Source organism: Simochromis diagramma, unplaced genomic scaffold (genome assembly GCF_900408965.1).
Source record: "Simochromis diagramma unplaced genomic scaffold, fSimDia1.1 OVJJ01000753.1, whole genome shotgun sequence".
NCBI classification, from domain to species: Eukaryota; Metazoa; Chordata; class Actinopteri; order Cichliformes; family Cichlidae; genus Simochromis; species Simochromis diagramma.
In genome coordinates this window covers 14384959-14502959 of record NW_024387523.1, presented here as the reverse complement: position 1 = coordinate 14502959, position 118001 = coordinate 14384959, and the positions used below count along the sequence as shown (strand labels likewise).

At 40.7% G+C, this 118001-nt stretch overlaps 8 protein-coding genes, 1 long non-coding RNA gene and 2 other non-coding genes across 17 annotated transcripts; 6 read left to right on the top strand and 5 right to left on the bottom strand.

Moving 5' to 3' along the window:
- Positions 1–5086: 5086 nt before the first annotated feature.
- On the bottom strand, positions 5087–11555 carry tra2a (transformer 2 alpha homolog). Of its 2 annotated transcripts, none has more exons than XM_040020443.1 (9): positions 11376–11555; positions 9832–9965; positions 9560–9725; positions 8916–8969; positions 7495–7683; positions 6709–6824; positions 6340–6465; positions 6185–6255; positions 5087–6023 (listed from the first exon to the last, which is right to left on the bottom strand). In XM_040020443.1, the coding sequence occupies exons 1-9, from the start codon at positions 11409–11411 to the stop codon at positions 6013–6015; spliced, it is 903 nt and encodes a 300-aa protein (XP_039876377.1). In that variant the 5' UTR covers positions 11412–11555; the 3' UTR covers positions 5087–6012. The 2 variants fall into 2 exon arrangements, with proteins under 2 accessions (XP_039876377.1, XP_039876378.1); XM_040020444.1 differs by having other exon boundaries at positions 11266–11552.
- A 359-nt stretch (positions 11556–11914) lies between these two features.
- Positions 11915–18053, bottom strand: ccdc126 (coiled-coil domain containing 126). Of its 4 annotated transcripts, none has more exons than XM_040020450.1 (3): positions 17970–18053; positions 14269–14858; positions 11915–14066 (listed from the first exon to the last, which is right to left on the bottom strand). In XM_040020450.1, the coding sequence occupies exons 2-3, from the start codon at positions 14504–14506 to the stop codon at positions 13822–13824; spliced, it is 483 nt and encodes a 160-aa protein (XP_039876384.1). In that variant the 5' UTR covers positions 14507–14858; positions 17970–18053; the 3' UTR covers positions 11915–13821. The 4 variants fall into 4 exon arrangements, with proteins under 4 accessions (XP_039876384.1, XP_039876383.1, XP_039876380.1 ...); XM_040020449.1 differs by lacking the exon at positions 17970–18053 and adding an exon at positions 14995–15125; XM_040020446.1 differs by lacking the exon at positions 17970–18053 and adding an exon at positions 16595–16928 and having other exon boundaries at positions 12218–14066.
- Positions 17079–19522, top strand: fam221a (family with sequence similarity 221 member A). The gene is made up of 6 exons (XM_040020445.1): positions 17079–17379; positions 17570–17743; positions 17821–18011; positions 18117–18190; positions 18316–18448; positions 18987–19522. Exons 1-6 carry the CDS (start codon positions 17228–17230, stop codon positions 19088–19090), a joined length of 828 nt encoding a protein of 275 aa, XP_039876379.1. The 5' UTR covers positions 17079–17227; the 3' UTR covers positions 19091–19522.
- A 13393-nt stretch (positions 19523–32915) lies between these two features.
- Positions 32916–34868, top strand: npy (neuropeptide Y). Its single transcript, XM_040019914.1, has 4 exons — positions 32916–33024; positions 33310–33497; positions 34352–34441; positions 34531–34868. Exons 2-4 carry the CDS (start codon positions 33310–33312, stop codon positions 34550–34552), a joined length of 300 nt encoding a protein of 99 aa, XP_039875848.1. The 5' UTR covers positions 32916–33024; the 3' UTR covers positions 34553–34868.
- A 1019-nt stretch (positions 34869–35887) lies between these two features.
- pals2b (protein associated with LIN7 2, MAGUK family member b) lies at positions 35888–61649 on the top strand. Of its 3 annotated transcripts, XM_040019911.1 has the most exons (14): positions 35889–36018; positions 43954–44016; positions 47350–47597; positions 51623–51723; positions 52253–52405; positions 53948–54100; positions 54455–54682; positions 55473–55604; positions 55685–55781; positions 56090–56158; positions 56251–56412; positions 56497–56699; positions 58203–58331; positions 60240–61649. In XM_040019911.1, exons 3-14 carry the CDS (start codon positions 47468–47470, stop codon positions 60414–60416), a joined length of 1734 nt encoding a protein of 577 aa, XP_039875845.1. In that variant the 5' UTR covers positions 35889–36018; positions 43954–44016; positions 47350–47467; the 3' UTR covers positions 60417–61649. The 3 variants fall into 3 exon arrangements, with proteins under 3 accessions (XP_039875847.1, XP_039875845.1, XP_039875846.1); XM_040019913.1 differs by lacking the exon at positions 53948–54100 and having other exon boundaries at positions 35888–36018; XM_040019912.1 differs by lacking the exon at positions 47350–47597.
- A 918-nt stretch (positions 61650–62567) lies between these two features.
- Positions 62568–62686, bottom strand: LOC120727309. Its single transcript, XR_005694493.1, has one exon. It is a non-coding gene; the product is annotated as a 5S ribosomal RNA (ribosomal RNA).
- Positions 62687–62996: 310 nt separating this feature from the next.
- Positions 62997–63115, top strand: LOC120727306. Its single transcript, XR_005694490.1, has one exon. It is a non-coding gene; the product is annotated as a 5S ribosomal RNA (ribosomal RNA).
- Positions 63116–67879: 4764 nt separating this feature from the next.
- ago2 (argonaute RISC catalytic component 2) lies at positions 67880–87510 on the bottom strand. Its single transcript, XM_040019910.1, has 20 exons — positions 87254–87510; positions 86031–86078; positions 81792–81972; positions 81575–81695; positions 81266–81447; positions 81031–81167; positions 80803–80937; positions 79411–79498; positions 78935–79082; positions 78724–78843; positions 78058–78180; positions 77810–77943; positions 77042–77226; positions 75988–76147; positions 75779–75869; positions 75172–75366; positions 74841–74975; positions 74001–74102; positions 73680–73879; positions 67880–73594 (listed from the first exon to the last, which is right to left on the bottom strand). Exons 1-20 carry the CDS (start codon positions 87270–87272, stop codon positions 73486–73488), a joined length of 2613 nt encoding a protein of 870 aa, XP_039875844.1. The 5' UTR covers positions 87273–87510; the 3' UTR covers positions 67880–73485.
- Positions 87511–89916: 2406 nt separating this feature from the next.
- dlx5a (distal-less homeobox 5a) lies at positions 89917–91905 on the top strand. Its single transcript, XM_040021005.1, has 3 exons — positions 89917–90546; positions 90953–91137; positions 91367–91905. The coding sequence occupies exons 1-3, from the start codon at positions 90189–90191 to the stop codon at positions 91679–91681; spliced, it is 858 nt and encodes a 285-aa protein (XP_039876939.1). The 5' UTR covers positions 89917–90188; the 3' UTR covers positions 91682–91905.
- Positions 91906–95902: 3997 nt separating this feature from the next.
- Positions 95903–97771, bottom strand: dlx6a (distal-less homeobox 6a). Its single transcript, XM_040021006.1, has 3 exons — positions 97440–97771; positions 96535–96728; positions 95903–96281 (listed from the first exon to the last, which is right to left on the bottom strand). Exons 1-3 carry the CDS (start codon positions 97744–97746, stop codon positions 96042–96044), a joined length of 741 nt encoding a protein of 246 aa, XP_039876940.1. The 5' UTR covers positions 97747–97771; the 3' UTR covers positions 95903–96041.
- LOC120726946 lies at positions 96725–107622 on the top strand. Its single transcript, XR_005694409.1, has 2 exons — positions 96725–97364; positions 97484–107622. It is a non-coding gene; the product is annotated as an uncharacterized LOC120726946 (long non-coding RNA).
- The last annotated feature ends 10379 nt before the right edge of the window (positions 107623–118001 follow it).

Here is a 118001-nt window from a genome sequence, read left to right as displayed (position 1 = left end):
TAAACTTCATCACGTGTTCAGGAGACGAGACACAGTATACTTTAGATATGTGCTGCATGGATCTATTTTCTTTTCAGGATCGTGTGTGGGGATACAAGAGGGCACGCTTTCATTCATAAAATTGTGTTAGATGAATCGGCGTGACGGGTTAGTTAGAAGTAGCCAGAGAGCAACAATGTCAACTACAAAAAAAGTTACACAATAGCAGTAACTTTCATCTCATTCTCCTTTAAATGCATGTTTTTTTTAAATTATTATTATTCTTTTATTTTAACTCATTGTAAGCCCGTGTTTGACTTGTGGCCGTCTTATTTTGAAAAGTATTTTAAGAAAGAGTTAGAAACGTGAGTGCAGGTGGGTGTAGTCGTCTCTGCAGCCCTGCAAGTGGCATTACAAAAAAAAGAGAGAAGGGAACAAAAGCTTTTCTCTGGAGCTGAGGTGATGGCACCGCGTCTCTGCAGCGTCTGCTAATGAACAGGCCAAGGTGTGCGTGTCCATGTAAAGCAGGTTACAAAGGGAGTGTTGGCCTTTCAGCAACTGGATCACAGACCGGGGCCATGGCTGACTCGGTGGGTCTACTTCTCTGCTGCTGAACAAACACACCGAGCTGTCTGATTGGTCGAGAAGGCTGTCCAATCGGAGAGCCGCAAACCTGCTCCGCACTACTCCTGCTGGCTCGGCCTCAACGCGCTCATTCATTGGCTCCCCGGCTCGACTATTCTATATGAATCAGCGCGCCAATCACGCATTTCTCCCCATGTTTGCCCAGTTTGGCTTTTGTCATGGCTTGAAGCATGAAGATGTAACGAAACACGCCAGTGATTAAATCCGAGGCGCTTTGCATTCAAAAAATACCCTCTTTAAAACTTTCCGAGAACTTTATGTTGTATTTGGATTTATAGGGAAACCCTTAGATAGGTTAAATGATAAAGGCGTGAAATAGGGTTTAAAATTCAACTTTAGAGCAACTTTCTATCGACTTTTAATCGTTTCATAATTTGTTACAAGACCTGCTCCCCGAAAAGTTTCTTATTAACTTATTAGTGAGTGCTTAGATCTCTGTAGTCTTTGTCCTGTATGGATCTATATGAGGGTTATTTAAAACCAGGAAGCTTTCCGTCGGCCTAGTTAAACTCATACAATTTTTTAAAACCCCGTTTATTTGTCGTTAACCATTTCCACTCCTCGTGAAATAACGAAACGCACACGGATGGGGCTCGGTGTGAATGCCAGCTCTGCCAGCTGGGCAGTGTCTCAGAGCTGGTAGTCTCACAGGCTGAACGTATAGAGACAGCAGTCATGTTAAGTTGCTCTCCAGTCTCTGTCGGTTTAAATGAGCCGATGCATGGCTGCAGCCCGCGCGTGTGTGTCTGTGTGTGTGTGTGTGGCTGCAGGCTCTGCAGGAGGAGTAGTGAATGTATCGCTGAGGAATGTACAGAAAGTCTCCCCGCCCCCAGCTTCAGGGCTCCTCGCTATGGACAAATTCCATAGGGGCAAAACTGACATAAAGTTTCAGACTAGACTGCATCCTATGTGGGAAGATTTTCTGCGGTTAATGTCGGTGTAGGAAAAGAACTGACAAAATCGATCTGTTTAAACACAGTCTAGGACATTTCTAGAGGGAAAGTCAAGGAGGGAAAGAAGGGAGGGAGATTGTTTAGGTTTAAAAAAAGACAGAGAGAGCTTATAGCCCAACTTTGAGCTGGCCTCGCTCCAAGATATAGTCTACGTCGCCAAGCGCAAGACTCTTTCACAATCCTATTTAGGCTACAGAGAATCAAGGATTCTGTTTTCCGGTGAGATTGCTTTATTATGTTTTTATTTATTTATTTGTTGCGTGGCGATTCGCATCTTTAACAACATTGTCGTTCCACGTGAGTTTTAACCATTTAATCCAGTTGCTGACCGCTTCGGACAAGAGTCAGGGAAGACTGTGGTGAACGCCATGTTGAGAAGAATCTAGAGCCTTACAGTATCATTAACTAAAAGCAAAACAATGTCTTTAACGATGTTAATGCAACTGCGTTTTTCTTTTTTTCCCTTTTCTGCTCCATACATGTGTTTTCTATTGTCATCAAGTGCTTTCATGTAGGCTCCAAAAAACCCTTAAAAAAAGGGCATGTTTATTCCACAGATTCTGCTTTGAGATGACACCCTTCATCTCATTAGAAAATGGCGGTTTGTGCCCCCTAAAGCACATGCCAAGGAATATTTCTTGCAGCAGTTAAATGGGGATAGCCATAGTCTGCTGGCAAATTAGCAAATATTCCAGAAAATATCTGTGTTATGTTCTTTTAAAAAGACGAATAATCCCAGAAAATAATCTGCTCTAGCTTTTTTTTCTCGCTTTCTTGTCTTACACACCCTTTTCACCCCCACATACACAACTTAAATCTTGGGAATTTGTGTGGAAAAGTTTCTTCTTCCTATGCTATCAGTAGATGATAGTACTGCTTATATATGCTGATGTTTTAAATGAAATAATCATCCATTTGTTTTTTTGCTGGAAGAGGAGGGGAGGTTTAAAAAGCGGCCAAACGTAGCTGCCGTCACACGATTGTTTTGTTTCAGTTGGCAGCAACTGTTCCTTTATTAATTGATCTATTTTTGTAATTAAAATATTTACCAAGTAGCTGATCATTTGGTTATATTTTGAGCTTAGTGCACACCCTTCAAAGCATGGCGTTTGTAGCAGCTGTAATTAGAAATTCTTATCTCTTCTTCTTTTTTCTCTCTTTTTAAAAATTGAACATCAAATGGACAAAAATGCATTTTGACGTCATAAACATTTGTTGATTTTTGTGTGTTTCATGTGATCTGAAGATCACTGCATTTTTTTTAGTCTATTGTTGTGGAGCCTTTGTGTAGGTTAGCAGCACATGTTGATGCAGCAGGAAAAGTTTTCACGCAGAGTCACATGAACATTTGCAGACTTTGGTATACATTGCAGCTATACTGAACGGCCATGCTTTAGCATGTGGCTTTGTCTCTCTTATAGGAAACCTTCCCCTCTGGCAGCTGTTGTTTACTGGTTTCAGCACCTTCATTGATTAGTTACAGTGTGCTACGTGTTAAGAACAATTCCTTCCTTAACGCCAACCCCCCCAAAAAAGCAATGACTTGTTTTCTGAAAGAAGATGGAAACATGATTTGCTGTTATTTGGACACTTTGCAATTTTGCAATGGGCTTGTGTTTGTTGTGCGAGAAAGTGCGTGACTTGATGAATCTTAAGCAGAGTAAGTTGTCCGTTTCCTCTGATTAGAAATGCAGGTGTGATTTGAAAGCATGTGAATATTGAATATTTAAAATAAAGTGATGTGATGAGCATCTGTGACTTTGAATATTTTTGTTCATTAATTTAAGTGTTTAAAAAACAAATCGTTTATGGGCATTTTCTTCAACCATCTAGCTTTTAAATATTATAGATAATAATTAACTTTGTAATTAGTGTGTGGATTGCCATTTGGGTTTAGCAGTCAGGTATAGATGCATGCAAAACATTAAAATGTTTTAAAATGGCTATTTAATTATTTTAACATGTTAATACAAATTAGACTAGTGTTTGTAAAGCAATAAAATACACTCCTAGTGTAATAAAATGTTGTTCATCTGCTGAATTTGTGGAAATCTCTTTAAAGTATGAATAGAAAAATGAATTTAACTTTCAGAAATGTAATTTTTGAAAGCATCTGCTGACTAAGATTAAGAATTTGAGATAATGGTCCAAATGAAAACAATTAAAAGAGTCCGGCGGTATTTATGTAAGACTCCAATTTCCTTAAGAACAGCTCACAGAAAAATAGAAATTTTTAGGTAATCAACCACTGTTAATGTATGTTATTCCAAGTAGAAGCCCAAGCTTATTGGTTAAATGCGAAGAATTCAGAAGTACCCCCATCAGTGTTCCTGCTGCCTCTTAACCTTCAGACGGTGTCCTGTACGCTGCAAGCGTCTCCTCCCAGTTTTAATCTAATCACAAAGGCATGTTAAAGCTACAGGTTGCACCTGGTGTAAACCTTGGTCTTGTTTGGTTCAGTTTTATAAAAATGAAACAGTTAAAGTATGCGTGAAGGTTCATGGAAAATTCAGAAAGTTCTACATTTTATGTAGAATCAGTGTACTGCAATGATTTAGTTATCTTTCTCTCAAAAAAATCAGTGTAGTGGATGTGTTTAATTCTTCGTCTAAACACACTATGTTACTCTGAAGCTAGGTATATAGGTGTAATTTATGGAATCCCAGTAATATCTCGCTAACCCTTAAACATCATGTTTCCTTCTGGTTCTCGACCCCCTGCCATGACACCTGGGTCATAGGACAATTTCAGTGACTAAAAAAAACCCCCCCACACTGCACATGTAACTATACAATCTAGAAAATGTCCTGGATTCTCTCATTTCCCTGCACCTGCTCTCTACGCTGAACGCTAATTTGGCTACCACAGGACTCAGATCAGGAAACAATAACTGTGTAATTTGCTTCATCAATCAAATGTTTATAGGAACAAGTGTACGTACAAGTTCACTCACGAAAATGTGAAAGTGAATGCTCATGCACACTTAGAGATGATATAGACGACGATAAAGTGGTGAGTTTTTGACCCTTGTGTCCTTCGAGCTAGTAGTTACCTTGAAATCATAAGAATTATGTGAATGACTAGGAATGAATGCATAACTCTGAGGGGCCCCATGACATGTCAGCAGTGATTATTAACCCCATTTGAATGAAGTGCCTTGTTATTGGTCCCATGGTCTACAGATAAAGGACCCTTCATTCCTTCAGGTTTACTTTTGTGATTATCCGCTGTGTCAAAATCCCATTTCCTCTCAATCTGTTCAAATTTTAGCTGTCTTTGTGGGGGACAGAGTGAGTGATCATGGTGGTTTCATGCATTCTGCAGGGTTGTTGTACCTGTGGCTGGTAACACCATTGTATGCAAAACAAATCTAATCATGTTGTCTCCTTTTCATTATGTAATATCCACTGTCACAACGGTGAAGAAGTTAGTGCATTTTAATGTATTACCCCTCCATGTGAACTTTGTATTTTATTAACTCCGTCTAATAAAAGTCTTGCTAAAAGCCGTTGTGTTTATTTTCCTTGGTGTCATCTTAATGAAAGTAAACTGAATGTATATTGAGGATACACTGTAGTTTCAACACAAGAATACAGCAGGCGACTTTAAGTTTGTGTCGATATCTTATCGTGCACACCACCTTGGAATTAATCTTGTTGTGTGAATCTCTTGCTTTCCCACCTCACCCACTCAACTTACAGCATTCACTCCCACCTGTACAACTAAATCCCAACTTCCATTTCATGAACATCAAGTCAGAAAAACACCTTACAAACTTTCCGGGGTTTTCATAAATTTGTATTTTCCATACAAAGAAACAACAATAAAAATAAAACAAATTGCAAAACATGATATTAAAACTCTCTGAAAACTTAAACAATGACTTCTTGACTGGGGAAAAAAAAAATTTAATTTCTGATGTTGGTAGCACTTCATTTTAACCACCTGATTTAGTTACCATTAAAGTTATTTAGTGTCAAAATTAACATTCGCATTAATTTGTTATCTTTATACACACAGAGTGCATCATTAACACAGGCTGCAAAATCCAGTGTCACTTTTTTCTTTCCCCATCTTGAGTACAAAGTTAACAGTGAGTACAAGAAATCTGATCAACCATAAGTGAGCAAAACACGCGATCCGAGCTCCAGAAAATGAAGGAGGAAGGAAAGATGGAGGTCTAATAATGAGGCAAGAGTAAGCCACAGGTGCTGATTTCTGTGCTCAAACTCAACACGGATGCATCCAAAGGTCTAAAAATTAAGACATCTATTTCATGTAAACAAGAACTACTTTAAAACTCAAGAGTTCTGCTGATATAGACATGCTTAATCAAAATGTTTCCCTCTGAAACACTTTGATGTACCACACGCAAACACACACACACACACACCCATCAGTTATTGGAGGGATGCTGAATGTTGAAAGAAGCAACTCAGTAACGGCCTGCAAAAGACAAGAAACAACAAACATTTGTGTTAATAAACGGCTGAAGTCTGTGAAGTGCAAAAAGACTGATCATCATTTGACCAGAGAGTTAAGCACAGAGATGTGTTCGAACAAGTGCAATAACCATCTTTTTGTGCGCCATTTCTCTTCACACTTACGTGGGCTGTAGGAGCGAGACCGTGAGCGAGACCTGTATCGACTGTAGTACGGTGATGGAGAGCGCCTGCGACTGCAAAAAGACAAAAGGAACTTGAAATGAGTCTTCTACCATATAATACTACAACACTTTGTACTCAGAAAAATTAGCGCTCACCTATATCTGTAGTCGTACTCGTCATATCTGTCGTAGCGATCATAGCCGCGGTCATAATATGACTCTCTTCCCCTTCTGCTGCTGCTGCTGCTGCCGCCACCACCACCACCACCACCACCACCATTGCTGTAAAAATGTAAAAAAAGTTAATTAATTAAAAAAATAAATACATAAAAAAAAGTAAAATGACTTCTGAGAAACTTGAGGGGGGAAAAAAAAAGCACCATGTTAAGCACAGACAATACTGCATTTAATCAGTATGACTCAGAGGTGCATTTAAGCTTCATGGAGATTTTAAATGGAGCTCCAGTGTCATGCAGCAGGTTAAGGGAACAGGTATCTAAGATTTGACACAAATGCTGATCTTACTGTGTAGGTCGGCCCATGTAGATTCCTGGCGTAGGGGTATGGGGACGTTTAGTAATGGAATAATCCACTCTGATACGCCTCCCATCCAGCTCCATGCCATTGGCTCGCTCCATTGCCTGGGAACACAAAAGGGAGGAGAATACAAAGATATTGTCAGACCACTGTAAGCTCTTTGGTAAAAATGTATTTAAATAATGAAGGCCCACCAATATTGCACACTGAAACCATCTATATTAGACCCCATGATTGGGTGGTGAGAGAATGTAAAGAAAGGCTGACACCTAGTGGCATATTCAAGTAATCACACCCAATCTTTAAGAAAAAACAAAACAAAACAAAACAAAACAAAAAAAAAACCTCTCTGAAGAAGCAAATCTAAACAACTGGTAACAAAAATGGAGAACTGCCTCTTTCTGGACTTTGGGTTTCATTGGGGTAACTGTGAAATAGTCCAGAAACATTAGGAACTGTAGCCAAAACTATTTTCATTTCCTGGGGTAAACATTTTTTTCTTCTGGCAATTTTCATGTTTGTTGATATAACGAGCCTATTTCTGCCAACAATGTTTTTGTTTTAATCATTTCCATTCTTAACTCAAAATTGAGATATATTTCAAAATTTTTCAGTCAGATATCTAAATAAAAATTTTAAAGATTTAAAATAGTAAATAAAAAAAAACGAGATAACCTGAAAATACAATATTACAATAAAAATAAGTTGCTTGCATCAAGTCTGAAGACCACTGGGCATCTGATCCATAAATAACACCCCAAATGTTTTCCATACCTCTTTAGAGTCTTCAAGCCTCTCAAAGTAAACAAAGGCAAATCCACGGGAGCGACCTGTGCGCTGGTCATACACCACATTGACTCCAGCCAAAGGACCGTAGCGTGAAAACACCTCTCTCAGGTCACGCTCAGTCGTGTACAGGCTCAAACCAAACACCCCCAAACACGTGCTCGGATCAGGGTTCGCCTGGAAAGGTCAGCGATAGGGGTAAGAGTTGATGACGTAGCTTACCACATCGACCCATGTAATGGTTTGCATACAGAATATATTTAATGAATTTATGATGCCCCCCTCACCCTCCACCACATACACACAGGATCACTTTACATACTTTATGCACAGATGCTAGAAAAATGTCTTTCCCTAAAACCCAGCACAGAAAATAATCACTAATAAAATACACTAAATCAATTAATTTATAACTGATGCAGCTGATGCTTAATAGTTGCTTTGGATCAGTTTTGCAGCTTATGGACAAAATACTGTTTCACCTACACTGGATACATGCTCTCACATTGTGACTTTTGACTTATAACTGAGGCAGTTATTGAGTTGCTTTGAAGGATATAATCCATATAATTTATGTTTGTATAATGGGGTAACAAAAGATGATGAAACAGTAGCACAATAAATTCTCAGTGGGTAAACTATGACAGCTTTAATAACCCCTTAAACTGCTTTCAAAAATATGTCACAGGGAGAGCTATGTATATACACGTGCTATAAAACCTTTTCACTTGCCTCATGCTTGCTCTGTTTTGTATCATTATATGGCCCACATAAAGCAGCTGTGCCCTACAAATATTGAGCTTAAGAAAGCTAGTCAAACTAGTTAAACATGGTGCTGCAAGAACATGTCAGCAGATGAGGAACCACTGAAACACATTACTTTTAGTGCATATGGCATAAATATATACAATATCTTTTTACTTTACCAGCATTTTACATTTGAATCTTTAAAGTCACTTAAAAAAAAAGGCAGGGCACTTACTATATCATTTGATCTGCTCAAAAATTATTGTCAAACACATATAGCACATTGTACTTTATATGCATTAAAACTGCACATACATCAGAAATCATCAATTACTGGAGCAACAAAATAAACATACAGTAAAGAAATAGTGGCAGCATTTTTTTAAGTACTTAAATGTTAGTTGAGGCCACTTTTCCACTGGAGTTTCAAAATATAACTTGATTCATTAGGTGACCTAATACTTATTGTAGATAATAAAGGTGACGCTGGTTGCAAACCAGCCACAGTGTCCACATACATCAAGTTATTTGTATTTTTAAAAAAATTTCCCTATGATTATTTATGCATTTATACCTCATGCAGCACTGCAATGAGAGTGGTAACTTTGACCCACACACAACATTACTTCACCCCCCCAAAATATGTCAGAAGGTCCACATACCCTAACATCAGCACCACCGCCATGACTGTATGCTTCTTTTGTGAAGTCATGGCTCTGTTGATATAATGAAAGGGAGGGAAGGTTTATCAAAGGGGTTATTAAATGTCATGTCAAAGCGGATTCCCACCGCATTTACCACAATCAACTGATAACATAAAACATATTTTACACAACAATATATTTTTATAACATAACACAATGAGAACACTTCTCTGGACTGTAAAGACTTTTAATTAAACACTTCCTGTTAAAACAATTGTAATTCCTAATAACAATTTAAAACAAACAAACAAGCAAACAAACAAACATAATATACATACTGAAAAAATAAACCAAAATGACAAAACTGTTTTGTTGAGATTAGCCTGAAGCCTCTGGAAACATGTAGGTGCGCTAAATAAAAATGTGTCATGTGTTGAGTGAAATGTGGTGTGAAATTCACTTACAGGCATGGTCTCCTTTAAAAATAACCCCCCCCAAGCATTTTGAGCGTATAAATTTTCACTTTAAGTATATCGTGCAGTATATATTCATGTCCTCACTACTTACTAGCTATGACACACAATAACCCAGTCTTTACAAGTCTGATTGTGAATGTATACGTTCTTTACCTTTCCTTCCACAACATCTTCAGTTACACTTACCCTACTGCCGGTGTGACGGCGCCGGTTTGACATGGGGGACGTGCTCTGGCTCTTCCTGCGCCGGTATTCAGGGCTGTAGGAACGAGAACGGGACTTCCTCCGGTGGGAATAGGACCGAGAGCGTGAACGGCTGTACCGGCGGTTTGAGTGCCGTCTAGAACGAGATCTAAAAATGAAGAAGTAGTGAATTCAACACAAGAGAAGATGGCAACATTTAGGATAATCAGAGTGTGTGTATGTATGTGTGTTATGGGAAGGGTGGGCAAGCTTACCTGGATTTTGACCGAGACCGTGATCTGGACTCGGAGTGTTTGGAGACCCGGGATGGGCTCGGAGAGCGAGACCTGCTCTCCGACTTGACCCGAGCTGGACTCCCATGATCCGATTTAGATGGGGAGCGTGACCCCTATTGCCATAGCAGTATGTTAACAACCTTTACTCATTCAAAATTTATTTATTTATACAAATCACAATAAGCAGTAAAATAAAATGGAAGTATCACACAGAGTACACTTATCTAAAATGTGCAGCCTATATACTACGGGAAAAAGGGTTAGTAATCATGTAATTTCAATAAATGAACCTCTGTGTGGCATATTATTAAAATATTTATATTTTAAAAAAATGTACATGTTCACCTGGACTATTAACACGGGAAAAAAAACATGCATTTTCTTATGTTACAGAAACGGAGCATGATAAAGAAAAGACATTTTGACACAAACAATATATTTACTTAACCTAGGGACACATTCATTCTTCCAGATTCTTTACACGCTACTCCCTTCTCTGAGGATTTCTATCCTTCTTCATTCTTCTTTTTTCAGTTTTCTCATTTTCTGATTCCAGGTCTGTTTCATTTTAGCCATTACACTGCAAGCGCGTCTATCTGACACCATTCTTCCGGTACACTTCCTCCCTTTCCAGCTCTATGTTCTGTTCTGTATATGTTTTCATTAGCCTTCTTTTATCTTGAAAATTTTCTTCATCATTCTTGGATAAAACTCTTCAAATCCTTCAGGTTCAATAACCTTAATGAAAAAAGAACATTCAATGAAATTAAGATCAGAGTGTTTTAGCAAAGGAGAATATCGTGAATGAAATGAAAAGGAAAACTGAATGCATCATTACATTTACAGTGCTGCTTCATTAGGTTTGAATAACCCAGAAATTATGCAAATGAGCAGAACAATGTAACATATGTGGGAATAAAAAGAGCTTAAATGAATTTTCTAGCAATGTTTCAACCTGATAAACCAGAGAATGAACGCTGAGAACGAAGAGTGGCTTAGGACTAACCCTCATACACTGACACAAAGCAGTACTACAGACAAAAAAAAACAAAAAAACAAAAACCCCGTAAGTGTGCAGAGCTATCCGCACAAAAGGACGCTAGCATAACGTAGGAGATAACTTGTGATTCCTTTCATTAACGAATGAGTCAGGTGCACTCAATTAAACTCACACTGCATGAAGCCAATTTGCACACACCAGTGTTTTAACACTGGTTATTATTATAAGCCAACTAGCTTGCTAGCTAGCGCCTGTTAGAAGCAGCCTTGCTAGCAGAGCATTAACCTTTCACATTAAAATAGGTATTAGCATAGTTTGCTTCCGTTAACTTGAGGCATTTCTCTGCCTCTGTCTGAAAACTGTAACGCAAGCCGATAAAGCGTTGCAGGTTATTTAGAGTTAGCACACATTACCATTGGCTAGTAGTTAGTGTATCCTAACAATGTTCTTTACTGAAAGCCACACGGAAGAGAAAGGGAAGAAAGGAAGGTGTCACCGATATCATTCGACGGGAACTACTTACCCGCCCTTCATAGTTTCCTTCCTCAAGGTCACTCATTGCTCGGTATAGCTAATAAAAGCAGTTATTTGGACAAAAAATAAGCAAGTGGGCTTATATGCTACGTATATTTTCTGGTCAGTAGCTAGAAGATGGCGCGTAACGTAGGTTGCTGATATGTTTATGAGCCGCAGGATCTGACGTCATCTCTGACGTCACCTCCCACGCCCCCCCCCACATAAAAAAACATGGCGAACATACGGAGAAGTTGTAATGTTCTTTCACGGACCATTAGTGTCGCGGAGAAACATTGAGATGTTGTAGTACAAAGCAACGCTGCCACACAGGATAAAGTAATTTATTGTCAAGAAGAGCAAAATTTCTCATTGTAGAGAGTGAGAGTTAAGATCGTTGGAGGCAGAGTAGAGGCTACAGTCACGTGAAGAAACATGATTTAAAAAAACATTTAAATGTTCAAGAAGGACCTGCTTTGTATTTCAGTGCTGTGCTTGTCTTTATGTCAGAGACAAGGACACAAACTTACTAGTGATCTTTTTTTTAAATCATGATGTTAATTTGCAGGTGAATTACACTTCCGCGTCAGATGTACACCATAATCGGAACCCCATTTTAACCTTACGCTGGAACCTGACGTACTCCTCACGACAAACGTAACTACAGGTCAACGACTTGAATGGCGACAAAGGTTGCGGTGTAGGGATTAGGAGTTCCCGGTTGCAAAGTCAGTTATAGCAGATTTTCCGCAGAAGTCTAAATCACACTTTACAACCCCATTTCCTAAAAAAGAAAAAAAAAAAAAGCTCCACCAAATACAAGTTACAAAAAAGACAAACGTCCAGCTGCAGTTAAATATTAAGCAACTTTATTCCTGCAGTGTGACACTTTAGCTTGAGGTCATAAAATAAAGTCCACGGGTTAGCAACAAAGTTGTTTTCTACATTATGCTCCTGGAGTTGTGTCTTCTTTCCTTCTTCATACACATTGGAAGATGGTGAAGTTTTTATTCTACTTCTCAATAAAAACATGAACAAATAGTAGTGCTCTTTTTGTTGTATTTAAATAAAGATTCCCAGACATGCATTATACCTAGTACTGGACTAAACTGCATTTTTCTTTTAGTGTTGGACTAGGCTTTCTGGGAAGCATGCTGCTACTGCTTAAAATGTGTTTTTTTTTTAAATCAGTTATTTTACAGTTTGGGTTTTTTTGTTTTTTGGAAAATAGGGTTGTATGAGTAAAGCCATCTCCCATCAGGTCACCACCTTATCATTTTTACTTCATTGCATCATGTAGCAAATTAAGGTCGCGCCACTACTAGATTATTTAGTCCTGTGATCGCCACATACTGTTAAGCTGAAACAAAGCTGCTTTAACTGCCTTATTTTTCCTCACTTTTATTCTGCCACTCATGCTGTGTTTTGTATAATCCCCCTCCCACCAAAAAAAAGGAAGAAATGTTGATAAAAATGTTGCAAATCCAGTATAACGACCAACAAGTTTTTCTTTCTTGGTGGACAAACCAGTGTTAACTATGCTAAGAGCACAGGTCCAATGCAGATGATTTAATTTTAAAAGATTTCTATAATCACAGTGCACCATGAATATGTGTAAGCAGTGAGTCAGTTATCCTAACAGCATTAGTGGGCTAAAAACTCACTGCATATACATTCAGTCTCTTTGAGCTACTGGATTTGAAGTGAGACAGAGCAAGCACACACACTCGCACGCATTTACAGCGGCAAATAGGCATCATCCCATGATATTCTCCATACGTCTCACAGCAACAGCACATACACATTTATATTGCCTTCACATGGAGTGCAAATAATATTCTTTGGATTTTTTGTTACAAGAAAACTACCTAGTTAATTTTGCCTTAAAACCTCATTAGCTGTAAGCTAAAGGAAGAATCTTCAAGTTCTTTAGTTCTTAGCAATCGTGGCAGCAAAAGACTAAAACTGTATTCTAAGCTATCATACATGTACAGCATTTTGATATGTTGAAGTAGTACTGTAACTTGTTGGCGATGGGAGCATTTTAAGCTGGTTTTATGATTAAGCATTTAGAATTCAGGAACAGTTTCAAGCATCTGCTTTTGGCATATACTTAAACAGTCACCTTACATTTGAAAAAAAATAGGCATAATAGTTTCAGCAATGGAAATACAAAACAAGAAAAAGATGTGCTGGAAGTATTGGTACAAAAAAATGAAATAAATATCAGCATTGAGAGACTAAAGAGGTCCTCTTTCTTCTGAGTTGGATGAATATTTCTGAGACACATTCCATAACTTAAGCTTCTGGGCATCCATAAGAATCCCTGCAGCTCTTTATTTATCTGATGTTGCTTCATTAGCAATGAAAGATGTAAAACTTGGTGTGCTTATTTAACAAAAAAAAAAAAAAGAAAAGAAAAGAAAAAAAAAAAAAAGATATAATATTTGGCCTTCTTAATGTGGTCGGGCCCTATTAGGTATGTGTGGATGAAGGCGATATGTCCCTGGGTGACTTCCAGGTTTCTCCTGCTGCTTCACAGGTTTCTGCAGGGCTACAGGAGCAGATGCAAGCAGGCCCCCTGCTGTGTGGGAGCTGTTTGTAGAGGAGGAATTGACCACCAGTTCAATTTTCCCCTCCAGTTTTACAAGCCGTGTCAGAATGTCATCCAGTAACACAGCTATAGTCCTCTTCAGGTCAGCTGTTTGAGTAAAGTACAGAGAAAAAGACAGAAGGGGGAAGAAAAAAAAAAAAAAAAAACAGTCCTTGAGGCTGCTTTTCTTGCAACTATGAGACACAATTGTCATGTAGGTATTAGTAAAATATGGTGCAATATCATCATACTTTCCATTTAAAAAGTATGGTAATATTGCACCACTTCTGAATTTTTCTAAAATTCTTACCATATCCTGCCATGGAGGTTCCTTGTGGCCCACCTGGTGCATTCTGGTTCTCTTCTGTCAGCACTTTGACATATCGCCGGCTTAGCTCCAGTATCTTCTCACGCAACTCTGCACTGCTCTGATGGCGAGGCTGCTGCACAGTGTACCTCAGCAGCATAAGTCCCCATGCCAGGCCAAATGCCAGGAGTAGCATACTCAGCTTCTGAGACATGTTCCTACGCAATAGTGCAGCCAGCATGGTACTGTGGTGAAGGGGAAAGGTGGCTATGAATGCCTGGTCTGAGGCTGAAGGCCTTGAGTTCTTTGAATTTTTAAACAATCAGCTTGACAACGTAGCAGTTCCTGCAGGAAACAAATCCTGCTGTCCTTAGTCAAACAGAGGTCAAAGCTGTCAAAGTCTGCTGCACATCCTGCTCATCGTGAGGGGATATGAAGAAGTCTGGAGTAACAGCAGAAGCCAAGAAGTGTAGCCACAGACATCGGCACTCAGGGGTGTTTGGAAAGGTGCTTGGGTTGCAAGATGTGTGAGACCAAATCACCAATGCAGACTGGGTTTTTAGGCAGGGGATCAGCAGACATGGCTGAAAATGCTTTAAAAACAAACAAACAAAACAAACAAAAAAAGAACAAGAAAAAGAAGACAACAGACAGAAATAATAACATTAATATAGAGGGAAAAACATGCTTACATTAGGGATGCAATGAAAAATCTGACAAAACAATTACTTTAAACACTGCAGCAAAACTCCCTCCCACAATCCAAAGACATGCAGTTAGTGAGATAAGGTTAACTTGTGATTCTAAATTATACACAGGTGTTAATGTGAGTGTGACTGATTCTCTCTCTCTCTCTCTCTGTGTGTGTGTTAGCCTTGCTTCAGACTGGCGACCTCCCCAGGGTGTACACCATTTCATGCCCTATGGTAGCTGGAATAGCCTCCAGCCCCCCACGACCCTAATAAGGATGAGCAGAAGAAAATGGATGAGATGGATTTTTTTTTTTTTTGCAGTGCTGCAGTGTCATGACTAAAAGAAAAAAAGCTTAAACCCATTGCAGTCTCATTTTTGTTCATCCTCTAAACTAATTTGTAAGGGCTCACAATGTTTTTAAACACAGAATGAGTATTTCTGGATGAGTTAATGAAAGCACAACCTCATATGAATTATCACATCTATCTTATCATTAATAGCAAGGCTTCCTGAAATACTTGGTCGTTACTAGTGACATTTTCCCCATTTTACTGCTTTTGGTTACAAACACTAAGCTACAAATCTCTTTCAGCCCTCTTAGCCCAGAAACCTGATTACTAGTTTAGATTTCACCGTACCTACTTTGCAGCTCCAAATAGGGGAGAGAGAAACAGACAGAGGGCATTCATACCCCAATCCCACAATGGGCACAATAGTGACAAATAATCTGCAAGCGCACTGTGCACAGTCAAAGCACATTAGACAACAATTTCTCAGCTTTCACAACTTTGTCACCAGGTTCATTTTCTGAAAAATCTCTTGGGTGAGGGAGTGTCACTTCTTTTTGTGAGGCTGGAGAGGAGATGGTGATTGAGCAGATAAATTATGAAAAGATGAGTAACACAATCTGTTAAGTGATGCTTCTCATACACGCAAACATGTCCTTTCTGTGACCTGGGCAAAACCAGTCATCAGCAAATACAAACTCAACTAGGAAGAAATTCTTAAAGTAACGGTATAAGTAAGTCAGGAAGTGAGACTCTTGTCATGACCTGACCATAATTTCATGGAAACACAAACGTTTCAGACAAACAATCTTCCACCTGGTTAGAGGACTGTTTAACACAGCGTGCCTAATCGGGCGCATGTCTTATTGGACTCCTTATCAGCCATTCACATCTATCCCAGAAGTTAAATATTGACCACAACAGCTGTCGCATGTCATCTGCACAGGCAAACAACTGGCAGGGTCAGCGAATGGTTCAATTAGGCGACAGGTGCGCAATACCGAACTGTCAATAGTGCTTGGGTTTTACAAAAAAAAACAAAATACAGAACTTACTGAACCTGTTTATCACCTAGCAGAAGATAAAATAAACATGTTTAAAGTAGATTATCCAACCCAGCACTGAAAACGAATCCAAACCACACGTGTACTCCGTTTCTGATAGGCATTTCGGGACATTTGTTTTTAACTACTTAACAGTCACTGAAGCGGTTTCCAACTCTGTCGATATTTCACGTTAGCTCGACATTTCTGCTCGCCAGCACTGAAACCATACAGTCAACAGCGAAAAGGGAAGGTAAACCTTTTTCGTGTCCCAAAACCTTTCAAAAAACACACATTTCAACCCACCGTGTTATCTGGGAAACTAACTTGAACTGAAGCGGAAATTTGCAGGCTGCAGATAGGCAGTGACGAGGCGACTGTGAGCTCCAGCGGCTACCGGTGGCTGACACTGAATGATGCTTGTTGTTTGGCAACCCAGGGCTGTTGTTGCTGTGTTGTGAACGGCACCCTCCCTTTGTTTCCGTTAACGAAAAGTTAGCTACCGAACTTCGAGTGAAGATGTCTTTTCCGGCTCAAAGTCATTCCGCCGCCTTCCGACACAGCCTCGAAAAACCGACGGGGTCTCTGTATGCAAAAGTCGGCAGCTAAATTCCAAGCATGCAACTGCGCTGAATGTCATGGTTCCACTGGACGTCTCGTGCATGCGTCAGTGCTATTGAATTATGGGAAATGTATTCATACCCTACTTATCGTGGTGTATCACCTCTAACCAAATATTTTATTGAATTATTTTCGTTTATCTACGAGTATTATTTAAGGGGAAACCTTTAAGTAACAATGAGTTTATTCCGTAAAAAAAAATCATACGGCATATTGTAACGTTCACGACGATAGCAAGCCACAAATCCGTCATTGCTTTGTGTGCGCGTGTGTGTAGTTCACCCCGCGCCCGTTAGAGGGAAGTCTAAAACCATCTCCATGGCAATTTTAAAACTGGTTGTAAACACAAAGAGTACCTACTGTGCAAGGAGCGAGCCACAGCTACAAGCTAAACCCTCTAACAACATGGAGAAAATAGATCTCGATCAATCCGCTTTAAAAGCAGTTGATGACTACTGGGAATACAGAAGGTTTGTTTGGCGAGTGTCTTTTGACTGATGGTTTTGGTTTTTCAGTCACCGTCACGTGACAGCTTTTGCCAAAGTTAACATAGCGACCATGCTATTACAATTAGATAAGCTCGTATTATAGGAAAGCAAGGAATATAAATAGATTTAACTGTATGTAATATTGTTCCTATTGGTGGTTCGTCTTCTGAAGAATTGTGGGTGATGATGATGGAGAAAAGCTCTTCACTCCAGAGCAATATGAGGAATACAGGAAGAAGATGTTTTCTCAGCGACTTAAAAACCGGTTATATGTGAGCTATGGAGTGCCTGGGAGTACTGACTGTAAGCTGATTGGTCCAGAAACACAGTGCTTCTGTGCACATAGGTAACACATTCCTTTATAACTCACACACTCAGACATCCTTCTCTCTTGCACATGCTCAGTAATGAAATGTAATCCAGGTACAAGCAACATAAAACAGACTGGGAAGTGGTTCCCTCTGAGCGACCCCTGGCCTTACCATGCAGAGTCAAGGGATGCTGCTGCCCTGCCTACGAGTATGTCCCTCGGCTTGGACCAAACCCTGTGCGCTGCAGGTGTAAACACTTACCTCAACATCACAGTGAAGCAGCAGGCCACTTGTGCAAGTCTTGTGAGTCTGAAATCACTACATTTTAAAACTGTATTACAGGTTTACTCCACTCAGTGTGAACTCCAGCACCTATGTGGACTCTTGTTCTGCTGACTTTTTTATCAGGCAGATCCTGTTCTGGATTCCAGAGTCCCTACACCTGTGGGTGTGGCCAGCCCAGCTCTGAACACCAGACTCTGGTAAGACAACTCAAACATCAAACATGTTTTCTTCTTGTTAAAGAAGCAGATGCTAGATCTAGATTTCTATTACTCTGCATAATTTCAAATAAAACTTTATTGTGTTTGCTCTATCTTCTTGGCAGGTTGAGACAAAACTGGAGAGGCAGGCACGGGGTCAGCCTGTGGGCAGGGATGTCCCTTATGCTGCCATGGGTGGGCTGACAGGGTTCAGTTCCTTGATTGATGGTTACCTAGCTTTGGAAATCAGTGGCTCAGGTAAGACTATAACTGCATATAACCTTTTTGTCTTTCTTCCAAGGGAAGCAAAAGTAGAGATCCGTTTTTACACATGTATGGTTTAACACCAACACCCTATAAGCACTAAGACCATTAAAGCCCTTTTTTTTTTTATCTCAGGCTCTTTGAATTATAGAGTGAGGGATTTGGTGATCCAGCCTTTGCTAGGGTGTTTTTGGATGCATTCAACTGTATGTACTGTTAGTTCCATTAAAGCACATAGGAGGGCAGCAAAGTGCAGTGGAGTGTCAGTGTTGAAATGAAGAAACCTGCAGTGCTGCGATTTGTTCATGAAAAGTGAAAAGTGTAGAGTAAAGACTGTGTATGGTTATCATCTCGATTTGGAGTACAGCTGTGTGGACACAAAAATATATGTCTTTCTTTTGATTATAGTACAGTGTGTAAAAACATTCAAACTTTATGCAGTGGACTGATTACTCCATAATTTTGCATATATTTTGCAATGACACCTCCTTCCATACATGATTTCCATAATCTCTGCTGTATTTTTTTTTAGATCAAGAAAGCCCTCAGCAGAGCTGCTCGGCATTAAAGACCAACCAAACATCAGCTAAAGCATCAAGGTTTGCTCTCTGTAAGAGAGGGACCAACAAACAATAAAATACAACATCGGTTTGTGTGTATCCATAGGATAATGAATATGAAATACTCAATACATACATATTTGGACAATGCTGAAATTGTTGTCATTTTTGGGAGATTTTAGATAAAAGAAAAAAGCTTTAATTCAAGGGTTTAACAAAAGTCCTGCATTGACTGATTAAGAATTACAGCTGTATAACTAAATGGGGGTGTGGCGATATGCGGATTGTATGTGGATTGGAGGCAGTGAGTAAGCATTGTAAGAATTACAGCCATTTTTATACACTATCCCCCATTTACAGAGGCGCAATTGGATAAACCTGTTATGAAACAACTGTATGCAGGCAGGAAAAGGACCCAAAGTGCAGACTCCGGAGACAAACGTTCAGCACAGCTTTAATGCTGAACTCAAAAGTGTAACAAAACTGAGACTACAAAATGCAGACAGAGCAGACAGAGCAGACAGAGCAGACAGAGCAGACAGAGCAGACAGAGCAGACAGAGCAGACAGAGCAGACAGAGCAGACAGAGCAGACAGAGCAGACAGAGCAGACAGAGCAGACAGAGCAGACAGAGCAGACAGAGCAGACAGAGCAGACAGAGCAGACAGAGCAGACAGCAAGATAAGGGTAGATAAGCGTAGATCATGACACTAACAAACTGAAACACAGGGGTTAAATACATAGAGGGAGCAATCAGGGAATGGGCAACAGGAGGGAGACACAGCTGGGGCAAATCAGGCCTAACGAGACAAGGGGAAGCAAAACCAGACACATTAACATGAGACATGGACTTTCAAAGTAAAACAGGAAACATAACACAGACTCACAGGCAAGCACTATAACAAAGGGAACAGAGACGTGGGACCAGGGCAGACACAGACACTGACTGGACGTGGGGATACTGCAGACAGGGGAGACAGCAACTATGGAACACCGACAGAAAACCAGAACACTAAAACTCTAACCAAACCCCACCCAGAGAACCTAAACTAAGAATAATCCTAAAACCCATAAAGCAAAGCTAGAATATAATGAAATAACGAAATCAAAGAACCAAAAACACAAAACACTGGGTCAACGACCCAGGGACCCTAACAAAGCCAGCACAATTTGAAATAGGTTATTTTTAATACTTCTGTGAAAATCCTGCGCAGTCAGTAACTGCCTGAAGTCTAGAACCCATGGAGATCATCAAATGCTCTTTTTCCTGCATGAGATGCTCAGCGACCTTCTGTTGCTGCTTTTGGGTGTATGTGCTTTGAGTTTGGTCTTCAGAAACTATAAAACACACTCTGTTGGGCTCAGATTGGATGACTGGCTTAGTCATTGAAGAATATCCCATTTCTGTGCATTGTGAAACTCTTCGGTTGCTCTTGCAGTATTCTTTGGGTCATTATCCATTTGCACTTTGACATGGTGTTCCAGTTTTGCAGTATTTGGCTGCATCTGTGCACACAGTATAGTCCTGTAGAAAGCTACTTTAAGCTGCAGTCTTATTCACAAGAGGTCGCCACAGGGGTAGCTCGCATGTTTGATTCGGCAGATTTTTTACCGTAGGTTGGCCTTCCTGATGTAACCCCAAAGGGATTTGTGTCTCCCCTTGGGATCGAACCAGAGATTTCCCGCTTATTAGGTGAATGTGTAAACCGCTTACTGCTATATTTAGATTAATGAATCCACAGGCTATGTTTGCAGCCTGCACTCTGCATACTATCTGCATACAGTCACACCCTCATTTCTCTGCATATACTGTGGCTGTAATTCACAATCAGTTGATGCGCTACTTTTGTTAAACCCCCTGAATTAAAAATCTGAAACTTCGGAAATCTGCACTTCAATCACATGTTGATTGTTTGATTTAAAATCTACCATGTGTGCAGAAGCAAGGTTAAAAAAAATGTCTTTGGACTGCAACTGTACGCTTTTTTCAGAGTTGAAGAACAAGCAGCTTGGTTCAAAGTGAAATCATTTCAGCTTTCACTGAAAAGTATGTCTTTGTCAGTGTCGTGACAAAGTGATATAATCAGCTGTCAGCAAAAGCTGTGACTAAATCCCACCATGCAACTGAACAATTACTGACAATACAGTATATCGGTTCAGTCAAAGAGCTGAGTGGGGGAACCACTGGCAACATTATTACGATGATCCAGATTTTGACACACTGTTTTTGTGAACTTTTAAGAAGACGAAACAATGCTTTATCAAGTAGATGTTGTCTGTTTTATAATGCTGTTTGTGCTGCCATGATGCATAAACCACGGTCCTCTTTATTTGGCATCTCTGCTGAAACTCACAAGGGTGACTATGATGGTAAAAATTAAGATATGATGTAGCGCTTTTCGAGACCCTCAAAGCGCTTTACAATTCCACTATTCATTCACTCTCACACTGGTGGAGGCAAGCTACAGTTGTAGCCACAGCTGCCCTGGGGCAGACTGACAGAAGCGAGGCTGCCATATCAGCCCCTCTGGCCATCACCAGTAGACGGTAGGTGAAGTGCCTTGCCCAAGGACACAATGACCGAGACAGCAACCTTCCGATTACAAGACGAACTCTTGAGCCACGATCGCCCTGAATGACTAAATTATTTAGTTAGTCATCTTCAGTTGAATTATTATTAAAGTTATTTAAACTCAAATTAATCCAAAGGTCAACCTTTTTAAAGTATATAAGACTACAATTTTCCTAAAGTCTGTGTGTAATTGTATTAAACAACTGTGATCTCAGCAGTGGGCAAAATAAGTGCTATTAAGTTTTGTTTTGTTTTTTCCATAATCAAGCAGCCCTGGCAGCTTTCTCAAGAGCCACTCATCATCTACACGAGTGAGAGACTGAAGACATTTGTAACAGCAAACCAAAGATGAAAAATACAAGACTAAATTAAAACCTGCTCAGCTATCATTTTGAGTTTTACTCAATCACCATCATAACATTTTTCTAAGATTTGGAACCTGTTCACCAGCTATCTTTTTTCCTAAACTTTTCCACCCATCTATCTTCTTCCAGTTATCCTATTCAGGGTCATGGGGGCCTATAACCTATGCCAGCTGTCATAAGAGGAAAGGAAGGATGCACCCTGGACAGGTCGCTGATCTATCACAGGGCCAACAAGTTGAGGGTTACGACCATTCTTGCTCACATTCACATCTACAGCCAATTTATAGTCATGTGAAAAAGAAAGTTTTCTCATGGGTGGTTCTTCTTTGTTTGAAGAATTTAAGGTCATTGTTTTCTGTGTGTCTTGATTGCTCTCTTACATTGTGCCTTAGAATGTTGCTTCAGCTTAAGGAGGTTTATGGGCATTTGTATATACATAGCTCTTTCAAGGTCCATAGCATTTCACTCAGGTTCAGACCTGAACTTTTTACTGGACTACTGCAGGATCTTGATTTTTTCCCCCCATTCATTCTGTTGTAGATTTGCAGCTGTACTTGGGATCATTGTCCATTTTCTTTAGCTATGGCCTTTTTAGTATACAGAGGAGTTCATGGTCAACTCAGGGATAACAAGCTGCCAAGGTCCCGTGGCTGCAAAACAAGCCAAAGTCATCATCCCTCCACCACCGTGCTGACAGTAGGTGTGTTTGGTTTTCTCCAAAGTGACACAAAGGCCAAAGATTATTGTCACAAATGTTAGCATCTAATTGAGAGCTGTAGAGTCTGAGCTCGAGCACTTGGATTTTCTTTTACAATTTTTCTGAACGTTGCATGGTTGGACCTTGGGGTGAATTTCCTGGGATGTTCAGTTCTGGGAAGATTGGAAGTTATATTGAATGTTTTCCACTTCCAGAAATATATTTTCTATGAACTAGTGGTCCTTAAAGTTTAATTCCTAAAAATCTTATGGCAATGAATAGTCACTCTAACATTTAGTTATAAAACTGGTCAGTTTACGCATGTGAGCCATTTATGACTGACGTTTTCTTGTTGCGAAGAAGCCACCCACTCAACACATCACTAAAATAACAGCAGAACCACGGCGCTACGTGCTCACTGATGAGCGCAGTTTTTAATTTGCAGATAGATGTACTGTCTCCGATTGATTAATCCCATTCCTCACGGTAGATCAGGAATGATGAGAGTTGATTTAATCCATCCAGTGAATGACGATAGAAGCGGGTCATGTATTCTTCACTGACAGCCCACTTTCAAACGTCTTCAACCTAGAAACACAATTAATGAGGCTCCAATGAGGATTTACTCCCACACAGATGTTCCTACTCTGATGATCGCAAGTCAAACTGGATCAGCATCCACATTGGCGGTGCCCAGTGAATTTCAAGTCACCTGTGTTGTAATGTTGGCATTACCTGAGGGAACTTGGCATGTGTTTGTGCGAGTTAGTGAGCTGAGCAGGTGGTCGTGGGGGAAAGAACGTTGGTCTGTGCTCGAAGGACGACATGGATGCACCTGGGTCTCAGCGGGCGAGTGTTTAAAAAGGAACCAAGAGGAATCTGAAATCTCAAAGCTGAAACTTCAGATTCAGAGTAAACAATGCCCATGGTATCAGGCTAAATAAAGCATGCATGCAACCAATCACAGCTGTTTACACACTTCAAAATATTAATCGTGTTTCTCCTTTGCTACTTAGAAGAGAATCAAGCATTCTTAGAAAAACTTAACCTATTTATAGTGCTTGCTTATCGCAGAGTGGGATGGGGTGAGGCAGAGCAAGAGGTGAAAAACCTATTAATTTAAGAGGTAAAGGCCTGACGAATTAGTCTGGCACGATTACTATTTAGTGTAATTGCCTTTCCATAGCAACCCCGTTAAGGAGGCCACAGGTAATTTAGTTCAGAAACCTGTTGAGGGGAATGACTACTACACTTGACTCATCCCCATGGAAACCACGCCCTGCTTGACTGACAGATTCGACGCAACAAATCAAGAGACAAGAACGGAAGATTAAATTGGCAATTACTGCGCAAGAAGACACTTAATTACCCGTGTGACAGTTATCGTAAACAAAGACTGAATTAACTGGAGGTAAAAAACTCTTCCTGCAATTTCCCCACAGACAGAGGGGTAAAAAATATTCATGCAGAGGCACAGAGAAACACAACAGATAGGTTCTGACAAATCATTAAAAAAAAACCCCACTTACATGCTAAGTTAGAATCTAGGGATACAATTTTGAAGAGAATTCCCAAAATAATGCTAAGAACTCAGAGAGCGTCTATTAAAACCACTTTACAGAGGGTGTAAAACAGTACTGTGCAAAATATTTGGGCAAATTAATGTGGCATGTTTTCAAATTATTGCAATGGATATTTCTTATTTAACTTTAGCAGGAAAAAAATCTCTGGCAGAACCAGGCTTAGGAAGGCCAGCCATCTGCCATAATCAGTTGAAGAAGACAGCCTATATGTTTGTGTGTACTGCTATTTATTAGCTAAAATCATGGTTTTGTGACATAAACAACAAATTGAATGAATGCATGTGTATATCCATGGTTGCGTCTTGGCTCTTCCTGTGTTGACTTTCAGAAAAAGCAGAGGTGACCAGAGGTAATAAAAGCAACAAATACTGTCAAGATCTGGCTGAGAAACTGCAGGATGTAAGGGCACACCTATACATTAGCATCTTGGCAATCATACTAGTAATTAGCATGCTGGCACGAATTACCTGCTTTATTACCTGTTTTACTTTACATTTACTCAATGAATATCACATCATGTTGTGGAAGATTTTAAACTTTTAGTGATTTAGATTTTTAGTGATTGGAACTATAAACTCATTACGAGATACTTACTGAACACAAATCAAATGAGCAGTAAGGTGATTTTCTCATAGACTTCCACATAACCAGGATTTTTGTAACGGAAGAGTTGCCCCCTGCTGGCCATTAGTAAAAATGCAGGTTTAAAGTGTTTTCAAAGTGGCTTCATGTTACAGACCAGGGGCTACTCCTACCTTTCACACACAGTTTATGGTTTTGTAACTATACTGGCCTTCTGGCTTTGAGGCTAACCACCACACCATTGTGCTGCCCAAAACTGAAGAGGAAAATGCTAAATCATAACACAAGTATTTCAATTTCAGTTTGTTTATTTATTTAAAAGGTACGGTGCAGTTCACTTCCAATACAGAGCATGAAAATGATTTTCACTTGTTCCACTTTTACATCCACAATGCACAAACAAGATTTACAGTCTTCAATTACATATTCAATATATTTATATAATAAATAATATATAATTCATGAGTAAATGATTAACACAATGGTCCTCCTTATCTAGCATGTGACAATTTACTCTCACCAAATCTAATGGTTGGAATGTCCCATAATGTGAGAGTCCAATTTAATGTAGACCTATTACTACACAAACATACAGTATTATTAGTATGATATTATGTTTATGGATATCTAGTGAGATCTATAGTTCCCTAGTTTACCATTTTAGTTATTCATTAATAATCTGATTACCAAATTATTTTCTAACATCTTCAACCCAAGACTTTCAGTGTGGCAGGCCAGTCTTTTTCCATGAATCCTCTCCTGATTACCAAAAGAATCTGAAGAGCTTTTTTCTGTTCTTACTTGAAGAAAACAGAGTAATGTGTAAGAGGAATGAAAAAAAATCAGAATTTCATGAATCTAAGGCATAGATGTGTGTGTTTCCTCTCTTTTGTGGTAGAAACAGTGGGAAATTGACTTCATAGATGGTGTGCTTCGATCTCCTCCTGTGTCGACAGACTCGGGAGGGGGGTGGCGAGTGAGGTGAGAGAAATGGATTTTGCTTTTTCGTGATAACAGAGACAAAGTATTGTATAGCTAATGATTGTTTGGCTAGCACGTGTTTAAACACAAGCAGCTACACACACTCATTCATGAATATATGAACACTGATGGAGTTCATATGAGTTTAAACAAATACACAACGTAGCCAGTGATAGAGACGAATTAGTGTTACTAGTGTTGCTGTTATTGATTCAACCTAGCGCACTTATAAACGCTAGGATACCATGAAAGCTATAAGTCAATGATAAAGGACAGTAGGGTTTCCACAATTTGTTTTTCAGTAACAATGTAAAGTAACAGGAGGCCCAAAATATAAAATATCTAAAATTATAGCTGTCAAGGCAGGACACAGCTTAAGGTTTGCTGTAGACTCACTCTTGTCCTTTCTCTTGAGTGAGAGTTTCCACAAAACTGTAGCTCTTTTTTTCTTTTAAAGTCAGGTAAATTATACACACACAAAAAGAAAATCCATTGACTTTACACTGTTTGTGTTTATATAGCACTTAATAAAAGTAAATAAAAGTTACAAAGTGCCGAATAATAATAAAAGCAACAAATATGCATTTTTAAAGTTCAGATTTGAAAGAGGTTACAGATTTTGCCCACCTGAGATCTGCCTCCAGAATATTCCACATCTGTGGGGCCTGAACTTCAAATGCTCCAAGACTTTTAGTTGGGACCAGTGCAGGTTCATGTCAGCATCTCACAGATATAGGCTGGAGTCTGAACCTGTAGCACAGCAGTAAAATCTTGAAATCAATTCTAAAACTAACAGTTAACTAATAAAGGGCTGCACGGACTGATGTAATGTAGTTACTCCTTTTGCTGCATGTTAAAAGCCTAGCAGCAGATTTTGACAACTTAACTGATGCTGATATATGAATTTATTTATTTTAAAGGGACAGTGTAAAGTAAATATGCCAGAAAAGCCAAAAACCTACTTTTCGTCTGTACTCCCTGGCAGGTCAGACAAAAACAATAATAAATTTAATAAACCATCAGGGTAATGTACAACAATTTGGTCCAAAAACCAAATACATATTTACAACAGTACATAAAATTACAGCATGAAATTTCATAGTACAATAAGAAAACACAAAACAACAAGGAAATATAAAAAAAATAAAAACATTAAAGACAGCACATATTAGCATGCAATTAACGATCACAAATCTAAAATCTGTGTCAGATGATTGAATCTAGTCTTAATTTTAAAGCTAGTACGCAGAGAATACATTTCAATTTTGGGAAATGTCCCATTTATCCTCAGATCTCTCAGTTAAGTATAGGGTTGCCTTGCATCAGCTAATTAGCTTAGCATAAAAACTACGAAAACTGGGAAACACCTATCTGACACGCTGATGAATTACTAGTGATTGTATTTTCTCTTGTAAAATGTTTCTTGACCTTGTTATTGGTGTGAATCCACCCTTTTTGGCCATTTGTAATCATCTTAAACAGCCAATGTAACAACTATGTTAAACATTAGCTGTACACTGGCTAGCAACAAGTGCAGTGGCCCTCTCTGTGGGCCTGTGCTTGTGTGTTTGTGCTCAGCTCAACCTCTGCATGTACAGTAAAACACTCTTTAATTAAATAAATGAGATATAATGGGTTAATTAGTGAGCTTTAGTGGATTTGCTGCCTTTGAACAGAGACTAAGCTAAGCTAACCAGCCTAGCTTTACATGGATTAACATTTAATAGACAGCTGTGGGATCTTCCTATTTAAGAAGCAACAAAGGAAACAAGCATGTTTCCCGCAGGGGTTCATTTTAAAGCACATTACACGTTTGCCATTATAAGAGGTCAAAACATTTAGCCTAGATGAGAATAATATCTCCCTTGTCTCAAGACTTTGCCCAATTTTAAGCCTCTTAAAGTGCAGTACTATTTTGTATCATTAATCCTAAGTATGAATAAATTATGCAAGAAACAGCACTTAAACTCAAACATCTTTATAAGCAGTTTTAATTATAATATTGCACTTGTTGTAAAAAATTCCCACTGTTTTAGTGTGAACATCTGTATTCACAGTAGCCTAACCATGCATTATGCTACCCTAATAATAACATTAAATCTGCAGATGCTTTTAATGTACAAAATAAGCATCGGGGCATAGTCAGTGGCTGATTCACAGTGAATGTGAACGTCATGAATGCAGCACATTCTCTTGATGCTTTCAAATGCCTACTAATGCATTGTTTACACACTATTACCAGGCGTCTTCTATATAGTATCTAATAAGTTGGTAAAATGTTTTAACATATATTTACAGCTACAGTATAATAAATGGATGGAAAAGTACTGTCAATGTATTCAGTAGACATACTAATATGTTAAATAGTTATGATTTGGAAATTGTGACGTCATTCATTTGATTGTGTGTCTTGTGTTTAAATACATACGTTTTAAAAGAATTAAAAGAATCAATTTTAATTGTTGTTTAAGGTTATTTTTTGTCACTCTGCCACTCAAAAAAAAATTAAAACCTCGCCAAAATGACTCAGATAAATTCAATTCAATGTGACAGCAGACATAACAGTGACGCACACAGACTGCCGTGGTCTTACACAGGTCGTAACATTTATTAAACTAAAGTTTAGGGCCCTTTGACGTGTTACAGGTTTCATCAGGTTTCCTAATATATAAGCTCAGGACTCCCACCTGCACACCTGAGCCGAACCAACCTGTCACAGCTTGCTAGCGTGACCTTCTGTTCATCTGTCTCTCAAAAGACCTTATATGATGCTTCTCTTGACATGACACTGGTGCTGCTTTCACCCCAGAAGCAGATGAGACACACTTGCAAACACCCATACAGATACAGACGCATACTCACACAGATCAGAGGAGACAGCAAGGAGCTCTGACAGACAAGGTTAAGACAGGTAAATTAAAATTAGTGAAAGCAGTTTGACTCTTAAAGCAGTGGGTGTTTAATAAGGAGAAGAAGAAATGAATAAACAGAAGAAGAAATGAATGTTTCCTCTATGAGGGTTGTCAGTATTGTATTTTCTGTGATCTGAAAGTAGAGGAGAAGCTTAGGTTTCTTTGAGATGTTGCATAATTGCCTACAAAGACTGTCAGTTAATGTCAAAGCCAAGACAAAGAAGAACCATTGGGGATATGCTTCTATGAAGTTTGTTCAGCAGAAATCTTTCTGTAAAACTATTATTAACTTAAATGTCACCTAATGTAAGTCAATTGTTATTATGATGAAGCAGAGCTATACAAGCAACAATCAGACTTTGTTAAAGTCGCTAATCCAGTGCCTTGGTTTATTTAATCGATGACAAACCACAATCCTCTGCAATGGCGCTCAAATCACCTTCAGTTTGCAGCTAAACCGGGAGCTGCCGTGCCCTATCTAAGTAATAGTAGTGCTTGCTTACCACAAGTCACCATTGCACAATAGTGTAGTCAAAAGCAGCAATTTAGATGTCAGAGTTGTATGTAAAAATGCCGTTATAGCCAAAGAAAGCACAAAGCTGCAATGGGATTTGGCCTGTTTGCATGCAACTGCCTGACAGAGACGACGCACATAGCCTGCTTGTCACTGTTTCCTCGTGCGCTCGTACACACTGTAAATTTGAAAAGTGTCATTCAGAGCAGCCGAAAATTGCGAGCCTTTTCATCTCTACAAATCCCGGGAGAGAACTTATTGTACAAACCAGGAGGCTGATGAGAGGAGGAGAAAACAAATTTGCATTTAAACAGCTTGCTCTCTGAAGGAGTCGGTCTCCACAGAGCCGATTTCTGATAATGCCAGCTCTTCATTAAATTATTTTCTGCAGCGGTTACCTTAAAGGTGCTGCATTAATACATCATTGTTAACTTAATTGCACGTATTTTTTTAATTTGTCTAATTAGCCAGCATAACTGGGACTGTATTAGGCTGATTGGTAGCCATCTTTCTAATAGCACTGATATTATTAGTGCTGATGCTAACATAAATGAATGATCACATTTCCCCTGAACTCTCTTAGCCCTGTCACTTAACCATTTTTCTCCCCCTGAGTTTGAAGAACGGTGCCCTCGTCCTCTTCCTTTTCCTCTTTTGTGATGTACAGAAATTCACCAGATTTCCTCCAATATCTGACCTGGTTGTCAGAGCTTTTTTAATTATAGATCATGATGTAAATATTTAATGAACAGAACACTGGATGAGACTGTTATAACCCCAAGCACAGACTAATCCTCTGTATGTGCAGTAAGAAAGAAGCCGCAAATAAGCAAAGATGTCACTGGCAAAATGTCTCCTATTTGCATACTTGTTAGCTGATTATTTTTGATCCCCTGTCTCACCTTAGATGTAAAATGATGAGGCTGGTGGTGTTATATATTGTTCTTACTGTTAAAAAAATATGTTCATTAGTCTTTAAATAATGAATTAAAGACATAGGCCTTTTTTTTTATCTAGAAGAAAAAATCAAGCAGGACTAAGTGCATTTGTTGGGGACTATTTTCACCTGTGTATTAATAAATACTTTTGACAGTGACAGTGATTTACAATAACGCCCTTTTACACCCATCAAACCTCTCCAGTGTGAATTGCACTGCAGAGTTTTCTCACAATTAATGTCTCTGATTCACTTAAACTGCATTGCATTTCCATCCAGCTTTCAATCAAGCAGCAGAGGGGGACTTCATGTAGTGGTGTGCTATTCGCCACTTGTTATATTTTCCCTGAGTTTATCTACCGAGCTTCTCTTTCTATATGTCTAAAGGCTCTTTGACTCTTGCTGGCAAGGATGCGTGCTGTTTCAAAAGCTCAAAGGTATCCCTAAAGACACCGATTTGTCTGTGCATGTCTCCTAATCCACTGTCTGACAGGCATATTTAGTTTGGGATTCATCCACTGCCTCAAAGGAAGTTCTTTGGGTTCAAATTTTAGGCCTGCATAGGAACATTTTTGAGTTGCTGTTTAATGCTCTCAAAAATATAAGCCACACTAAAAGTCAATTTCTGTCCCTAGAGGAACAATCCACATGAATATTCCCCCCTGATTGGACCTAAAGGTAACTACATGTACCTTTCTAAGGGCCAAACAAGACTAAGAAATGCTTTACAAAATGCCAATCCTGTTCTGAATTAATCAAAAAGCTAAACTAATGGAAGCCCATGTACCTCATTAAGAAATAAGAGAATAAAATAGAAAAATGTCACCTGAAGACCAAGACTTCTCTCTGTAAAAACTCTGTAAAAACCATACAAATAACTACACCCTGTCCAGGGTACAACAGCAGTACCTCACATGGTATGACCCCAGAGACCTCTAATAGTACAATATAGTACATGAGCAAATGCTGAATGTTCCACATCTTTGTATGGAAATGTACTGATTGGCTCTAATTCACTTTGGTGCAAACTGAAAGATCTCAACAACATTGCGTCCAGTGAATTCATGATCACACAGTCATGTTTCCCAGTGGATGAGTGATCCCATGACTTTATCTGTAAGCATCGCCAGGAAGCCTGCGTTTTCTCTTCAGAGCTGTACACTTTCTAAACACCTGCTGGATGGATCAGCAAACTTTTTCACAGGCATGCACGGATCCTAGATGACTAATCTCTATCAAGGTGATGCCCTGGCTTTTTCCTTTAGTGCCACCATTAGCGGTGAGATGTTTTAGTTCCTTTAACGTTTTATCTAGTGCCATTATCGGGTCAAAAACTTAAAAGCCCACCCCCCGCCTTTTTAATCAAGCAGACACTATTTGACCTCTCAACTTTGTCGGAGTGCTTTAGACATCTGCTCCACTCACACAAGTCAGACACCTACGTATACGTGCAAGCTGTTTCCTTGAAAACGCTGTTATACCTGATGAAGTGCTCTCTTTGCGCGCACGCATCCCCTGAGGAGGACTGAAAGTTCTCATTCCTGCCTGCGATCATGACGATTTGGTCATGACTCTGTGCTCCACACTCTCTCACTTGTGCCCCATCCCTCATCTCCCCTCTTAGCATCCTGTGTTACACAAAAACCTCTTAACGCATCCTCTGAGCAACTTAAAAAAGCAGCACTGCTGAAGAATACTAATTTTGACAGATTATACGGCTGCGGGCTGGTATACAAAAGGATTATGAATGGGAGGTAAATGAAGCACTCGGTGATACAGATTCATTTGAAGTGCTATTTGGGTTTTCTTATTAAGTGGGTTCCTTGGAGATTGGGCTCTTCTTTGGCTGACGTGTCGTGACATTCACATTTAGGGCTTTTGTTCACGTTGAGAGTCACAGTCTCATTTCATCTGAGGGAATAACGGCAAAATGAAATTAGTGGACTGATTCAGTCAAATGGCGCTCATGCACATGTGAGTCGGTTTGAGGTCTTTTTATTCCAGATCAGCCGAGGGCGCCGTCACAGGAGTTTCTTTCGTGAGGAGGCCTTCTATAGAGGAATCATTTGAAGTTCACCCACAGTGTTGCATTACTGCCACTCTTTTGTGACTTCAAATGGGATTATTGATCTCATTATGTAGAAGAATCACTACTTGATTGTGAAATTGTTTACCTTCTTCCTCCACAGAGGAGCTGACGTGTGTATCAGCCTGTCTGTGTGACAGTGTGTGTTTAAATGCAGCTGTGTATGTGCGTGCGTGTGTGTGTGTGTGTGTGTGTGTGTGTGTGTGTGTGTGTGTGTGTGTGTGTGTGTGTGTGTGTGTGCAATAAAAATATTGTTACACTAATAACAAGTCAAGATAATCCAAGCATATTTCCAATAGGAAAATTGTCCATTAGATGCGTAACTGTGCACTTGCTGTGGACCTTTTAGAATTTAATTATCCTGTAGCAATAATTATGTTATGCTCCTTCATAGACATGACTTGTCTTAATTGGTTTGGATTCTAAAATACCAGCGTATCACCAGGGTTGGCTAAAGTCTGGAAAAACCATCCCTAAAACTGCTTGTTCTCATTTGAAACCAGGTTTATTAATGCACTCTGTTTCTACTTTCCATTGTTATTTTGCATCTATTAAACTAATGGGAAGAGCTTCAAATACTCAATATAAAAAAACACTCGCGCTAATGACAGCATCAGCGGTGACGTTCACACGAAGAAAGGCAAAGATAGCGCTGCTCTGACGCGCTTTTCTGCAGCGCGTCTGGCGCACACATATAAACCGCCGCGCGCACCAAGCGCTCAGAAGAGAAAAAGAGACGCCACAGGACAGCGCGCAGATCTCGCTCTAACCCTTGGGGAAAGTAAGTATGTAAATATTAGGTTGACATGATATTATTTCAGCTTTTTAAAGTCTCTCCGTAGCACTTCTAATGCGTATCTACTGGGTATGCCATGAAAGTCCTGGTTTCTGGAATACTAACCTTGTTTGCAGTAAAAAAAATAAAAAAAAAAATTGCGTGTTTTTTGCTTTGTTTGTTTTCAGAAAGAAATTTATCCAGAATAAATGACAAATCCAAGAAATTTACAGCACAGCATAACAAGTGTCCACTGATGTTAATTAACTGTTCTGTACTTCACTCTGCCAGATGCATCCTAACTTGGTAAGCTGGCTGGGGACTCTGGGGTTCCTGCTGTGGGCGCTGGTCTGCTTGGGCGCCTTGACGGAGGCATACCCGGTGAAACCAGAGAACCCCGGGGAGGACGCCCCCGCGGAGGAGCTGGCCAAGTACTACTCAGCCCTGAGACATTACATCAACCTCATTACAAGACAGAGGTGGGCGGACTAATTAAACCTCCCAATAGAATAGAATAGAACATAACAGAGTACTTATTGTTTACTCATTATTTCTTTCCTCTTCAAATGCTGCCCCCACTGTTCTTTTATTTTTTATATAATAATTTTTAATAAATCTATTTTAGTGGGACTATTTCATTTTATCTCAAAACGTTGTTATACCCTGGGCTGAAATGCCATAAGTTACACGGGTAAAGGCAATAACACGTCTTTTTTTCTTCTATTTCTCTGGTATCTTCCAACTGGTCAAACTGATCAGTAAGGAAACTGTCTTTTTCTGACAGTGCTTGTCATGTCATTTAAAGCCAGGAGGCTATAAGCTGGCAGTCCGGTGGAATTTTACTTGTTGGAGTTATCTGAACCTTGCAGGTCTTGTAGATTATTCGTTCTCTCTTGTGACAGAGCAGATATCGCCTGCTGCCCATTTACCACTGATTTTTTTTTTTTAAGAAAGGAAGGAAGGAAGGAAGAAAAAGAAAAGAAAGTCCAGACTGTCACCGTGCAGTGGCAAGTCACCCGCTGTTCTTGGCTTTCAGCTGTCAGTGGGCTGGATACCTCTGCAGGCGTTAAGCCACACAGAGGGACAAATGCGCCGTCACGGCTTATCTTTTGAGGCAAATGTGACCACCTGCGATGGAACTCCTATCTGAGCCTGCTGGGTCTGATTCTGCACAGATTTCTCTCAGCTCATGACTGGACATATGACTCAAGGACACAGCGAGATATGACTTAGAGTTGTTCGCTCGTAATTGGACAAAGAAATTTATATCTATTGTTATTCATTTTTAAGCTCGCCCTTTTTAATTCCTTCTTTCCATCTCGCTCTGCTCCAGGTATGGGAAGAGATCCAGTCCTGAGATTCTGGACACACTGGTCTCAGAGCTGCTGCTGAAGGAAAGCACAGACACGCTTCCACAGTCAAGGTATGCGTTTAAAGGCGCAACTTTTCTGTCGTTGTATTTGTATCTCGATCTTTACACCTCTCTGTCTCTCTCTTTCTCCGTGTCTCCAGATATGACCCATCACTGTGGTGATGCTGCCATCCCTCTCGTCTCGCTCACTGCTGTCCCGCCAGCGCTGACATTCTGACCTCTACACGTCCGTCACTTACGTCCTACACCAAACGAACACCACGCCTCTGCCCTCCTTTCGCCTCCATGATCCGCAACGTATATATCCAACCCCTCTTCCTTACGCATCAGCCACACCCAACACTGCTTGAAGTCTATGCCATAAAACTGTAAATACTTTATTCTGAGTCGTCATCTGTGCAACATGATCGTAAAGTGGAGGAGGGGGGGGTCTGCTGATTGTATTGTATATTTGTGCTATTAAAGATTCACTGTTTGAACAAAGGCATCCCCTGGTATCTGTTTGACGGGTGACACGATGACAGTGTTGTATATTATTTGCAAAAAGTAATCAGAGGGCTTTAATGAGGGCTTTAAGGGAGGTCTTGTTTTCAAAGCTGATCATCAGAAACTGTTTGTCACCCATGAAGAGATCGGGTTCGGACTTGCTGTGCCACACCTTGTCTCCCAGTTACTGTAGCAGCTGGTGAAGCTCTATGAGACAGGGTAATTGGGCAGGGAAGCGAGTTAAACCGAGTTAAGCACGCACAGTCAAGTTGAATTCAAAATTGAATGGCTAATGGCGCCCTCTTGTGGCCGCAAATATAAGTACATCATCTCAAACTACATGGTGGAGGTGGTGGTGGTGGTGTTGTGTGTGTGTGTGTGGGGGGGGGGGGGGGGGTGTAATTTCCAGGAGCATTATTGCAATTATCCGAGCGGTTAGGTGCCACAGCCTGACACCCAATCAGATCTGAGAGTACAAATTAAGTCGTGAAGAGGCACTGCAGATACGCAATCCTCTGAAATACATCGAAGGAGGGGAGGGGGAACTGTTCAAACAGGACCAGCGAGTGAGTTCAGTTCAGAGTGGTTGTTCAACATTTCAAAACTAATTTTTCACCAGTTAGCAGCAGGCCTCAGAGTGAAGACGTTAAATGTACGCCCTGCTTTCTCTCACTCGTATTTTCCGCGCAAAGACAAAATGAAGAATAAATGCGGTGCACACCTGTAGGGCGCAAAGCAGCTGTGCTTTCCTTTAAAAAATAGCGAAATGAAGGTCAGCAGGACGGCACCGGCCATCTCTAGTTATTTTCTACTACATAACGCACATTACGTTAGAAATGCGATGCCCGCACAGTCTGAGCTGGACTTGCCTCACGTAATATCCATACGTGAATGGATGAGCGCATCACAATGTGACGAAAAGAAAATACTATCTACATTGTTTCCACTTCAGCGAGGGCCGGGCCGCAGCTTTCATTGGTCTGTGTGTCCTGACGTCAGGGAGGAGGCCGGGCGTGTCGGTTTGATTGACGTCGTGTGCTCTGGTAGTCTGCTGCGGGACCGGGACAGACAGCTGAGGGGGGTCTGAATGTCCAACCGGGACGATCGGCGGACTACCGCGAAGTCGCACGCGCCATCCACAGGTAAGTCACCGCTCGTGATCATATCCGAAACGTGGATGTTGGGAATTCATTCATCAACTGGCACTATAAATGGGAGACAAAGACACTTAGCTGTGTGTGTGTTTGAGGTACAGCAGTGGAGTTTGACAGAAGAAGGAGAGGTTCGTCCCCTATGCCTGTCAGAACAAGCTCCACTCCGACACGTAACAGCTCGCTGTGGGCGCTTACTGTGAACCCGGACGCGTCCTTTCCTCCCCCCTTTACTCCTGCCTATCGTGACGAGGAATACATGGGATGGGTTGTAGTCGTAAGTGTGCTTACGCCACAATGGCTCGGATGGGTAACAAAAAAATGGCCGCACGTGTGGCGAGATGGTTGAGCGCACGGTTGTCCGGTCAGCCAAAGCGGCTCAGGCGTTTGGCACGGGATGTGGCACACTTGTTCGAGCGCGCGGATCCGTGCGCCAGATCCGTGTGCCGATTCCAGGAAGATAAGAGGAAAGAGCTGCGGGTTGTTGCGCTGACAGGATGAGAAGGCTGGAACACGCGTACGTCCCAGTGTGACTGACTGCAACATCCACCAGCAAAGGAGGGTGGGCTCAAGGAAAGGACAGAGAGCGAGAAAGATAGATTTTTTACTCTGTCATCAGACCAAATTAAAACTCTTTTATTTCTTTTATTTTGTTGACTAGACAAAAACTTTACCAGCGAGCATCAGCACACTGAGCTAAAGCTGAATGAAAACACAGCAGACCCTTGGCTTGGCACAAACTGGCCAACCAGAGGTACAGCTAGACGACTGCATTGATTTTTATTTTCTGTCCTCCACTGGAAATGAATGAGTGCACCATCCCATAATAATCTCCTTACATGATGTCAGAACCACTTTATGCTGCCACTTAATCGAAACATAAAACCAGGGAGACTTCCTTGCTCAGAGGAACACATCACAGGGTCACTTGGCAAGCTTTATAAGCAGTTTAGCATCGTGCACGTGACGGGGGAAGCCCATGCACATACACAACATCACTGTGGATCTGTCCAGAGGTGCTACACAGGCTATGCAGACCCCTGAGAGGAATAGATGTATCTTGTTGCATCTTAACAGGCGCTTATGGGTGTTTCTCTGTTCATGTCAATGATCTAATCAGATTTAGTGACTCTCTTAGTGTAAACAAAAGGAGGAAAGGAAGGAGACTGAGTTAGTTAAGTACATCAGAGCAAGTCTGTAGTGGCTGCTGGGGATGTCCTTTAAGACTTCTGAGTCATGATTCAGGATGACCTTTATTGTTCTGCTGAAGTAAGACTTCTCAGCCCGGCTATGCATTTCCCCCTTGTGTCATCTCGGAGTTAAACATATGCCCCCGGTCAGTGAGCCATGCTGAACCCCAAATCCAACCCTCCGAAGCTTCGTCGTTTCTATTATTAATTATCATGTGTGGGAGATAGGAGGGAGGGTAGAGACATAGAGCAATGGACTGGGGAAAGTGGAGTGACTCAGACCTCCCAGCTATGAACAACACATGTATGAGAAAGCTGTTATCTACATAATAATCCCTCCCTGCCCTCCACCAGGCTGCACCTCCCTGTTGTTAACGTGTAACTGACACCATAGTAACTGTTATCATGAGCAAACGGCATCTCTGCGAACACCAAACTAAGCCTCAAGTGCAAAGGAACATTATTTTGAAAAGAACCTTGTGTCAGAATCGCTGCCAGGCAAATGTCTGGCAGTTTTTGCTGCAGCCCATACTGCTGATTCACCAGATTTTATCCATCACAGAGGCTTTAAAGAAGCATGCCACTACAAACCAGCAATAAAACAAGCTGTTTGCCAAAGAAGACGGCCTGGTTTTACATGTTTTTCTTGCTCAAATTGGTAAATAAAAGGTTGAATCTCCTTTACAAACTCCACAAAAACTAAGTGATGAAAATAGGGAAGATGATAGAATAAATATCTAAGATCAACAGCTTCCTCTTTTTTTCTTTCTGGAAGCTTATTTGCATTGAGATGATGTAAGGCCATCGTTAGCGCATACCAGATCAAAGTCTCGGTCCATTTCCTGGAGGAGGCTCAGCTAGCAGGATGCTGCAGGCTGTAGTTTTAGACAGAGGCTAAATCTGATTGCAGTATTTGGCAAAAAATAATTTTAAAAATCCAAATATGAAATAAGACAAAATCCTTCATTTTCCTTATCTCTTCTCCCCTTTTTACCATCCCACACCGCTCATCAGATTTCTCATTTTTAAACTTTTGCTGTCATTTTTAAGCACTGTTGCATCACCTCTCCCCGCTCCATCCCCTCCCTCTCTCTTCCTTAACACTAACGATCACTAGCAGGAGGCTGGGAAAGCGGAAAGGCTGCAAAGATGCAGGCATGGCCATGTGGCGGGTTAGATTATGTCAGGAGGGTACTCGTTATTAAGATGATGCGCGCTGGGCGCTGAGAGTTTCTGACGAGCTGTGTAATTATATCCTCCCAAGCTGTGAGGCAAAGCGCAGACATCCCACCAGCTGGAACCTCACCAGAGAGGAAATTGAGGTCATTTCTTGGTGATGTGTGGAAATCGCTCCAGTGCAGAAATTTATTGCCTTGAAAATGGTGGTGATTTGAGCATCAGGTGATGAGCAGAGGTAAGCGTGAATCAGCAGAAGGATGGAGCGGTTTGCTCATCGTAGAGGTGGATCGGGAGAAACTGAGGTGGCTTAATCAACATCCTGCAGCTGCAGTCATAAAGTGATGACTGTTTGGGAAACATGGTTATGGTTAAAAAAAATTAAGCATACACTGATCTGCTAAGATAGCCATCTTAGGGGGTCGCAGTGTAATCCTCTTATTGAGCAGCTGGAGTGACCTACATAGGGTTTGTCTGGAGGCAGAAGGTGATGGGTGAGAGGCACGACAGCATGGATGGCTATGTGATTGGAGTTGTTGCATGAATAGCCAGTTATTACACACTCATGTACATTTTCAAATACACACTGTTCTTATGAGTCTGCCACTGCAGCTCAAGGTTAAAGGAAGTTTACAAATTGCCCTGTAAACTTCCCCTGGAACCAGCCAGTGAAGTGACATCTTGACCTGAAGGCAGGACAGAGCTCACTGGCCTCTTTTGTGATTCTCAAGTCACTGAGGGGAACTAAGAGTGACGGCTGCTCTCAGAGCCCAGTTCTCCGCAGAGCCTGGGGCACAGGAGGATACAGAATAGGGGTGGACAGAATATACAAACATCAGCTGAATAGTTCTCACAGGATGGATGCCTTATGGGGCAGGTTCTGAGTGTGCATTTGTGCTTCACAATCCCAAGAGGCGTAGCACTGTTCACCGTAGACTATAAACTTGCAAAATGTGCTCACTCCCACACAGCAGGTCTCGGGTAGAGTTCAGATTTCCTGCTAGTGTGACCAGAACTGGAGGAATTAAAACCACACATCCCGCTGATGTTCGCCTGCGCCTTTAATAGCATGCATATGCACATGCACACGCACGCATGTTTACATGAGTGAAGCGGCAGTGATGTTTTGTACAAGAACAAACCCTCTGATCCTCTCCATAATCCCTCTTCCATGAGCCGTCCATCATCTGAGTGCTTGGCAACGGGGAGGAACTCGGAGGGCTCGTTCTTTCATACGGACCAGCCAATGGCAGCCAGGAATGCAAATCACCATTTTCTGTGATTTTCCGTCCTGAGAGTTGGAAAAGAGGATCAGACTGCAGAGGTGTTGAGACATCAGAGGAGTTCTGAGCACAGGACATGCTGAGTGAAAAGGGGAAATTATGGTTCAGTGGGGTTAGCATGTTGGCTGTCCTTCTACCTGTAGAGAGCGTCTGTTTTTAGATGGGGGTAGTGTCAAAAATAAGTTGTATAACCAGTCTGTGGGCTACTCTTGCTTGTGCTGTTGTTGACCCTAGCTAGCCAAAGAGAAGAGTAAAGTTATAACATACAAAGAGCTGAAGTGCACCACTGGCAGCCACTTTCTGTACTTTTCATGCTGTATTTGTGATTTTTTTTGAATGTTTTTTGTTTTTGTTTTTTTATATTTCTCCCATTTTTATGAACTCTGATGTCACACCCTTCCCTGTTGCAGTCCACTATTCAACCAATCAGCATTCACCCGATGCACAGCATCATCCAACTCAAGCAATGTTTAGTTGGGATTTTGAACAACTGCACAGAAACATGTTTGCATTGCTCAAAACCCCTCGTCATAGGGTCAGTGCAGGCAAATGAAGTCTGGTAATTCATCTCTACCAATTCTGCCAATAAAAGTGGTCAAATATCCAGCCAGAATGAATTCAGAAGCTTGTTGATGGCTACAAAAGGAGCATTAAACCAAATATTAATAGTAGTGTATGTATATATATTCGAGCCTGACTTTAGGCCCTGTTTGGATTAGAGAAAAACCAAAATAAATCCAAACATGTGCAGCCAATTCTACTTGTTTTTGCTTAAAAGTCATTAAAGATGTATTCGTACAAACAATACACCTCATTAAAAAAGCAAAAGCCTGAATTTATCATGATATTCACGCCCATGATGAGTGTGTGTGAACTTCTGACTGCAACATATGCAAACAGACACATTTGTGGAACCATAAATTCAACATAAGACAGATCAACCTGGTCACTGAGGAGCTTTGTGCAGAAAAATAAGCTAAGCAAATATCCATCAGATTTTTATGGACCTTTAATTACAATTACGTTCCTGTGCTTATAGCTAGACAAGGTTATTTGGTAGGTTCTTGAAAAAGTGAAAGGGCGTTCAGCAACCACTCTTCTTTGTTCTCCCTCTAGACTCTCATGTTTTTTCTCTCCTCCTCTGAACTTCCCAAGACTTGAGAGGCTTTCCCCACAACCTTGTCTAATCTTTAAAGGATTGTTCTTTTTTTTTTTCTTCAAGACTCCTAATGTGCCTTTTATCTGGTCCTTATTGTCATGCTCTAAATCTCTCTCCTGCTCGGCTCGTCTGACATTCTCTCACTCCCTTTTACACACTCCTCGAAAGGCCAGATTGTGACCCTTGCTGTTTTTTTCTTTCTTCCCATCTAATGGTTTAGTTTTTAGGGGGACAGATATAATATTAATATAGATAGTGCAGTCACTAAGGCACTGTATGGATGTGTATAGGAAGTGGTGAGTGCTAAATAACTACCAGTCCAACTAACCATGAAGACTCTACTGCTTTGTGTTTCTACTCTGTGTTGCAGACAATCCTGGAAGTACTGTGAACAGTAGCGCTCGATCTGCTTTGATCAGCATTATTTCACAACGGCTCCTTTGCATTTTCTTCTGCATAATATTAAACAAATAAAAGGTTTTTATACTGACCAACATATACCAATACTGAAATACCTGGAAAGGTCCGATATCAGCCAAATGATATATCATAGGGTTCTGTTTCTTTGCTCCTCCCTCCTCATTTGGCCCCTTCGATTGGTCCATCTTGGCTCCCTGCCCCTTGATGCGGATGATTAGGCGAGGAACTGCCTGGTGACTTTGCCTCTATTAACATTCTTCCAGGGGATATCTTTCACTTCCAGTGAGCGTGCAGAACCTGATTTTAATCTGTGTTGTATAATGAACTGACCCCTGTACTCTCCCTCTTGTAATAGTAGGTGACCAGTTAGCTCTGGTACGACTGGGTGAAAAAATACTGCGACAGAAATAAGAGATAACTGCTAACAAGTGATGGGTGGAGGTTCCTCTGTGTTGTCATCGCCTTTTTGTTAATTTTCTGTAGTGTGATTTTGCAGGAGGGTACTTGTTACCTAGGGAGCGGCTTAAGACCAAGATGTACCTGCGATGTGTGTGTTAGGGGAGTATATAAAAGAAGATTACTTTCTTGATTTGAGAGGTCTTCCAGATCATTTCTCATAATAAATAAGCAGACATAACTTGCAACTTTTATTAGACTATTGAAAGCCTTGACTGCTTGAGGTGAGAAAAATAAAGGAGAACGTGAAAAAGGCTGAATGCAGTGATCATGCAGCTATCAGTTATATGGAATAACAGCATTTCAAAGCAGGTTTTTCTTCTTTATGCTGGCTTGCATTTTGTAACGGTCCATTTCACAATGGCTCTTAAGGGCAGCGTGAATGTGTTTAACTCTGCCAGACTTTGCAGTTTTATTAGACACAATTAAATATCGTACAGCGGGGCAGGGCATGTTGCTGGAAGGAGCAGTGCTTTCTGCCTGCATTCACAGTTTAGACAGAAAAGAAAAAGAAGCGAGGATGTGGTGTTTGAAATGGCTTTTATGTGGCTGATGCAAAAATCCTCTTTGTGTGTGTATAAAGCTAATTCTGACTACTTAGACCTGAAGGTTCATTCTTGATAAGGAAAACAGGATAAAACATTTTCCTTCATATATGAAAGTCATCAGCAGACTTAAAACGCCCATGTTCTGAATACCTCATGTGCTTAGAGAGTCCTTCAAAGTAGGTGGAAATGTAGGATATAAGACAAAAACAGGGTTTGTACAATTCTAACAAGTTAATATGGTATGATCAACTTCATTCTTCAACACAGCCTGAACTCTCTTATCCTTTTTGTATTTTCTTTAAGTAGTCTTCAGGAATAGTTCTTCAAGCTTCTTGAAGGACATTCAAAACTCTTTTTTGGATGTTTGGATCTTCTCTGGCTGCTTTTTCTTTTGTTCTATAACAAGATGATCCCACACTGCTTCAATAATGCTATGGTTCACACCTTGCAGAGCTCAATCCACGACTGACAGTGTACCATTGTGTGTTTTTCTATCCTTGTATGCTTTTACGGTTTAGGAACATTGTCATGCTGAAACGTAAGCTATTGCCAATGAGACTCTTTCCAGAAGGTTTGTATGGTGGATCAAAATCTGCCAGTACTTTCTGTTTCATAAGTTGATCAATTTTGGTAATATTCCCAATACTACTGGTTAAAATGCAGCCCAAAACCATGGTAGAGTCTGCACCATGCACCATGTTTTACAGATGGCTGCAGACACTCACTGTTGTGTCTTTCTCTTGACCTGCTTCGTACCTATTGATGAAGGTTTGAACCATAAATTTCCCAATTGGAGTCCCTCCACCATCAGACCTGTTCCCACTGATTTTCAGTCCAGTTCTTGTTTAATTTGGCATACCTCAGCATTTTCTCCACGTTTCCCCTCTTTAAGAATGGCTCCTTGACAGCCATGCTTCCACTGAGACTGTCTTTACTGTATTTTCATCTGTTTCTTAAGGACATGACTTTACTGTTTATCTTCTTTAAATTGTTTTGTTAGGTCTGTCCCCTTTTCCCCATAGATTCGATTAAAGAAATGTGAGCAAATTATGTGTTTTTGCGACAGGCTACTAGTAACAAAGTCCTCAAAGATACAATTTAAAACTGAGAAATGCACAGCTTTAGTAACACTCCATCTTTTCTGTACAGTTTCTTTCTTAAATATCAACTGTGCTGGATAAACAGTGAAAGAATGACTGTATCTGCATTACAGTGTGCAACAGCACGCTGAGACAGAAAAATCTGTAATACGACACCTCAGATGCTGGCAAACCTCTGCATGAGACTCAGACAGGTTTGCAAGTCAAAATGAGAAGAGAGGTTTACTGGGTGTGAATGCATACCGCTTCGTCATTACTTTCAGAGAATAGTGGCCATTTCCCACACAATGCCAGCTGATGATGCGGGCATCGCTGAATAGCTAAAGACATTAAATTGTCAGGGATTTCTGTCTAAAGGCATCCCACGAGAGGAAGGGATGACATAGACAGATACAAGTAATAATTCACAGGGAGACCAGAGTTATTGGGTGGGACTGGTAAGCACGACTGTGTATCTGAATCCTCAAGTGAGTTTATGTGAGGAATGATGAAAACTGGCGAGCAGCAAAGCAAACAGGACTGAATATTCATGGCTCATACGGATGATCCTCACAAACTTTCACACATCTCCCACCCCTTCCCCTGTCTTTTCAGGTCTTCACAGTTGACTGATGAGCAGCCAGTAGGACTGGGCTTGGGCTACACCGACTGGCATAGGTAAACACAACTTTCTCAACCCACCGGAGATGTTGAAATGTGTTTTTTTTTCTTGCATGCTGACATGATTTTGTTGGTTCGCTGGGAGACCTGCCAGCCAGAACTGTGTTGGTCCGGAAATCTTTACTTTTAAAGATTTACTTTTGAATAAGTAAGGAAGCAGCTGGTTTTCTTTTAAGTGTGTGTGTTTGTGCTTGTGTACCCGTGTGGATTTCACTTTTGACAGCACTTCCTCTGTACTTGAAAGGGCCATGCTGATGTTAAACTAAAAGCGTGGGATTAAAGCATCAGTTTTATATAACCAAACTCTGTATATATTTATTTAGCGTCCCCAAATCTTACCTGACTGACTGGCAGAAAGTACAGCTTTTGCATTACTGGCTATTATTAGATGTCATTGTATTTTCGATAGAATACGCAAAAGCTTCTCTCTGTCTTCGCCTTTTAAAGTACCAGCATGCATTCTTTTATATATACACAAATTTGCTCATTTCTGAATAATAGAACAATTGCTTTAATAATTTATAGCACAGTCTTGCTTTGCTCATTACAGATCTGGCGCTTGTGGATCAGTTGTTTGTTTGTTTTTTAAGTCTGTGCAGTCTTCCCAGGGTGCTTTCTTATGGCACGGTGCTTTAGTTCTTCTCATCCAGCTGCTCTGCCTAAGTTAAATTCTGTGTGAAGTCGGCAGTCGCTGCCTTACTTTCTAAAGACGAGCAATTAGATCGACGTTTTAGAGAAAAAACCTTGCGTGTGCGATCAGCCGTGTCGAGTGCCTGTAGTTTAGTTGGAGAAATGTGCTGTGACACTGCACTGATGGCCAAAGAGAAAATCTCTTGCTTCCCTCTGCACTCAGCGTCATTGCCAGTGTGTTGCAGTGCGTCGCTAAAGGCCATTTCAGCCCTTGCCAAGCACAGCTATGTAGCATACTTCAGCCCTGTGGACATGTTTGAACACCAGATATGGCGAAAGAGGGAGAGAGAGATTCTGTAATCCAGTGCTTTCGTGGCAGGATTAAAATCCCGCGTCCTGAGTTGGGGGAGGGGTTGACTGGTATTGCTGAGGATGGGGTGGAGGGAGAGGCGGGGTGGATTAAAGCCTACAGATTTGCTTCTTGCACAGCTGTGACGCTCTGGGAGGAGCCTGATGGGGGGCAGTGGGAGGAGCTTGTTCTAGATTATTCTCATTTTTGCTTCCATGACTTTGGTCTTGATACAGAAATGAAGATTTGAATCTCAGGTTAAATCACAGCATATCCTTCGCGTCTTATAGAGTGCCATGGTTGCACTAATTCAGGGGTTCTCAAGCTGACTGTTGTTTCTTGCATAGCTGTAAAAATTGAAATGTCTGTCATTAGTTAGCCAGTCCAGCACCTGCTCACTCAGTGCTCCTTTACATGGTGACCAAAGCACATCGTCACATGTGTTATACAAGCGCAACTGACCTGCTTGTAGCTGCTTTCTGCAATCCAGTTAAGTACTCTTGATGACAGCAGTGTAGAGTTGGCTAGCTGCAGTACTTTACAGTAGTGTCACTGCTGACATGATATTATAAGTTGTGTGGTTCTTGTGTGGTTGATGCTAAGCTTTTACGTAACATCATGCTAGAGCTAAACGCATCAGAGCATTCAGCCAATGTTTGCTCCCTGTCATCATAACATCTAAGTCATATTTGTACGCACAATGTATTTATTGTGATTATACTTTTTATATTATTATTCATAGAGTAATGGCCCATAGGCTGGCCTCCTACAAAAATGGTCTAATTGGACTGTGCTGACATGGTCAGGCAGCTGTTTGTCTCTTTGTTTGTCTCTAAACCAAGTCGTAATCAGATGACAGACTAGGGGAGAACTTCCAAAAATATGGAGTCAATAATGTGTTTGGTATCACATCTGCTAATGCTAGCACTGCTTAACCAGCAAGATTCCTTGTGATATTAAATGGAATGCTAATTTTGCCTGATAAAAAAATAGGCTTTAACAAGTATTTACTGAAGAAAAGGAAGAGCCAATACTTTAAAGCAGGGGTAAGCAATGGATTTTTCCAAGGCGCCACATGAGGAACTGGGACTGTTGTTGGGGGCCGCACCACTAAGGTGAACTGAATTCTGGTCAGTTCCTAATTTTATCCCTATATAAGCTTATCAACTGCCCTTTAGTATTCACTTTAAAGCATGTAATTTAAACATGTGAGCTATACTGAACTTTATGATTATGAGCTTTTATTTAGCTCTTAGCAACTTTATGCCGCATAGCCTCAAAGAGTTCTTAGTAAGTATAGCAACATCACTTGCCTTTTATTTCCAAGAGAGCCTTGCTGTGATGTGTTAAAGTATTCTTTGTGAAATGTTACTTAATATCCTCAATATAAATCAGGACAGACAGGGTCAAACGGTTATTAAGATAATATTTCTGTTAAGAAACAGTCATGCAGCCAGCAGCTTGTGCAGACGTACTTAGGCTAAAGGCAGAAACAAGAAAAACTGCAGTCCAAAAAAATGTGCATAATCCTGTCAGCAACTCGAGTCTACTCATTTAATGAGATGTAAGGTGGTGAGAGGCACATTCATTTTAGGGGGGGAAGCAAAAAATTAAAGAGAAAAAGCTCCCGTTGGGCTGAGGAAGAATCAAAGAGTTGGACGACCACTGAGGGAATTCGTGCGAGCACAGTGTGCACAAACTGAGAGTTTCTGGCTTTGAGCAGAATAAGTGTGAATGGGAGCAAGAAGGAGGACAAGAATGGGAATGTAGGGTCAGGCCCTCTTTAGTAGCACTTATGTAAGATTACTTACATAATGACACATTCAACTAGTGTGTGTGAGTGTGTGTGCCTTTGTCTAGACAAGAGGGTTAACTTGACTTTGGGTGGGGTCAGGGATACAAGAGGAGGGGTACTCAAGCAGGCCTGGTAAAGGAGGATCGTGGGATTATGTGTGTGTGTGTTTATGTGTGTTATCAAAAGAGGCGGGGGTAGTAGTATGAGAAGGTATTAAAGTCAGAGTACAGGGAGGGAACTAGCAGGCACTGAATGCATGTCCACATCTGTGAGTGCTATCCAGCTTTCTGCCTCTCTCCGTCTCATTTCACGCCTGTCTTTGCAAACTCGTCCAACTCGTCCAACCATCAGCCTCTTTTCCTTTCTCTTTTTAAAAAAATATCTTCCTTCAGCTTTCCTACTTCTCTTCACTCCCCTATCATTCCTCGTCTCTTAATATCCTCTGATATTAATCCCATTCTACTGTCGCTGTCTTTGTGTCTCTTCTCTCATTATTCGCCCTCAATCCCCTCTGTCTCTCTTGCTCCTATCTCCCCTTTCTGCATTTTTTTTGAAGTGTGGAGGGTCAGCAGTGCCAGAAAAGACAAGACAGAAGACATATTGGCAGAGCTACTGGTGGTTTACTCGTGGTTAGCCTTAGCATACTTGTGGCAACAGGGAGGAAGAGCTTGGCGATGGTCACAGCAATGGAGGATTCCTGTCCCAATGGGGCACAGGAAGAGGAGGAGGTGACACCCCTGGGACAGCATGCCGTGGAGGGGCCCCCGGCTGTACGATCCACCCAGGGAGCAGAAACATCTGGAGGTGAGGACAGTAGGAGGAAGATGGGAGCTTTCAAATATTAGGATGAATAGTGGGATATTGTTATCTTTCATTTAAGATGGAAGGCTTTAGATGGGTAACTCCAGTGGTTTCTTCAGCTTCATGTGGAAAGTCTTTAGAGCGACAGTTCCCAACATTTATATCCCCACAGTTGTGTCAGATTTGCTTGAGTCCCCTGTGATGGATACCAAGCAATGAATAAATAAAGCCTTGTCCACACAGGACAGCAGTTTGTTAATGTGTGTTTAATGCAGCTAATGATTGGTTGCTACCAGACAGGCTAGGTAACATTAATGTATTTACTATTCTGTCATACGTCAATCAACGGTATCCTGTGCTGTGATTAATTTATCAGTGGGCCAATATCATCATCATTTATAAATGAAGATTTAAAAAAATAACGAAGTAAAGTAACAAATACAAAAACTGTGAGCGACGAGGTTGCGCAGTTTGCCCACGAGAGAGCACTCTGCAACTTTCCTGTTGACAGCACATATTTGAAAACCACAACAACCAGTCTATTGGAGCAGATTCAGGCAGAGGGTAAAAAGTAAATAATAACTGCACACAACAAGTGTTTCATATGTCTGAAAGAAGAAAAAATTTTGCCCGATATATCCAAAAAAAGTTGAATTTCAAAAAAAAAAAACAGGTTCTATTTTAAACCAGTGCTAGTTTAGATGAAGAATATGTTTTTATAACTAAGGGGACTGAATTTCAGTAGATAAGACAATTTTTAGCATTAGAAATTTTTCCATTTCTAATGCTATTTGAACGTTTATCCAAATCTTTTAGCAGTTATCTGTTACAACCAATAATTTCTCAATCTTTATTAATTCATTTTAGAACTACTTTATTTGACTTTTATTCTGTTCTACTTTGATTAATACATGAATTTGAACCTACATTAGCCAGTTTTACCTGCAGCTAAGTTTCAGTGAATTTTTTAAATCCTTTGTCCGTTTTAGCTAACATTTAGCTAGCTAACATTTAGCTAGCTAAAACCTGCTAATAATATTTAACACACATCAGTTTATTCAGTTCTCTTTTCAACAGTTTATCAAGTAAAAGCCAACTGATTCAGTCATTTATATTATGTATTACTTTAAGTTAGCATTTCAGATATCCTTGATTCTTTCCTAAGCAGTTTAAACATGCTCTCAGTCCTCCCAGTTAGCGCCTTGGTGTTACAGCTGACACAGGATAAGCAAGTGTAATTATGTTTAAAGTAGTTTAGGTAAACAGCAGTATTTCAGCCTACCTTTGGGATCCAGTCGAGCGGTTAAGAAGCGCTGCTTTACAGCAGCTTTAGCTGTGAGAGTCCCAGGAACTGCACTGCACTTCTGAAAAAAGAAAAAAACACCCTCAGATATATTTTGTTATGGATGATGTGTCAGTGGAGTTGCTTCTCTGACAGTCATCTCAGAAGCTAAAAAAAAAATAAAAATAAATAATGATACCATGTTTAATACAAGTTGCGAGGTTTTTTCTTTCTCCTGGGATTTCATTCCTTTAGAAACAGAGCAGTGATCTCTACATCAGCATTCAGTGCACATCGTGCTTGTAGGTGTGCATACCGATGCAGTGGTTAGATGTTGCAGACAAAAGTGCCACAGAGGGAGAAATTACAAGGAGGTAAAAGAAAGTGATTCATTATATGTGAATAAATCATCTGGAAAAAAACAACTGTTTGGTGCTGTAATCTCTTAGCTTTAACAACTCCTTCAGGCCACAGCGTTTGGATCTCTGTGTCATATTCCAAAAGATTATGTAGACTTTAGTTTGAAGGCTTTAGTTCATTTCCCAACTTTTACCGGACAGAAATTTTAACAGGTAATATGCACAGAAGCGTGGACGAGTAAGGGTTCCTGTTGTCGGGGATGCAGTAAGTAGGTAAAGGTCAATGAAGACGACACCGGGATATACAAAAGGTTTCAGCTGTGTGTTATTGTGTGTATGCTTGAGGCTTTCACTCCGGATATGTTCATGTTTTGCAGTAAACGTAGCTTTATTTATTGCATACAAGTCAAAAGTTAGTTGTGCCATGGTAGTGTTAAGTTTCCATATTCGTCTTGTCTGTGTGTGTCTGTGTTTGTGTGTAGACGCCTTTTCCCGAAATGACCGTTGCCCTGTGGAAGATCTGTGTGTGGTTCCCCCAGAAGAAATAAATTATTGTGTCCATATGTCCGTACTGAGTCTTAGATTGTGCTGTTGTGCCTTAAATACACAAAGCTTCATTGATATACAGGTTTGATTGTCTGCAGTGCTGTTTTTAACCTTCTTCCCCCCTATTTGTCCTTCTTAAAGAGGATCATAAATATTTAAGGTCTGTTTTGCACCGAGCCTGTTGTTTATGCAGTCTCCCTGCGCTCCTGTGGTTATCAGACGCTGTAGAGCTCGAGTTGAACCGTGACTGTTTCAGTGCAGCAAACCAGAGAAAGCAGAATTTAAACAGTGATTAAACTGAGATCTAAATCACAGAGAGGCATTCATTTGGATAGAAATGAGCAACCAGAAGGAAACATGTGTTACACAAGAGATGCTACTTTTTTCGGTAATATTTTACAACTCTCCCACATGGTGTGATGCTGCAATTTATCCTGGTTAAAATGCGTTCCAAACTTTTAATGCTTGTGCCTCTTTTACATAAGAAAAGCTGATTAAACATTTTTAAAGTGCACGTCAGCAGAGCTGCGCTGTGGTCAAGTGGTAAAGGGTCATATCGCATTTGTATAAATGTCCTGAGCGGCTCCTCAGTCCAATATGACTTCGATTCCTTTCTTTCTCTATTTTTCATCTTTTTGTTACTGTTTCTTTTAAATAAAAGCTAAATGTCCAATATTTTTAATAGGTATACATGCCAGATTGCAAAACCTACCAAAAATATGATATATAGACGTCAGCATTTCATAATCTGTATTTTCAAAGCAGCGATTTGGTATGGGGCACTTTATTCTAAAGAGGGGGCTGAAGTCATAGACTATAGCTTGACTTGATGACATGGAACATGTCTCAGGGTTTAAGAGTAATAATGGGTTAGTGAAGCAAAACGCAGAGTGAAATCATAGAGTGAATCAACTGTATACAAGTGCTGACCGGACATAGTTATTACCCACATAGGTGTAAAATGACACACACATACACATACATTTCCAGGGATTTAAATGGCTAAAATGTGCTTAGATTGGCTTTAAGACACTGGCATTAGGGCGTTCAGCTAGCTGATACCTACAGTCCACACCTCTCCCTGTCTCTGTTTATGTTAACAGCATAGAGGCTGACTGCATCTGAATCCAGGAGCCTTTAGTTGAATGTTTAGGGCCTTGAGGGAATCTGGAAAAAAAAGCACTTTGAAGCTTTAAAGTTAAGCTTTTTTAAAGTGAATATACACAACTGTGCACACTCTGTGCAGACCAGGCTTAATATTCTGGGGTGCTTGTCTGTGTATACAAAGTATGTGTATCCAAAACTCTCCCAGAGAACAATACATGGTGCCTGTCGGCCAAATCAGCTCTTGACTGACAGCGCTGACTCAGGGTAAGACTGGCTGCCTTGACTCAAAGACCATTTGCCAGCTGTGTTGTGACATTTGGGTGAAAGCTGGCCCAGACAATACTTACTGTAACATGTTTCAAGCCCAGCTCGTGACTTGTGGGCCACAGCTGGCACACACTGCACTTACCATATTGGACCATCTTATGCTGTCTAGGCCACATATCATTTTCAGTGATGTAATTAGTACCAAAAGCATCCCAGATTAGATCCAGATGTTATCCTGGCTGTGGAGTTTAAACTGAGTGAAAGCATGCCCGTTCACTGCATCTGAAACATTTGGGTCTTCTTTTGCACTGGAGTGTGAGCAGATCTCTTTTTGCTGTTGCTTTGACTTCAACGGTGTCATGGATGTTTACACTCTGAATGACTTTCAGGCCTGGCTAACTCGGCTTTTCTCTTTTTCTCTCTGTCTCTGTTTCTCTGGATCTTTGTGTCTCGTCCCATCCGTCCAGCCATGCAGCAGGTGTTGGATAATGTGGGTGAGCTGCCCACCTCTGCCGGAGCCAAAGACATCGACCTGCTCTTCCTGCGCGGCATCATGGAAAGTCCCATTGTACGCTCTTTGGCTAAGGTAGCACACACACATAGCTCAGGGCAAGCAGCAGGGAGCAGACAAACCACTAGCCAGCTTCAAACTCCCCCACATGTTGCTCCCAGCAGTACTTTGCTTGATCTGGCTGAGGCGCTGAAGTACAGTAAGGCTTTGATTAACACACAGTGCTATGTGCATCAGACCTAATGCATAATGACGTAAGAAAATTGTGCAGCTTTGCATTTCTGTGCCTTTTTTATTGACAGTGCATGCACCTACGAACACGCCTTCACTGCTGTTTGAAGTCTAGTGTGCAGTGAGTTCAGTTTAATCACAGCTGTAGCTCCTCCAGACAGGGTCTTGTCATGTTGTGCTTTTTCAAATGCTCCCTGTAGAGCATCATATCATATCTACAATCACGGCTACTGAGCAAGTCTCACTTTCTGTCATTCAGTCTTTGCACATCCAAATAAATACCAACAAAACCAGGAAGGTTATGAAAGGCAACCGCCATCTTTCCACTTTTCCTGAGCTTCTTTGTCTCACCCAGGCTCAAGAGCAGCTGGAGGAAGTGAAGCTGGAAGCGGTGCAGGACAATAACGTCGAGCTGGTGACAGAGATCCTGGGCGACATCAACAACCTCAAGGTTAAAGACGACAGCGCGGCTGAGTTGTCTCGAATCCTCCAGGAGCCGCACTTCCAGGTGAGCCAGAGCAAGAGCGAGGACAGTTAGGTAGGCTAGAACAGACGCCGTTAACACAAGCACTGGTTATTAACTTAGCTTATGAGGTAATATGTGGCAACCCAAAACACTATGATAAACCAGATGCTGTTTTACAGCACTGTACTTATAATGTTATGTCATAATCAATACATAAATTCTGGTGTTGCTGCTCTCTGTTGGCAGCAATAAAACTTTCACTGTCTCTTAAAAGCAAAGCGAATATTGACTCTGAATCTGGGAACAGTGTCTCCCTGTGGGCCTCATGAGGAATAAGACTTGTGTTTTATCTAAAGCGCTCTTGTTTAAATAGGTCTTCAAAATTGTATCCTATCATATTGGTTTTGGCTTTGCTGACTCTTCTGCTTCATTGCTAAATGTCCTCTTATGCCCTTTCTCTATTCTATATTTCTTCATTTAGCTGTTATATATTGACCCTCCATACGTTTGTTGAGTGGCACATTGTATGTTTTCATCCTCTTTTCTATTTCTACATCAACATTCATTTCTTGATGCTCCCTGAGAAAAAGTGGTTAGCTTGAAAAGAATACAGCTTTTTAAATGCAATCATTTCAAATAATTATTGAATTTATATTATTCCAAGTGATGCACACTTTTTTCCACCTTATTCTACTTTTTTTATTAGCAGTAGTTGTTGTAATGTTACTGCACGTTTGTGAAATGGGGACTGCTTTTCATCTGAACAGTATGTCGTACTCTAAATGTTACAACACTAGCTACAGTGGCACAGATCAGATGTTTTGGAGCCTGCGCTCATGCATCAGTAGAACACTAACCTCTGTGCCTGAACTTAGCAGGGGCTTTATACAGGCAGGGCCAATAGGAGGTAGATTTCTGAGCCGAGCGAAGCCCTTGCACCAATCAGAGCTCTTTGTGCCTTTAGCTGAAAGATAAGACTCTGTTGACCTACTGAGCAATAGAGATACGGAGGGCGGAGGGGGGAAAGCAGGCTAGGTGGGAAAAGGAAAACAGATATTACATCACAAACTGAGTGTTTGATTTTACAGACTTTTCGTATTCTTCACCAGTGAGCGGTTGGTGGTGATTTGGAACCAGTAATAATATCTGGGGAAAAAGCAACTTGAATGAAAGCTGTTGGAGGGATACTCACGAATCAGACATTAAGTGATTAGATTTGGGTGGTTATCCATATTTGGGATTTTATCCATTAGATGATTGCTTTTTAAGCTGCACCTAAATTATTAATATGCTGGTTGGCTGTTTGGAGGTATAACTGTCCCGTTTCACTGTTATAACGTCTGCCAACAGAGCTTTTCTATTCACTTGAAACATCAAGTCACAATTTTGTTAATATTACTGTGAGGAAGACTAAATTTCCACTGTGGTCACAAGTGACATTTACAATAAAACTACTGAGGGAATGGACTCAGTAATGTATCGACTTTTCTTTTATGAAAGTGTAATTGTGCTTCTTTGTCTACAATAAGATGTAGTTAAGCCTCAGCACTCGCCTACCCTCTCCTTTTTTTTCCTTTCTCTCAGTCTCTTTTAGAGGCTCATGACATAGTAGCCTCAAAATGCTACGAAGCCCCGCCTCCGACTGAGACAGCCAATGACGCAGCGGTGAACAGCGCTCTTATGCAGGCCGATGCCGTGCGCATGATTGGCATTCGAAAGAAGGCCGGGGAGCCACTGGTGAGAGGAGACTGCACGCTGACTGAATGTGTTAGCATGAGTGTGCCACATTATTTGTTTGATAATTCAATTTAAAATGCTCCAAAAGCTGCCAACACTACAAACATGGTCAATAGGTTACTAAAATTAACAGGGGTGATGCTTAGCAGAAACCCCAAGAATCAGACGACCCCCCCCCCCCCCCCCCCCCCCCCCCCCCGCCCACGAGCCAGCACCTGGTGACAGTGGGAAGAAAAAACTCCCTTTTAAGAGGAAGAAACCTCTGGCAGAGGCTCCAGGCGCAGGGAGGGGGTGAGTGTGAGTGCGCAGGAATCAGAGGTAATAAAACATCCCTCTCCCTCTTCTTCCTCTCAGGGTGTGACATTTCGTGTGGAGAAAGACGACTTGGTGATCGCGAGAATCCTTCACGGAGGCATGATTGACAGACAGGGTCTGCTCCACGTGGGCGACATCATTAAGGAAGTAAACGGGAAAGACGTTGGCAATAATCCCACTGAGCTCCAGGAGATGCTCAAAGACTGCAGCGGAGGGATCACCTTGAAAATACTCCCGAGCTACAGAGACGCTCCTGCTCCTCCACAGGTGAGCACGTACAAGCGCAGGCACGCACTCTCCTGCTTATGTAACCGGTGACAGATGTTGGGTGGTGGCACCATCCTGACGATATGTCCTACGGCCTTCCCACAATCCCTCGCGCAGGAATTTGAACTCTGGGAGTCCTATTAATAACACTCCAGATGCTATCTAGGTCACACTAGCAGTTTCTGTGTCATGCACGCACTCCAAATACACGCACATGTGTTTGGAGTAATTTCATGCTCTCTGACATGCAGAGTACAGTAGTGTGTGACGCTGTTGTACAGTTCCCCTCAGACACGCTCCAGTTATGTCTTCTGTGTAAAAAAAACCACACATATATATATATATATATATATATATACCTTGAATCTTGGAACACATAAACCTGGAAATGCTTATAAACTGAATGAAGGGCAGTAAAAGTGAATGAGACGTAATGCAAAATCACTTCCTGCTCTGTGGCTCAGAGCGCGCTGCACAGTATATTTCACTGGCTTGTTTTATTACTTCCTCTGGCTGCTTGTTTAATCTAATGCTCTGGCCAAAGCACTTACCCTTTCTAGCAAAAGCCCATGCAGCGTGTTGACGCAGCATGAAGAGCTGTGTCGGCTGCGGCTGTGGGAAACGGGCCGTAATGGGTGTGAAAGAGCTGCCGTCACCATGCCGACGTGTGAGAAGCCATGCTGAGTTAAAGCTGCTTTGTCTTTCTTGTTGTTTTGTGAACGCCCATCTTCCTCTTCAATCCTAATTTAAGCACTTCAGGAGCTCACACCTGTTCCTCTGTTCCTCACAGGTGTATGTCCGGCCATACTTTGACTATGATCCCGCCAACGACAGCTTGATCCCCTGTCGGGAGGCAGGTATGGCCTTCAAGAAAGGTGATATTCTTCAGATTGTAAACAGAGAAGATCCCAACTGGTGGCAGGTGAGCCTTCCTTCACAGACTGTCTTTGACTGAACTTTAAACTTTCAATTTTCTAAATTTAACTTTGAACTGATCCCCAGGCATGTCACGTAGTGGGTGGTGCCACGGGTCTGATCCCCAGTCAGTTCTTGGAGGAGAAGAGGAAAGCTTTTGTTCCCAGAGACTTGGATGGATCAGGTGAGTACCCTACCTGTACTTCTTGGCAGTGATGCCAGACCTTTGTGTAAACACTCTGTGAAACATTCCTGAGCTAAAACTCACCCAAGTTCTTAATGTCTCTCTTAAGCCGAGGCTGTTTTTGAAGGGATGGAGTGGCCTGTGAACTGGTTTACTGCCAGACCTCTATCACTTCTAAAGCTTTTAGCTGATTGATGGCAAAAAAAAGAAAAGAAATCATGGGTAGTTAGTATTTTCAGTGCATGCCTGCCCCCGTCTGGCCAAATGCTGTAACAGCAAAGATATAAACGTGCATATTTGTCTTGCAGGAATTCTTTGTGGCACCTTGGCTGGAAAAAAGAAGAAGAAGATGATGTATCTAACAGCCAAGAACGCAGGTCAGAATATTCTTCATGGTCTAGATGTTTGGTTAATGTCTTCATTGTCTTTCTCTACAAGTGGCTAACAGCTTTGAAATGTCTTTGAACAGAGTTCGATAGACACGAACTGCAGATCTATGAGGAAGTGGCAAAGGTTCCTGCTTTCCAGAGGAAGACGCTGGTTCTGATAGGTGCCCAAGGAGTGGGCCGACGCAGCCTCAAGAACCGATTGATGGTCCTCCATCCCACGCGTTTTGGCACCACTATACCATGTACGCCACACTCGGGTTTCTAACCGCTTTTCTCAAATTTTGCCACAACAGTGCAACATTTACCTGATTCATGTCTTCTGTCAGACACCTCACGGAGACCCCGTGATGAGGAGCTAGGCGGCAACTCCTACCACTTTACCTCAAGGACAGAGATGGAGGCTGATGTGAAGGCCGGCCGCTTCCTGGAGCACGGCGAGTACGACGGCAACCTGTACGGCACAAAGATTGATAGCATTCACGAGGTGGTCGCAATGGGACGCACCTGCATCCTGGATGTCAACCCGCAGGTATGAGAGGGGTCCAAAGCGAGCGAATGTCAGTGGCAGGGTTATTTTCATGCAGTGAAGGGTGGCTTTGACGTGCAGCATTTACTCACTGTGTTTGACCTTCAGTGAGAACATTGGAGAGTTTTGTTAGGTGAAGTTTGGACCAGCGGGGACTGTTTGTTTCAGTTGAGTTTGCATTGTTTCAGAAAGTTTACTTTCAGTTGAGTTTTTATTAGTTCCACTTTTAGATTTAGTCTTTTTAATTAATCTAATATTGGTGGATGTTTGTCAGGGGAAAAGTTCAGAAATGACATCATATATCAGAGTCATGTAGACTTGCCAAGTCTTAGTGCACCAAAGCCTTATGAGACAGTGTGGTTTTCAATTGCAATTTCAGATCTACTTTTAAACTATAATAACCTTGTGTTAAAGGATTTGAAAAAAATATGCTACTCAAAAGCACTTAAAGGAACACATTAATCAGTATAGCAGTATAGCATCAAGTCAATTAAACTTCTATGATATCGATCTGATCAGTTAAGTAGCAGAGGCGGTACTTAATGTTTCTTGATTGTTTTTTCACTAGTTTTCCATTTAGCTAAGGCCAGTGTCACTACTGTTATTATGAGGTGATACTTGGGCCCCATAGAGGTTGGACAAAAGGTCTAACTCCTCCAAGATGGCACATCAACTCATGCCACTACCAGAAGGTTTGCTGTGTCTCCCAGCATTGTCTCAAAAGCATGGAGGAGATTCAAGCAGTCGGGCAGTTACTCTAGGAGATCTGGTGAGGCCCGAGGAAGGTCCTTAACCCGTCAACCATTAGTCAGTAGGATCGGTATCAGCCCCTTTGTGCAAGAAGGATGAGCACTGCTGAAGCTACAAAATTACCTGCAGTAGGACACTGATGTGACTATGTTTGACCATACAGTCAGAAACAGACTTCATGAGGATGGTCTAAAGACGCCTAAGCGTCTTGTGGTCTCTATATTCACTGCCCCGCACCATGGAGTCTGATTGGCGTTACCTTTAGAATAACAGAATTGGCAGGTCCACCACTGCCATTAGTTATCAGGATGAAATCCTTGGACCCATTGCCAGACCCTAGGCTGATGCGGTGGGTCCTGGGTTCCTCCTGGTGCACGAGAATGCCCGGCCTCGTGTGCAAAGAGTATGTAGGCAGTTCCTGGAAGAGAAGAACTCTGGGATATTATGTTTCCATCTATCCAACTACCCCAGGGCCAGGTCCCTGTTCCAGATCTGGGAGGAGACCCCCAAGGACACCAGCCAGTCTCTCATAAAAAGCATGTCCCAACATTGTGAGGCATGCATACAAACTATTGCTGCAATGAAATTTTGCCAAAATGTGTCATTGTTTTCACTTTGATTTGTGGGGTGTCTTTGAATTCAGACCTCTGTAGGTTGACAATTATTATTTGAAATAACGTGGCATCCTTTCATTCCTAACACATTACCTGGTCCATGTAAGTATAGTATAATGAAAACATCTTTGTCTCTCTTCAGGCTCTGAAGGTACTGAAAACAGCAGAGTTCATGCCTTATGTGGTGTTCATTGGAGCACCAGATTTTGATACTCTTAAGGCCATGCACAAAGCTGTGGTGGATGCAGGCCTCACAACTAAGCAGCTCACGGTAGGTTAATAACACCCATGCGTAACAATGGGATGAAGTAAACACACACAAACAACCATGCTCTCTCTCACACACACGCACACACGCATACATAGTGATATGCTTACATTATCTGTCACTGTTTTTTGACATTTGAGCCCTCACTTACATATCATGGGGATAACTGTGCAATATTTTATGTCAACTGTAGTCAGTCACAAAAACTATGACTGATTCACTGAGATAAAAGACACACTAAAGACATTTGAAAAAAAAGGGTCTGGTGGTAACTGGTGGCCTGAAGGGAATACGTTTGCCTCTCATTGTTTAAGATTTTGTTCTCCCCCTGGTTTTATTAATGTTTTTAACACTTTTAAGATTAAATCACCCTCATATGCTTTCTATGTGGGCCTTACTAAAAATAGACTGAGGGACAGGGTGGCTAAATATAAGTATGCCGATTTGAATGACCCTGTGGCCAAAACACTGCCTGGAAGCAGATCATGTTACTTGCTGGTCAAACAAAATCCTTCTAAAAGTACCTTAAATTACATACAGTCGTGGTGAAAATAAAGTACACCGTCTATCATCTCTATCATTGTGCATATCAGAACAAAAAAATCTGAGATGAACAACAGCATACAACATATTATGCTATGTTCTTAAAGCCAAAATGCAGAAGCGTCATGTTAAAAGTGACATAAACCCCTTGATTTAGTAGAAGCACCTTTAGCAGCAATAACTTGAAGTATGACTTCAGTAGTCTCGCACATCGTTGAGGAGGAATTTTGCTCTACTCTTCTTTACGACGTTGTTTGAACTCATTTGTTCTCGGAAGCTCCCACCAAACCATTTGAATCAATCTGAGGTCTAACATTTTGACTGGCCCATTGCAGCAACTTGATTCTTTTCTTTTTCAGTCATTCTGTTGTAGATTTGCTGCTTTGTTTGGGATCATTGTCCTGTTGCATGACCCAAGTTTTAGCTGTTGGACAGATAGCTTTATATGTGGCTCTAGTAGAGTTTGGTATACAGAGGAGTTCATGGTCAACTCTATGACTGCAAGCTGCTCGTTTCCTCTGGCTGCATATCATCACGCCTCAAACACAGTGCTTGGCAGTTGATATGAAAGTGTTTGTACTGATGTGCTGTGTTTGGTTGCTGTGTGTTATGGCCAAACGTCTCCACGTTGTTTTCATCTGTCCAAAGGACATTTTTCCAGATGTTTTGTGGTTTGTTCAGATGCAACTTTTTAAACTTAAGCATTGCTGCCATTTTCTTTTTAGAGAGACGAGCATTTGTCCTGGAAACCCTTCTAAACTAGTTCGTTTTTTTCCTAATTGAATCATCATGAACTTTCACATTTATCGTGCTGAGGCCTGTAACCGGTCTGACCTTGAGGTGAATGTGTTTGGAAGTTCATTCCTGGGAAGACTGGCAACTGTCATGAATGCTTTCCACTCGAATGCTCCAGACCGGCAAGCTGGCAAAGGTTCTGCCTTTATGGAGGTCCTTACATTTGTTGATCATCAGTTAATCAGGCGATTTTGAATTGATTGACAGCACCTGGCCTCTTTTAGCAGCACCATATCAGCTGCACATAATACGGAAGAAGTAAGGGTGTAGTTTTTGTCTTTGTCGTACTGTTTCTGCATTTTTGGCTTAGTTTTTGTAAGACGCAGTCTGTTGTGTTATATTTTGTTCTTCTGTTCTTGAAAGACCAGGTTATTTTTTACTGTGACCTGAAAGGTAAAACCTTAGAATTGACAGAGGGTCTGCTTTCTTTTTACCATGACTATAAATATCCATACACTCATCATTTGTCCACCTGTCCTGGTCTTCACTGTTATGTGCTGGACACTGACACTCATGCATACATACATACTTGGATTTATCCCCAGAACTGACCCGTCCTTCATGTTTCTGCAGGATGTGGATCTGAGGAAAACGGTGGATGAGAGCGCCCGCATCCAGAGGGCTTACTGCCACTACTTTGACCTGACCATCATTAACGACAACCTGGATAAGGCCTTCGAGACGTTACAGGCAGCCGTGGACAAACTGTGCAGTGAACCCCAGTGGGTCCCAGTGAACTGGGTATACTGAGGACTAGCACCACTCGTTACACTGTCCAGTCTACGTGGGCCTCAGTGACCCACCAACATGTATGTGTGTATGTGTGCGTGTGCTTGTGATCACAAAGGCCAAAGAAGACGAAGGGCAGAGATACTACTGCAAGTAATCAATGAAATCTCATCGCTCTTTCTCCTCTCGGGCCTGCAACTTTTTTCTACTCGAAACTCAAAGGGAAAGAGTGCTTATTTATTTTATAACTTTTTATGAAAGATCTTTCTATTCAGTGTGGGATTACGGTGAGAATGAAACAAACCAACCATGAGAAAAAAGAAAAAAAGTCGTGTCACGTGCTCGGGCCATACTTTTTTGCATTAATTTATTGTTGTAGTGTCGCTTTGTAGTCGTTTTCCTTCATTTTTAAATACTTCTATCAGTCTTCCCTCGCTGACACGGAGGATTCACGGTCGCCACCCGAACTCCAAAACAAAGACGAGGACAAGGAGATCGATGACAAGAACTTGAAGCCGTCATTGTCCAAGAAATCTCGCATCATTGCTCTGTTTTCTTTTCACCTTCATTTACTTGAATCCTTAATGTTATTTTTTTAATGTCGTCGGCCCCAAAATCCTCAATCGGTTTTCTCCATGAGCGAGGGGCTAAAAAGCTCATCCGGTATGTAAAAGAAAAACAATGTTATGACGTACTTTTTAAAAGATCAAACACCATGTCTGTTCATTTTCTCTAGTTTTATTTTGTTTTTGCTATTTTTTTTAATCAGCGTGATGATTAGTAGAGTGTAGCATTCAATCGTTTACTTCTATCGTCTGTTTGTCTGCAGTATGAGTGTCACAGTGTCATTGGCCATCATCTTTACCTGCTACAATGTGTTAATGTTTTATTTTTTGTGAATGTGGCTCGAACCCACTCGCTCCTTAATGATCCTCATCTTCAGTGTTGCGGTTATGCCAAAGCCCTTGTGATCATGCTCTGAATCAAATATTAAATTCACAGTTCTTAAATCAGATACAGAATTTAGAAAAACCTGAAATCTGTCCTGGACTTCGTGACTTCAGGATAAAATGAGTATTAAATCACTTTAGGTGGATATTCATTGCAATGTACAGTAAATAACATTTCAAAATGCTGAGGGTATTCTGTGACAGCCCTGCTGCCTGTTCAAGTGTTTCCACATCAACCTCATGTCTTCTTTTTACATTTTTATCAGCAAAGTTGTGATGAATAAAATTTGATAAACCTCATAAACTAGTTTCTTGGTAAATTATGTGTGCAACATTTCCATTTATACCTCGTAAGATTCATTTCTGTCAAATCCAGACACACAAAAACAAAATATCAGACCTCAATACTTTGAAAACAACTGCATTCAAGCAAAGTCATTGTGTCTAAAAACAACATGCAAACGTATTTGTGTTAGTAACCTCATACACAGCGGATGCTTTATTAAGTACACCTCTTCTTCAAATGTTTATTGCAAATGTCTAATCAGCCAATTAACTCAGTGCGTTTAGGTGCATAGACATGGGCACGTTGATTTGCTGAAGAGAATGATCAGACTCCTAGCTGATAGGAATGCAACAGTAACTCAAAAAACCACTTATTCCAATGAAGGTGTGCAGAAGAGCATCTCTGAATGCAGTACGCTGACACTTGAAGCAGATGGGCTACAGCAGCAGAAGACACCACCAGGTGCCACTCATGTCAGCTCAGAACAGAAAACTGGGGTTACAATTCTCACAGGATCATCAAAATTGGACAACAGACAACTGGAAACATTTCTTCTGCAACATTCAGATAGTAGGACCAGAAAAAACACGAATGCATGAATCCATCCTGCGTCTCAACGGTTCAGACTGTTGGTGGAATGGTGTGGAGGATATGTTGTTGGCACAGTTTGGGCTCAGATATGAGTCTATGTACATTTCTGGCCTTAGCTACTGTATAGTGGATCTTTTGGAATGAGGAGTTTCATTAATTTACTGTTACTATTAGAAAGTATAAAAAATAGGAAAAAATGCCCTGCAAAGTAATTATGACCTATAAATTTGTACTTAATAAATGACAAGCTATTATAAGTTTTTAAGAAACGGTTTGTTTTCTGCAATTTGTCGTTTGACACAAACAGGAAGAGGAGCAGCAGCGCCCCCTCTGTGTAAGTGAAAAAGCTTACAGCACCTGGTATTCCCAGGCGGTCTCCCATCCAAGTACTGACCAGGCCCGACCCTGCTTAGCTTCCGAGATCAGACGAGATCGGGCGTGTTCAGGGTGGTATGGCCGTAAGCGAAAGAAGTGCCCACAAACTGACCTTTTATACATGCCAAATACCACTTTTTTCACCAAGTAAGATTCTGAACACGTTTTCCATCCAATGATGAAACATTTATTCCTACGGTAAACTTTTCACTTCAGCATAGAAAGCTGTTTAGAGTAACACGTCACTGATCTTAGATCGGAATAGCGTGCAGTTGGCTCTTAAAATCACCGCATTTATTTAAGTAACAAAACAAACTGTTTGGAGACGATCTGCAAGACAAAAGTCTGAGAAGTGCTCCTGAAGCAGTAATAAAACGGGTGTTTGTCGTTTTGGGTGTCGCTTACGGCCATACCACCCTGAACACGCCCGATCTCGTCTGATCTCGGAAGCTAAGCAGGGTCGGGCCTGGTCAGTACTTGGATGGGAGACCGCCTGGGAATACCAGGTGCTGTAAGCTTTTCCACTCACACAAACTGCAGGGGGCGCTGCTCGTCTTCAGTGGACATGTGGAGCATTTTGCTTCCTGGTCAATCGTTGAAGTTCAAGGCCCTTTAAAATGTATATTCTTTACATTCAATCTTTTTAATATAAACCATAAAATATTTATGTGAAAAATTCTGTTATCTTCATTTTTCTTGCCTTGAGTTTTAAGTTGATATTTGGGGTTCATTTCCACTGGTTTTCTTAGGACTCAAATATGATAGGGGCAGGTGTTGTGTGGGCCAGATGTGGCCCCAATTGTTACACCATCTGGCCCATAGATGTTGGAGGCCGAGTAGAGGCAGCCAGACTCAAAATGAGTCAGTGCCAGAAGAGCAATGCAGATACGGAGCATGATAGGGCCACACATTCATGGCCCCCTACTTATTGTGCACTTAAACAACAACAACAACAACAAAACAAACAAACAAACAAACAAAAAAAAACAAGGCAGCCAGTTTAGATTCACACAGTTGACCTCATGCAAGAACCACCTGGAAAGGGATTTATTCTTAGAGTATGAATAAAGATGTTCCATTCATTGGTTTTATTTATTATTTGGAGTGGTCCTTTCTTTTAATGCATATTGTGCTTTGATACTTTAATTAAATTAAGTAAATAAAACAATCCTGACTCAGCTGATGTGATATTTTTTGTTGTGTTGCTTGTTCTACTGGCACATAATCATCTTCACAGACAGTGTTGATAGTGTAGTCATCTTGTTTCAGTCTACAGGTATCTGAATCAGGCCTTCTCCCCTCTGATGTGAACTTCTACTTCCTCTCTGGTAACAGTTCAGCAAAACTGGACAGGATATGAAAATCCAGGAATGAAAACATCAAGTGACAACGCAGCAGAAAACCTTTTTCAAACATTTTTATTAATTAATGCAATTTACAGTCAAGCCAAAGAGCGAACTATATTAAGTGATACGTATTCACATTATGTCCTAACAGGGTTTACAGCATATCTTGTGTTCTGTAAGCATAATTGTTACAAAAAGAAAAAAAAGAAAACGTAAAAGAGAAATCAAAGCTTACAATAACAAGAACAAGGAGCTTAGCAGTGGATTTGAAACATATGAAATGAGCAAAAGACCCTCACCAGAACAGGAATGACAGCAAATTCAGTTTTGGCATGTTGTGGTTTAAATAAGGGAGTAAAAGAGATAGAGAAACTAAAATATATGCAAAATATAAGTGAGCTCAAAATGACAGGAGGAAAGGGAGGTTTGAATTCACGCGGCTTTGCAGGGCTACCTCTGCCAAGAGACTTTGGTCACTTTGCTTCTCTGTCATGGCTTATAATTATAAGAAAGAAAAGAAAAAAAAGGAGTGTCCTGGTATTAGTTCTGAGTTAATTTTGTATCAATTTTGTAAGTCTGCAGATGATTATCTTCTGTCAGAAAACAACAACAAAAAAGTTTTGTAGTCAACTGCAACTCCAGGACAGACTGTACATTCTCAGGAGGTAGATAACATGAAGTCTTAAAAGAAAGCGTGTCTAAATTGGAATCGAGCTCTTTGTCAAGTCTGTGAAACTGTAGTGCATAATTTGTTTAAGGCCAAATAGGAACCTCACTTGTAGATCTAAGGCTATTTTAAGACAAAGGGTGTCAGGGTGGAGGAGGGAAGTGCACAGGATGGGATGGAGGGGTGGAGGACAGGGTGAGCAGATACAGCCCTTACATGTCAGTGCCCGAGTCAACAGTCGCGCTTTACCACAGCTGCTCGGTGCACGTCAACCCTTGGTTAACTGAACCCAATCTCTTTTTTTTCCTTTTTGGCTACGCACATGCAGGGAAGATGCAAAAAAAAAAAAAAAGAAGAATAAAATAAAATAGAAAAGGACGCAGAAATGAGACGAGGAATATTCTGATTGACATTATGACTTGCATAAATGACACGTTATTTGGCCACAAGGTGTAACATGTTACAAGAAGAGCTATCAGCGTGGGCACAGCCTGAAGTGACATTCAAACCTCCCTAGAGGGGAAAATTATGTTACTGGACAATATGAAGCACACTAAAAGAACAAAACAAAACAAAAACAAAAGGTCAATGCAGCATATATCAGGCTTATGAGGTACTTCATGAATATATAGATATATCAACGTTTTTAGAAAAGCTCCTCCGAGTCATATTATTCCTTATAATTCCCATTGATAGCATAAAATACCTCGTCAGTTTTATTCTTATTTTCAGCCCAATCTCAGATGGGCCTCCTTTTTTTTTTTTTTCTTTTTCTTGAGACCGCTTTGAAAGTGCAAAACACAAATACTGATCGTTCTATGCAGCATCTACACACGAGGTTGCATGGTAGTTAAAACTTTTTTTTCTTTTTTACTTTTTATGCGGCATGACAGATTTTAGTCAAAACTTTATTTTGAAAGGACTCACAAAACCCGAGAGAGAGAGAGAGAGAGAGAGAGAGAGAGAGAGAGAGAGAGAGAGAGAGAGAGAGAGAGAGAGAGAGAGAGAGAGAGAGAGAGAGAGAGAGAGAGAGAGAGAGAGAGAGAGAGAGATCCGACAAAAGGCACGCATCGAACCAGGAGCGCATGCTGGATGTCCTAAATCGCTACGACCTGTACTCAACAACCACACACGACCTCGCGTGTGCCTTCCGTCGAATTTCAATTCTTTTTCTTTGTGTGAAGTGTATTCAGATGTGGATTTTCCCTTTGTTAATGTCACATGCAAAACTACATCTTTCTTCCTACGGGAAAAAAAAAAAAAAAAAAAAAAAAAAAAATAATGGCATTGAGTGTGGCGAGTACCAGATGGGGAAATCCACCCTGGATTTTATTGCAGTTTGGGTTGAAAAAAATGTAGGCATGTGATAACAGCGTGGCTCTGTTCACTAAGAAGCCTTGATATTTCTAAACTTGCTGGCAAAACAAAAACTGAAAAAGAAGCTGGTTCCATAAATTGAGACTAAGTTTGTCTGATCTCACAGGCATTTGTCTTGCCGACTAAAAGCCTGCCCACAGTGGACAGACTGGTTTAAAAAGAAAAAGAAAAAACACCAACAATCTGCAGCCCACGCTCAGGAAATTTATTGCTGTGCATACATCTTTTCCGCAAACCTTCGTCGCCACTACAAACGTCTTTTTAAAATCAACAGGTTTTGCTGGATTATCAACATGTCATGAATTAGCAATTACGATGGCACCTTTTAAAAGATCCAGACATCTTTTATAGTTAGCATTACACGTGAACGAGTCCTAGATTGTGCTTGGCTGTCTTCATCGACTCACATTAAAAACAATGAGACTCCCGATAGTAAAAAATTTGGTCCGGTAAAATGTAACCAACTAAAGCAACCAACCAGTCCATGCAGGATTACTTATTAAGGGTGAAAACCCCCCAAAACAGACAGTGCTTTGATGTGATATTGGCTTTCATTGGTTTGGTCACTACAATTTCTTCATTTTGTTGTCACTCATAAATTAGGGATAATATTAGCTAGCACCCGACACTGCTCTGAGGTAGTTTTATCCAAGTCAGTAAATAAAAAGCCAAGTTGTTCACAAGACTAAAAATGCTTGGAAAAATACAAATAAAAATACCCACAAGTCTTGCATGATTGGATTCATATAGTTCAGCTTAATGGTAATGGCTTGGTTAAGTTCTGTAACGGCTCTCCTCAGTCTAGATCTGATTTACTACGTCATCCAGCCTAACCCTGAATATCCACCTGGATGCAGATGTGTCACCTGTCAATGCCACAACTGCCAGATTACTGTGTGCTTTTCTGCACCCTGCTGGTTGCCAGAGGAGCTTAGAAGTTCACTTGTGAATGCACAGAAATAGCTATATTCAATTATAATTTATAGACAAGAGATTAGGATAAAATGGCATCCAGCAGGCAATGATTTAAAAAAGTGCAGTTCGAGCATACCAAACCATCTACTTGACAATATTCCGTGGATAAAGAAAATTCAAGTGCTAACAAAATGACTGGGATTGATCCTTTTATGATCAAGACATTTTCCTGGCCATTTTTCCACTAGATGTTTAATTAGAAACAAAGTAGTACGGTCAACACTGTAATCTTGCATTCCCGTTTCTTTGGCTTCAGTCACACAGGTCTAGAGAGTGGTTGACGATCCCTGGAAACCTCAAGTGGCCAAGGAACAATGTTTATTCCTAACTAGTTGTTAAGTGGTTGCTGGAAGTTCCTGGCTGTCACCAAAACCTTTCTAGTGAAGTTTGGTTTGGTTGCCTATATTTTGCATGGAACATCCCAACTTGTCTGCAAACACTTGCCAATTAACCACCGAGTAGTAGTGAAACTGTGAAAAGTGCGATGCAAAACAAAAACTGTCATCGTAAAAGTGAAATTTTAGCTGAAACCAACACGTTTTAAAAGTCACATCTTTTGCTTTGATGGCAAACCATCACCATTTCCAGTTTGTGTCGCACTTTTCACAGTTTCACTACTGCTTGGTGGTGGTTGCTAAGTGTTTGCAGACAAGTTGGCATCTCCCATGCAAACTAGAAGAGACCATGGAAATGTGCTAGCAACCAAAACAAGGAGAATTTTGGCTTAGCGCTGTATTCCCCTTTGCAGCCAACTTGACCTAGTGACCACAAAAAACAAAACAAAAAACAAAGAAAAAGAAACTTCCAGCAACCACATTGAAAAATGGTTGCCAGGCAGTCCCCAACTGGTCTCTAGGCCTGAGTGACTGATGTCTTAAACACATCCAAGGTAAAGTGAATGAAACAGCTGCATCCAATGGAATTGAAAAGGTCTTTCCTTATTGGTACACCACTGGAATTTATACTAATTGTTGACACTTGTAGCTAAAACAAGAATACAGGCAAACTTTATGGATACCAAACTGGCATCAAATGGCTACAGATAATTCAGTGGACATTGGCATAACTGTCAGAGACAAAAAGTGATGCTTATTTAGAAAAAAAAACAACTATGTCACACAGGAGCGGGATGTTATGTATATGCCATGTATATCATAAAAGGTCAGTTATAGATCTAAAAAAAAAAAAACTAAACTAAAAAACTAAACAAAACAAAAAACCCAGCTGTGTAGCAATACAAATGAAAAAAGGAACAGAAGTAACACTTAAAACAAAAAGCTTCTCTGCATTTATGTGGCACTGCACTAATTAATGTAATAATTCAGGGAGGATTTTACAAGACAGCTCTGTAGGGGCTGGACAGGAATACGAGACCCGAGGGCTTAAGCATAAGTTTAAAATCCAATAGCAAATGAGATCACACACCTACGCAAACCACCTAATATACACACAAAGCGCTTATGTTTTAGCACCTCACACAAGTATGATGCCAGGACTCAAAGGATGGCTACTCTTTGCACCAGTGTGAAACATATGTCTCCTAAAAGTACAGTAGCCAAAATCCAGAGAAAGACAGCACAACTGTAGAATTACTACTTTCATTTCATATCAGAAAGAATAAAAATAAAAAGATTATATGGTCTGTGACATGGGCAATATTTAAATGACTAAGAAGAAGAAAAAAATACTTTCTGGAATTAATAAAGCCTATAAATAAAGAGAAGAAAACAGAAAGAAAAGGCTGTACATAAGATGCAAAGATGAGTATAAATGTACTGGATGGATAGCCTATACAACATTACAAACCACGCAGGTTCTAATTACATTCATTTTTAATATATGGAGCTAGGAAAATAGGATCTACTCTACAAGAGATCTCTTTATAACAGCAAGATTTTCTCCACAAGAGACAGATAAGCGGCAGAAAGAGGAGACATTACTATACAGAGGGTAATGGTATGGAATTAATTCATGTAAGGGGACTGCTTCATTAGAAAGCCGGCTTTAATTTTGTACTCCATGACCATTTAAAAAAATGAAAATAAATTAAACAGAATACTATTAATAAAAACAAACAAACAAACAAAAACGCAAAGGCTGATGGTTACCATTTGGAGAAATGTTATCATTACCTCTTAAAAACTAAAGAAGACCCACTATTATGAGAAAATAATTTGCTGATCAAAATAGCTTATGATATGCCATTTAGTTTACGAAAAAGCTATTTCTAAAACCTGCTTTATCCGCGTTTTGGCCACTCCGAAAGATAATGGGAAAACAGCCAAAGTGAGGTGAATGTGTGCATTTAATTACCTTGTTTGAGAATGTTTTTAGGGGCAGCACTACAGCTGTTCTGAAAGCCTCACTGCTCCACTTTACTTGAAAAGCATTGCCACATTCATCCAGGCTACAAGTATTGGTCTCTTAAACATTCTTGACTGAGCTCATACTGTATTTCATTGTTCTTGTAACAGTCACAATAAAGTATTCTGTTCTATTGTGATGAAAATGATTTATGTGAAAAAGGAAAAGCCTCTTCTGAGTTGTGATATGTGTAGTTTGTAGCGATTTTAGAGAAAAAGAGGCCTTACTAAGAACAACTTAATGTGCACATGGCTGTCACGCCGTGTCAAACCTTAATACTCAAACACTGTGGCATTGATGCTCCGGCTACAAACCCCCCGCAAATCTCCTGCCTATGATTGGCGACACTTGTTGACTGTGCATCTTTTATTTTGAAAAGCCACCAAAATCCAAAAATCCAGGCTGCCAGCCTGCCCCCTGATAAACACTCTCAATACATGACTAGCTCTAAGTCCTTTGTTTAGTGCAAAGAAAAACAAAACAAAACACATTGTCGAATATTGTTTGTTAAGTGTAGGGAGAAAAAAGCCATTTTGACCAGGTTTTATAAGGTGCTGGTGTAGGTAATGTAAAACGTAAAGAAGCGGAAACAAGTTCAAAGTCATCTCTTAAAAAAACATAGGCAGCTTAAAGTTACAAGCCAGTCAGTTTCTGATGTTTGTGCTGTTACAGGAAACAATGATTCAATCTGTCAACAATACATGACGGTTAACTTCTAGAGAATGACTTCCAACTATTACACTATATTCCGACACGTCCCTTTGAGGAACAGTCTAAGAACTGAACATTCGAGTAAGTGAAGATAGCGGTGGTCGCGTTACAAAGGCCTGCAATCACACAGGAACAAAGACATTCACATTTCCAAGTACAGAGCCAAAGATGGGCTTCTCCTGATTAATTCATCTGTTCTGATCCACCTACTCTGATCGAGATGACTGGATCAAAACAAACCTAAAGCTTAAATAAGGACTTAAATGCATGATTGTACATAGAAATAAATGCTCTGGGGTGAAATTTGACATAAATCTTCGGCTGTGTCATTTTCATACAGATATCAACAAGTACTACGTGATAGTTTTCAGGCTCTATCAATCTATCCGTGGGCAGTCTTTTCTAGATTACTTCCCTAGTCTGACACACAGCACCAACTGGGTACATTTACTTTGTACCTTCTACTTTTGAATAATGAAATAAAATTATCAGACCAAATATGGGTGACATACTTGATGGCATGCTGCTCAACTGAAAAGCAAAGGAGTTATTATTCTATATAGAAATAAAAAAAAAAAATGCTGCTTCTTATTGGTGCATAGAATAAAAGGAAAGAAAGCAGGGAAATCTGTGTGTAGGTACAAACACAGTTCAGGAATTTGGTCGTACAGCTCAACACTCAAAACACGCATTCTCTCATCAGTCTGAGCAAAACTATGAGGGTGAAAAATTAAAAAAGTTAAAAAATAAATCGCTTAACCACAAACTGAGAAAGCACGTTCACCATCAAGCACAGCAAACGTTTAAAACCTCTTCTGTCAAGATGCAAGACTCAAACAGCGCCAATTAGATAGATTGCAGGGGTAATTATACAGAAATGGCCAGCAGTGTGATGTTACCATAACACTTAAAACAGGTAACAAGAGGTAGTACACACGGCCATTTCCACACAATTACGCCGGCGTCACGCAAAACGGCCGAGCCTCTCGCTTCAATTGATTATCTATAAAAGTCACACCATTGCTATCAAAAGTGCATCCAAATTTACATGTTGTGAGACCAGCACCGATAAGAACAATATTGACATCATAACAGTAAATATCAAGTACAGAATTTTCAGAATGCCCCACAAACACAGTCAGTCGGATTTCTAGTTGCTTTTACAGGTCATGAGTACAAAGGGAACCATAGAGAGGTCATCAAAGGGAGAGAAAAGATCCAAAACATTATGACGCTTACTTGTTTTTTAGCATGCAACTACGGAGCCTTGTGGACCAGTCCAGTGAGGATTTAAGGTGTTTTACAGTGAAAACATCTAGCACCTAGAATCGAGATGTCCTTTTGTGCTTTCATATAATTATATATATATATATATATATATTTCTTTTTTTAATATTCATCATGTAAAAGTTCATAATCTTGTTTGGCTAGGAAAGACTGTGTGTTACAAAGGATGCACCCAATTTATAGGCTATAAAATCTACAATGTTACAAATGACCACATAAATACTTCATCCTAATAGAAAGGTATGAAGACGTTGATAAGCACTAAGAAACGCTACTAAATGCAATATGCTAAAAACAACATAAAAAGCCCTGATTATCTACCTCTAGAAATGACTCCAATTCATGTGAGATACCCACTGCTAAATCTCTTGGTTAAAAATGATGCATAGTTAGAAAAGATAAACTACTCGCCTCCACTCAAGACTATGTCAACATTCGCCTGCTTATAGCATTAGTAAAACTTAGGTGGGATATTATATAATAATGTTATTAGTAAGACATGACAGTCTTAAAAGGCCATATATTTGCATTTATCTGCATACAAAGACAATATTAATTTAGACAATTTTTTTAACACGTGGGCCAGTTTTTTAAAAAAGAAAGAAAAATCTATAATCTTTCAGCAGCTTCCACTGAAGGCTTATTCAAAATATACCTTATTACCAACATTACTAAATAGTATAAAGACTCACAAAAAAGTCATTTGCATAAAACCCAAGCTTTTGTGCGATGACAGCCCCTAGTTCTTGGAGCAAACACTACGTTAAAGAGGTTTTAAGGAATTTCAATCAGTTAAACTCTAAAATGTTGCAGCTTTGACTCCACTGTACCGAATGCCTGGTTACCGACAAGCCACACAAATGACACAGCAGAATACACGATCCTGTGTTATATACATTAAAAAAATAGAAGTAGGGTTGATGTGTATAAAGGGAGAAATAAACAATCATCACAAATGCCTAAAATGTCTAAAACATGAGCCAGCTACATGCATATCCATTGGAGAAATTATTCAAATTTTAAAAAGTCTGTAAGAACAGATGGGAATCACACAGATTTTAACATGTTCCCCACTATGGTGACTTCCTAATCAAGTGTCTTTTGTCAACATGGCTCAGAATACATTAGAAATGTGTCCTTACTGGGAACCAGTCCCAATATATTACATCTCAGGTCACTGGTTTGTCAGTTCAGACTTAACAGTGGGGCAAAGGAGGAAAAAAATGTTTGTCCCCCCCCCAAATTTCTAAATACAAAAAGAGCTTCATTTAAAAAAAAAAAAAAAAATTAAAAAGTGTAGATTCAGGGGTTAAACAAATCTGATGTCAAGATCATTAACTGTCAGAGTTGGCATAATAAGATCATCAGTGTCAAGAGGACAAATACTGGAAGAAAAATTCATTGTTTTACATAGAAGTGGCAAAAAAAAAGAAAAAAGAAAGAAGATACTCTTAAATGGCACTTTTTGTCACATAGTGCCCTATGTGGGGGAAAACAAACACAAACAACCCTCAATATATATATAAGTACTTTTGTCCTGATTGAAGCGCTCATCCTGGTCAGTGCACTTTGCTTTGATAGGCTGATAAATAATGTCTGTGGGGAGGACTAAATCATTAGGCATATAACAGTTAATGGACCCCCACATCTTTTGATTTTTGCCTTCTCCCTTCAAGCACCAAGAGCCTAATAACAAAACAAAAGGAGAAGGAGGGCGACTGGCTTCTTCTAAATGTGAAACCACCCCACTGTATACTGTGTCCGCCTGCTAGTAAAAAAAAAAAAAAAAAAAAAAAAAAAAAGAAAGAAAGAAAATTCTTCTATTAACGTACAAACTCTGCCTTGTCTTTTCATAATTTTCACCCTTTTTTTAAACAGATAACAAGTACAAATACAACTAATGCACGACATGTAAATAAAGCCCTTCCAGCTCAATCCTCAAGAAAGAATGACTCTTTTGCATGTTACAGTCTAATTGCTGGAATGGTTTTGGTGGGTTTAAGTACAATTGTAGACATTTGGGTTACTGACATGTTTGTCTGGTAGGGAGATCACAATGTGAAACCACTGTAATGTTATCTACAGCTGACAGTGAGACAGCGGAGGGTAGTGCGTTCCATCAGTGATGTCTCACCCACGCCTTCCTGGGAGTTGGGTGCTCTCAGGCAAAGTACATGGTGCGCAAGGTGTCCTGGTGGACCTGAACAGCTTTGGCCAAGGCCTGGTGGTCACGTCCATTGCTTTGACCTGATGTGTGACTGCCCTCGGCACTGAAAGAGAAAAAAGTTGCAGAACTGTCAGTTTTTCCAACAAGGAGACAAACATCTGCAAACTAAGAGATTTTAATTTCTTCACCTGTCATGCTCTTTGTCCACCAAGTGGTAGCGAGCCCGGAAAGCCACCAAATGGGCATAGTAAGCTGGTGCTGGGATGGACACTGACCGGGTGCAGCGCACATAAGTGTGACAAAGCTGATAGGTAAGGACCTGCAGTTCATCTGATGAGAAGTGGTTGTCGTCCCAGAGCACGTGATAGTGAGACGGCCTGCTGGTTCCCTGTCCGGAAGTAAAGCGGATGTCAGGTATAATGGGTTGTTTTTGACTCACAATCTGCTTTCATTAGAAAACACAGTGGAAGACGCCTTTATCAATACATCTTATCCAACTTGACTTTTACCTGAATGCCAGCATGACTGCAAAGGTAGAAGTCAAACTCTGATGGGTGAGTTATTTTGGTGTCCACTGTGGTGCCCGCCGGAATGTTGCCGCTCTTCCCAACCTATAAAAAATATCCATGGAAATGCTTGTTAAGCTGGAATTGCTTAAGTGCACTCTGACCCAACAAGCCTACATTACTTTGAAACCTCCCAAGCTGGTGAATATAAAAGAAATTTGTTTTTACAAAGCACAATAATAAATAAATAAATAAAAACGAGAGTTTGCCAAATTTCTCAACTATGAAAATAGCCAAACCATGAAACACAACAAGAAAATCCCCACAGTGACTAAAGAAAAGAAAAACAACAAGAATAGAGTTGCAGCACGATAGGAGATAAAGTCAAAGGTGCCACACTCTACTTGCAGCCACCACAAAGGTTTAGATCACCTCTATTTTTATGCCTGGATCATGGAACATACAGGAGCATCTGGTTGGTTGGCTTTAGAGTTCTAACCTGATTATGATAAAGCAAGAGTTCAGCTAATTAATGTAACGCCAGTCCATTTAAAACCTTGTAGGATCATAAACATTTTAATAGACAAGAAGTTAGTGTGTCAAGGTGTTTTATTATCCCAGTTATTGTTTTTAGTTTTTGTTATAAGACAAGTTGTTGCATTTCATAGTGACTGCATATGATGATGGGATACTTAAAAATCTTTGAAACTTCCTCTGAAGCATTATTAGGGACACTGGTGAGAGCATCTTACATCACTCTATTCCTAAACTTGTATGCACTCAGTTAATAATTGACCCAGATCATTCATAAATTCCCAGCACTAGCAGTGACAGAGTACTAACCCTCTCATTTCTGTCCATACAGAACAGTCTCGTGTGGTGTCTCTTCTGAACAACCACAAAGGTAATACCAGGCTGGTAGTCCTTCTCTAGTTTGATGCAGGCCTCCCGGATTGCCAGCAGCTCATGCTGAAGAACCTGCACGCAACGAAGTCGTAAGATCTTAAAGGTAACCCGTAAAACAATATATGTACAACAAAAGCATGATTAACATTTAACAGCAACTTCTGACAGCTCAATTAATTTCCTATAACAGCACAAGTGCATAAGGAAAATCAACCACTTTTCCTGTTTGTTATAGTTTATTCTGTTTGGTCCTGGATATATGGATCACCTGGTTGAACTGGCCCTCAGAGATGCCATCCCGATAGTAGATGATTCTGGTGGGCTTGAAGCGGGTGGACTTGTAGAACTGGATCAGCAGCTCCCTCACCATGGTAGCCAGGTCCTGAATGATTTCCTGGCGGTGCTGCTGCACCCGTACTGTCGCACAGTACCGGCTGGGATGGGCATCCATGCTACCAACCACCTAAAATGAAAAGAAAGAGTGAACAAAAACAGGTATGACCACATTAAAAAGGATTTACTGAGAATGACAAATGATAGTGATAGACGCTTCATCCTTTTGATGTCCCGTCCCACATAGTTTTTACAATGAAAACAAACAAGCAAAAAAACAAAAAAAACAAAAACAAAAACATGACAGACAACTGGACTTTCTCAGTCTATCACATTTTGATGACACTTTGATTAGGATGAGCTTGGAGGTCAAACAGTTTTCTTTCTTGTTTTTGAGGCAGTGATGTCACTGTCCTGTTGCATAATTTGTGAAGTGTGTGTTTAAGCTATAACACAGTATCTTGTTACTCTGTGTCAGTCCACACACACACACAAAAATATAACATATTGTGAAGGGTAGGTCGTAATGTGTTGTTGCTTACTGCGGCGATAGAGGGCTTTTTTCCATCTCCTGCAGGTGGATGTGTCACATCTGCACCAAGGAAGATCACTGGCTGCTGAAACACCACCGGCCTAGAGGAGTAGATGTACATAAAAAAGTTTAACACAATGGCATAGCTTTCATGTGTTGAAAAAATATAAAAGCAACTCATTAGTTTCATGATAAGAATTCACCAGAATTTCCACTAACCTGCCCTGTGGGAGGAGGATGTTGTTAACACCGCCCAGCTTGACATTAATCTTCAAACACAGGTTGGAAAGAGTTTGAGGGGTCGTCTTTTGAACGTTCTTCACTTGCACGCACTGTGTGGCCATGCCAAGAACCGTGTCCCCAACACGTTTCACCTCAGCTAAAAACACATCAGGACAAGGGGGAGATATAATTTGATCTGCTATAATAAAAATAAAAAATGGAGTGTTGCACAATCTGCCCCAGACGATTTAGTGCATATAAGTAAGCTGACTAAAAGTATTTTCTACGTAAAGGATAAATGTCTGTTTTATTTATTTATGCACAAATTACTTAAAATAACTAACTTGAAGCTCAAAAATGAAACGGAGTATATAACTTTTTCTGTAATTTCTTGTGGTTTACTTCTAAAGCAGATACAGAAGCAGTAAAACTTGTTGAGCAGGCAATAGCGCAGCAGCATGTTCAGATACACTAGAAGTGGGGAGTCGTCTTTGAAGTTGCAGCAGAATGCGGTTGGAGTGGTAGGGACTAATTAAAGACCCCCTTCAGGTTCAAGGAGAGTTATAAATAACATGAATAAAACTGTTCCCTGATTTCTGTTCTTTATAAAAGGTTAACGCTTCAGTTATTAATAAGAGTTTAATTATCAAAATGAGATACTTTTGTACAAGTACATGATGCCCACCTTTACCCAAACTCAATTACTTTAACCAACTCTCATTCTCTACAAAGCAGGCTTATAGTTTTCACATCTGTTTGTGATGTCACAACTTTAACCACTTAACCTAGATTTAAAGGGAACTCAGAGAAACTCTGAAAACAGCCCTTGAGTGTCAAACTGTTTTACAGAGCTAAATGCAAGCATCCAGGCGAAGCAACAATGACCATACTTGTTTCTGAGTGAAGAGCCACACCAGTGGCTTTTAAAATGGTGAATTTAAACTGCACCTGGCTGGAGAAGCCACAGTGTTTGTTTGTTTGTTTGGAAACAATCAAACAAAAATAAATTTCTCAGACAAAATAAATACCATAGTAAAAGAAGATCCCTCACCATAAACGGGTGTCTTCCCTGGTAGGATCACTACCACCAGTTGGAGGCCCTGGTAGGTGTATTTGAGGTGCCTGAACATGGGCTCGACGCTGTCAGCTCCCTGGGCATATTTACAAAAGCAAGGTTGACCTTGGATAGGCATTCCTGCATCTCGAGAGATCTTCCTCAGCTGATCTGTGAAAGCTCTGACAGGTGGAGATCTTGTTAATTTAAAGATAAACGGGTTAAGACACAGTCCTACTTTAGGTTAGATGACATTTGAGAGCTGCCTGCCTGCCTTAGATACATTGTATGAAGTTTTCAAATTATCCCATTGGACTGCTTTTCCTAACATTTATTTTTAAATTACAGTGAAAGTTTGGTTTTCCAGACTTCAATTAAAAAGGAGCTGGTCAGTCTTGGTGAGTGACATGAAAAGTCAGGACATACTGACTTGCTTAAATACAAAAATAACATGAATGCAGTAAACAAAGCCTGGCTTACACACTGTAAATACACAGCACAGCTGTATGTAGTTGGCACGTGCTTTTACACAGAACTATATTTGCACAGTAAACTTGGTCAACATTTTACAGAAAAAACAAAAAGGACTGTGTGACTGTGTTTACGCACTTCTGTACAGGACCTACGCTCTGCTTTACAACTTTTTAAACACACCCAGCACCATAAGCCTTAAGCTGTCTACTATCAAACAATAACACGCACACACGATGGCATGACATACATCTGCATATGATAGATAACATACGTTCAATGTATCGTGCTTACTTAAGTAGGAGTTCGGTGCACTGTCTCTGTGGTGCAAAGCAGGCAATGGCCCACACTTTGATCTCAATACCAGTGTGGAACTGCTTGTTCCTCATGTCCCACACTCCCTGGATTGGTGTGGCTATTGCTTTGTTCTGCAAATTGCAATGACAGCAACATCATAAGTGCTAATCACACCATACACGATGAAGTTACTTGAATAAAAATGAATAAAGTAATTCATGCATTAAAAGCACATTAACACATACCCTGCCTCCATACAGTATGGAAGGAGCTTGTAGGACACGGCCATTCACTTCCGTCATCTCATCCCGAACCATCACTCCAAACTCACGAACGTAAGGGTCAGCGTTGAAGTTGGCACTCCTCATCTGAATAAACAAACACACACACACACACACACACACACACACACACACACACACACACACACACACACACACACACACACACACACACACACTCATTAGCATAATACAGCAAACTTTAAGATTTTAGTCAAGTTATTTATTTTCTTTTATTTATGTTTATTCATTTCATATTCAAGGTAATCTGTATTGTTATTAATGATAATCATAATATTATGGACTATGATTGTAAACATTCTATACCAATGAGCAAATTCATCAGCAGTTCACTACAACCATCAATCTCAAAGACTTTTGTTGTCTTTATTAGCAGTCCTTCCAGCACTGGCCTCACTGAACCCATTAATTTTTAAGTTTATCATGTTGGCAGTGCTTGCTATTGGCCTTAGAACTCTGGGCAAACATCAGTGATGAATCACTTGAGTGTAGCCGTTGGCACAATGTAAACATTCTCTGTTTTCCTTCACTTGTTGTTGCAGGAATGGCGTCAAACTTGTGAAAACTTATGTTTTAAAAACAGTGTCTGTTACAGTTCATATAACTCACCAGTTTACTAATCTCATCCTGACGATCTGGTGCCGATCTGGCTGTGGCACGGATCATAGTGGAGGTCTGATTGTCTGTCAGCTTTTTGATGCAGCGCTGTCCTGCCACTATGTTACACACCTGGGGCAGACACGCGCAAAACATTTAGAAGAACAAGAAAACAAAAATCTCAAGTCACCTAGCTGGTGAACAAGAGGTTGATGATGCTTACCTCTAGAGGCAGGTAGGTGTGTTTCTGCTCCTGCCCCACCTGTAAACATGGCAGGTGGGGGTATCGCAGGATGAGCTTGTACTTGTCTTTGAAGTACTGAGCTACTGTACACTCTATAGTTTGGCCATTCTCCTGTTGCAGAGGGAACCTAAAGATTTCCCCCCCCCCCCCAAAAAAAAAAAAAAAAGCATTCAACATGTGAAACCTTTTAAATCTACAGTCAGCAGGAATATTCTTAGACCAGTGTTTCCAAATTTGTACTACTTATAATCACGACAAGTCATCTAGACAGAAAGTTTGGTTTTAAATAGTATTTTGCAGTTAATCTAACAGGGCTAAATGCAGTTGTAGGTGATTTCTGTTGTTGTTGCTGTTGTAAACCTTTAGCAAACGTGATATTTGAATTTTAAGCATGCTATTTATCTTGTTTTTAAAATTTTAATTGAAAATGATATTTTTAAAAAAAGCATTCTTACGTTTGGTGGCTGGCTGGTCTTCTTGTCACGTTGCACACTCTGTACTTCCTCTTCATCTGCCCACAGTGAGTAATCTCAACCTTCAGGCCTGAATAAAGCAATCACAATAAAAGGAAACAAAGGTTGAACATAAACATTTTTGTTAAATAAAATTAAGGGAAAATTCATAACAGCAAACCTAACCAGTCATTTAAATCACCTTCAGCCAACTGAACATGGACACTTTAAAGAAGCTAACAATGGACAAGTAGCTAAAGGCAGCAGCCTCGGTTTGAGCAAAGCAGAAGAGAAGAGAATAATTTTCCTGTTATCTGGTGAAGTTATAAACATACTAGAAAATGATTCAAGTACATTTGCTTTTTTTGTAAGGTAAACTATGGCTACGTTCACACCGCACGCAAAAGCGCATCAAATATGACTTTTTTGACCTTATGCGACCCATATCCGATCATGGTATGACAGTGTGAACGGCACAAATGCGATATTTTCAAATCCGACCGGGGTCACTTTCGTATGTGGTACTGAATCCGATACATATCTGATGTTTTAGAAAGTGATCGCATTAAATCCGTCTTTTACGTCACTGACACAAGAAGCGCCTGAGAAGACATCACGAACGCTTCCTGGCCATCCAGTGTAGATGTTAGTGAAACTGTTGGGAAGACAACGTTGGAGAAACGTGAACATTTTATTTGTACTGTATAATCTGCAGATTCTGACAGAAATCTGCAACTATCCTTTGAAGCACTGCTCCGCTCTAAAACAGCTATAAGAATAATTATTAGGCCATATGTAAATAACAAAATAACTTTATAACTTAAAGCAAAATTGGGAAACGTAAAGTGCAAAACAAGTCTTTATATTAAGGGCCATCAGTGAAACAATACTGTTTGGTCTGGGTCTAAGCAGAGCGCATTGTGTGTGCCATCTTCTTTGGCACATGCGGGTCACTTTGAGGGTTCACACTAGAGCGCGTTTGCTGTCACATTTTATTTGCAGTGCGAACAGGCAGACAGAAAATTGGATTTGATCAAAAAAATTGAATTGAGCATTAAGACCTGCAGTGTAAACGTAGCCTATGTGAGCTAAAAGGTGTTTGGACAGTAACTAATTTCCACTCAAATATTTGCGCCTCTTTACAGTAGCAGAATACTTTAATATGTATGCTGTCGGTTATAGTTGCTAAAAAGAAAATCAGCAGCAGGTCACGCTTAGAGAAAAACCAAAATTGGCAAAAAAAAAAAAACTATTTACAACCTGTATCTGAAGAAAATTGATGAGAAAATAATCTAAAAAAGTATCAGATAAGAATCTGAACTCACAAATAAATGTTCTTTTATACATCAAAGCTCCCAAAATCATTAAAAATATGAGCTCCTACATTGATCTTACCTTTGATTTCTTTTGTAAATTTCACTCGTTGAGAGTCTGTCAAGGGTTTCTGCTGTTCTTCTATGCTTTTGAAATCCAAGACCTCGCACATAAACTCAATTACAGGTTGGGCTTTGTAGAACGCAGTGGCCGAAACTGAAAGCAATTAGACACAGAGTTTCAGCTTATGGAAAAAGCTCAACTTTAGACACATTTTGCATGAGAAATGAATCTTATTGTGAAAATTACCATCGATGTTGAGCATCATTTTCCAAAGGGACGGCCTGACAGACTGGTGGAAACCAAACCACACCTCTCTCCCTCCACCAAGAGGGTTTGAGCATCCCTCTGAAGGAGTGAAGAAAGAGCGTCCCACTGGGGTATACCTGCAGAAGAAAAGCACCAGCAGAAAGCCAACAGTATTATAAAAGGATAAAATAAAGAGTCAAAACTATAACTGACAATGACAGAAATTCTGACGTACCTCATAGAAGGCAAATGTCTCATGACCACATCCAAGGCTTGAATAGTCTCAAAAGGGACGCTGGGTAGCCGTCCTGACAGTGCCTCATGCAGAGCTTGCAGGCTAACGCAGGACACCCACTTGATGGCTACTTTGAAGCTGCGGTCTTTCCCTTCACCAGGAATAGTTACCTCAAGCTCCACCTGTGTGATCAGTTGGGAGGAAATGAAGAGATACAATGCAGTCATATTGCAGAAATACTCACACTTTTTTTGTTTTGTACTCAAAATAGAGCTTTTACTGTTACAGGTTGATGTGTGGAATACATACTTTGTCTCTGCCTATTGGCAAGGGCATGGCAGTGTAAAGGTTCTTCCTTCCATCATACACCGGCTTTCGATCACCAAAGATCTGTGTTTTAAAGTGCTGGACCATGTGCTCCACAATTTCCCTGAAAAGAGAATGAAATGGAAAAATTACCAGCAATGCCCCAGGTAATTTGTTCACTCATCTGCTGAACGATAATGAAATATCAACAAGGATATACCGATTGACCCTCCGGGGGCATTTTTCAGGCTTGATGTCAATGTCATAATGATAGACCTCCAATTTGGGGATTTCCATCTCAAAAAAGTTAGCCTGGAGCTTGATTGTCCTGCCCATGGTGCCAAAGTCTGGCCGTGATGGTGGCTTGAACACATATTCTGGCACTGGGGAAGATGGGGGATCTAAAACATGTGAATCAAATGAAGCAACAAAATAAATGGTAAGAATGGCATCAAAAAGACCTTTAAGACCCAACCAGCAATAAACTGCCTTATAAACAAAGAGTTGTGGTTGCACATGTAAACGAATTGGAGCATGTTTCACTGATCTAAATCAAACGTAAAACAAAAATCTGCTGTTGGCTTGCATTGCAATTAGTGGTGCAACGGATCACAGTTGATCCGTAATCCGAACCGATCCCACTCCACGGTTCGGCACGCACGTGATCTGAAGATTCGAAAAAGAAGAAAAAAAAATGTATGTGTATGGTGCGCGTGGTCAGTCTGTCAAGCGATAGTTATGGCCAGTGCTAGCAGTCCAAGTGGAGGAGCAGAGGAAATTGCGGTATTTAAGCAGCCCTTTCCTGCCCAGTCCGACCGGGCTAAAGCTATTACAAAAGCTATTGGGATGTTTAGCTGCAGACGGGAGGCCGTATTCCCTTGTGCAAAACAAGGGATTTAAACTATGATGAACATGCTTGAGCCACGCTATGATATCCTGTTGCGCGTCCACTTTAGTGGCAAGATCGTTCCAAGCATGTATGAGCAGGAAAAGTTTAAAGTTATGGCTGAACTGTCCCAGGCATCTTCTGTTGCCCTAACTACTACAAATGAGTGGACCTCCAGGGCAACGGAGGGCTACGTGACCATGACAGCTCATTATATCACAGCGGAGTGCGATATAATGAGCGGTATGTATTATTGTAGGGTCTACCTTACAATATAAAGCGCCTTGAGGCGACTGTTTTTGTGATTTGGTGCTTTATAAATAAAACTGAATTGAATTGGGTGGTAGATACAAAGCCCTATAATGCCCTATATTGAACCATAAGTTTTTTTTTAATAATTGCGTGGAATGAGTCTTGAGTTGAATGTTTTTAACAGGCAAAAAATACTTCAATAAGTGAATAAGCAAATGTTCATTTTTTGTCTTTTTTTTGCTGATCCGAAAATTGATCCGATCCGTGACTTAAAACCGTGATCCGATCCGAAACGTGAGATTTTTGATCCGTTGCACCACTAATTGGAATACACATAATAATGCCTAATAGTGGGTTAGGAAAGAAACCATTGAAAAATTTCTCAGAGATTAGGCATACATAAGCAGTAATAACAGTGTGTATAATGCAGTATGATCATTTTAATCAAGTGATCAAGATGTACTGTAGGGGTAAATAGGTTTTTTGTTTTATTTTTAAATTCAGGAGCATCACGAATGTGCACTAACAATATGACTTAACCATCAGCTCTAACTGGCATAATTTCAAGGATATTATATATGCGCTATTTGGAAAATATTATACTAATATTATAATAAAACAGAATGACTCAATTTATAATTTAAACAACACCACGTGGTTTTGCAGCTCCAGGACACTGACTTAATTATCCAAATACACTGAATAATCCTCCGAATGTTTGTAGCTTTGCTTCCATCAATTACACTAGGAAAACTAAAAGTGTCACCTGTTGATAAACAGTATTGTAGTATTTGGACCTCCCCAGCTCCAAATCAGAACTAATCTGTTCTTCCTATGCTAGGGCTGCAGCAAATTCAAGTGTGTGCATCTCAATTCTTTCAGCATAAAAGGTTCTGTATAAAACTTCTTCCATCTGGTACAACATGTCAGCTGATTTCAGTACTTTCACAAATGGGTACACACCAAAGCTATGTCCACATGTGCATGGGATTTTTTTTTTTTACCCTGGAGAACCAATGGGGTCAGAGCCGACCCCATTGGTTTTCTAGGGAAACCATGGGGTCAAATTTGACCCCATGGGTTCTCCAGGGTTAAACGAGGATTTCCCCCATGAAATATAACAAAGTGACATCAAGCGCTGTGATGAACATGCCTAAGCAACATGTGATGATGTAGCCCTAACTGTACAGGAACGTTGGCCAGTCAGAAGCCTACATACAATAACACGCTTCACAGTCTGATGTCAAAAAACAAAACCGAAGCATGTTGAGAATATAAGACAAAATGTCAGTTTTCCTCGTCAACACACAAACACAGAAGCACAGTATCTGTGAATCTTCACCCCTGGAAGCAGCAAAGGCTGCTTTGGGTGATCTGAAACAACGTTTACATGTGGATGAAAGTCCAAAACGCACAGAAAAACAAATCTATGTTTACAAAACTGTATGTTTGTGAACCGTGGCTGAGGATGGGGGGCAGTGGAGGGGATCTGGGTGACATCTGATACTTTTGCTACTATTAGCAGCTGCAGGATTCAGTGTTTCAGAGAAGTCAAACAAAATTCAAAATTATAAATAATTTATCTGACATCCGCTAACTCTTCATCACACCATCTCTGACCTAGAACCTGACTCATGTAGGGTTTTGAAGACTGAAGCCAATATTGGGGGATTTTAAACTCAAATATATGACTGGTATTTTCATTCTTTCAAACACACAAAAAATTTGTATGTATATTTATTTATTTGCTAGTTTATGCTTTGCCTGACTCTGCTCAGATCAGCTCCTTCTTTCATTTATGGTGACCCAAACACTGTTGCAGGGAAGCTGCAGAGTACCCACTAGTGGACAAGCTATACACCATCAACATTCAGAACGTGTTTGAAAGGGTGTTTCTCTCGCCTGTTCTGTAACTTATCTGATTTTATAATTGCTGATACTGAAAGTTGGCAAATAGCTAAAATTGGCTGAGCAATCGGTTGGACTCTGCTTTAAACATTTAGCCATCACAAAATCAGCCAATGTAAATTTGTGTCTCATCTTCTAACAATCTGTCTAAAACAGTGATAATGGGTGACTTTTCACAAATGTGTTCAGGCTGTCCTAGAAAAATGAAAAAGCACAAGCTGCAGCTGTCATTTTGAACAAGTTTTAGTCAACAGACCGCACAGTTGTGGATGTAGAGCTCATACGGAGTATAAATACACCACTGAATAAATTCTTCAGAGAACTTCAATTAAATTTTTTTTCAATGTAACTGAAATTACAAAGAAAAAAGACAAAAAAGGCAACTTGTATAATTTCTTTTTCAAACTTGATTAAAATGCTCAGATTATTTTTCTCATTCATAATTTGACTGTTTTAACTTATCTGCAGTAAGACTTCTGGGGAATTTAATATTTACTTTTTTTAAACAAATTGAGAAAAAAATGTTTCTTCATATTTTTTGATTTCTTTGTTGGAACAAAAATAATACAGCTACTTTTCACCTGTGCCCTTATTCACAACAAGTCACCACAGCAGGCAGCTTAACATGTTTGATTTGTCACCTTTTCTTTTTAAATTATGTTTTTGTTTTTTTACACTGGATACCCCTTCCTGGCCCATCCCCAAAGGGCTTTTTTTTCCAAATCAGTAAACCACTACACTATGTAGCCACACTGACAATAACATACAAGTTGATATAAGAAAAACGTTTTTTAATCTCACATTTGTAATTATTTTGATACAGTAGTTGAATTATTCTTATTAATATTAACAACAACAACAACAACAACATTAACACATGTACCAAATCTACATCAAATCACTATATTATACCCTGAAAGATGATTTTAAATGTTAACATTTTTGCAACTTATTGTAGGAGATGCACACAGCTCTCATTATTGCTGGACAAGCTCGGCAATATCTGCAACTTCAGTTATTTCAGTCAGGACACACTCCATTCCCTTCAGTGCATTATCTTTTAGCTCCAGCGCTGTTCATTCAAACAGAAAACCTTTGATAAAGCCTAGCAATATATGGTGGATTTTAATAAGTGCCCTTTAGTTAAGTGCTCTGCACATAAGCGCACAAAATGAGGTGTACTAGTGCTGACTAGTTGAAGAGAAAAGCATCTTCTGTAGACTCTCACTTACAGGATCAAAATACCTATATGCTTTTTGCTGGATGGTGTAACTATCAGGTCCTGTTGTTTTTCAGATGAGTACATACTGTGATGCTTGAAGGATGTGCGAGAAAAAAAAATGTTGCCACTTACACTGGACCACTACTAGGGTCAATTTAAAGTGTTAAAGCCCGAATATGGGAAAAGCTTACCAGAGCTTACTGACCCAGTAGAACGGGGTCCCTCAAGCATCTCAGCAGCTACAGAGAACAAAAATAACATGTTATAAATGCTCAAAGATCCGCTCAGTCTGATACACACTGTATTTTAAAATAAAGGGTGACAAATGTGTACACCTAATAACATAGTACAGCCCAGAGACCAAAGATTCCTGCTTAACATAACAAAACCATTTGTTTATGTAGTAAGCAGTAAGAGAGCGCTGCTCATTTATTACACTAGCTTCATCCCAGCAGGCCTTTCTTATCACTTCTACAGGAGTCTTATCAATAGACACGCAGAAAGTATTGAGCAGCTGGCAATCTAACGGATGAAGCCACCCCTTCCCCCTAGAAATAGACTGCTTCAACACACCGAGTCGTGTTTTGGTTGAACAACACATCCTCGTTAAAATAACTGCAAGTGGGGAAAAAATTATCCAACATAGTGTTGATGTCGCCTGTACTCTCTTTCATTCCGCCAAAAAAAAAAAGCCAGCTGACAAAAAACCAGAAACGCACACATGAAATACAATGATATGCAAATCTACACACACAAACACAGCGTCTGTCTGACTAACGACAGGCGGCTCAGTCGCTTAACTATCACTCTACCTAACGTCAAACTTAATCAGACTTCTCCTATATCGTTTAGTGTTTTAAACCCGGTGTTACACTGAAAATACGATCCGGTGGCGTTAGTGCGTTTATACAGCTGGTGTATTAATGTGACATATGTAAATGTGGCGATTTCAACTGTCAGGCTAATCGTATCCCAGACTGGTGATGAGATTAGGTCGGCCTCGAAATATTGCTTCAACTAGTGTGTTTAGCGCTTCAGTTCGAGAAAATGAATGATATGCGTTTACGTTCGTGTGATTTGTTAAGAAAACATAAGCCAGCCAACCCCCACTTGGTGAAAGTGCAGTGAGTTAACTAAAAACAAGTTCGGGAAACCAGGTGCTGTTGAAGCTAGCGTGGCTAGCGGCAGCTTGTTGTTGCACGCTAGCTAAGCTTGCCTCTAGTACTAAAACACTTAAAACTAGGACGACATATTCCTCGTCAAAGCCGTTGTTGAGTTTTATCGTAACGAGTTGGATGAAACGGGAACATAGCAAGCACTTCATCGATGCAGCACAGAAAAATGCCGCTCCGTTATCGTCAGTTTTCTTTGGCCGCATCACGTAGCCGATGCTAACGTTAGCCGCAGCACTTACCTCCAGCAGAGGAATACATTTTGTCGACTTTTTTTAAGCGTGTGTCGTGGACGCACAAACACTCCGCTTAGTTTTTCGCAGAATTCCACCAAAACTCATCCGTAGTCAAAGTGTATTTATATGTCCAAGTGCAAGGAAGGAAACTCGGTTCTAAAAACAGATATTTAGTTAGCCAAGTGGTAAATATTTGAAGTCTCTCATCCTCGGCTCGGCCCCATCCCCCCAACACGCAAAACGAGAGCCGAGAGAAAAGAGAGCGCAGGGTAAAGAACCACGCGCTTCAAGATGATTCCTTCCCATTCCTTCCGCCTTTGGTCACTTTACTTTAGGTAGCGTATATATTTACATTTGGACTTCTTTTTTTTAATCACCCTTCTTTTTTACAAGACATATGTATTCATCCCATCAGTGTAGTCATGAATGTAGTCAAAAAGCTAGTATCCGCATCAGTCCACGAAATTTGATTCTTTTTTAAAATAAATAAAACACATACTATATAACACATACATACACACAATATAACACAATTTAGAAAAATCACGTTTCCTATCAGATTTAGTATTTTATTAGCCAAATTTAACATTTTACACGGTTGCAAACATTTCAAATACGGTTATTTCGACTTGAGGGGAAATATTAACGTTTAGATTTTTGCAAAGTGGGGAACTATCTTGCTTTTCGGTGACGTCAGACGCACGCTGCGCGGTCTCAGTAGTGATGCTAATTCAAATATTTTAAAAAAACACCACAGAGATCGCTTACCTGGCTTAAAAAACAACATGACTTTTTATAACCTGGCTAAAATACAGGTCTGGTTTAAATACGTACATATATATGTATATAGCCACGAATCTCGGTTTTTAACAATGGCAACAAGCAAAGCAACATACCAAGTAGTTTGTTTCTTCGGCGGAGGAAGCATTTCCGGGGTACCAAAGTTTTTTGTTTTGTTTTTTATAATACCCATAGCTAGTGCATGGTAATGGATCCACAAAGAAATTCCAACGTTATAGTTCATTATAATATAACGACGGTACATACAGAAGATTTATCAAGCCATGTGATTTATATTATACGTTGGATTTTACTTATGCTAAAATTACTTAAAGTTTAATTAAGCGGAATGAATGAAATAAAATTAGATGTACACGCTCAAGAAGTGAATTATTGTCTATAGTAACAAAAAAGCTGAAGACGATACACACAGGTAGGTTGTTTCTATTGAATGTTTTTGAATGTGTTTGTTTATTTATTATTTGCTCATCCAGATTCCTCATTTTACATCTGACTGGGGTGAAAGAAAAACAATAATAAGAGGGATCCTTCTTCATTGGTCTCTTTAGTGATTGCCACAACCGCCATCTCTTCCTATCCCTTATTTAGCACCCTTTGCCCAGTATATCCACTATCCCTCCACTGCACATCTCCAAACCATCTCAGCCTTGCCTCTTTCTAATGGACTCATTTCTAATCCTGTCCATCCATGGGACATTTAGAAGGTCTATTTAAAATGATATGACTGACATGGAGGGATGTCACTGTGTAAGCCATTTGTTTATTAATGTATAGTTATGTATTTATGTCACATACGAAATTAAATGAATCTGTGTTATTGTTTTCAGGTGCTCTTTGTCTTTCTGTTTTCGGAGAGTAGATAGTGCTGCATGTTTCTTTAACTGTGAGCCTGGTTTCGCGTAGCTGATGGCGTTTAAAGTAGAATTATTTATTGTATGAGTTGCAGATTTGAGTTACATGCAGAATGTTTCCGCATGTGTGCATCCAGTTAGCAGCACCTGCTGAAACGCCCATGTAGTCTTCCAAAACTTTGAAACAGTTGCAGGCTCTTTTATCAGATTAAACTGTTACCAGTGTCACGTGATTCCCCTTTCCCCGTTAATTTAATCTAATGGGTATATTTTTAATCTGGGCGTCTGGGTTGTGTCAAATTTGAGTGCATTTATTTTATGTTTTGTTATGGGTTTGCCAAGGTGAACGACGTGCAGTCCCTCGCTTTGTCCTCTTGTCGGCGCTGTTTACCACTGAATGTGTGGGCTGACGGCCGGAGCTCTGGTTTGTGTGCTCGGCAGCATGCTTCAGGAGGGAATAACATGGATTAATATTTAATGAGCCGTTTATTGATGCCGAGCTGTGTAAACAGCACAGACAGACCGTGTTTGATTTGCCGATGATGTACAGAATATTTGGGATCATTCATTTGATGCAAGAAAAGCTTTTTTGAAATTTCCATGGGGGTTAGGCTATGTGCCTCTTAAAACGAAAATGAGAATATATATATGTATGTATAAAAAACCCGAGCTCATTGGCTTAAGCTGCTCAGTTTCATGTCTTTGCGATTTTATTTTATTATTAGATTATTACATTTGATTCCATGTTTCCATGCGTGACTAGAGCAGCTAGTGAATTCTGTTCTGATAAAAACGCGTAAATAAAGATTAATAAAGACAAGCGTGATAATCGGTGGCTCTTGCAGCACGGGCCTTTTTGGTAATAGGATTTGTCCTTCTAATTTATCCTTCTGATGAATTGGCGACACTTTAATTGCTGCCATTGATTGATAGTATAAAAACAACAATGCAGCCAACATGCAGCCCGGGTGGCTTCCCCCCTTATAAGAAAGCTGGCGGAGTGAATTGGGTGTAGCTGTGTCTGTGTGCGCCTTGGCCAATGGAACCAGATCCTCCCTGCAGTGCGTAAGAGCGCGATTTAGGATTTAACCAAGTCTTTGCTGCGGGGCTGGCTGCAGTCTTCACCAGAGCCCGACGGCCTGAGAGCCTTTCAACAATGCCAGTGTAGTTTTTTTTCCACACCGCTCTGGAGACAGACGCTCTCGGTTTTTATTATTGATTTTTTTTTTCTTTCGTGTTTTTTTCCCTGCTGATTAAATAAAACGAACCCACGCGCTCTCTCTCGAAGTATGACCGGAGTTTTTGACCGGAGGATCCCGAGTGTGAAATCTGCAGACTTTGAGAGCTCCTTTCAACTCTCCAGCATGCACCATCCGTCTCAGGAATCTCCTACTTTACCCGAATCCTCCGCCACGGATTCTGGCTACTACAGTCCCGCTGGAGGAGTCGCTCACGGCTACTGCTCGCCCAGCTCCACCTCTTACGGGAAGCCTCTGAATGCCTATCAGTACCAGTACCCGGGTGTAAACGGATCTGCTGGAAATTACTCGACAAAATCCTACACAGATTACAGCTCCTACACGACCCCCTCCTACCACCAGTATGCTGGGACTTACAGCAGAGTGCAAGCCCAGCCGAGTCCACAAGGTACGGGCCTAACATTTTATATTTTAATAAAAGCAGATTGTTAGAGGGTTATGAAGAAAAAATAAATATATGGTTGGTTTTTTAATTTTTTTATCCAGGTTTACCATTTCGTCGACTGCTGATTTGCACTAAAGGTCTATAAATGCGTAATTAAAAGAAAAAATGCAAATGCATGCTTCAAATTATTTCATTTAAGTCCATTTAAAGGAACCACTTACTTTCCTTTTAGTTGGACTGAAATGCATCTGGTCCATAAAAATGTATGTCTTTTTTGTTATTACTGTTATTTTAATACATCTGAACGATGACACACACACACGTAATAGATAAATTCCGATAATGCGGTTTTGGGGGAAACAGATACATGGTTATACACCATTGTTTTTTTTTTTGTGTTTTTTAATAGAAAAAGAGATAAGCGAGCCTGAGGTGAGGATGGTGAATGGCAAGCCGAAGAAAGTGAGAAAACCCCGGACAATCTACTCCAGCTTCCAGCTGGCCGCCTTGCAGAGGCGGTTTCAGAACACACAGTACCTGGCGCTGCCGGAGAGAGCCGAACTGGCCGCCTCGCTGGGGCTAACACAAACACAGGTGGGATTTTCGATGAAAAATACATCTCAGATCTCTCAAATCACTTTTAATTTGGAAGAAATTATCGCGTTTTAAGTGTTTCAAATGTTGAGAATAAAATAATGATTTTGCGATGTTTTCTGGCTTTCTTTGTGCGCTTTTACGCAAGGAGCGTTTTTTAAGCTCCATTTGTTTTTGAGGTGATTTCGGAAGTAATCATAATAATAATGCGATTTTTGGCTCCTTACAGGTGAAAATTTGGTTCCAAAACAGAAGATCAAAGATGAAGAAGATCATGAAAAACGGCGAGCTTCCCCCGGAACACAGCCCCAGCTCCAGCGACCCCATGGCCTGCAACTCTCCACAGTCCCCGGCCGTCTGGGACACACAGGGTCCCTCCAGGCCGCACAGTCTACAGCCACAAAGCATCAACACGACGGCTTCTAACTTTTTGGAAAACACGGGGTCATGGTACACCTCAGCCGGCAGCTCCATGACTTCCCACCTGCAGACCCCTAACTCAATACAGCATTCGTTGGCTCTTGGAGCGGGGACGTTATATTGAAAAAAAGAAAAGAAAGAAAACTACACTAAACAAAAAACAAACCTATTGTTGATTTCATTTCCCCCTCCTTCTATGGGACTCGTGTTCAAATTTCAGAGGAATATGCAATGTATTTGATGGCAGTCATAGAAGAAACGTGTAAAATGTGTAAATGTGTGCATGTAATTTATTGCATTTTGGAAGACTATTAAACGTTTAAATGGACAATGGAACTTTGAACCCCACCCCCCTGCCTCCCTGCAGTCTCTTGTTATTTTAAACCCTCAGTTATTTGCTCTGAAAATCACGAGAAAAGCTCGCAGACAGCCTCAGGTGACATTTTTTTGTTGTTTGCTTCCACAAGGTTGTAAATCACGGCTGCGAGGTACGTCGAGCTGAACGATCAGCATCAAATCTTAATGGTTTTCATTTGCAATTACGGCCTAGGAGTGCGTCGTTTTGGGGTTTTTTATGTTTTATATTTACTAAAAAATGGTATTTGTCTGAAAAAGATTTTTGCAGGTAAAATTTAGTCGATTTTTTTTCTAAGAAATGACAATTAAAAAAAAAACAACATATTTGAATGAAGGCAGTTTATCCATTTGCGATGAATGCAAAATCGGAAAAATTAAAGGGCAAATTTCTGACTGAGCTTACATCAAGCAAACATTTGTCAAGATAAATACCTGTAAAAGCAACGGTACAGGCAATGGTAAGCGTCAGCCGCCCACACCAATCACATTTTACTGAATCGAGCTGGGTGTATTTGTTCTGTAATATTGCATCTATTATTGCTACAGTAAGTCGGCAGTAGCTTATCTTCTTAATGTCATTTTTAATTTTATCAGACAAATGGTAACATGATAGGATTTGCTCATGATACAGTAATAATTCATATTTTTCAGTCAGTCCCCGTATTCTTCTTCGTATTTTTATTTTTATTATTATTGCACCTGATTGAGTCTTTAAGCTAGTCTGTAAGGGAAGTGCCCGCTTCTTCCTGCAGACGGTCTGCAGCCGGTCTCACTTCTTTGTGTCCCCTACAATTAGTCGCTTTGAATGGCAAGAGAAGAGGCGAGGGGGGCGGCACGGAGATCTGAGACAATCCGCATTCCTGTGGGGGTAGACCGGCTCCAGAGCTCTGCCACTCCCGGCCGCCGTACACAGCCCACCTTCCTGCTTAAAAAATGCAAGAACTAAAAAGAAAAAGGAAGAAAATCCTACACAGTTTGAACATGTCATTAGCAGGCGATAATACCAGCTCTGCCAGTGGGGGTAAAAAAAAAATCCATTAAACAAACCGTGCCACTGTGACAAACTTAAGAGAATTGATCTAACTGAATCTGCCCGACCATATGCGCCAAGATCACATAAGTGAGTTTTTACAAATGTTGCACACAAAATTCCTCCCCTTCTCTCTCTCGCTCACACTTTATCTCTGTGTGTCTCTCTCACAACATACACTAAACAATGCTGCATCTGACCCACACACTGACCCATGCAAGTTACCATTTCCACCTGACACAGAACCCTCTTCCTGATTGCAGCCCACTGAATAGACTTCACACACACACACACACACACACACACACACACACACACACACACACACACACACACACACACACACACACACACACACACACACACAGCTATAGGAAACGCTCTCCCTAATCTAAAGCACTGGCATAATAACCACTGACTTTAAGCACGATTTCTGCTGTGAACAAAACGGCAGAGCGGTCACTGCGATGCTAGTGTGTCACTCCAGAAATGTAAAAATTTAACAGGGCACGTGCACGTGATCAAGAACACTTTGGCGCGCGAACAGACGGGCACACACGGGTTTATATGTCTCCTACACACACAAACACACATACACACACAGACACACACCTTTCGCTCTCTCTCTCTCTCTCTCACACACACACACACACACACACACTTGTGGTGCCATTATATCGAGAGCCTCCGTTTATTTCCCAACCGAACATTTTCCACTCAGCTAGTTTTCCCCCCGTTTTGCAAATCGAGTCTAAATAATGACAGTTAGCTTTACTGGACAGCTTCAACTGTAACACTCCACAATAATTATTCTCCAGGATTAGGGCCTCCATTATCATAATCTGGACATTGACAATTACCTATAATTTGCAAAGATGCGCTTGGTTCTTGATTGCAGAGGGCTTTTTTTTTTTTTCAAGCTCGCCATCACTAAACAGTGACAGTAATAACAGCTAATTTTGCAGGCAATATATAAGAGCTTACCGGGGTGTGCAAACACTTTTCCACCTGGATTTGCTTATTCAACCACCAGCAGTAAAAACCGTGCAGCGCTTTTTTGGGGGGTTTAGTCTATGTTAGAGAAGCGGAGGAAGGTAAGGACGAGTCTTATATTTTCTGTCACAGCTTCCATTCTTAGATAAGGTGCGACGACACCGTTCACCCTTCACTTTACTTTATTATATAGATTTAGACAAAGAAATCTAAAATCTGATTATATATATATATATATATATATATATATATATATATATATATATATATATATATATATTCTTTTAAAGAGAGGCTGTTTGGATTGTGGAAGCCTTTTCGAGATTTAATGTGGTACAATTTGTATGAAAATTTGTATGAAATGTTGTCCAGTGCTTGCAGCTTTTATGTGAGAAGTGTGAGCATCGCAGAGCAAGTGACACATCTCTCACTCCCCACCCCCATCTACTGTAGCTCCATCTATCTATCTATCTATCTGAAACTCATCAAAGCCATTAAAAATCGTCATTTTCTGGTGCTGAATATGCGCGACTGCGTATTTATGAGCTCTGTTGATGTTTACTCGACTGCTGCTTTCGGCTCCCTGCAGCCCGATCATGGCCCAGGAGCAGATAGGCCCCAGCCTGGGGGCCCAGGTATGCTGAATGTGCGCCAGTGGGACATCCGCGACTTGACAGCTGCATGAAGCTTTTCAGCGTTGTAATTTCAGATAATATCCCGAGCGCTCACTCTTCTCAGCAATTTGTATATGAATAACCGAATAATTTTCCCTTTTGTTCCATCTGTGCTACCTCAAATCCAAATAAAGATGCCTTTTAGTATTAAAAGTGGTAGAAAATTACAGGTAATTATCTTTGACGGTAAAAACGCTGTAATCAGCGGGCTACATCAAAAATTACCCTAATTATGTCTGCATTTATGAGAATGGGGGAGAGAAAAAAAAGCCTCACTTGGATAAAAACCCACAAATTGTCCCAAATATCTCCTTCATATTGAACGCCGCTGCAGCTGGCTGCTTTGTTCAGCATCGATCCCGCGGAGCTTGGCATTTAACGGCCTGCATTAGGACGGAGAGAAGGGAGAAAACATTTTGTCAATACTTCTAATAATTGAGGGTGAAAATGACAAGATAAGCTGGACCTGGAGCAAATGTCTTTCGAGGTGAATGTAGGCAGCGGCGGGTTGAGGGTAAGTTAATTTCCTCTGGTGCTGAGTGCGTTTGATAAATCTATATACTGTGGAGTTTTTCATTCATTGGATTTATTTAAAATGTTTACTCTAGTGAAATGGGCTTTTCAGTGAGCACCGTGTCATTAACTTATGCTCGTGTTGTCTGCTCTGAGCTTGCACACACCAGGGAGACGGGAAATAGGCCCTTTTTTGGACGTGATGTTGGCCCAATATGACGCACAAAAAAGGCCTAGATTAAAATGAATATCTTTTTCTTCTTCCCCCCACCCACACCCATTTCTTCTTCTTCTTTTTTTTTTTGAAATCATGGAACAGCAGGAGTCTGTTTTTGAGTCACCGTTTACTCAATCTGACAAAACATAAAAAGTGTATGTACAACTAAAATCGCAGATTATATTTACAGACAGACAATTTGCTTGGTTTTGCATGTTGGAGAAACAATCAGGGAGGGAAAAAAATTGAAGGAAGAAAATTTTGAAAAAAAAAAGCAGTCCACCATGGCAAAAAAAAAGGTTTCTGGGCGCCACAGCAGCGCATAGAGAGTGTGAGCAGTCTTTGTCCAAAGTGGCTAAAATGTCACTGATAATATTTGGTATATTGACGGTTCAGATGGTGACAAGAATGAAAGCATAACAAATGCGAGCCCACTGAACAGCCATGTACGCTAAAAATGGTTAGTTCCCTTGTTTGTGTCATCATCATCACACACCGAGGCTTGGCTGTGTCTCATCCTTCAGCAAAGGAGTGGAAGAGAGAGGGGGGCTTTTTTTCGTTGTTGTTGTTGTTGTTGCCTGCTCCTCTCCAGCATCCAGTTTCTGAGCTGACACAAATTGTAGGCTACGTTGGAAACTGCATTGCCGAGATCCGGAGGCCTCTCCAAGACAGGCTCCCTGACCTTGCTTTCGTCGTCAGTCTATCTCTGCATTGAGTCTTGATGTGGGGAGGAATACCAGTGAGAGTAGCCAGGCATGTAGCTGTTGGCCGGCATGTTTACTCCTTTGGATGAGGCCGACACGTCCCAGATTGGGGGGATGCTCGGCGAGCGCGGGGACAGGGACATGGAGCCCGGGATGGGCTCGCTCTCGTGCGGGTTACCGCCTTGCTTCAGCAGCTTCTTGAACTTTGACCTTTTATTCTGAAACCAAATTTTTACCTGCGGGAGAGGACGAGAGGGGCGCGCGCAGTTAGTTAAGGATAAAGTGGATAAAGGGCCCACATGGAGGTCAGTTGTATTTACGCAGCATTTCGTCTTTTAATATAATTAATATACAAAATATAGAAGCACACAAGATTAATAAGGTGAGAATTCAAAATACAACGTTTATTAAAATTATCAAACTGATACAGTACATTTTGTTTCTGGAGGCAGTGTTAAAATGTAAAGCAGTGCGCGTTTCTCCTCATACCTGTGTTTGCGTCAGTCCTAGAGAGGCGGCCAGCTCGGCGCGCTCCGGTAAAGCGAGGTACTGTGTTTGCTGGAAACGGTGGTTCAGTGCTTGAAGCTGCAAACTGGAATAAATTGTCCGAGGTTTGCGAATCTTCTTGCCTTTGCCGTTAAAACGAATCTCCCCGTTTTCGATCACTGTCGTCTTCTGCTGCTCTGCAACAAAAACAAGCAAACGTTATTATTATTGTTCAAGCCCACAGGCACGTTGTACGCGTTCATTTGTGTGCAGGAAGCACGCTGAAAAATATATATAGTTGCGGTAAAGAGTAAATCGAGGGGGGACAAACAATGAGAGAAAAAAACAATGAAAATTCTGGCTGATAAACGCTGACATCTCTCTCTCCCTCGTTGGCTTTAAGCGCCGAGGCAGCCCGCAATCCTCATACGCTGTCATATTTAGGATATTGCTGGTAATGACATGTCAATTAAATGCTAATTACAACATTCAAGGCGTGCGGGCCTAATTTCCACGAGTAGTTGGTGAGGATTGCACGGTCGACATGATCACACCCCGGGCATTTGAAGCAGATTTTGTGGGGGAACCGAGGGGAGTGCTAGGAGGGGACGGCGGAGGAAGCAAAAGAAGGCTGGATCTTGAATTATCCGGTGCCATTTACGCACAATTTTCGCGATCGCCCGCCTACGCTCGAAAGATAATTCCCGAATTTGGAGCGGCCGTGCGGTGATTTGGGCATGACACCACGAGGCTGGCATGGAGAAATGTTCGATCCCCACTGTGGACCACCCGCACTAAAAAAAAGAAAAGAAAAGAAAAAGAAGAAGAAGGAGGTATGCTCTAATGGCACTGTCGAGCACGCTGTGGTGCATTTTCCATTTGGCTGGCGAAAAACGCGGGTCTCTTACCTGTGCCGTCTAACCTTGTCTGTCCTCCCATGTTGTTGTGATAGGACGGCAGGTACGGGCTGTGGTGTGGATGGCTCACGTAAGGGTAAGGTAACGACCTGTTGTAGGTGTTGCTCCCGGGGTACGGAGTGTTGTCGTGCTGGTGGTGAGAGTGTGAGCCGGAGTGGAGACAGTGCAGCGGGTAGTGGCCGCTGCCCATCGATGGGGAGCTCTGCTGTGAGTGCGACTGCTGTCCAAACTCCATGAAAGCAGACTTGGACGAGTCCTGAGCCTCCAGACCGTCAGCCATCGTAGTCATGGTCATCATCGAATTTTCTGCCTTGAGAGCACTCACCCCCCTCTCTCTCAAGACCAAATCGGTTTTTTCTCTCTCGCTGTGCTGTTGTCTCTCTCCCCTCTCTCCACCGCGAGCAGATATTGTCCTATTAACACCCGATTTTTCCAGAGGCGTCTTTATTTCCCCCCCTTGTCCTGTGATATTCTCACTCAAAGTGGTGGAAGGTAGGCATAAGTTAAGGGAGAGATTTTAAGGTGGATTCTGTTAAAATTGAGCCCTTGCTTCCAGACTTGATGCAGACACTACAAGTAAAATGGTTTGTCTCCAAAGGGCAGCGCCTCCCGATTGGTCATCCAACCCAACGTCATCACTGCTCTGCGCTTCACGGAGACTTGAGCTGGAGTTAACCCACCTTACCAGCTCCCACCACAACTATGGGGGAAATAATATGTGGTGGGAAAGACGCCTAATTCCTACAGACAAGCCCCACACGTTTAAAAAAAGGGAGAGAGAAAAAAAAAAACTCCGCTCTTTTGGAAATTGCCGAGTCGATTTTGTTTTTTAACCCAAACTCCAAATTACGCGCGACGCGCAACATATAGCGTGCACTTTGATTTAATCTGAAGCGGGCAGTCTTTACGTTTCCCCTATTTACTTTTCTGGCTTTAGGTCCTCATTTGCTGAGGAAGTAATTGCATATAGGAAAGCATCACACAAACACGTGTTCGGGAATAGCTGAATCGATTTCAAACCGAAACTGAATTATTTTACCCTACATTAAAAAAAAAAAATAGTAATAACATCAATCTCCTCAAACCAGCAATAATTTTATTTGAAAAAGGATTTTTCAGTCAAATTTATAAAAGAGTAAATAATAACCCCAGCTGCACTATGTGGTTCTTTTAAGGTTTTTACATTTTGTGACACTTAAAATATTAATGCCTATAGCGGGAGAGTGACGCGTTTAATGCCAAGGAAACACCTGGAACAGGTGGAGTAGATCTGGAAGTGAGCGAAAGTTTATCTTAGACTTCTTGAATTTTTATTCTTAATTTCATTTAACTTTTTCATTTTTATTTTTTATCTTGACAGCCTATTTGATAAGAAAAACACTTTTTTTGTTGTTTTTTGCAGTGTAGTATTTGCTTTGATGTTTGCCTAATGAGCTGTCCCCCTCTTCAAACCCCACCCTCTTCTGCTCTGAAAGTAACATATATTATAACTGTTCATTTTTTCCCGGGGCTACTGACCATATGATTAAGGATCCTCAGACAATTCAAAATACCGTACATGTGACACATCAAATAACAATATGCCTGAGGTACAATAGGTTATTTTGCAGATAGAAGGGTGGATACCCGGATAAACTGACAGTGTCTTTTATCCCTGTTGCAATATGAGGCCTGATAGGGTCCTCAATATATGTAAATTATACAGTTTGTCTCCAAGGGCTGCCATGTTCGAGTAGCAAATAAGAATAAAATGCTATTTCCGCTTATAATAATGCAATAGGTATTCAAATCATGTTTTGCACCACTTTCAGCATTTTTTTTTCCACGCAATGTGGCATTTAGCGATTTAACAAAAAAAAAAAGGCGACGCAAAATAATTATGGTTGCAATCAAGTTACTACGAAAACCTATTTGATTAGCGGCCACACTTTACTCAAATTGCAGCTATAAAATTAAGAACAATTCGCCTGTAATGATTATGGACTGGATTTATTTTGGGAGGGTGGAATAAAAGTGGATATAGCATAAATTATCCCCTAATTATACGCCAGTGTGGCCTCAATTATCCTCTTATCAAAAATGGTTGTCTAAATGCAGCGTTTAGTTTCAATTTTCTCCTTTTCTGTAACAAGAACTTGGTACCTTGCTATTATCGTCAGCTACGGTTGTTATTTACTTTGTGGGATTTAAAAGTGCACAACCCAGCCGGATAATCATTTTACAGCAGCGGAGCAAGGAGAGGAGCACAGAGGCAGGGATGTGTTGCAGCCGAAGGCATCCACATGGATTTGTTTTATTCCTGCACAGTCCTTTAGATTAAGCGAGTCTGATTCAGATTAATCAGAGTCGCTCTTTTGTCGTCGGGAGGGCTGCAGGTAAGAGCTTCTTTTGCTGACATTGACGAATGATTTTATTGCCTCTTGTAATTCGCTATTTTAAGCAAAGAGTGTGGCCTCGCAGAACTGGAATGAGTCAGCCCACCTTGGTCACCCCTCAGTGATCTAGTATAGTGGCCAATTCCCCTGCCCGTGTTCCACTTGGACACGCAGAGGAGAAACCAGATCCGATAGCTTTTCTAATCGCCTTTGAGTCCTACTACAAACACGTACATGCTTTGCAGTGATGTTAGCCGCTTCCCCGCGGACTTAAAACCCCAGCCTTCGTTATATGAGACATCTTCATTCCCCAGGATTTGTTGTTGTTGTTGTTGTTGTTTTGTTTTGTTTTTTTGCAGCATCACAAGCGCGCCACCGTCGGAATTATTAAGTTGCGGGATGACTGTGCGAGTAATGTCAAAGTCTCGACGTCCCCGCAGGCGTGTTTCTGTGCACACCGAGATTAAGTGAAGTGGTGAAAGGACGGATTTGCTTGAATGGAGAGAACATGACATACTCGACCTTGGTGTTTTTGAAATGTTTAAGATCTGGGCTTTTTGCACGCGTGCTGACAGCCGTATCTGATTGCAAACAGCGACCCATATAACATGTAATCAGTGGACTGTTTAAAAAAACTTTAATTGTACTTTATTACTAAAAAGAACAGAAGCAAAAACAATTATCTTTAAAAAATTATATATTTTAAAAATGACACCCTTGAGGCATGCTTCACCTGCTGTATCATGTCTCCGGTTAATCTTGGATTATACAAGTTCATGGCCTTATTCTGGAGAAAAATTATTTTATATTTCAGCTCGACAAAATGTCAATCACAAAATGAGCAGCGTTCAGCTGCAAATCTAGAAATCACTTTGTCCCTAAGTAGATGATTGACCTTCAGCACAATCAATGGCCGTGCTGGTTTAACAGAAGTGGTCTTTATTTCCTGCTGTCTTATAAACGCTGATGAATGACTCTTTAAAATCACTCCAATATCCAAACGCCGGGTCTGTATCAGGCCTGGGATTTCCCCTAACATCCACTGTCTGTGACGGCAGTACATGGAAACTGAGAAGATTTGTACGCTTGCATTTACAGGTGGAACTTAACGGCATGTTGTGGTTAACACAGCCGATAGGACATAACCTAAATTGGTAATATCAGCACGCTTGTGGATAAGGTGATCTATACATGCGTAAATGTGATCTCCCCACCTCTTTCTGAATGCGTGTCACTGCTTGTTTTAGCACCGCGTGTCTTTTTCAGTCTATCTGGCCACACGTGTTAATCGTATCTGAGCGTTAACACAGAGTTCCAACAAGACATAGGTCATAACTGTAAATGAGAGGCTGGGTGTTTGCGGTCGGTCCCACTAACAGCTATTGACTGGCTCCCATGGAAAGCCACTTCTTTGGCTTCCCAGGGACTCGGAGCGGTTGAGGACGCTGAGGCAAGTCACTGCAGAAAGACACCGGGAGGCACTTAAACAACATGTCTCCCTTCTCCACAGCGCAAAGCCACTGGCGCTTCACAGACAGCCAGGCGTCGACTGCTCTCCATCTCTGCCGTGCGAAGGGCGGGAAGTGGCAAAAGAGAAGCGCAGATGCATGCCACACACAGCTGTCAGCATAACGTGGTTCATTGTAACTGGATTCACTGGAGCAAACCGCCCTCACACACACACACACACACACACACACACACACACACACACACACACACACACACACACACACACACACACACACACACACACACACACACCGCCCGAAAACGATCACCGATCAGTACAGTTCATCCGTGTCCAAATGGTGGCTCGACGCTTTTACGCACGCAAATTGCGCACAGCGCACTAATGCAAACTCGCTTACGCCAGGCTTTGATGTGATTTGTAAAAACGTGCAACTCCACCGAGAAAAATGAGTGTGGTTTTGCTATAAAGAAAACCAAGCGCTGCCAGGCAGATGACTGTTTACCATAACTTTTGAATCATAAATTAGGATTGCATTATCTCTCGGTTAAATAGCAAAATTGGCACATGCATGGATGGCCCCCAGGTGCAGGCAACGGCCTTCAGATGGACCCATCGTAGTAGAGCTAAATGACCACAAATAAGCACAGGTTTGCATCACTGAGTCTTCACAGCCTCTCGTAGACTAATGGATTTAATTTGGCACGACTGAAGCTGCACTGGACCCACTTAGGGCCCATGTTCTAATTAAGACCGCTTGTTTCTTTTGTCGCCTTCCTATATTGAATGTTTAGGTCCACCTGAGTGATTGCATTGCTTAGTTTCCTGCACCAGTCATATGGTGTTTATATTTGCTCGTTTGCTTCTGAAATGGTGGCAAAATACGAAGGCAAACGAGCTGGTGAAGCGTAACTGGATTAATGAAAACGGCCTCAAAGCCACTGAATTTGATAACGCGATGAAAGTAAAATAATAATAATAATAATAATAATAATAATAATAATAATAAGGAAGACAGAAGGCTGCTTAGGGCATTTGTTGCGAAGAATTAACAATATAGCAGTTTGTTTTATTTTAGGCTGTTACGCTATAACTCGGCGAGCACACGCCTAACTCACTGTTCCTGTACAAAGGAGTAAATAACAAAGGAGCTACATACAAAAAGTTGATCTGAATTTAATGTTGGTGACAAATAAGACTAGTGAGAACCGGGGGTGCATGTAGTCCCCCCTTTCCCCCCTCTCTCGACTTAATACGCGACATTATTAGGTCTGACAGCACAGTGGTCGGTCTTGAAGGAGAGGATTTGGTCGGTAGATGACAGACAGGAAGGCCAGCAATCATGGGCTTTTTTTTTCTTTCTTTCCTTTTTTTTTTTATCAGAATGTACTGTTCGATGCCGTTTATCCCTGATGATAGAAAATTGCTCTGTTGCCAGGACGCTGCCGCCGAAATAGAGGGCAGGAGCAACATTTCCATTTTCCAGTTTGAAAGCCATTGAAATGAATTAGTAAAAATGAAAAAAAGGGGGGGAAATGAGAAAGAATCCCCTGATAAACAAAGGGGAGCAAACAAAGATACCATTTTCTTTTGCCGAGAAGCCACCCTCCTCATTTTTCCTTTTTTTTTTCTGTAGCAGAGTGAAGGTTTTACTTCAACAGTTGCAAATCACATGCTTGGCTTCTAATGTAGTCCAAGGCCCGGGCCTACTTCAAAGACAATCATTTATTTCCCAACCTTCTGGAATAATCAGAGCGCCTTTTCATCTGTCGTGACAGAGAGGAGAAAGGGGAAAAAAGAATGAAAGACAGAAATTAGTAAAGAAAACTTGACAACGAGGAGCATTAAGCAAACTCCTGAAATGTTTAGCCATTAGGCACAAATGAAGAGCAAACTTTACAGAAAAAAAGATGCAGATTAAAGAGCGAAATATAATTTTATACACGTTCCTTAAATTGGTAGCTATATATTTATATACAGCATGTATGGAAAATATATCTTATCTTATCTTATTATTATTAATAATAACATTTATGCTGCTGTTACTATTATCGTCACGGTCCTCGTCATTATTATCACGTTAATCACTTCTGCAGTTCATATAGTAGGTATTCTACTGCGCCTGATCTAAAAAATAATATGAATCTAAATAACGTGCTACAAACTTAATTAAATCATTTTCGTTGAGGTGATATAATTAAATTTATGCTTTACGTGTCAGTGTTTGAGGGGCCAGCGGTGCAGGAGGAGGGTTTAGTGTCTGTGTCTGAGGAGGCAGGTGGTTTTTGCAACCTCCACAGAGTCTGAGCGCGCCACCGGTGCGCGTCATATGTGGCATGCAGTCTGATGGATGGAGAAATGTCACACGGATTATGGTGAACCTTTAGGAAGGGGTATCATAAATTGTTCTTGGACACTAAACATCCCATCACAACTTGGTCCGTCCTTGCAGGAGTTCTCTAGTACGATAAAATAAAAAAAAAAAAAAAAAAAGGCTGTAGCACACAGCAGTATTGTTGTTTGGGAAATAATCATTAAAATGGTTGGCTTCTTAATAAAGTGTGGCCACTTAGGGAACCTAATCTCATTTACAGATGTGAGGGATGAAAAGGATGTTTTAGCCACAGAATGGAGAAAGAAATTTAAATCTGTGTGTCTAAACTGTGGATCACAACACACATGTGTCCAATAATGCTCAGATTTAGAGCACAGGCAGGCCAAATGAAGGGATTTTAAGCATTTAAAATCCCACTAACATATAAAATAAGCTTCATCTGCTTGGGAAATAAGATGAATCTAACAAAAGGAATATTTAAAATATGTTTTTGTTATATTAGACTACAAATATGCACATATGCACATATATTTAGTCTTTTACAGGATTCAACTTTGTAAGAAATAAGAAAATGAGCCTCATTTGTTTTTTTAATCCAGTTGTTGGGGCTATACATGCAGATAACACTGCTCCTTAGAAAACACCCACAACACATATCCCCAATGCACACGGTGCAAACTAATAACCAAATAGCGTGCCCTCAAACAGGAAAGTCCTGGCTCACGTATAGAGATGAATGCCCCGCTGAAGGAGGTGCTGCTCACAATAGCCGACACCGACTGCAAAATAAAAGAGCGTGAAATTTAAGAGCACAGTGTGAGCTGAAGTGGAAGGAAAGTGAGGAGAAATGGAGTCACACCTGGTGAAATCTAGTGCGCTGGCAGAGCCCGTCTCATTCTCTGCTGCTTCTTATGGTAGCAGGAGCCTGTCAGGTGATAGGTGGTGCGCACCTTTGCTGAACCTTTGGACACTCCTACCTGAAACCTGCTGCTTTCGTAGGCCTTGGGTTGTTTTTTTTTTTAGGTTTTGTGCTCACAGAGAGTTTGTGTAACTCAGTGGATTAAGTGTAGTTTTATTGTTATTATTATTAAGAAATATGGTCGTGTTCCTGCAAGAAACACACAGGCTTCCTCGGATGAGGTGAATGTGGGTAAAAGTGTAAAATCTTTTAAAAAATCTGTAAAAAATCTGCTTTTTTCATTTGCAGAAATTATTCCTGAAATATAGTCTTAAAGCTAAAACCTTTATAAAGATTTTGCTTTTATTTAGATAAAATATTATATATTTTATATACATATATATATAAATCAAACATCCCTATAATCATTATCAGACCCTTTGTGCATATCTTGGCCCTCCTGGGTTTGTTATTATTGCTACACTCAGCGATACAGCCATTGCATTAGTCTCAAGCTTCTTTAAATTACTCTGAAGCCAATTATTTAATATGTAATTATATCTAACACACACAAAAAAACAAAAATAATGATTTGAAAAATGACTGGTAATCAACACAGAAACACACAAACTCCTTAAAATATGGAGCAGGCACATGGATGTAAAGCCCACCCCAACAACGCCATTTACACTGCTGTGAAATACTAGTGAGCAGTGTCCAGTGTCCTCTGAGTTAACAGAAACCACAGACCACAGATCAACTTAGTAATCTGGCCAGGAGATCATGTTTATAGCCAGCCTCATAATATCACAGCTATTAATTCATCGCCTGGTAAACCCTCGCAGGCTTTATTTTCATTTGCAATGAACTGTCAGATTTGAGTGGAGACATTTTTAGGACTTTGTCCATTTTGGTGAAGTGAAGGTAGCCAATTATTGTCATCATTGCCCTTGAAAATGCATTACGCCTCACCTGAGGGCTCACTCAATCAAAGAGACTGAAGGGGCGATTAACAGATGACTTCTGACCTCAACCCATCGCAAACAAAAAAAATTACCCAAAAAACGGGCAGACAGCAATCAACATTTCTCATTCAGTTTCGTGCAAACTTTCTTATTGTTGACATCTAACCTTGGGGCATCCGGATGGCAGCTCTGGCAGTGGGACCTTGAACATTGACTTTTACCATCACTGCTTGCAAACATATCTGACACTGTCAGGGGGGTTATTAAAAAATGTATCACATTTTATGATTTAAGTGTCAGCTCTAAGGTTACCATATGAACCACTGATTTGCAGTATGTTTGTAAAAGACTGTAATAGAATTTTAAGTAGATATAAATACGATTAAGTGTTGCTAATGAACAACAAAAGCTCAAACTTATGGGTTTTCTGGTTATAGAAGATTTATTGAAATGCTTAAAATCAAAAATAATATATAAAGAGTGACAAATAATGAAGTGTTATTGCTTAAGGATAATACAGATTATTTGAAATGTGCTCGATTCAAGAAAACTCATAATAGTCTCAGTGCTTTCCTTAAGCACTGAGACTTTACAATCAACGCTAAAACGACCTGCTAGAGTTTTCATTCAATTTAAAACAGACAATCGTTCTTTGTGCTTAACCTTTTCAGTGCATAAGTGCAGCTTCCTCACCTGGAAGTTGAAAGATGAGAATGGGTCAGACTGAATAATTAAAACGGGCATAAATATACGGTGGCATGTTTTTCATTTCAACTTTTGGCAAAAGTGAGATTGATTGATTTTTTTTTTTAAAGAAGATAAATACCTGTGAATAACTTTGTCTCTCTTTGTGTCCCCCACCCCCTCTCAGTTCCTCTTATGTTCTCCAACCCCCACACCACCATCACCACCCCCCAATCCATGTCCAGCCACTGTCTCCATCTCTTCTCCATCCTGCCCCCTTCTCTCCTCTCCATTTCTCTCTTCATGCCCACTCTACCCCTCTCTCCCTTTCCCCTTCAACCTCTCCCCCCGCACCCCCCCCCCCCACCCCTTTTTTCTTTCACTCACCCCCCTCCCTCCCACACCCTTCATCCAATAGGTACGCCTCCATCCCCTCTTGGCAGCTCCATCTCCTCCTCGCCTCCCCCTGTCTCTCCACCCTCTCCCTGGTTGGTTTCCACAGCTGTGGTGAGTGAGGGGCAGATGACCGGAGAATTGGCCCCTGGGAGAGCGCTGAGCCATCCTGGTGCTATTAGGCTCGTGGCTAATAATAGGTGTTTCAGACCGGGGGAAGATCAATCAGGGGGAATCATGGGGAATGTTCAGAGCAGCGCTTTTTACACATCGGCCCAGATGGATGAAATTACACTTGTCAGTTTTTAGTTGCATTACTCACAAATTGGTTGTCTACTCTCTCCCCCCCCCCCCCTCCCCCCACCCTCCCTCTCTCACTCCCTCTTCTCTCCTTTCTCTCTCTTTGCCCCCATTCATGTGTCAGTGGCCCGCTAAAAGGATTCGGTGGTGAAATCCCTGTCATTTTTGTCTTTTCCCTGTTTAGCCCTCAGCCAGCATCTCTTTTGCCTGCATGTATGCACTTAGGAGAAATCAGCGGAAGATCTCGCCTCGGCCACTTTCAGTGCTGACGTGCGCACAACTGACATTCTGTTCGAGTCCTGCATGTATAATACAAAAAAACCCCCCAAAAAAACATTTAATTGGAAAGAGATCAACTGACAGAAAACGAATGATAATAAATGTCAGTGATTTTCCTTTCCTTTCCACTGCGAGGGCGTTCGGATTTTTATGTTTCCCACTGTATGTATGCAATATGAAAGTCTTTTCTTAGTTAAGATCTATCACACTAACTGTTGTCAGTTCAAAGATTACATAAGAATCTACCCTGTATTTTATATTTCAGAATAAAAATTTGGGCTTTTGAATCATGCATTGCATATTTACATAAATTCTGTAGCTAAACCAAATTGCTAAATGTGTGAAATTCAATAATTATATTGTTACTTCTGAATAATCCTGTATAATTGCAATGCAATTAAACCTGTCAAGTGCAAATGAGACATTCGGGGTGTATCTCACTGTTCGAAAGTGAATAAAATTCACCATGCAATATTCAGTGTCTCTGCTGTTTATTTTAAACATTCACCAGCCTATACACTGGATTTTCTGCAGAAAACTTAAAGGGGAAGCACGGGAGCAAAACGCTTTTCAGCTGGAGTGAGACTTAATTTTGGAAAAGAATGAAATCAAAGCTTTGAGCAGCACGGTGCATCTTGACTATTGTCACCCCCATATTCTTTTGGTGACTGATTGATACGGACTGATTTTTTACTTTTTTGGGGGGAAATGTTTTACCAGCAAAAGCAGCTGAGAATATGATTGCAGAGTCAGAGATGTGGTAATTGAATGACCTGAGCGTTTCTGTGCAATTGCAGGGAGAGAGAAGCGGCTCAGTTGAGGTGAAAGGGGGTTTATGCATGGCAGTGGATGCGAGCCAAAGAACACATCATCTAAAACTAAGCTCCTGATGTGTTAGCCTACATGATAACTAGCACAGTCGGAAAGGTGGCCGTGGAGACTGAGAGGGGTCGTTTCGAAGGCAGCCACACAACAGCTATTTGTGTCAGTGATTTCCACTTCTGGCTTGGCGCTGACAGACTGAAATGTTTAGTGTTTACAATGCTTTCCTTGCAACTTGTCCTCACATTAGCCCCCCCCCCCTTCTTGATGTGGCTATGTCTTTGGCTCAGAAGGGGTGGGGGGGTCGGGGGTATAGCACTGATATATTAAAGTGCTTGTCTGTGCGAGACAAGCGGCTACTACACCCTGGTATCAAAACACAAGCATGACAATCACAGCCAGGAGAAGACTGGCTGAAAGTAGCTGCTCTGAATAGCTCACTGGGGAGACATCAATACAGCCCCCCCAGATGTTGGGGTCTCCCGGTCCAGCCTGATGGAGAGATGTTCCTCAGTCTGATTGCACAACTGGAGAGGGCTGGAAACAGAAAGGCTTCTTTGAAACAGAGAGCGGCTGAAAGCTCGGTGGCCATGGGGGAGGGAAGCAGGCCCTCTGTGAGAGAGTTTCCTTAGCAACAGAAAGAATGACATCCTGACTTCCCAGCAAAACTCGTCTCAGGGCTTCTGCTGGATATTTCCATGTGGTGAGCATTAAAAAAAAAAATGTTCAAAAGCCGATATAAAGACACACACTCCCTGCTTCTTCCATTTATATTGAAATGAGTTTTTCCCCCCTCTGCTCGGCTTGTGTGTAGTGAATACAGAGAGTCCTAATGTATGTATTTTGCTCATTTTACTGTGTCTGGCGTTTCCGCGCCTCTCCTCTGTGACTCTGTGTTTGCCTCCTGCTGTGGTAAACACAACATTGCTATGATAGCACATGCATTTCAGAAAGCTCAAAACACCGCCGAGGAGCCGAAACATTCTCTCTCTCCCTCTTCTCTGTGTCTCTAAATTTCTTCCCCCTCTCCCTCTGCCTCTGTCAGTCCTCTCTCTCACTTCCAGCCAAGGTATTCAGCTCCCATGATTGCAAACACGCATAATGACAGCATCTCCCGGGGGCCAGCGGAGGTACCCCACTGATGCTGAGAGACTCTATCCTGTCGTCACATTGCAGGAAATTTCTCGGCAGTGCGCACTGGAACCTGGTGAGCTTTGGCAAGGCATCACCAGAAGCTGGGCTGGCTATGTTTTTTTTTTTTTGTTAATAAAATGAAGTGCAAATTGTGGCAGGCTCGCATGCATTGGAACAGCTCACTGCTTCCTCCCATTACGAGGCCAGGGCGAGCGCCATGGAAGCATAAGCGTGAATACATTATAAAGTAATGAGGAAACATCCAGGAGAGGGTCATGGGGGGCGTCAAGCGGCTCCAGGGGCCTTACGAAGAGCTTTCAGTGTGCTCCGTGATGGATTAGTCATTCGCGTTTGAAGAGCGAGCGAGAGGTGGAGTTCAACAATGTTACACACAGCAACAGTTGCTAAGAGTTGCAGCGAGCGAGGCCTATTCAGTCTGTGAATATGTACAGTTGGTGCTGAGCAGGAATATAGGTGAATAGAGATAGAGCTGTTTTGTGTATCAATGATGATGATTGTGACATTTCCAACAATGCAGCATAATATTCATGAACACCGAAAAACAGCTAGGAATCATGGGTACTGGAGAGGATGATAATGTAAACCATTCATGCCTTAGCAGCATGAGAGTGGCTAAGACAAAATGTCACTGATATTTGGTATTTGAGGCAAATCTTTGTGGATGTGAAAATGACATCCTAATCCCTGCCATGGCTGCAGCTGGAGCACATCGCTGTGAAGAATCAACCCAAAGTGAAGCCCACAGGCTACAGCCTGGTGGGGAGAAATCATACCCATCACTGCTCACCAGCAAATTATTACACTTTAGGAAATTTCTCTAAAAGTACGGGAGATTTAATACAGTAATGCAACAGTTCTTAGTGATTACAGCTGGATCCTGTAGAAGCCCACTGCACATTATAATAGTATAGTATAATAATGTATTTTTTCTTTGATAAGAACAAAGACTCATGGGACTGTGAATCATTAATTAAAACATTTTGATTGTTTTTGATGAGTGACGTGGTTTAAAGTGAGCGAGAACAGTGAGCAATCAACAGTTCACTATAACGAAAACTAGCAGGTGAACTAGGTCATCCTAGTGTTTGATGGGTTATATCTTACAGTAAACCCTTTGGGTGAGATTAGCACCAGAAAGCTAAAATAACTCTGCCATGGCAACCAAACATCACACAGTAAAATACTAGGGGCTTGACTGAAATATTATTTTTAAAACCGATACCAATACCAATATTTGGTGATTTAAAAAGCTGACTTTTTTCTTTCAAATACAAGAATCATAAACAGATTTCCCAAACATTTAACATATCTCAGTATTCATGAGTCATTACTAAGATAGTAGAAAAACGTAGTTTTAAAATCGCGGATTATTTGTGTGCGCTGCTCTAAACAGGGAAGCTGCTGATTGGCCTGGTGGACAACGATGCAGCGTCAGGGCTGATAACATGGTTGAAATGTTTTTCTTCAATATTTTCTTCACATTTTTATATTTCTATTTATTGGCTGTTATAAATGCCGATGTCAGTACGCTGGCAAACAGCTAATATCGGCCAACATATCGAGCATGCTCTATTAAATACTGCAAAGCTAAACAAAAACAAGATGAAAAGAAATGAAAATTGTTTCATAATTTGAAATAAATAGATCTAAATGAAAATGAGCTTTGGAAACTAATTAAGAGAATATTTAAAAATAAATAAATATTCAATAAAAGTTTCAGTATTTGTTAATTTGGTGAATTTTGTTATCGCAATTTGCCCGACGGGCTTTTGCTGGATCTGTTTATTCATTCTGGGCATTTTTACAAATCTATGAGTCAGCTGCTTTCAAAGAGTTCTGTGTTTTTACTGTAATACCTGTACTGATTTTACTCAAATTTACCTCTGGCATATGCCCTCCATACTGTAAAACAGGACTGAAACTAATAAAGTTTCAAAATAATAATAACTAAACAGAAACAAGCAAACTCACTTTTAAAACTAAAATCAATGCAATGAAATTCAAATCAATTCAATTTTATTTATATAGCACCAAATCGCAACAGCAGCCACCTAAAGGCGTTTTATGTTGTAAAGTTAAGATCATACAATATTATTTATATTAAAATGATATAAAATAAAATGAAAAATATATATTTAAAAAATACAAACTATAAGGTATGGAACTTGCAGTGGGCACACTGTAAAATAACAGTTAGATGCTGGCAAATCCAGTTGCAGCACTTTACTGTATTTTAACTGTATTTTCTTACAGCGTATCAGGAATTATCAAGCCTTGTTTTAAATCCAGCTCTGTGATCTGTGTCAGTAAGCATTGAACTGGCATACTTAACCGAGAAAGCCAGCAATGAGTGCCTTACTACAAACTGTCCCTGCCAATCATACGTCACGCAAACGGGCCCTCATTCTATGCATTCCTGTAGGGTGGGACGGGTGGGTGGGTGCAGACTGGTTTGAGCCCACTTTAGAGCCGCTTTCTCCACAGCGAAAACGCCCTCCCTTTGGCATTCAGTCACCGATGAGTCCGTTGAGCCACAATGGAGTCGCCTGATGAAACGCCATGGCAACGACCGACACCTGGCAAGAGTTCATCCCACCTCTTCTCTCTCTCTCTCTTTCCACCATCATCCCTCTTTTTCCCTCCCACTGCCCCCCCCCCCCCCCCCCTCCCACTAGATGCTGGAACATATTTCCCTCAGACTGACTGAAAGCCCCTGTGAACAAATAATGGGTGCACGCCAGTCTAAATAAAGTGCGGTTTATGAGTTGTGGTCAGAAATGTCTCCCCCCCCACCATCCCCACCCCCTCTCTCTTGCTCTCTTTTTAATGCTCTGCACAAAAAACAGTTGCCAACATTTTTTCCTTTTTTTTCAGGTCATATGGCTGGTTGGTGATTATACAAAGCCATTTTTTCCTTTCTCGCAGTGAAGCACAAAGTCAAATAAAAGAGAGTGGCTCCACACTAGTAGTCTGCAAACCCATTTTTGTAGAATGGAACAAGTCTCCCAAGCCAAAACAAACCAACATGTCCCTTTGCCATTTTTCAACTCCAGCTTTTCAATAATATGTTAGACCTTGGCGTTGAATAAATCTTCTGTAGTAAGCTTCAGCTGTAGGCTGTGTTATCAATTAATCAAATTAATCAAGACTGGTGGGAGTTGCACAAGATCCTTGCAACTGACTGAAAGGCTGCTTAAACGGTTAAGTAAACCACGGTTTGATAGAAACCCCAGAAATATCAATCACAGACAATGAACTTAGTGATGATGGAAGATCCTGCAGTGTTTTTTCAGACTTATTTGCACTGAGATCAGGTTCAAGAGTTGAATTAACATATAATTAAATGAGTAATTGAACATTTGGGGAATCACCAAGAGGGACCTGAGTAGACTGATAAATTCCATGGCTTTTACAGACCTGAACTCAAAACATCCTCAACTGTAGTCACGACTGGAATCCAAAGTGAAAAATAACCCTACTACAAGCTGACACTTATACCGATTAAACTGTAAGTAAAATGTAAGACGAATAGTGGAGTTGGGGGAGCTACTGTATGTGCTAATTTAGGACGACTAACAAAAAAAGAAGAATCTTGCGTGAGTGAATCAAAGCATCTGAGAAGTATTTTGTGATTGTAGTTTGAATTTTACAGCACACATGGAAACATTTGCAGATTACGGTGTGGCTGTTTGCTAAGTTTGTAACAGTATCGTTAGCTTACCCAAGCTAGGCAGCCAAATATTTCTCTCTTAATGAGCTTGTTGCTATTTAGATGATGGAGGGGATGCCGCCACAATGAACTTGCCTAAAGTTCAACAGGATAAACTCTGTCTGAACATTAGTACAGGTCTTCATTTTACTTTCCTCAGGACATAAAACTGTAACTGTTGCTTTTAGTGGCAGTAATCTTGTAATGTAGCATCCATCTACAGCTTCTATGAAGCCAGTCAAGAGACACAGTCCCTTCAGCGTGCCTCAGGTTTGCTATGGGACGTCTTCCCAGTGGGACATGCTCGAAACACCTCACCTACGAGGCATTCAGGAGGCATCCGAGTCCCAGCCAACCTTCAGAGAAAGCTAATTTACATCATTTGTATCTCTTGTCTTGTTCTTTTGGTGACTACTCTCAGCTTGTGACCACAGGTGAGTAACAAGTTCCTTTTAAAAGTCGTGTTAAGTTTAAAAGCAGTGTTTAAAAGCAAAACAGAAGCAGAAGCATTGCAAGTTTATGTTAACTGACTATTTTCACTTAGTCTCCTGGTGATTTTGTACATTCATAAATACACAAGCTATCAAGGCTTGGTCTAGCAGCCTGTGATTAGTGGCTTGGTCAGTGCATTGGTTTGGTAAAGAGCTTAGTCTTTGTTTTTTTGGGCCTGCCAGCTGTACTATACCTCATTTAGTCCCCCTAAAACCAATTTGATGACGCCAAGTCATGCCAGCAGAAAAATCAAGATGGCTGTTGCTGTAAAATGTTAAAAAAAAACAAAAAAAACTTTGAGGTTTTAGCACAGAGAACTGCACAATGGACTATATTTTCTACCAGAAATTATGTCTTCCATTTCAACAACTCCTTGTTAGATTAAGTTTCCAGCACACAGAGCTTTCCTCGCATCTTTCTAATGTTTCCGCAGTGAAGCATGTGGCCATCACGAAATTATTTATGCTAAATTGCCAAAACTATAGGAGGTATGGAGTAAAAGTGGAAAAGAGAAAACTGCGGAGAGACGCTGATGGTGGCTCGTAAAACTGAGAGACAGAGTAATAATTTTAAGTAGTGTAATAGAGCTATGTTTAATTCCAGTAGGTGATCATGCTGTTCTCACCGTAGTCACATTTATGCATGCACGCAAGGTGGAAAATACCTATTTCTACGTCAATTACAATAGTACATGCACTAACAATCACTGCATGAGACATACAGCTCTCAGCAGCTTGAAGGAAAACTTTGCAGAACAAATCGTGCATTGGCACATTTTTTAAAAGGTGTGGCAAACTTGATTGTAATGTCACAAAAGAAACATACATAGGTAGCACATAAGTGGTATTAGAAATATAACTAGCAGCATATAAATTCTGTATTTATGGAGGCTTGAGTGTGCTTTGGACAATGTCTACATTTTGTTTTACTCTGAGGCACAAAAAACCCACTCAGGGGTGTCGGAGTGATGTAGACTCTTCGATACATGTTCTACCCGAGGTATTGCATGTTAGCTAACACGTTCAGTATATAAATCAAGGACTGAGGAGAGCTGCGTGTGTTAATGAGCATTAAAAAGCTCTTAAAGTGTAATCATCTTCATGGACCCTCCACATGGCCTCTTTTTTGCCCTATCACTCCTAACCACAACCTCCTCCGGGCCAGCAATCACGAAACCAGAACTCTTGACTCACCAGGCTCACATTACAAAGTTATTGGAGCTTTCAGAGAGAAGCTGTGTGGAAGTGGGGGAAACAGAAGCAGCTATGATATTATTGCATTTAGTACAACAGCTTCAAGACAGACTACCCCCAGACACTGTAGAAGAACACAAGAGTTAGCTGTCCCTGAACCTGCCTTTGCGGGAACAATGACAAAGTAGAGTGTCTTTTGTGTAAACTGGACAATCACACATTTGTTCATTCACTGGGGAAATCTGCGCATTTCACAGGAGAATACAACCCTCCCTTCACGCTCCTGAGATAGATGAGAATGACAGGTGTGAAGTGGGCAAAATACTTCATACACAGCCTAAAACAATAGCCTTTGTGCTCATGACGGAAGAAAAAAAGGTGACAATGAGTTTGTGCATGCGAGCTACTTCAATGTGACTTTGAAGGATTTGGAGGAAAAAAGTGACATGTTTGTTTTGGTTACCTGAAATTCCACTTAAGGAGGAATTGTGTTTTATATCAAGTAAAAGGTCACTGAAGAGCGAGTGAAAAAGAGGAATGTTGTTTTTTGTTAAATAGGAAATATTTGGTTTTGTGTTGTAGAGATTTGAAGCATTTTATAACTGAAGGGCAGGATTGTGGGACAGGATGACTCAAGGATATCTGCTCAGTTACTGTGGGATGGCTGGCTTGATTCCCAGTTTCTTAGTCAATGGAGAAAACCAACATTGCCATTAAGTTAAGAAACTATAGAGAGATATTTAAAGAAGCCGCTCCATTTATAAAAGTCCTTTCTATGAGTTAATGAGATGTGATAAGAGAGGATTAGCAGAGAGGACATAGCTGGGGTTAGAGAAAAGGTGTAATTCAAAGTGGGAAGCACAAATCAAGCAATCTAACTAACTTTAGTTAGCACAATAGCTTTTTATTCTGCACGCAGCGGAGCATTCCAAATATTGTCACTGGAAAATGTTCGACATAAATAAACTAAAACTTAATTTCAGCTATTAGCCTCTCCTAACATTCAAGAGCTCAGTTTGTCTCTGTGTGTTTTAATCTTGCTTTTGTTTGAGACTGATCGATGCTAGTCTAAATGATAGTAGTTGTACAGCTGGAATAAGGGGGTTTACCTGATAGTGTAAAAACTTGAGTTCATATGTACACAATTTTTGTAATTTTTCCGTCTGTACACCACCACAGTGGGTTTTAAATCAAACAGTCCAGATGTAACTGAAGTGCAGACTTTCAGCTTTAATTCAGGTGGTTTAAGAAAAATAACTGTTTATAAATTACAGCTATTTCTATATACATCCCCAATATTTAGAGCCTCAAAAATAATTAGACAGTTGACTGGAGAGTTGAAGTTAATTCTAAGCACTGAACTTGCATTTGGTAGATGTTCACTGGAAGTCTAAATATGAGGTCCAATGGGCTGAGCAACACCAAAAGGACTGAAAGTCCATAGAAGACGACTACAGAATTATTTCCATGGTTAAGAAAACAACTTCACAACCAGTAGTAAAGCAATGAACACTCTTTAAGGGGTTGGTGTATCATTGTCAGAGTCTACAATCAGTGTTGGGGAGTAATGGAATACATGCACCGGCATTACGTATTTAATATACAAAATATGAGTAACTGTATTCTGTTACAGTTACCGTTTAAAAAGGTGGTATTCAGTATACAGTTAGTTTGCTGAAATAAGGGGATTACACAACGGTCTTTTCCCGTTTCATATGTTAGGCTGTCCCCTCTCTATTTTTGGTAATTCTACGCTGGTGGAAACCCAAACAATCTCGGTCTCAATCTCGCAGCCCATGTCACCTCTACTTGTGGCCCGCAGAATGACGTGAAGATATATATTTTTTAAAAATTATTATTAAAAAATTATTTAATATGAAGGCAATAGGCAGAGTGTTACAGGCATAGCCCTAAAGAATGTAGCCTCATGGGCAGTGTAGCCCAGTTGCAAGTAAGTTATTAACTCTTGACTATTAAGACTCGACTGTACACCGTGTTCGTGGTTTCCTCCGAAACAATAAGTTCCGTTGGAGCAGCCTTTCAACGCCTCTCTCTGTCTCGCACTAGCAAAGTTGACCCAGACAACACAGTAAAGCTAGTTTTCGGCTACGTGCCCGACGTATTAGCCAGAGGTCCCTTTACTACGGTTCGGAGCCGCGGACCTGTTTTATATACGCTTGAAACAGTTTTCTATATGCGATCGCTGCAAAAAGTGCAGCCTTACCTAATGTCCACCCTACTGTTATTCATTTATATTAAGATTTAAAAATCTATTTGATATTTGTATGGCCAGTAGTCAGGAATAGTAACAAATCACACAGCAATAGTACATTCATGTAGTTGTAAAAAGCTTGATAATATATTAAGTAATCCAAAGTATTCAGAATACGTTACTCTCATTGAGTAACGTGACGAAATACTTTACAAAATACATTTTGGGGCATGTATTCTGTAATCTGTAGTGGAATACATTTTAAAAGTAACCTTCCCAACACTGTCTGCAATCAACAGATGGGGTTTAGAACAAGGTGCAAACCGCTGGTTACTCTCAAGAACAGGAAAGTACAGATTAGACTTTGCCATAAAATGACTAACTGTACCAGAATGAAGTGAATATAAATGTTGGAGGAGACCTCAGAACAATCATGATTGAAGCACACCACATCATCTGTCAAACATGGTGAAGACAATGTTATGACATGGGCACGTATGGCTGCCAGTAGAGCTGGGGTCACTTGTGTTTATTGATGATGGGACTGCTGATAGAAGCGGGATTAACAGTGAACAGGACAAGGCTATAATCTCTACTCAACTTCAACCTAATGCTGCAAAACTGATCTGACAGTGCTTCATGATGCAAGTGGATAATGATGATAATGATCATAGCATACTGCAAAAGCAGCCCAAGACTTTCCCAAGGCAAAAAAAATGGGATATTCTTTGAGTCAGTCACCTGATCTCAACCCAACAGAGCGGCCTTTTCAGTTACTACGTAGGTGTCTGTAGATGCATGTTGCATGATAACTCAGCCCTTCAGCTTCTCATGCAAATATAATCACTTTTTGCTCACCAAAAAACAAAATAATGGAATACTATAAACTTCAAAACATCAGCTTTTATATTCAATCTTGCCTGTGGATTATCAGTGGGAATGATCCCACCCCACTGTGGGAGGGCTTTTCAGCTAGGTAGAGATGCCTCAGCATAGCGACATAGCACAGACATAGAGACACAACATCCATCCATCCATCTTCATCCGCTTATCCGAGGTCGGGTCGCGGGGGTAGCAGCCTAAGCAAAGAGGTCCAGACCTCCCTCTCCCCAGCCACCTCCTCCAGCTTGTCCGGGGGAATACCAAGGCGTTCCCAGGCCAGCCGAGAGATATAATCTCTCCAGCGTGTCCTGGGTCTGCCCCGGGGCCTCCTCCCGGTGGGACATGCCTGGAACACCTCGCCCAGGAGGCGCCCAGGGGGCATCCTTGC

What these genes read in the sequence shown, in the direction of transcription:
- tra2a (XM_040020443.1), bottom strand. Translation starts at nt 11,411, where the DNA reads ATGAGTGACCTTGAGGAAGGAAACTATGAAGGGCGG. An exon ending in AAGGAAACTATGAAGGGCGG is followed by an intron (nt 9,966 to 11,375) that starts GTAAGTAGTTCC and finishes CTATGGCAATAG; the next exon opens with GGGTCACGCTCCCCATCTAA. An exon ending in GCGGTGGTGCTGATGTTAGG is followed by an intron (nt 7,684 to 8,915) that starts GTATGTGGACCT and finishes TGACCTTTCCAG; the next exon opens with GCGAACCCTGATCCGAGCAC.
- ccdc126 (XM_040020450.1), bottom strand. Translation starts at nt 14,506, where the DNA reads ATGCTGGCTGCACTATTGCGTAGGAACATGTCTCAGAAGCTGAGTATG. An exon ending in AACCTCCATGGCAGGATATG is followed by an intron (nt 14,067 to 14,268) that starts GTAAGAATTTTA and finishes TTACTCAAACAG; the next exon opens with CTGACCTGAAGAGGACTATA.
- fam221a (XM_040020445.1), top strand. Translation starts at nt 17,228, where the DNA reads ATGGCAATTTTAAAACTGGTTGTAAACACAAAGAGTACCTACTGTGCA. An exon ending in CAGTGCTTCTGTGCACATAG is followed by an intron (nt 17,744 to 17,820) that starts GTAACACATTCC and finishes AATGTAATCCAG; the next exon opens with GTACAAGCAACATAAAACAG. An exon ending in AGGCCACTTGTGCAAGTCTT is followed by an intron (nt 18,012 to 18,116) that starts GTGAGTCTGAAA and finishes CTTTTTTATCAG; the next exon opens with GCAGATCCTGTTCTGGATTC.
- npy (XM_040019914.1), top strand. Translation starts at nt 33,310, where the DNA reads ATGCATCCTAACTTGGTAAGCTGGCTGGGGACTCTGGGGTTCCTGCTG. An exon ending in AACCTCATTACAAGACAGAG is followed by an intron (nt 33,498 to 34,351) that starts GTGGGCGGACTA and finishes GCTCTGCTCCAG; the next exon opens with GTATGGGAAGAGATCCAGTC. An exon ending in GACACGCTTCCACAGTCAAG is followed by an intron (nt 34,442 to 34,530) that starts GTATGCGTTTAA and finishes CCGTGTCTCCAG; the next exon opens with ATATGACCCATCACTGTGGT.
- pals2b (XM_040019911.1), top strand. Translation starts at nt 47,468, where the DNA reads ATGGTCACAGCAATGGAGGATTCCTGTCCCAATGGGGCACAGGAAGAG. An exon ending in AGAAGGCCGGGGAGCCACTG is followed by an intron (nt 54,101 to 54,454) that starts GTGAGAGGAGAC and finishes TCTTCCTCTCAG; the next exon opens with GGTGTGACATTTCGTGTGGA. An exon ending in TCACAACTAAGCAGCTCACG is followed by an intron (nt 58,332 to 60,239) that starts GTAGGTTAATAA and finishes ATGTTTCTGCAG; the next exon opens with GATGTGGATCTGAGGAAAAC.
- ago2 (XM_040019910.1), bottom strand. An exon ending in TACTGGGTCAGTAAGCTCTG is followed by an intron (nt 81,973 to 86,030) that starts GTAAGCTTTTCC and finishes CACATGTTTTAG; the next exon opens with ATCCCCCATCTTCCCCAGTG. An exon ending in AGGGAAGACACCCGTTTATG is followed by an intron (nt 76,148 to 77,041) that starts GTGAGGGATCTT and finishes ATGTGTTTTTAG; the next exon opens with CTGAGGTGAAACGTGTTGGG.
- dlx5a (XM_040021005.1), top strand. Translation starts at nt 90,189, where the DNA reads ATGACCGGAGTTTTTGACCGGAGGATCCCGAGTGTGAAATCTGCAGAC. An exon ending in AGCCCAGCCGAGTCCACAAG is followed by an intron (nt 90,547 to 90,952) that starts GTACGGGCCTAA and finishes GTTTTTTAATAG; the next exon opens with AAAAAGAGATAAGCGAGCCT. An exon ending in TGGGGCTAACACAAACACAG is followed by an intron (nt 91,138 to 91,366) that starts GTGGGATTTTCG and finishes GGCTCCTTACAG; the next exon opens with GTGAAAATTTGGTTCCAAAA.
- dlx6a (XM_040021006.1), bottom strand. Translation starts at nt 97,746, where the DNA reads ATGATGACCATGACTACGATGGCTGACGGTCTGGAGGCTCAGGACTCG. An exon ending in GACAAGGTTAGACGGCACAG is followed by an intron (nt 96,729 to 97,439) that starts GTAAGAGACCCG and finishes TTTTTGTTGCAG; the next exon opens with AGCAGCAGAAGACGACAGTG. An exon ending in TAGGACTGACGCAAACACAG is followed by an intron (nt 96,282 to 96,534) that starts GTATGAGGAGAA and finishes CCTCTCCCGCAG; the next exon opens with GTAAAAATTTGGTTTCAGAA.